This window comes from Dermochelys coriacea, chromosome 15 (genome assembly GCF_009764565.3).
Source record: "Dermochelys coriacea isolate rDerCor1 chromosome 15, rDerCor1.pri.v4, whole genome shotgun sequence".
Taxonomy (NCBI): domain Eukaryota; kingdom Metazoa; phylum Chordata; order Testudines; family Dermochelyidae; genus Dermochelys; species Dermochelys coriacea.
The window spans coordinates 22678957-22823135 of record NC_050082.1 but is presented as its reverse complement, the minus strand read 5'-3'; the positions used below and the strand labels follow the sequence as shown (position 1 = coordinate 22823135).

The following is a 144179-nucleotide window of genomic DNA, read 5'->3' as shown; positions in this document are numbered from 1 at the left end:
GAGTCCCTTGTCCTAGGTGCTTTACAAACTCATAGTCCCTGCCTTGAAGAGCTCACAACTAAACAAGTAAAATCCCACATGGAAAACAGAAGCACAGAGAGATTAAATGAGTTGACCAAGGTCACACAGCAGGTCAGTGTCAGAACAAGAATATAACCCAGCTCTTTCTGACTCCCAGTCTAGTTTCATTAGACCACACTGCCTTTCATGCAACACATGACACAGACCAAAAACCCGAGCACTAGGATAAGACCACCAAACTCATTTTTAATTCTGAGTTGAGAGAAAGCTGAACCTCCAAGTCCAGGGGGCAAAGTCTGTTGGATTAGGAGTCTAGTTTACACATGGGGGTTATGGACTGCCATTGAGGCCCTTCCTCTTCATATCCAGAGTCACACGAGTTAGATAAACTGGATTTATCCCCAAAACATATGATATATTGTTCCATTTGATCTATAGGTCTCATCAGCATCCTTAATCATTTCCTCATTTCATAACTGAATACAGGCCAGAAATATGATTAATTGGAGGATTTCAAATGTGTCAGCTTATCTGCCATTTGCTACGTTTGGCATACCAGGAACGAGAGCATAGAGTTTCCCATTTTTCCTTATCCTTCACTCATGTCAGAAATGCCAGCCTACTGAGATGTATCATCAGAGAGAAAATAACTGAAATGTCCCTGCTTGAATCAATCATCTCTCTGCTGACATGGCAAGGCAGCATAAAACCCCAAAGATGAAAAATTGCTCACGATACACTGGGGCAAGTTTACAACATCACAAAGAGAGTGGCCAAACCCTGAAGGCCTTACTCAGACCTAGCGTGCCTTGACTCCAATTGGAGCTTTGTCTGGCCTGGTTATACTCTAGGCCTTGCTCTGCTAGCACTCATCCATCTGAGTAAGTCCCTTAGGTATTTGCAGTACTAGCACAGGGCGAAATTCACCCTTGTGAAAGGATCTGCACACATCCCTCAACATAGGGCTTCACAGGGTGCATAGCCTGTGGGTGGGATTTTCAGAAGCGCTCAGTGCTGGCCTAACTGCTTCCTTTGACATGAGTGGGAAAACTCTCATTGACTTCAACAAAGGAGCAGAGCTGGGCCAAAGCTGAGCACTTCCGAAAACCCCACTACTGATGTGAGCTATTTGCAAAGGGGTGATGTTCACCCATTAACTTCCGTGGTGCAGGCTTATTATTCCTATTTGCCACAACCACAACCTACAGACCACAAGCAAGATCAGTGGCTCATTAGCTAGGGAGAGAGGAAGAGAGAATCCCTAACCCGAGGAGCTTCCTATCTAACTAGACAAAGGATGAGAGCAAAGGTACATCCCAATTTTACAAATGGGAGAATGAGGCATGGAGAAGTTAAGCGACTTGCTCAAGGTCAGACAGGGAGCCAGTAGCAGAGCTCCTGCATTCCAGTTCCCTATCTAGTGCCATAACACGATGATCTTTCCTCTCCAAGATCATTCTGAGGACAATAGAGCTGCTTATGAATAGAAATTGCACAATTGGGACCTTGTGGCCCATTACTTCTTCCATCCGAGTCAACAAGAGTTTGCAGCTGAATTCACTGAGGGGAGGCTCTAACCTTAAATAGAAGTCGTTCAGATGAAGGAGCAGGGGAGGGAAAAATATTCAAGCAAAAAAGGTTGTATGTTTATAACCAATTCATGTCTTGTTAGCGCCTGTTTCTCCACCCCCACTACCCCAATTTTTATTATAAAATTAGCTAAGTAAATTTGATAAATAACCAGATTCTAAAATTGTGATGCCTAGTTTAAAGAAAGCTGCTTTCAATCATTTTCAGAGATCTTACAAATTCAATGTTTTCTTGCTAACTACAGCAACCGAGTTTTATGAGGCTGCAGGGCACAAAGCTAGGTTAATACAAAAGATAAAAGCCTAAATAAAAAGTTCTATGATAACTTTTCTGTCAAATGTGACAAATAAAGACACCTGATGGTGAGAAATAGTATCGAGGGCTTTTGTGGGACTAAAAAAAGCTGATACCAGTTTGCGATGGCTGCATTGGTGCCAAAGAGGTGGAAAGACACAAAAACAAAGCTACACTACCACACTATATATACTGACTCAACATACAGAATAACTGCAAACAATACTAAATGTCTTGCTGATTATTACATATCAAACAATAGGCCTTTCAAGCAAGTTTACACAGGTTTATGCAGTCACGCAATAGACTGATAGAAAAAAGTTATTGTTTGTATTGCTGTAGTGCCTAGGTAACAGATCAGGACTCCATTGTGCTAGGCGCTGTACAAACACAGAACAAAAATGCATGTGATGAAGTGAGCTGTAGCTCACGAAAGCTTATGCTCTAATAAATTTGTTAGTCTCTAAGGTGCCACAAGTACTCCTTTTCTTTTTGCGAATACAGACTAACACGGCTGCTACTCTGAAACAGAACAAAAAGACAGTCCCTGCCCCAAAGAGCTGGGAAAATAATTGATTTTTCAATATGCTGGCAATTCCAGAAAAAAAAGAAAAAATCTGTTTTGGGTTGAACAAAATGTTTCATTTTGATCATTTTAAAATCTTTTATGTTTTAAAATGAAATGAAAGGAAATTATGAAATGAAAAGTCCTAAAATCAGAATGTTTTGTTTCAAAATATCAAATCAAAACATTTTGACATTCAGGGCTTTAAAAAATTTTTTTTGTTCCCCGCATCAACAGAAACAATTAGGCAAAATAGACAAATTTATAAACTCTTCTCCTGTCACCGAATCTGCATAGAATCATAGAATCATAGAATATCAGGGTTGGAAGGGACCCCAGAAGGTCATCTAGTCCAACCCCCTGCTCAAAGCAGGACCAAGTCCCAGTTAAATCATCCTAGCCAGGGCTTTGTCAAGCCTGACCTTAAAAACCTCTAAGGAAGGAGATTCTACCACCTCCCTAGGTAACGCATTCCAGTGTTTCACCACCCTCTTAGTGAAAAAGTTTTTCCTAATATCCAATCTAAACCTCCCCCATTGCAACTTGAGACCATTACTCCTCGTTCTGTCATCTGCTACCATTGAGAACAGTCTAGAGCCATCCTCTTTGAAACCCCCTTTCAGGTAGTTGAAAGCAGCTATCAAATCCCCCCTCATTCTTCTCTTCTGCAGACTAAACAATCCCAGCTCCCTCAGCCTCTCCTCATAAGTCATGTGCTCTAGACCCCTAATCATTTTTGTTGCCCTTCGCTGTACTCTTTCCAATTTATCCACATCCTTCTTGTAGTGTGGGGCCCAAAACTGGACACAGTACTCCAGATGAGGCCTCACCAGTGTCGAATAGAGGGGAACGATCACGTCCCTCGATCTGCTCGCTATGCCCCTACTTATACATCCCAAAATGCCATTGGCCTTCTTGGCAACAAGGGCACACTGCTGACTCATATCCAGCTTCTCGTCCACTGTCACCCCTAGGTCCTTTTCCGCAGAACTGCTGCCGAGCCATTCGGTCCCTAGTCTGTAGCGGTGCATTGGATTCTTCCATCCTAAGTGCAGGACCCTGCACTTATCCTTATTGAACCTCATTAGATTTCTTTTGGTCCAATCTTCCAATTTGTCTAGGTCCTTCTGTATCCTATCCCTCCCCTCCAGCATATCTACCACTCCTCCCAGTTTACATGTTAACAGTTAGCATGTTTTACTGAAAACTCTTTCCCGTGAACAATGTCAACCAGCTCTACTTACAAGCTAAGTACAGGGTGGGTTTTGCCCAGAAAATAAGTTAACTTGAGAGTTAGTGCTGACCCAGACCTCCAAACAATCTGCAAGGTCCGCTCTTTAGGTAGTGCAGCATAGGTCAGATTGTCCACTGCTTTTGTTGTTTGGTCTTCTGTACAAATTTGAACTAGGTACATAAAAACACTTTTTGGTAAATGTGTTTTTGCATCTTCATACTTATTCAATCAGAAGAGGGAGTTTAATTGACTCTTTCACTGGATTTTTAACCAATATACACCATAAGTAGACACTCAACAGATTAAATGATTTGTTAGAGAAGGTTGAGCCCTCCCCATCCCAAAAGCTGAGAATCTCACTGAAACCTTTATTTTTCTCTCTTTCACTGTTTCTATTTTCGGCAGCAGAACAATGCTGTACAGCAAACAAGGCCCAGGAGACAGAGAGAGAGAGATGCATGCCTAGAAACTGGCAATCAGTTTAAGTACTGGTTCTCTGCACATTCAGCTGAAAATCCAAGCTGGAAGACTGTGCAAACTCATTCAATAGATTCTGATTTTATAATTAGGGAGGAAAGGTCAAACACCCCACTGTATTAGAGTCTTCTTAGCATAGGGTCATCACTCTTGCAAGCCTAACAGGTGGGATTGTCCTATTAACTTCCTTTTTTTAACTCTGCTTCTACTTTTCTGACTTGGAAGTGGTTAACTTGCAAAGTTATTCTGAGATGCTTATCACACCTGTCAATAAATGGTGTGAAGCATTTCACAGCTGCAGAGAAACTGGCAAAGTTAGTCATTTTGCCGTCTTTATGTTACCAGGGAGAACACTTTCGCTTTTCATCTCTGGAAGTTTTTCCAAACTTTCCCAATAAGCAAAAACACTTCTCTGTCACTTAAAAACACTGAGACCCAGTCAAGTAGCAGCTTTGAACACAGGACTTCTATTCTAACCACTGCATGAAGAGTGACAGCAGGAGTGAATCCACATGGAGTTGCAGATTGAAAATGACATTCATTCAACGTGGGATCAGCAATTAAATGTGGACAGACCAGAACACTAACTCTTTGTCCGAGAACCTGAACTTTTATTGAGACTCAAGAGAGTTTTGGCTGTTCAGTTCTGAAGCACAACTCAGTGTCTTCCAGAAGCAAGCCTGCCCTACAACTTCTCAGTAGGGCATTCCATTTAGCTGGGTGACATTTTCCATGCAAAATCTTTTTTTTTTTGGTGAAAAAACGTAGATTTGGATCAACCAAAACAATTGGTAACTTCAGGCCAATTTTGGAGTACTGTTTTAGTGGAAGAAAGAATGGAAGTGTCAACACTGTTCATTTTGGCATTTCTGAAACTAAACATTTGGAAAGATGTTTCATTTTCAATATTTTTTGACATTTTCATTCACCAACATTTTCAAACACGTTTTTGGTTTGAATTGACCCCAAATGATTTTTTTCCCCCAGACCTGCACCTGAGCGGGATATTTGATTATTCACACAGTCCTAGCTCCAGTGCTTCTGCTTCTGAATGCAACCAGAGAGTACAAAAGAGTGGGAAGATTGGGAGTCTGTTCATCTCTGTTATTTGAACCAGTTCATCCATCCCTATACAAAACTGCCCAAAAGGAATCATGGTTTAAGGGTAAAACTTACCCCCTGTGCAGAGGGCCACTACAAGGCTCAAACACCACTTAAGTCCTCAAAATAGGATTTAATTGGGATTTGCGCTATGTATAGACCTGGCCCTGGTCCTCAGCACACGCTCACAGGTTAAAATGTACTCCTAAGGCTTTAAACAAACCAATAATTATAATGTAATACAGAGACCCTTTGTCATTTTGTTTACCCAGGTGCAGTAACCATTTTTAATGAGGTCTTGATTTTTATCAATCAACATATATAGAGCCATAAATTTACACAACACTGCAAAAACAAGATTACTATGCATCTGGGATGAGGAAAGATTTTAAATCCTAAGCTTACATAAGACGATCCGGATCAGAACTCAGGCTCCCAGTTCTTTGCTATATCACAAAGCCACCTTGCAATGGAGCATTGACTACTCATCTAAAACAGCTCAACTTTGCCTTACACAATTCAAACAGGAAGCAACAACTAGCATTTCAGAGACCATGCAGTATTTCCATAGGGTGGTGTCTGTATTGGACAATCTTATGGAGAGCCTTAGTACTATCCTGGAGAAGGTCTCAGTAGTAGCACTGACTTTAATCTCAGCCAAATCATCCCTCATTTACCTGCTGGAGAAAACATGTGGCCAGAGAACCAGGAAGTGACTGATGATGTTGTTTCTGCGGTGCGTTTATCAGACAACAGAAGAGCATCTCTTGCATAAAGCACATTAAGGAATCAAAGCACTGCATCCTCCCTCTATTCTCAGATCATTGATTAAAAGACGCTGTGCATCCTTTTCTGTCATGGGATAAGGCTGACCTCGAACACTAAAGGAAAAAAATCACCCGCTATATGTCAGAGATGATTAATGAGAAAGAAAAAAGGGCTTCTTCCAAACAGCATTAGTGATCAGGTAGGGGAAAAGTGCAAGAAGAAAACTGAAACACATCAGTGCACAAGTCAGGAGAGCGCACAGCGGTTCCAGTACCACTGAAGCTTCCTGCTTCGCTTTTTAATTTCATCTGTACCACATTCATCTCCGCCATCACAAGAGTTCCTCAGAGGCTCTCTTCCAGGATGCTGTCTGAGGAGTATGGCAGAATAGGCTACAGGGCAAGGAAAACCCACCATTTTGCATCTCAAAGTGCAAACAGAAAGTTATCTAATGAAAACAGGTGCAGTTCTGCACTTCCAGCATGAGGAAGCATGGCCAGAAATGTGAATGCCAGGTATAGACTATAGCACTGCTGTGCTACTGGCTGCCGTCAGGCCTTTGATCCACAGACAATCACAGACCTTGTTAAAGCAGCTGGGCCAAACACTCTTTCAGGCTCAGAGGAGCATTCAAGCCCCTTTATGTAGCAAACAAAGCTGCAGACAATGCTGGCACATGGCAGGCCAGCGCTAACCCGGGTAGTTTAACAGGGGTTTACCAGGCTATAAATACAGGGGCTAGGGTACCAGCTGCTGGCTGTATATGTTGGAGGCAGAGCACATCTGGAGGAGGAGTTGTGAGTATGATCCTGAGAGGAAGCAAAGGAACAGAGCTTCTAGAACACAGAACTTGCTGGAGTGGCAGTCTGGGGGGTTTTGAGCATGAAAACTGCTTGTTCTTGGTTTCCACTGTGTTTGGGAATACAGGACTTTGTGAACATTTTTTGTAAATAAACAAGATTCTATGGAGAAGATTTCTGGCGAGTTTCCCTGATTTCTTATCCTCTCATGGAAACAACCTTCAAGGCCCTGAATTTTGGCAGTCACTCTGGCCAAAGGGGCAAGAGTATACTGGTAATTTCATTCTGAGTGGGTTCTGAGTTGCACTGACTGAACATTTTGATCATCTATTGAAGCCAAGAAAATGACTTCCATGAAAGTAGACCAAAACAGAGTCTGAACAATGGGCAATGAATTCCAATTCGGGTACAAAGAACAACTTGGGGAAGTAATTAGGTGACCAGGACGATATAGTAGAAATAAAAAGAATCTGAACAAACATCTACAACCTCAGCCAGGCTTTCAGTATTTTGAATTTGATTGTATGCATTTAGTCATGATGTGTGACAAGATTAAGCATGGCCACTTTACTTGGAAAACCTCTTCCAACATGTGTTAACTACTTATGCTTAACAATCTGTTCCACCTTCTACTTAGTTGTGACTCTGAGTACTTTCCCCAGACCTGAAGAAGAGCTTTGTATATGCTTTAAAGCTTGTCTCTTTCACCAACAGAAGTTGGTCCGATAAAAGATATTACCTCACCCAGCTTGCCTCTCTAATATCCTGGGACCAACGTGGCTCCAACAACATTGCAAACAAAGCTTAAGTATCAACATTAGGTTTGTGTGATCTTAAGAGACTTGCTCCCCTATCAGCTGTTTCTTTTACATAGTACTGCTGCTTGCCTTTAGCTTCCTTTATTTAATCTTGCCTGAGACAGTAATTTTCTGTGGGTCATATTCTCCTGTGCCTAGCACAATTAAAATAAGAGCTTATGAGAAAACCTGCCTTCATAACGCTATGGACCAACCAAAGTTTCACAGGAGGTAGTTGTCATGCTAATTTATAACTGGAGATGGACCAAGGAAGCGGAGTTTAGATTTGGATTAGATTTGGGCTAGAATTCCACTTTGGGGTTTGAGGATGAATCCAGGTTAGATTTGGGTTTGGATTCTACAGCAGAACTCCCATGGGTGCAACTCACAGTAGAGGGAGCCATTCATGACTGGCAGGATCCATTATCTCACTCTGACTATCATAAAGGACTAACTCTAGAAAAGAAAACACCACAAGAATCAGCAGATGTTTAAATCACATTTTTGAGGCCAACATTGGTCTCCTGGTGTCATTTTACATTCTGCATCTATTGACCTTCATCTCCCCTTCCTCACAACTGCACAGCACACATTAGAAGATTATATTTCTTTGACTTTGCTGATTTGGGCGCACATTACACTACCACAGACTTTCAGACAAGCTTCTAGACTTTCACCTCCAGATTGCAATATGAAATCCCATAATTTTCACAAACATTTGTGGGCTTGGTTTTGGTCAAAATCATCACACTCACTCCCTTTGATGCATGATTTCTTCACAAAAGCCAGGCGCTAACCAGAAAAATACTAACTGTGATTCCTGCATAGCAGCAAGTGGACTCCTACCAAGTGTTCCACTACCCTGTCTCCAGTGGTCAAAATTGCATGACTTTTTTTAAAAAACACTTCCATTGAAGACAATGGTGATACCTTTAGATGACGCAGGGTTATGGAATTTTTCCGGTCAATGGCATAAAGTACATTTGGACCTTAGGAAAAACTTCCTGTCAGGGTGGTGAAGAAATTTCCTAGGGAGGTTGTGGAATCGCCATCATTGGAGATTTTTAAGAACCTAGGTTAGAAAAACATCTGTCAGAGAGGGTCTAGACCAGGGGGTTCTTAAACTTCATTGCACTGCGACCCCCCTTCTAACAATAAAGTTACTACATGACCCCTTGGGGGGATGGGTGTCAGAGCCCAAGCCCCTCCACCCTGGGTGGAGGGAGAGGGGGCTGCAGCCTGAACCCTACTGCCCCCAGTGAGGGTGGACCTTGGGCTTCAACTTTAACCCTGGGTCCCAGCAAGTCTAATGCTGGCCTGGGTGACCTCATTAAAATGGGGTCCCAATCCATAGTTTCAGAACCGTTGCTCTAGATAATACTTAGCCCTGCTGTGAGTGCAGGGGTCTGAACTAGAAGACCTCTCAAGGTCCCTTCCAGTCCTACGATTCTACAAATAACAAATCTTCCCTCAGCTTGAAACTTACCTTCTTTCTCAGTGTTACCTGGAGATGTTGACATTTGCTGTAAATAGCAGCTGTTGAAAGAGCCAATAGCACTGGTAATAAGAGAACTGAAACTAATATCTTTTGGCTGAATTAAGAAACATGAATTCTCCCGGCAGCTCTCTGAGCTGCTGACAGCCATTAGACTTATTCCTCCAGGCATTGTTTCTGCCAGTGTGTATTTTTTTTTATCCTTTTTTTCTTATTGCCAGGCGCTTTTCAAGCTATGCCATGCAACGGAGAGCAGTAAATTGAAATTAACATTATCTAAACCTGCAATTAAGGGGGAATTAATTTTTCTTCATTGAAAATTAAAGGGAAAGAAAGCCCACACCCCGGCACTTCACAAAGAAAATGCATTGTCACATTTTTAAGTCAAAGTTAATTATGAATTATGGATCATTTTCAAGAAAGCAATACAAAAGAACCCACTGGGCCTGGATCCAAAGATTAAATGAATTTATGATAAAGTTGATATTGACCCATTATTTATAAAGTCAGTTAAATTCATCTTAGGCGGGGGCTGCTAGTGAAAAATGATTTATTATACAAAGTAATATAAAATGTAATGAAATAGATAGTCTCTTTTTGAAATAAATTTACCAGAGCTAATGGATAACAATAAGTCTATTTCAACATGAAATACCACTTTAGGTCCTAACTAAATGTGGGGGTTGCTAATGCATTTGAGCTCTTGTGTTGAAAAGTTTTGTCACGAGAATAGATGGAGATACTGATTTTATTTTTGGCCTTCAAATTAACTGCAGTTATGATATTGCAGCATTTGTCGTTCCCCTCTCCCTTCCCCCGCCCCACAAACAAATACAGACTATTTTCTAATTTAGATGCTGTGGATTCAACCACTGCAAGCTGTGCAAGTGTTTCTCTGGAGCAAATATAACTTGGAGCTGTGCGAGTCAGGAGACCAAACAAGGTTATTTGGGGTCACACACACCCCCACACTCAATTTCAGACTATCTTACATCCTGTTTGACATGAAAATAAAGCTAGGCAACAAGCGAATGAAAAATATCACCATGTTACATGGTTAGAGAGCCACAGAATTGACTGACAGGTGTCTCTTTCTCTCTGTTCAAAGCTTGAACTGTTTTATTTATGTGTTAGGGCGGGGGTGGGGGTAAAGAGGAAGAGTCAGCCCCTCCCCAATCCAACCCACCCATGGATTGCCTGAATACCACAGAAAAACCAGAAAAGCTGGCAGAATGGGCTTGATCCTGTTCCAATTGAAGTCAATGGCAAAACTCCCTACTACTGCCAGGGCCGGATTCACTTTTTGTGGGCCCGGCGCCAAGTATATTTGTGGGCCCCCCAGGAATGATTGTAAAAGGGGCCAGGGGAAAAAGCACAGTGGGGCGGGAGTTAGGGTCGGTCCCTGGAGCAAGGGAGGGGCCAGGGATAAACTGCAAGCGATGCAGGGCTGGGGAGGGGTAAACAGGATCCCCTACCCCCGGCCCTTGCCCACATAGAGCAGGTACCTACTTGGTTCTAGCCCATTCTCTTCCTCTCTCTCTGCACTGAGCTGCCCCTCCTCCCGCGGTGGCAGGACAGATTCTCCTCCAGCCCCCATGGGTGGGTGTTGGGAGTGGGAGGAGTGGAGGCTACTGCGGTTACTCCGATAACCGGACTTTTAGTTTCCACTCAGCATTGCTAACCGGACACTCAGGTCCCGTTTTCTACTGGAGTTTCCAGTCTAAAACTGGCAAAGGGTCCTGTGGCACCTTATAGAGGAACAGACTATATTGGAGCATAAGCTTCCGTGGGTGAATACCTGGCAACAGGGCTGCCAGAAAGGACTGGGGGGGGGGGGGTAGGAGCAAGCAATCATTTTTAAGCTGGGGGGGAGGGGGGATGTAAGTGGAGGGTGGGCTAGGGAGTGGAGAGTAGCTAGTGGGCAGGGCCATGTCTGTTCTGCCCAGGTAGGTTGGAGACTGGGGAGATCAGCTGACACAGTATCCCCAGCCCAGGTGACGTGACTGCCAGGGGTGGATTTAGAGTTAGTGGGGCCCCCTGGCCCTATGCTCAGCTTTATTTTTGGGGCCCCCTTGGGGACCCCGCCAAGAAAAAGAACATTCTCTCTTATCTCCCCCGGCCCCCGTTTTTCATTCTTTTTTTCTTCATCCTCCTCCTATAAGTAATAGGAAATAAATGAAAATAAAGTGAGGTACCTTGATTTTTCTTGTAGTCTCACTTATTTTTCCACAGACCACTTGAAAATTGCGGAAGGTCTCGACGGACCACTTAGCGACCTTTCCCAATATTGTAAAAAAACTTTGGGGTGCGGGGTCTGGCCAGGAGCTAGGGTGCGGGAGGGGGCTCAGGGCTGCGGCAGGAGGTTGGGGTGTGGAGTGCTTACTGGGGCAGCTCCTGTTTGGTGCGAGGGGTGCAGGTGGGAATGGGGTAGGCAGTGCAGGAGCTCCCGTTTAGTGCTCAGGGTGGGGGTGGGGATGGGGGGGTGCAGAAGTCAGGGCATGAGGTGTGGGGGGGACTGGGTACGTGTGGGGGATGCAGGAGTCGGGGCTGGGGGAGTGTGAAGGGGATGCAGGGGTCAGGGCTGGGGGCATATGAGGGGGGTGCAGGGGTCATGGTGGGCAGAGGGCTGGGGTGCAGGAGTCAGGCAGGGGGCTAGGGGTGTGTGAGGGGGTGCAGGGGTCAGGGCAGGGGGCTGGGAAGGTGTGAGGGGGGTGCAGGGGTCAGGGCTGGGGCTATATGAGGAGGGTGCAGGGGACAGGGTGGGCAGAGGGCTGGGGGTACAGGAGTCGGGCAGGTGTGTGTGAGGGGGTGCAGGGGTCAGGGCAGGGGGCTGGAGGGGGTAGCCCCGATTCCATCCCCTTCCCAAAGGTCCCACCCCCGCCTCTTCTCCTCCTACTCCTCCCCGGAGCAGCGAGCGTGCTGAGGCTCTGCTCTTCCCCCTCTCTCCTGCCGGCAAACAGCTGATCAGCGGCAGGGAGAGGGGGAGGGGAGGGAACGTAGCACCCTCCAGGGAAGAGGCAGGGGAGGAGCTTGGCTGCTGGCAGAGCCTGCCCTGCTGCAGCAGGAGCTCCAGGAGCCGGCAGCATCAAGCTTCTGCCCCCACAGGGGACAGGTGGAGAACAGCAGGCCGGGCCGGGGCCCCTTTGGACTGTGGGCCCGGCGCCATGGTAAATGCGCAACTGACTACTGCAGAGTTATCAGGCTCTTAAGATTTTGGTCAGGCGCTATTACTGAAGTGTCTCTCACTGCCATTAAGTAGGGGCGCAATCCACACTGTAGGCAATTAACCCTGCCCACCTTTGTGGTTGGGTCTGACCTAGGACTTCTTTGCACTGGCACAGTGCTTTTCACTGGGGACTCCCACACATTCACCAAGCCTCACCGCCCCACCTGTGTGAGGTTAGGAAGTATTATGCCCCATTTTACAGATGGATAAACTAAGTTACAGGGCGATTATGGGCCAGATGTAACTCTCCACATGTTGTGTAATACCTTACTCTGTCAGGGGTCTCAGGGAAATCAGTAGGACTGTCTGTGGGGCAGGGTACCACCCAGTATGTGTAAGGGTGGCAGGATCTACTGCTGTGTGTTTTGTTCAAGGGAATATAGCGATTTAGTAGCAGTGCCTGGAGGAGAACAGAGTATCCTAGGCCCCAAGACAGCAAGACATTTCATCACATGCTGATATTTAAACATGTGAGCCCACACAGTGGGCCCCCTTTACAAAGCTCTGTAAGTGTCATGGGGCCTTAAAATAGCTGCAGGTTACATTTATTCCAGATTTAAGGCCCCTTTACATTGCTAGCGTGTCAGACCTTAGTGTCAGTCAGAATCAAACCCCAATGGTGTTTTGAGCATGTGCTTTGCTCGATCAGGGCTCTATGAATCTGCGCTCTAACCACTAGACAGACATCACTTCTTGCAATCACTCTCCAGAGTGTACGTCCTTACCCGGAGCAGCCTGCTCCTAGATGCAGGGACAAGCCATCACTTCTCACAACATTAATTCTATTGTAATGACTGCTGTAAAGACATCATTTGAATTGTAATGTTTTGTCAGTTTTACTTTTTCTCCATTTTAATTTCCAGAATAATCCATTCTCTTATCTCACTTTTACTTTTTAGCCACTGAACATTTCTAAGCTTTAGTATTTGTGCATAATGCAAAAAATCTCATTGCCACAGGAAAAGCCGTTTCTCTCTATTCTTTTTTTAATTTATTCATAATTAAAACTCCCGTGTTAGTGACAGTTTTCAAATCTGACATGACATTTTTATAATCTAGTTAATATCGCAAAAGGCTTCACTGCACTGCAGTCTGGGAAATATGCAAAATAAGATGACAAGAAGAAACATTGCCTCAGTAGTGTTTAATCATAAAGTTATGACTGAAGAATGATTGTTTTTATTATAGGAAAACTACATAACAGGGTTTGTTTTTGCCAAAAGCGAGTGATAGCTCAATACATTTTGCTCTATAAGAATTCTCTCATCATCACAGCTTCTCTGTGCAGACAGGAAAATATGGTAATATTCACTAACATTGCAAACATACATAGGTCTCAATCCAAAATCCATAGTGAAGCCTATAGAAAGATTCCAAAGTCCATTGATGTCAATGGGCTTGGGATGAAGCCCTATATGACTATATTCCTGCTCTCCTACTTTCCGTATATCACTTGTCATTTTGTATTATAAACTCAGAGGCACAGAGCATGTCTTCAGATATGTCTGCACAACATTCAGTAGACTGTAAACTCAATCCTGGTTGGCGCCCCTAAGTGCTAGTGTAATATAGATATTATAGCAAATGTATGTTTACATGAACTACATATTTTATTATTGTATCTATACAATTATTCCAGAATTCTTAGGTAAGTCCCCAGTCTGATTACAGATAGGCTGGGTGGTGAGTGACACAATGGGTGAAGGAACTCTCCTTCAGAAGCTGTGAAGCCCCTCCGTGGAAGCAATACATGCTTCCTATTTGCCTCCTGCCACAGGTGGAGGGATTAAGGATCTATGCAGTGGTGGGTCCCCTGACTGCCCTTGTCAGAACCTTATGTGACTGCAAAGGCAGGGGGCAAGATTTCCCCAGGTGCATGATGTCGCTCTCCTATCATATACCCAACACCATATACAAGAAAAAACAACCCAACTCAATGCATTCAGCCAGCAAATTGGACTGAAAATCAACCGTAATAAGACAGATATCATGACCTTTAATATTACCTCACCATCACCAGTATGGCTAGAGGATTATGTTCTCACCAATGTAGAAACATTTACATACTTGGGCAGCACCATCAGTCAGGATGGTGGAACAAGCCAAGACATACAGAACAAAATCAATAAAGCCAGGAACAGCATCAGGAACTTAAAAACAGCCTAGAAATCATCAAAATACAACACCAAAACCAAACTCAAGATTTATCAGAGCTGTGAACTTTCAACACTACTTTATAGTGCAGAATGCTGGGGAATGAGAAAGTAGGACATGTCCAAACTATCTTCATTCCATACAACCTGCCTCAGAAAAATCCTCCATATTTTTTGGCCCAGAACAATCTCAAACCAAGATCTATTGACACAGTGCAGCCAAGAGGATCTGAGCACCATCATTGCCAGGAGGCCTTGGAGATGGATTGGCCATGTGCTTTGAATGGAAACTGATTCCATCACCAGAGTAGCAATAAGATGGACACCTGAAGGCAAGTGAAAATGAGGCCACCCGAAAACAACATAGGGAAGAGCTGTGGAAGCCAAATTGAAAACCCTGGGGCACAACTGGGGAACCATTGAAAGACTTGCCAGAAACAGACAGGAGTGTAGGAGCTTCGTCACTGCCCTAAATGCCAGAGGCGTAATAGGAACAAGATGATGATGAAATTCTCAGTCCCTCTAGAGGTCAGCCTGAGTTTGTGATAAAACTGTAGGAGTGCTCCATCAAGGGGAGATGAGAGAGATAAGGAGGCAAGGCAAGCCCTTCGGGAACTGCCTGGGAATTTAGGGTTAGCTCTTGAGGGATCCAATGGAGGGACATGCCCCAGCAACATGGCTCCAGAGGCTCGCCGCTTGCCACCTCTTAGTCAAGAGCTGTTTAACCAACAGCATTAGCTAATTTGGGGGATATTCATGGGATTGGTGAGGGGCAATGTAAATATGGCATTCAGCTGCATTCAGACTACTTCCTCCCCTCCTGGAGTCCCATCCCTATCCACATAGGGGACCCCATCGAGCCAGGGGAAGAGTAGGGAATGCCACAGACATGGCACTCTCCCCTCTTCTGCACCTCCCCAAACTCTGTTCCAACATGTTTTGTCACGTCCATCAGGAGAGGGCAGGAAGGACAATTTGCCTCTGACTTCATCTGGGTGGCAGCATATGCAGGCATATTATGGTCTCCATTCTGTACATCCCTGACTTCAATGGGAAAATTACTGGGCAAAGACCAAACATAGCCCTACAAATCTACACAACAACTTTTTGGAAGGAGGATGTCTGACTGAGTCACATGGGTCAGCTGCAGCCACGAGCTGGACAGAAGCTCTCTCTAGAAATGAAAATAAATAGCGAAATGAGTGTGGAAGCTTTGAAGTGTGCATAGAGCCTGACTTCCATAGCCAAATTATTTATCCTGCATTTACTTTTCTGGTCATCGTCTGAAGCAGTGACACTGGACTTGTAAGATCTTTGGGGCCAGATAGCATTTTTGGGGAAGTTGTGGGGGAAGGGGGAGAGAAGGAGTGAGAGTGTGTATACTCAGGCGCAGTGCCTTGTGTGCTGATTCCCAATTGGGTCCTTTAGATGCTATTGCAATAATAAAATAAATAAGTAAACAATGCGTATTAACGGCAAAACAATTTAGCATGTATATTACACCATTTCTGCTTACAGAATAAGGTTGCATTCATGGTACTGTCATTTAGACACAGCCCTTAATTGCACAGTCTGAAACCTATATATATTCAGTTTTAACACAGTTTTCAAATAGTTAAAGACAGAGCCTCATTTACGTACAAGGATAATTTTCTTATATAACACACATATGCCTCTGGTATAATTTATGAAAGTTGCTTAGCTGATATTTACAGCTGCTACAATGCATGCAAGATTCAGCTTCAAATAATTCACAATAGTGTCCCTAAAATGTAACCTAATACTGCCAGCATGAGTCAGCTTTAAACAAATAACACAAGGGTGTCATAATCTTTACTTAGTACAACCTAGTGCTGATCTTCAAACGTCAGATGTTTAGGCATAACTGTCTGCATTTCATTAGCAACAGAAGCTTGACTAGAAAGTAAGTGAGTTTGTGTGTCTTAAACATGTTTTTCCCCTCTAAATTTCCCCCAACTCCTCACTATGGAAATCATATGACCAGTTGTCAAGGTCCTACACACTTAAAGGTGCAGGAAGAATAAGGAGACACCAAAATGTTAGTAAAATAAATACTGGTAACTTTCTTTCTGCTGGCAAACACCATCAAATGTAAAAGTAAAATAAGTTTTGGGTTAATTCTATGATAAAATCCAGTGGAAGAATTTAAGACCCGAGAGTCAATAATTGCATCATTCTCTTATATTTGTCCCTCCTTTTCAGAGTGGGCCATCAGCTTTCTTGTTTATTTCCTGCATCCTTCTTCCATATCTCAATTTCCATATATTAGTGGTATTACAGTAATGCCTACAGACCTCAAACAAGGTCCATTGTGCTGGGAACCGTACATGTTCCCTGACATCATAAGCACATATTCTAAATAGTAACCAAGACAGGCAAAGGATGGGAGTGGAGAAAAGAAGCACAGATAGACAAAGTGATTTGGCTAAGGTCATATAGCCGGGCAGTGGAAGAGCCGGGACTAGAACCCAAGTCTCTTAAGTCCCAGTGTTCTATCCACTAGACCATCCTGTCACCAGAAGCATGCCCACTGGGTGACTGGTGACAAGCAGAAACAGAGGATATCCAAATGTGGTTATAAAGGGGACAGCTGGCACAATAAGCCTTCTGCCCTTCTATAAGGACAGGCATGATGGGGAAGCGTTAGTCAGAGCTTACCTTTGTAAGCAGCATTATGTTTGGAGGTGGAGAGAAGAGGGAGAAAAAAGAGGATATTCTCTGTCACATTACACCAGAGGTGCAAGTAGGGCGGTATGGTCCGGTACACCGCACCACTAAGATATTTATAGCCGGTACGCTGAACCGGAAAGACACAGGAGGAGCAGAACGTGGGGCTGCCAGGCAGGCCCATGCCAGAAGCTCCTGAGGCGCGGTTGTACCACCTCCAGCCCTTCCACGCAGCTGGGTCTAGCATCTCCTGTCTGGGGGCTGTACAGCAGCCCCACCGGCGGATAGGGCTGGGGCTGCCCGGTGGCCCTACATTCTGTTCCTTTCACCTCTGTGGTTCCCGGGAGAGCCCTGACCAGCAGGGCGCTCTCGGGAACCTCAACAGTGAAAGGAGCAGAACTTGCAGCTCCTCCTATGCAGCTGTACTGCCCCCAGCCCCTCCACACAGCTGCATGCCTGCGTCTCCTGTCTGGGGTCTGTACAGCAGCCCTGCTGGAGGACAGGGCTGGGCTCACCACAACGATTCGAGAGAGCCCTGCAATTCAGAGTCTCTAGCGCAGTGGGAGAAGGACAGAGCCCCTCCAGGTAACGTGGAATGGATCATGGGGAAGGGAGAGGGAGAGAGCGGGGTCCCAGGCTGGAGGTGGTCATGTGAGGAGTCATGTGGCGGGTCATGTGGGAAGGTCACATTGCCCCCCCCATTAGCTGGTGCAGCGTACCAGTAAGAAATGAATTCTACTTGCACCACTGCATTATACCTCCACAAAAGCTATGGATTTGGGAAAGCAGATTAAGGAGTCTGGTCAACATTCTTCATTTTAAAAAAATTAAAAATTTCTCAGTGGGAAACAGAAATAACCTTGGTTTTCAGAGACTGAAAAGTCCCCCCCCCCCGCCCTGCCAGTTTCATCATTCCCTTTCTCCATTTTTTTTTAATGTTTTGCAGCTGGAAACGGTGGGGGAAAATAGGAGCAGGAGGAAAAGGGAGAATGAATTTCTTTAGTTTTTAAATTTTTAGATAAAAAATGTTGAATAATAAAATGAATTTTCTGTTAACATTCCACAAAAACAATTGCCATTTTCCAAACAGCTCCCATATCAATATAAGAGAAGGCACTCGAACACTGAATTGTTCTGGCATAACACTTTTCAATTGGACAACATCCAGGAAGTCAGTAAGTGAAGACACTGAAGGAGGAGAGATTATAGCAATGCAGCATGCGCTTCAGAACTCAGCGTCAGATGATTTTACAGAACAAAACCAGCCTGCGGAGCTGGGAGCTACAACCATGGTTGATGCCACTCATTCTCTCCCTCATGATTTTTCTTTCTCCGTGCTCCGATATTACACCTAACACTCAGATATGTGCTGCACAGTCTTAGAGCCTTACATTTCCATCTGCCTTTAACATGGATTTCCTGCCCTGCAGGCTGAATTTTGAAAAGACAATCCCTTTTTTCAGGCTAAAAAGCTCCAGGATTTTATACAGGTGCTCAGTTAGAGACAACCAATTATTCTCTCCACCAGCATCTATCAGCATAGCAGTTACCTTCTAATGATCTGCCTGCCTTCTTTCCGAATGGCTCACTTTCCTTTACTCACCTGGAACTTGGTTGCTGCTGCAAACAAGTTTCATTAACGTATCTCCCCATTTATTTTTATTTTTCTCCATTCCACCATGCAGCATTCCTACATGCCACAGGGCTGCCACAGCATGCTGTCATTGACATCTCAACCAACATGTGAGATTCTCCCCTGGGGCCGCATTCACTGTTCTGTCCTGTACATGCAATTCCGAACCCAAAGCCCAAGCAGTGGACAGACATCCTGCCTCATTATAGACTTCCCCCCTCCCCCTTTCCTATTTCAAGCTGAAAGACAAAACCAGTCAAATCAGCAGCACCTACGCTGCCAACGCAGTAACAAAACAAACAAGCTGCTAAATTTTGGTCAGGGAAAAGGAAATTTCCCGTTATATTCAGAGCAAGAACACTCCACGCTCATTTGCCCAAAGCGCGTCAGAGCAAACTTCAAAGGCATCAAAGCCCATGCACCCAAGTCAGGAAAACAAAGATGCTGCCAACTGAACAAAAAAGAAGGGGAACCGTGAAGACTTTGCTGCCTTATTGCAGGTTTCATCTTTCTGCCGGTGATGGGCAATGGACTCAGATGCCGGCATATGCTTTGCTAGTTGCAAAAAAGATAGCGTTGTTTCCAACAGGACTGGACCACCTCCAAGCAATAACATGGGGCCTGATGGGTGGAGAAGAGGGGCTGATGGAGCAAGGAGAGAGGCAGCTGTATTATTGCATGCTCCTTCCCTCCAGGAGGCTTCAGAACTCCTCTGTACAGCCCAACAGGGCATCCGCATTCTGCAGCCTGGGAAGGGATTTACTTAGAACCACATCATGCTTCCCCTCAAAGCCTTCGGATTGGAGGTAGCAGGGCAGGCACAGAGCGAGAAGCAATGGCTGCACAGCTGGGGGGTGGGGGGTGGGGTGGAAGGGAGCTGAGGAGTAGCATGAGAGTGCCAGGAGCCATAGGCATGGAACCCGGTCTCCTCCTGGAACAGGGTCTGCAGCCCCATACATGGTCCCCCTGGAATCCTGCCACCCCCACCCATCTCACACAGCTATGATATTTTTGGCCAATGGAGCATCACTTGCCACTTATGGTCAAATCCTGCCTCCAAGTAGGTTCCCACTGTAATCAATATTGTATCCAGTATAGCCAGAATCTCTCTTTTCAGCTCCAGTCCTTGTCAGGATTCTGTTATATAGCCTTTCATGGTGCTGGCAGTGAAGGTTGATGAGTCAACATTTGCTCCAGATCTTGGCAGAATGGAAGGATAATCACTTGAAGCTGGGCTACAGCAACAAACCCAGCCCCTGCTTTTGAGGTAACTGGCAGATTGGCTTATCTGTTACCCTTCAGATCCTATGCCATTACACAGGGGCTTTACCTAAGTACTTAGAGTGAGGAACTGATTCCCCTCTTAAAGATAGCGATGAGAATCAGGAATAACTCCACTCAAGTCAATGGAGTCATAACTGGTAGGAGCATGGATTCATCCCATTCTCTCTCTCCATGTTTTTCTTTTTCTCCCCTTATTATTATTACTAGCTATTTGTGTTACATAAGAGCCTGAAGGACTCAACAGACATCAGGGCCCCGTTGTGTTAGTTGCTGCACAGACACATATTAATACAACCACACACAGATTACACTCTAATCAAAAGAGTGGGGAAGGGAAGAGGTGAAGTGACTTGCCTAAGATCATACAGCAGGTTAATGGTAAAGGCAAGAATACAACCAAAACACCCAGATCAATGCCCTGTTCACTGGACCACCCTGCATCTCCGTTTCAGTGTCTCTTTCTATAAGGAAGAAACAATTCTTCAGGGCAAGTAAGTCCTGCCTAACCTTGGGCATCATTAAACCAGCAAAAACTCCAGATTAATGTTTGGGCAGTTAGGAGACTGAACATCTGAATCTTTTCTGCATGGTCAAATTTTAGAGCACAAACAAGGCTCTGCCATCTCTACCTGCCTTGGGCTGCCTAAGCTGGTAAACACAGCTGCCACCTTCCCAGGTTGTGACATTATTTCCTTCTGGACATCCCTATTGGATTGCATGATACTGCCAAGTTCTGTGAATTGATTCACCTCTTGTATTCCTTTGGCCTGCTGATGTAAGGCTTGGGTTGGGAGGTGCCAGGATTCTCATTAGATTTGTTTTTTTCATAACTCATTACCCACATCTTTTTTGCAGCGCTGAACAGTCATTCAGTCTTTGCTTGCCTACTGGTTAAGATGTCATTTAGAAGACTTATGTCAACAGCAAAATCTAATGTTATTGAGCCACTTGATGCCTGCATTGCATCCACCTACTCTTCCTCCTAATAAAGTCAATAACAATGCCAACCCAGAGAGGTCAGAAAATGCATCCTTGTTTGACACCACTGTCTCTGTTGAACAATGTTCTCAAGTCTGTACTTAAACTGTGCAAGCCGCAGTTTGAAAATGATGATGATGAAGATGTTTGTTGGCATACCATAACACTTCAAGATTGCCAGAGTGAGTTACGATGAAGGCCGTCAAATGCTTTCTTGAAATCCATGAAGTTTATAGTAAATGGCTTTTAACATTTGATACTCTCTTTGATGATTATTCTTAGGGTCAAAATCTGGTTGACACGGGAACTTCTGGATCAGAATTCAGCCTGCCCTTCCCTTAGCTTTGCCTCAATCACTTCCTTTATTCTACTTAAGGTGATACTGCAGAAGACTTTGCCTCTCACTGAAAGCAGCATAACTCCTTGCCAGCTATTACAGTCGCTCAAGTCACCTTTCTTTGGTACAGTGACTGAGCAGACAATTTACAAAAAGAAAAAAGAGAGTGTCCTAAGATACATGGAAAGAACGTGCAACTGACACATGTTTATTGTAAAAAGAAAAGGAGTACTTGTGGCACCTTAGAGACTAATAAATTTATTAGAGCATAAGCTTTCGTGAGCTACAGCTCACTTCCGAAAGCTTATGCTCTAATAAATTTGTTAGTCTCTAAGGTGCCACAAGTACTCCTTTTCTTTTTGCGAATACAGACTAACACGGCTGCTACTCTGAAACATGTTTATTGTAAGTTATGTGAAATAGGTGTGTCATGTCACTCGGTTCAAGTGTACAAAAATGTCCCTAATAAAGACAAAAAAGCTGAAAAGAGGGGAAAGGGTAGAGTTTTCAAACAAGAATAAACTTTCATTTGTGTGTGAAAAAAATTAGCATTGAAGTAATACATTATTAGCTAAACCAGGTGTCTAGAGTGAACAAATTCTGATGTCAGTGACTCTGGTGTAAACAGAAATCACTGGAGTCACTCCTGATGTACACTGGTGTAAATGAACTCAGAATCCAGCTCTGCTTCACTAGGCAACTGAACCACAGTGGTGCCTGGATTTTTGTTTTTACAAATATTCCCAGTTCTCTGCCTTCTCAATTCAGCTTCATCGGTATTGTTAAGATGTCCCCAGCATGTACATAAAGTACCACCAATTTCATACTCTGACTATGGCATGTAAAGCAACTTGGTGTTCCAGAAGATACTCTAGTACAGGGGTTCTCAAACTGGAGGTCAGGGGGGCAAGCTGTCAGCCTCCACCCCAAATCCCGCTTTGCTCCAGCATTTATAATGGTGTTAAATATACAAAAAAGTGTTTTTTAATTTATAAGGGGGGGTCGCACTCAGAGTCATGCTATGTGAAAGGGGTCACCAGTACAAAAATTTGAGAACCACTGCTCTAGTATATAAACTGTACAGGTTAAATAGGGACAGAATTCTAAGCAGTACCTAGTGGAGTAGAATTTTTTGTTTCTTTGTCAGCTGGGAACTGTTGAATTGGGTTGACCATTGATTTTCACTGTGATAAAACATACCTGCATGGACACACTCTTAAACAAACGGGCACACATGTCAATTACTGCGTGAATCTGCAATGATGTGAGTGAACAAGAATGCCTAGTCTCCAGTCCCCTCAGCAAATGCTCTGCCAGCTAAGCAACTCTATTAGCTCCAGCCCATACAGTGCTTTCAGAATTGATCATGTACAAATGCTGAAGATTTCAGGAGCTCTGATAATGAGGATATCAGATATGGAGTCTTGACAATCTGGTGCATCGTGATCTTCAAGGAATAACTTATACACATATCAAGAAACATGAGTGAGGCCCTGTCTCACATACCAGCTAATCTTACACCTTTGCCAATAGGAACCGTGTGGTTTTTAAAATGGTTTTCATATTTGCAATCAAGTGAGCGGTCATCCCAGCAAGCTAATGTTACAGTTTGTACAATGGCCTTAATAGATTTCAAATGTTTTTTATCTCACTGCTTTGCTCAGCCAATCTGGAATTATATCCCTTCTTCTCAATGCTATGTGAAAATTTTGGATTCAAGCATATCCCACCATCATTAGCAGAAATTGTATTACAGCAGTCCGTTTGATATCAAATTGTTCTCTGTTTGTCCATGCTACATTAAGCCTCATGATAATTGCCCTTATGCTTAAGATACACCTTTTTATACTACTTAAAACGCTCGGCTTGGGGAGATGATATTTGAAAGAGGGTGAAGTGGAATAAGCTGCAAAGTACATTATTATTGCATATGGAATGGCTTAGGTAAGTAATTTGCATGTTGCTTTAAATCAAGACATGGTATAAATCAAAGATGACTCCTCATGCTGTGGCAACAAAGTTATCCTAATATAAATCCTGATGTCTGGGGGGTGGGAGAGATTACCACCCATCCTGTTCTATTTTTATCTTGTATTTAATTTTGATGTCCTTGCCTTGTAAAAAAGAAAGTGACTTTTCAGCCAAATGGAATTTCTGATGGAATGTAATGGATTGTATCAACGTTAATCAATCTAGCCACTATCTTCTCCCCCCAAAAAAATAAAAGGTTAGTTGGGCAAGTGCTATCATTTCAGCTGTCTGAGTCATTACATGTTCATCTTTAGGGAGCTGAGCGTGTATGCACTGTCTGGACTCAAATGACGGTGTAATGGTTGATTGCTTCCAGTCCCTTAGGTAGGTTGGTGTTCTGCTGAAGATATTAGTGGCTAAGTAATTGGGAAACTATCTTGCGCAGAAATTGTTAACCTAACACTTAGCAGGATTAGTGGAATAATTAGTCATATACACATGAGATAAATGGCTGGTTTATAGGAAAGATTCTTTTCCCCCCAGTGTAGGGTGAGGAGATAATTGAGCACCAAGCTTGCTATGATTTAACCACTGATAAGATAGTTTTTATTATTTTGAGTGATGCTCACCAGAATGCTCATAGCTGAAAGGCAAGTGAATGCAATGGGGGATTCCCACTGAATTACAGAGTTACTCTGGAAAATGTATTCTACCAACATTTATGGGAGAAGGAATATTATCTTTGAAAGTGGCTTACCAGCCATTAACTGAAAGATGGTTGGGAATTAAAACTAAGGGATTATATTATGGATTATATTTGTGGGGAGCACATTGGATATGCACCTCCTTATGGGGTACCACTCAGATGCCATTACATCAGATTGGCGACTTTTTGGAAACACCAGAAAGAATGGACTAAAACAACAACAAAGCTCTCTCAGGCAGGTAGCAAGAAAAATGTTTCAACAATTTCATTCTCAGATACCAGTACTGATAGTGTTAATTTTCGAAATATATATAAATATGGCCTTAAACTGATGATAAAGAGGTAACTTTATGCCTGATTACAATGTATGCTCTTAGCTAAGTAGCTCTGTGGGATGAAGGAAGAAGATAAAACAGACATTCAAAGCAGTTCTAGTTTGCATCAAGTTCTGAAACCAAAAGATCCATTCAGTCTAACTAAGTTTTGTTAGTCTTTATGAACTCCTTAGACCCTTGTAAATCTATTCTTTCCAAGAAACAGGCAAGAGCTTGGTGTCATAAAAAATTCAGCCATCAAAACATATGTGGGCCAATGTTCAAACTGAGTAAAATGAATAATCCAACACGTAAAGAGAAAAATAAATCTATAGGCTCATCAACGTCTGTTTCCATTCTTGTGTTTCTATTATTGGCATTATTCTCCATCTGATTGTTACAAATGTTCAAACATTTTCTTCTAGTATTTCTGTACACAGGACATTATGCCTTATGAAAATATTTTGTTAAGGTCAGTAATTTGCTTCATGTCCTTTTTTTTTCATGCCAAGTCCTCCATAATCTCTGTTTTCTTTGCTGTGGTCCCCCTGACTAGAGTTAGACACCTGTGACCAGATTTTCAGAAGTTCTCAGCCCCCTCACCATTGGAACCAGCTTTCCCTCAAAGAACTCAGCTTGTATTCAGGCACCAGAACACATGGCCAGGTTTCTCAGGAGACCTCAGCATTTTTGGATTTATTTAAGATTTAAAAAACAACACACATAAAAGCTCTGAGCTCCCAGCAGCACAAATATTAATATACAAGTGAATTAACTCAACCAGCAGTAGTAAAGGATCAAATTGAAAAATAATTTACCTCAACCAACCAATAAGAACAGAAAAGCTCTAGAAGGTTTTTACCCCAATCCTGTCCAGAAAAGGCTCTTCCATCCAAATGTACCCAGAAGGTTGGGTGCTGATCTCTTTAGAGCCAAATCCTCAGCCCCCCCCAAGACACAAGAGCAGACATAAAGCTGTCTTAAAAAGGGTAGCTGAGGATTTATCTCAGGGATGAATTTGGCATAATTATTCTGTTCTGGATTAGCACTAAATATTTGGCTTTAGCATTCTTAACCTATTGTGTTCCTAAATCAACACCTCTACAGTGAATGAAGAAGTCCCACCAGGTTTCTGATCCTACACCATGGATTTTAAAAGTGGCATCTACACAAGTACTTGGCTTTGACTCAGGCAAATGAACCACATTTCAGCCGGTGAATTAACATCCCTCCCACAATGCAAGTGAGGAAAAGCAAGTAAAAGCATAATGGTGGGTGTGAAGTTGTTTGTAAAAAAATAGGGTTCAGATAACAGTAAACTATTGTCTGAATTCTAGAGAGGGGTACATACTGGGGTGGTGGAGTGACCCTGGAAACTTGTGGATGAAAAGATTTCCAAAGAATTTTTGGAAGTAACCTCAAGGACCGGGGCTTAAATCCTAAGACCCAAGAACATGACATGTGTCCCATTTCCTAGAATGCACTTAGTAGCTCCTAACGAAGGTGGCTTAAAGGCATGAAGACACAACCATGGTCATCCTAAGAAAGGATTCCTACAAATGGCATGGGAACCAGCAGTAATGGGAGCCTGCACAAGTGATGACCACGTGATATGGTCTGAATTAATAAAGAACTTGAAGAGTGTGGGTGTGTGTACGTGAGAAAGAGATGCCTCTTTCCAGTGACTGGCCCACTGAAAGTATAGGGAACTCATTACCATAAGACATCACAGGAGATTTTTTTTTAGCTCAGCGGTAGGGCCCTTTGTTTGAGGTGCTGAGTGGACAAAGTCCTCGTCTGGATTTCCTGTGCGTGTAACGTCTCTCATTGTGGATGCCCTTCGCAGGACCTGGATATGCTGCACAGTATCACCATAACATCTGTCACAAGCACAATCTTTCAAGCCTTACTCTGGCAAAGCTCCCATAGTCTTTAATGCACATTTTGGCTGAGTGGGGACTGACGGATTGGGCTCATTAAAAGAGAAAATATTTTGGAGGCCTCAGTCCTCCTTAACTGCAATAAACAATATTAGCAAAAGGAAGAAAAAAGGAAAAAAAATTTAAAAAAACAACCACTCTTTTCAACCTTGATGCTCTGGGAGGAAAAAAAGGGGACTCGCAGCTAATGTTACATTAAACACTTTACGTAATCTACTCTCTGCCTCAAAGGAGCTCTATTTTAAGATTTTTAAACTTCGTTCAGCAATTTTCAGGATAAAGAATTTTGATTGTAATGATGGCTCAGAGTCTATTGGAGGAAAGTGACACAAGACGTGCCTACAAAGCCGTCCCTTTCTTCCATGTCCACAGATTCCTCTGAGGTATGGCGCTCCAAAAAACTGAAAGTTAAAGCAACGAATAAGCCTGTTAATTTCAGATGTGGCTCCAAAAGGATTTAAAACAAATATCAAAGGTCAACATTTAAGAGTAAAATTCAACACATTTTATACACCAGCAATTATTTTTTAAAAGAATTATCAGTAGTGAACTGGGAAAAGCTCCAGTCATAACAACAAGCTTAAAATTTAATTTTATATAAATTGCAGCCACCTGCTTACTCAGTTTCCAAAAGAAAGCCTTTTGTGGGCTATAAAATCAATTTCTTTAGCTAACAAAACCTCTGGGAGCTTTGGTTAGTTTTCTAAGACAGCCAGTCATTTGCCTCAAACTGTATGCATTATTAGAAGATTACTAAGCACTTACCTAACTAACTAACCATTAGCTCTCCCAATACAACCGGATACGTACATTAGAAGTGACAATACACATAAAAGATTTGAAGAGATAGGGAATCCCACTGCAGTAATGAAATATCGATTGGTAAAGTAGAGTACTGGATGAAGGTGCTATTGGCTGTGCAGCACGAACCTGAAATGCCATCCGAGGAGTTGTTGCTACATGCAGCATTGCACACAGACCTTTGCTGGTTTTAAATGCTTCCACTAGGTGGAGTTTTTTGTTTGTTAGAACAGTGGCAAATGCCCGTTTTAATGTGGGAAGGAGGAAGAGGAAGGTAAAGGAGTATAAAAACAGACTTATGGCCCCAGTTCAGGAAAACACTTAAGTACATATGTAACACACACACACCCCCCCCGGATGCTCTGAAGAGGCGATGCTTCATCCGCAAGCACTGAGTCTGTGTGTTATAAAATCAAACTTATTAAAAGCCGGGGAAAGAGAACCCAACGTTAATTTGGGAAAACACCACAATTCAAAAGCAAAACATCCACCCCACAGTGCATTGTCCTTTGCCTCAGTGTCTCACCTTGTGTTGTGAAAGTCCAATAAATGAATGTCACTTAACACACCACTCCCCTTTCCCTCCACTCATGGGTGCCAGTCCTTGGTTAGCAAAGATCCAGAAGTTCAGAGGTGCGTTCACAGGGGTACGATGTCACATTCTGAGGTTCCTCCACTTAATTCAGCCGTCAGTGATTTCAGCTTGTAGTGGGCAGCCTTTCTGCCCGTCGAGTTTCTATGTTGTTTTGCACTGCAACACTGTCCACGTATAAGGTCTAAGGCTCAGCCCCTAGCTCTGCTCAGCAGTGATGTCAGCTCCACGAGTCACCAGCTGGAAACAAGGAGTCTCAATTGAGAGTCTAATCAGCTCTGTCTGTAAATGCTGGCAAGAGACAGGTCAAATGGTGCTAGAACTCTTTTGGGCGAATTCATACAGCCAGGTAGAAATACCTGTCCCCACCCACTCTCAGCTTCACTGGGCTCTGGTTCCCTAGTTAGCAAGTGAGGTTCAATTTAGGGTGACCTCCCTCAATCAGGATGTACTAAGCAAAGTTCTGCTGCCCTTTACTCGTACAATAAAGGATAACATTTCATTACCCCTGCATTCAAATACCAGAATGATTTGTAACCCCAAACCAGCCAAAGTTGGTAATTTTGGCAAAGCTACTCCATCTGCTGCACACCAAGGCAAACTAGGGGTGTCTACTCAAACACTGTCTGCTCCTGATGTCTTTTCCTCTAGCTCATCACTAGAGGTCAGGAGAGAGCTCACTCAGGCCTGCTTACGTATGCTTAAAGTGCTTTGCTGATGAGGAATGCTTTCCTGAACTGAGACCTAAATTCCCCAAATACAACAACAAAAGGTTCGTTTTGCAACTCTTACGTTGCCCAAAGTTGAAGACGAAGGGCTGTATCCTACAAATTCACATCAGCTGTCTCATGTGAGTAAGATTACTTTCAGGTATGAGTGTATGCAATCTGGGGGCCAACACTAGACTATCTGCTTCTTAAAGTTGCTGGGCCGAAGTCATCCCAGGTGTAACGCCAAAGGTGTGGAGGGAAAATAAAAATTAAGACGGCACGTTTGAAGTGTGACACTATCTAGAAAGGAACACTTGAATCTGAATATATTTAGGAATCCAGGGGGAATGGGCTGCCACTGACAAGTTTAAGCATCTTCCTTTCATTGCTCATCTTAATTCACTATGAAGGGGGAAAACACGATTGTATTCATGGGCTACTGTTACTTTGTGTCAATTGATATTCACTGTGGTTGCAGCTCATAACTCCGATTGCTTCACAATTCACATTCTTTATTCCTGAAGTGTACTAAACAGATGAATCGTTGCCAAGAGCTTTTGCAATTTAAAACATGTTTGTGGCAGAAATGCCAGAATGAATGCGGACTGTTATTTCCCTTTGAGCCCTAATGGGTGTCATCTGTATCGGAGCAGCTAAAAAAACAGATAAAGGAAAAAATAGACAGACATTCTTCTATATTTATATTTGCTCCACTACAGTATTTTTCCTGTAAATACTAAATATATGTATGACTGTATAAACCTATTTAAAACATCAGGAAACTGGCTGTAGTTTCCACAGACAAGGCCCGGATGCACAAAAATCTTTATACCCATTTGCTGCTTGGTGGCTTCTACAAAGGAGCAGTTGGTTTCAGTCCAGCCCTGAACAGACAAGCATTCTATCATAAAAACCATGGCCCCAATTCACATGCTTGTTGGTAACATCAGCAGAGGAGCCGAGATCTCAGAAGTCATGAAAACCAAGCTATCTTCTTTCATCCTTAGAGGTGGCATCTTGAGGTCAGCTGTGGAGGCCCAGTAGCATGGGGAAGCGTATACTGCTGCTGCATGGGATTAGAGGAGGACTTCAGCCACTGGATGTGCCACGTTAGAATTTCTCATGAGTCCTACTGTGGAGTCACTTCCCATGCAGATCTCCAGTTCAAGTCAGTGGGAGTTGATCCTGAAGCTTAGTCCCATCTATATTAGTGGTCAAACTGAATGTAGGAACAGCTGATATTACTTGCGATGTCACTTGCTACATGTCTTTTGACTTTCATGATCATAAAGAATATGTCACTTTCAAGTCATACATACAATACATAGCTATTCCGTCAAAACTGTTATTTATTTGGGGGTCAGCAGAGAGATGGAATTTTACATTTGAGAAAATATTTTTTCGAGCAAGAAACTGAGCACCAGACTCTTCATACTTGTGATTAATCCCCAACACCCTATTGAAATTCAGGTGATCTAAGAAATATTGCTATGGGCTTTTGGCAAGAATAAAACTATTGATTTTGCTGTTGTGCAGAAAATATAAACATAACACTGGCTTAACTCAAAGTATTTTTCCCCCTTTGTTTCAGAAAACTCTGGGGGTTTTCCCACTACCTGTCATTAAGGCAGAATTTCAAAGTAATGTGAAATTGGCTGGCATATGATCAATTAAAACTGATCTATAGATTTTTTTTAAAGAGTCTTTCAACAGGTTCTTGAAAATGTAATTTATAATTTACTGTAACATTTTAATACTTTAAACTGACCTCTAAAATTAAATAGCCATTGCCTAAAACAACTATAATAAAGAGCAGAAAAAAGTGGTAGAATTAAATATACCAGACTCTACAACATGGATCACCAGCGAATGGCAGGAGTGATTGTACCTAAAGTCCAAATCCTACAATTTGTCATGCCCAGGCAGAGCCCCAGTGAAGTAAATATGACCCTGCCCGTACCAAATGAATTGCACCGTCAGGACCTAAATGCTGGTTTTGAGGAAAAATAAAGGACTACAATTTTTACCAAAATGTCATTTGATTTTTCAACCAGTTCTCGCCCTAATGGTGATAAGGCATGGAGTTCTCTTAGCTCTCACTGAAACAGCTAGCACTTTGTAGGACAAGGCCGTAAACTCAATACAATCCCCTCTAGCTTGGATATTTACATTCCACTCCAGCGGAGCTCACATCTGAGGCTCATTCCACATCTTTAGATTATTTTTCAAAGCAAAAAATCACAAATTATTAGTAATGCTATGCAAATTGCTACCAAATCAATGCAGCAGAATGAAGAAGGAATCTTAAAGGAGCATGCATGTCTCTCCATTCTAGCTGGGATTTAGCAGAAGAATCAGTGCCAAATAATGAATAGCCTGTTATTTCTCTGTGATCTAACATGAAAAATGAAATGTTTACTTTTTCAATTACCATTGCTGAGAAGGTAAGAGACCAGAAGAAAAAATGCCTAGCATCAGTCCAGATTTATAGGAGCCAAAGCAGTACTACTGTATATGAAAGAACAGCATACATATACACATTTGCATTGCCACAGCAATTAGGAGCTCCTCAGACATAGACAAGGACAGTATTCTGCTAGGTGTTATACAAAGACAGAACAAAGAAATGATCTCTGCCTCAAACAGCTTACCATCTAAGGGAATACAAGGAACAGTGAGACAGCAGGGATCAGCTTGCTAAGCAGTGGCCTTAGCACACTAATGATCTCGCCATTGTCAAGTGGTTTTTATGAATCTCAGCAAAGAACTGCTTTAAAGAAGGTGCTGAAAGATAACAACATTGCTTTATGGGGGAGCTGAACCCAAGAATGAGGGGCAGCATGGGAGAAAGCACACAAGTGCTTGTTTGAAAATGTAACAAGTGGGCAATGGAAGCTGGCAACACTGGTTGGAGGCAGGAGCTGGCATCACAGAGATGATAGGTAGGTAGGGTAAGAGTAGGTCAGGAAGGGCCTTGAAGAGGAAGATGAGCAGCTTACGTTTGATGCAATAGAGGCAGCAAAGGGATAACTTGATCAAAGAGGGGTAACTTGATTAAAGCAACTAGTAAGGCAGATGAACTTTGCAGCGATATATTGAATTGATACGAGCAGGGCAAGATTGCATTGGTCAAGGCCAGAGAAAAGGATGTTGCAGGAATTGAGGTAAGACGATCTGAGCCTGGGTGAGAGCATTAGCTGTCTGGACACAGAGGAAAGGCTGTATCCTAGAGATGTTATACAGAAAGAATCTGCAAGATTTAGACAAAGGCTAGATGTGAGGAGCTGACACCTTTATTTTTCCATCTCAAGCAACATTTCAAACTATATATTTTAAAGGATGCAGGCTTAAATTTTCAAAAGTGGGTGGTGATTTTGGGTGTCTCAGGTTTGGTCTGTTCAACTAGACATGCCTTAAAGGGGCCTGATTTTCAGAACGTGACAAGTCATTTGACCTCTGAAAATCTGACCTCTTAACAGTGCTTAAAGTTGGGCACTGAAAATCACCAGTCGCTTTTGAAAGCGTTGGCCAAAACCTCATTTAATTACAATCTATTAATGTTACGCACCCAGAGGGAAGAGAGCAGACAGACTAAGAATTGCACTAGCTGCTGTCCCACTGTTAAAAATATATGGCCAAATTCTGACTAGAACAGCAGTTGCAGTTGCTAAACCCATCTCTGAATTTGGTCCATATTATTTGGTATAAGCATCTTAGAAATTGTTAAGTGTATACAAACACCCTCCCCCCTACACACAGTGGAGGAAATTCAAAGGAACACTGGAAACCCAGAACATCCAGCTCTAAAGGCGTGAGCCTCTATCACTGGGGATAAAGGAGTAACTCCACTCACTGTCAGCTATAGTAGAATCTTCTCTTTTTATTCAGACCAAACAACAGAGAGGGAAAATCCTTCTCTGTTGGGAGACATGCCTTTGGTCAGGGACAGAATGTGAATGCACTGAGAGAGGACTTTGACAAAGCAAGCTAAAAGCATGGGACCATGTGCAGCAATGCCATTTACACATACCCAGGCAACCATACACAAACCATTGAGTTTGACCCCAGAGGTGGCTGCATTGCAATGGTGTGAAGTGGTGTATTTGTTTATTTTACACACACACACCGCTCCCCCTTATCTAGCTCAATGATGTAGTTTAGGCTTAGTTAGCTAGTACTGGAAAGTGCTCAAGAACTTTGGATTGAAGGCACTATACAAGAACATATTATTACTTCTTAATTCATATTGTCTTTGAATTATAGCACGCATGCTGCATCGGAATAAAGAGTGCAGTGAGACTTTAGCAATGCCAACAGCATGAGTTAAAAAAAGAACGAGAGCTTTATTATGAATTCTTTTGCTCTTTTTAAGTGTGTCTCACAACCTTGACTTTACCTCAGCTCACAGGGTCCAATTCTGAGCTCATGGATGCCATTTTAAAACTCCATGGAATTACAGCAGTGTAAAACCAGTCTAAGTCTCAGAGCCCTTGTTTTGTACATAGAGCAAAGCCGTGTCAACTCTTGCTGACTAACAGCAGTCATATTCTTTCAAGGTTGGCGCCTCCTAAAAAGTTAACTATGAAAATATGACAAATGACCATCATGCCCCAGAGAATTTCAGTTACCACCACTTCAGCAAAGGAGGTGCCTCTTTGTATAGCAAGACAACAATATTTAGTATTAAGCGTGGGGGAACAATCATATTCTGAGTTCATGTTTTCCTATTTATAGATTTATATGGACAAAAAGTTTAAACCTACATCCTGCATCACTTAATGGCACAACAATGAAGACACAAGACAGAGGACCCCCCTAGAAAACCTTCCCATTGAGAGAGAGAGAGAGAAGTATAAACCACTATTAGGAGTCCCAATTGTCACGGCAGATACTTACCACTTTAAAAAAAAAAAAAGATACTTCTCTTCCACCCCAGTTTTTATGAGACGAAAGGTTAACTCTGGCCGTCTCAAAAGAGAAACAACTGCAGGATAAAAATAACATGATCTTAATGCAGATTGGTGATTTAAGTTTACCCTTATTTTCACAAGTGAAAATGATTAATGGAGTACAAGCACAAAAGGCATGAGTGAATTTTAACAGACTATACAGTGTGTTGAAAGGTATGATTTGTGATAGGTATTTTCTCTCTGTCTCCTTCCCATCTACACATCATAGTATGCACATGGACTACAAAATGAGCCAAAGTTCTAGCTTTAAAACAAAAAAACAAACCAACAAAAACTATGATACTCCTGCAGAAGCCTGTCTGTGTGTGCTTCTCATCCTCTTTGCCCTGGTCTACACTAGGAGTTGAGGTCAAATTTAGCAGTGTTAAATTGATTTAACCCTGCATCCGTCCACGAAATGAAGCCCTTTTTTTCGACTTAAAGGACTCTTAAAATCGATTTCCTTACTCCACCCCCAACAAGGGGATTAGCGCTGAAATTGGTTTTGCTGGGTCGATTTTGGGGTACTGTGGACGCAATTAGACGTATTGGCCTCCAGGAGCTATCCCAGAGTGCTCCATTGTGACCACTCTGGACAGCACTCTCAATTCAGATGCACTGACCAGGTAGACAGGAAAAGGCCTGCAAACTTTTGAACTTCAATTTCCTGTTTGGCCAGCGTGGCAAGCTGCAGGTGACCATGCAGAGCTCATCAGCAAAGGTGACCATGATGGAGTCCCAGAATCGCAAAAGAGCTCCAGCATGGACCGAACGGGAGGTATGGGATCTGATCGCTGTATGGGGAGAGGAATCCGTGCTATCAGAACTACGTTCCAGTTTTCGAAATGCCAAAACATTTGTCAAAATCTCCCAGGGAATGAAGGACAGAGGCCATAATAGGGACCCGAAGCAGTGCCGCATGAAACTGAAGGAGCTGAGGCAAGCCTACCAGAAAACCAGAGAGGCGAACGGCCGCTCCAGGTCAGAGCTCCAAACATGCTGCTTCTATGATGAGCTGCATGCCATTTTAGGGGGTTCAGCCACCACTACCCCAGCCATGTTGTTTGACTCCTTCAATGGAGATGGAGATGGAGGCAACATGGAAGCAGGTTTTGGGGATGAGGAAGACTATGATGATGAGGTTGTAGATAGCTCACAGCAAACAAGCGGAGAAACCGGTTTTCCCGACAGTCAGGAACTGTTTCTCACCCTGGACCTGGAGCCAGTACCCCCCGAACCCACCCAAGACTGCCTCTCGGACCCGCCAGGTGAAGAAGGGACCTCTGGTGAGTGTACCTTTTAAAATACAATACAAGGTTTAAAAGCCAGCATGTTTCATGATTAATTTGCCCTGGCATTAGTGACTCTCCTTGATATACTCCCAAAGCCTTTGAAAAAGGTTTCTGGGAAGGGCAGCCTTATTCCGTCCACCATGGTAGGACACTTTACCACTCCAGGCCAGTAACACATACTCGGAAATCATTGTAGAACAAAGCATTGCAGTGTATGTTTGCTGGCATTCAAACAACATCCGCTCTTTATCTCTCTGTGTTATCCTCAGGAGAGTGATATCATTCATGGTCACCTGGTTGAAATAGGGTGCTTTTCTTAAGGGGACATTCAGAGGTGCCCGTTCCTGCTGGGCTGTTTGCCTATGGCTGAACAGAAATGTTCCTCGCTGTTAGCCACGCGATGGGGGGAGGCAAAATGCGACCTTGTAATGAAAGCACATGTGCTATGTATGTAAAGTTAACAGCAAGGTTTACCATGAAAGAGTGTACCCATTGTTCTATAAAATGTGTCTTTTTAAATACCACTGTCCCTTTTTTTCTCTCCACCAGCTGCATGTGTTTCAAGGATCACAGGATCTTCTCCTTCCCAGAGGCTAGCGTAGATTAGAAGGCAAAAAAAATGCACTCGCGATAAAATGTTCTCTGAGCTCATGCTGTCCTCACACACTGACAGAGTACAGACGAATGCGTAAAGGCAGACAATGTCAGAGTGCAGGAAAGCACGAAATGACCGAGAGGAGAGGTGGCGGGCTGAAGAGAGTAAATGGCGGGCTGAAGAAAGGGCTGAAGCTGAAAGGTGGCAGCAGCGTGATGAGAGGAGGTAGGATTCAATGCTGAGGCTACTAGAGGATCAAACTAATATGCTCCAGTGTATGGCTGAGCTGCAGGAAAGGCAGCAGGAGCACAGACCGCTGCTACAGCCCTGTGTAATCAACCACCCTCCTCCCCAAGTTCCATAGCTTCCTCACCCAGATGCCCAAGAACGCGGTGGGGGGGGGCCCTCCGGCCACCCAGCCACTCCATCCCAGAGGATTGCCCAAGTAACAGAATGCTGGCATTCAATAAGTTTTAAAGTTTTAAACTTTTCAAGTGCTGTCTGGCTTTGTCCTTCCCTCCTCCACCACCCCTCCTGGGCTACCTTGGTAATTATCCCCCTATTTGTGTGATGAATTAATAAAGAATGCATGAATGTGAAGCAACAATGACTTTATTGCCTCTGCAAGCGGTGATCGAAGGGAGGTGGGGAGGGTGGTTAGCTTACAGGGAAGTAGAGTGAACCAAGGGACGGGGGGTTTCATCATGGAGAAACAAACAGAACTTTCACACCGTAGCCTGGCCAGTCATGAAACTGGTTTTCAAAGCTTCTCTGATGCACACCGCTCCCTCCTGTGCTCTTCTAACTGCCCTGGTGTCTGGCTGGGTGTAACCAGCAGCCAAGCAATTTGCCTCAACCTCCCACCCCACCATAAATGTCTCCCCCTTACTCTCACAGATATTGTGGAGTGCACAGCAAGCAGTAATAACAGTGGGAATATTGGTTTTGCTGAGGTCTAACTGAGTCAGTAAACTGCGCCAGTGCGCTTTTAAACGTCCAAATGCACATTCTACCACCATTCTGCACTTGCTCAGCCTGTAGTTGAACAGCTCCTGACTACTCTCCAGGCTGCCTATGTATGAGCCATGGCATTAAGGGGTAGGCTGGGTCCCCAAGGATAACTATAGGCATTTCAACATCCCCAATGGTTATTTTCTGGTCTGGGAATATAGTCCCTTCCTGCAGCTTTTGAAACAGACCAGAGTTCCTGAAGATGCGAACGTCATGTACCTTTCCTGGCCATCCCACGTTGATGTTGGTGAAAGTTCCCTTGTGATCCACCAGTGCTTGCAGCACTATTGAAAAGTACCCCTTGCGGTTTATGTACTCGCCGGCTTTGTGCTCCGGTGCCAAGATAGGGATATGGGTTCCGTCTATGGCCCCACCACAGTTAGGGAATCCCATTGCAGCAAAGCCATCCACTATGACTTGCACATTTCCCAGAGTCACTACCCTTGATATCAGCAGATCTTTGATTGTGTTGGCTACTTGCATCACAGCAGCCCCCACAATAGATTTGCCCACTCCAAATTGATTCCCGACTGACCAGTAGCTGTCTGGCATAGCAAGCTTCCACAGGGCTATTGCCACTCGCTTCTCAACTGTGAGGGCTGCTCTCATCTTGGTATTCTTGCGACTCAGGGCAGGGGAAAGCAAGTCACAAAGTTCCATGAAAGTGCCCTTACGCATGCGAAAGTTTCACAGCCACTGGGAATCGTCCCAGACCTGCAACACTATGCGGTCCCACCAGTCTGTGCTTGTTTCCCGGGCCCAGAATTGGCGTTCCACCGCATGAGCCTGCCCCATTAGCACTATGATGCCCACATTGCCAGGGCACGTGCTTTGAGAGAAGTCTGTGTCCATGTCCTCATCACTCTCGTAACCGCGCTGACGTCACCTACTCACCCGGTTTCACTTTGCCAGGTTCTGGTGCTGCATATACTGCTGGGTAATGCGTGTGGTGTTTAATGTGCTCCTAATCGCCAAAGTGATCTGAGCGGGCTCCATGCTTGCCATGGTATGGCGTCTGGACAGAAAAAAGGCATGGAACGATTGTCTGCTGTTGCTCTGACAGAGGGAGGAGCGACTGATGACATGGCTTACAGGGAATTAAAATCAACAAAGAGGGTGGCTTTGCGAGAAACTGAATGGCTGCCTCAAGGATAGAACTCAAAACCTCAAGGATAGAACTCAAAACTGGGTTTAGCAGGCCGTTAATTTCACAGAGGGAGGGAGGGAGGAGAAAATGAATACAAAACAAATCTGGTCTATTTCTTGTTTTGAGCCACTTCATCTATCTTTATACATCTTGCTGGCAGCAGACTGTGCAGTACGACTGCTAGCCATCGTCACCTCCTGGGTGCTCGGCAGAAGATGGTGCAGTATGACTGCTGGCCATCCTCTTCTGCTGGCTGCAGAGTAAAAGACAGTGCACTGCCGGTAGGACTCAATCGCCATGAGATGAAACAAAGGAAATGACCTGGCTGAGTCACTCCCATGTTTGCCCAGGAGCCCTGTTAAAAGAGCACCCAGGACTACGTCGATGACAGCTACCAGTCATACTGCACTGTCTGCTGCCAAAAGGCAATAAACTGCTGCTGTGTAGCAATGCAGTACCGCGTCTGCCAGCACCCAGGAGACATAGCTGAGCGGGCTCCATGCTTGCCGTGGTATGGCGTCTGCACAGGTAACTCAAGAAAAAAGGCGCAAAATGATTGTCTGCCCTTGCTTTTACGGAGGGAGGGAGGGAACAGGGGCCTGACGATATGTACCCAGAATCACCCACAACAATGTTTTAACCCCATCAGGCACTGGGATTTCTACCCAGAATTCAAATGGGCGGTGGAGACTGCGGGAACTGTGGGATAGCTACCCACAGTGCAAAGCTCCGGAAGTCGACGGTTGCCTTGGTACTGTGGACACACTCCGCCGACTACATGCACGTAGAGCATTTGTGTGGGGACACACACACTCGACTGTATAAAAACGCTTTCTACAAAACCGACTTCTATAAATTCGACCTAATTTCGTAGTGTAGACATATGCTTAATTAGACAATGTCTTGGGATCTCTAATGGTGATTAGCTGCAGCTTTCAGCACCAGTTTAAATGCTCACTCATTCTTTCTATATGTGATCCATGTTCACACAAGGTTAGCAGACTGTCCATCCAGCCCAGTATCCTGTCTACTGACAGTGGCCAATACCAGGTGTCCCAGAGGGAGTGAACCTAACAGGAAATGATCTAGTGATCTCTTTCCTGTCATCCATCTCCACCCTCTGACAAACAGAGGCTAGGGACACCATTCCTTACCCATCCTGGATAATAGCCATTAATGGACTTAACCTCCATGAATTTATCCAGTTCTCTTTTAAACCCTATTATAATCCTAGCCTTCACAACCTCCTCAGGCAAGGAGTTCCACAGGTTGACTGTGTGCTGAGTGAAAAAGAACTTCCTTTTATTTGTTTTAAACCTGCTGCCCATTAATTTCATTTAATGGCCCCTAGTTCTTATATTATGGGAACAAGTAAATAACTTTTCCTTATTCACTTTCTCCACACCATTCATGATTTTATATACCTCTATCATATCCCCCCTTAGTCTCCTCTTTTCCAAGCTGAAAAGTCCTAGCCTCTTTAATCTCTCCTCATATGGGACCCATTCCAAACCCCTAATCATTTTAGTTGCCCTTTTCTGAACCTTTTCTGATGCCAGTATATCTTTTTTGAGATGAGGGGACCACATCTGTATGCAGTATTCAAGATGTGGGCATACCATGGATTTATACAAGGGCAATGAGATATTCTCCATATTATGCTCTATCCCTTTTTTAATGATTCCTAACATTCCGTTTGTTCTTTTTTCTTTTTTTTTTTGACTGTCGCTGCACCCTGCGTGGACGTCTTCAGAGAACTACCCACGATGACGCCACAATCTTTCTCCTGTCTTATAATTAGATTGTAAACTCTTAAGGGCAGGGACTTTTTTGTGGGGTGTTTGTACAGCCCCTAGCATAATGGGGTTCTGGTCCACGAGTGGGCTCATAGGCACGACTGCAACACAAATAAATAATACAATAGCCACACTGTCCCCGGAGCAGATCAGAGAATGAACAGGTGCTCGGTCACAATTTCTCCCTTGCGCTCTCCTTACTTTTCTGTGGAGCAGTTTACTTCCCCCACTTGCCCAGTCAGCTAATCGGGTTGGTCAATGAGTGGGAGGCATGGACCCAGGGCTCCTTCCACTCCACACTCCTCTGTGACCCCTCCTTGCCCTCAGCTGGGGATGCGAATGAGTAGTCCCTGCTCTCCACGCCATATCTCGAGCCATAATCTGAACCTTACTTCCCTGCATGGCTGAATAAAGAGCTCCACAGTGTTTCTGCGTATAACAGAAAGCTGGGGCATCTCTCTGCTAGCCATTTCTACAGAGCTCTTATTGCCTCTTCTGGACAGTGGCAGGAGTATGTGCATTGCCCTGGTTGTATCCCCACACCCCTATTAGTGTATACATGTGACATGGCTGTAGGTGATGGATATCTATGGATGCTTAGCCTCTGGTTACTATAGCATTTTCCATCCAAAGTCCATTTCCCGCAGAACAGCAACCTGACACAACTACCAGACTTTGCTGCAAAGTTTGCATTTGGATCCCAACATTCCAGGGTGTGAAGATCCAGGTGTTTGGTTAGGCTCCATTTCCACAGAAAACTAATTGTGCTATTGAATAAATCAAAGTTGTCTGACAGCCTGTCCCTTCCTCCCCTTAGCAAACTCAAGGAACGTTACCGTCAAACTGACAAGGATTAAAGAGCTTGTAGTGTGGGTTAGCAACAGCTGTGCTGGTGGCAGCGTAGTACCTGCTGTGAAGATCCCCCAACATCTCGCAAAACCCAAATCAGGCCAGGAGAGACCACTTTCCAAATAAGTGGCTTGATTAATGGTTTATGAAAGGTGGAGAGTGACTGGAATTACTTCAGTGATGCTTAGTATTATTTATTTAAGATAAATTGCTAGGAAACTAGGATACCTACTTTGAAGAGATTTTGGTCCTGATTCAGCATTCAGATCCATAGATGCACAAAGTCCCATTGATGTTCAACTGCAGGATTCGGGCCAATAATTATAAGAAAATACACACCTGCATATTTATGCTTCTCTGTTTTGACTTAAAGGCAAAAGAACAACTCTTTTAAAAAACTGCCTTTTAATAGGATGGGGCTCTTAATGCATCAAGTGGAAACAGAAATTCCATTGCGACCCCTTTTTTTTCCCAGAAAGAGTTGGGACAAGCAGTATCCTCTCATGTAAATATAATTATCATGTTTAATCCAGTGAAGAGTGGCTGTAGGATTGGCCTTTTCATCAGCAGATTGCAAACCGATGAAAAATGAACCTTTTGATTTTAAATTGCAGATAAAAGTCAAACATACAAAGCATTTGAGAAGATGCAAAACAACCAATCATCCCCCATGCTTCCAAATCTGGCTAATTGCTTTGAGCCCCATTTTACCATTATGGAACAAGTCAGAACTCAAATAATATCCAATGGCAGTATATCTAAACTACAGCAATGGACTGCAGAATCCCTTAGCATACTGAGTTTTACTTAATCATATGCTGGGACTCAGTAATTCCCAGCATTACCTAAGGAAGATGACACAACAGCTCAAGAGTAATCAGCAGTTTTGGTCCCAGCAAGAATATTTTTCTCCTTCCGATGACCATGGATCCAGAGATTGCCATCTTGTCTTCTTCCTAAAAGATTAGATGTAGATCCATAAGCAATTTACCTAGGTAAAAGTAAAATTTTATTTCAATCGCTCTTGCTTTCCCTTTATCAGTATTTTTTATATATTTGTATTACCATAGTGTCTAGGAGCTCAAGTCATAGACTAAGATCTTATTGTGATCACGACTTTAAAATCTCATGTGTCCCAGTAACAGCATTTCAGTATCTCAACTACTTGAATACTCACTGTATTTGTTTTACTCCGTTTCCCCCCTCTCTCCAAAGAGACCTCATAAAACCGTTGTTACTTAGGACTCTATGTGGCAGACCAGTGCCAAATGGAACTCCATGGCTGAGTGAGAATAAAATCCACAGCCTCCTCCAAAATCACAGTATCCTGTCACATAAGCAAACACTAAATCCCTATTCGTTGTTAGCAGTATAGGGCCCTGCCACACACCTGGGTAATTCTGATTCCATTCATAGAGGGACTAATACACATGCACCCTACCGAGTTCAAGACAACATTTTTGTAGCCAGTTGTAACTTTTGGCATAGAGAGGCACATGGTTTACAAGGAAACAGAGAGAGACAAGGGTGTTTAGCCAGAGTTTTTATTGTACATAGAAGCTTGATGGCCATTCTATTTCTACATGTGCCTGATTGCTACAACTAAGTGTTTATCTTTCAGGAGTGCTGATTGTTCAGGTGGCTGCAGCTGTGTTTAAAGTAGTTTCATTTCAAACAAGAACAGTTTGTTCTCACTTTATTTTTTTTAATGTAAAAGTGTGATCTCTGCTGAAAATGTACCAAAAGATGCAACAGCTGTAAGATAACTGTTATTACATGCCGCTAACGTCTCTTCTAAACTAGCAGTTATTTTAATGCCATATCTTATCATAGAATCATAGAATACCAGGGTTGGAAGGGATCTCAGGAGGTCATCTAGTCCAACCCCCTGCTCAAAGCAGGACCAATCCCCAACTAAATCATCCCAGCCAGGGCTTTGTCAAACCTGACCTTAAAAACCTCTAAGGAGGTAGATTCCACCATCTCCCGAGGTAACCCATTCCAGTGCTTCACCACCCTCCTAGTGAAAAAGTTTTTTCCTAATATCCAGCCTAAACCTCCCCCACTGCAACTTGAGACCATTACTCCTTGTTCTGTTATGACTCTGGAAGTAGCAGACTCTGCATCGGTGGCCTTTTAAATAGAAAATGACTGAATTATTCGAACTCATAGGTTCAATTCCTGGCCAATGCAATACTTAGTGTCCACATGTCAGATGTTAGTCACGTCTCTTGATATACAACTGGAAGGCAATAAGACACTACAGTGATCGGGACTGTATAAACCCTATAATAAAACAGCACAAGTCCTGTGTGTGTTCAGTTGTACTGGAAGCTCAGTGCATTATCAAGTGCTGTTCTTCACCTGTTTGTAACACACACACACACAGAGTCAAGGGGACGCTGAAATTAAGTGAAATTAAATTTACTCTTCAAAACACTCTCCCAAGGCTTTTGATTAAAATCAAAATTTAATTGAAATCCATGGAATTAAATACATGGACCCTTTTTGAATTTTTTTTAAAAATGCCAAAACAGTGAACTTGGGGGTTTTCAAGTTTTGGCGTTATTGACAAAGAACAAGTGTGGGCTTTTGCAGAACAGCACCTTAAAAAGGTGCACATAAAACCATCACACTGATAGGAGTCAGGTATGAGCTTGGTGGAATGAGCCATTTAATCTCTCTTTCCAGTAGCTGCTTAAATCTAACCTATTATACAGTCCCACTTCTCCATCCCCACACTCTCCATCCCGTGAACTGAGGTCTTGTGTCTTGTCTAGTGTTAAGTCTATCCTGCAATGCAACCTACACAGATGCACTGCTGCATCAGCGCATAACCCCATTAAGTTCAAAGGGAATCCAGGTGGGCATGGCCGGGTATAGTGTGGATCACAATGTATGAGCGGGGCTTTTCAGATTACAAGCACTTTATCATAGGGAACATGCTACACTCCATGTGTTTGTAAAACCCAGTATAAATTTAAGGCACTCTATAAATGCCTTATATTAAAATGAAAGAATTAGCAGTGCAGAAGCAGAATGTCCATTATTATTTTACCAAGAAACAGCAAAACTGCTATAGCCAAATTGTCCAGTAGCTAGACAGATTGTCAGGACTCATTGGAGCTATTCCTATGCCAATAACTCAATGAATGACCCTGGGCAAGTCACTTGAGTCCAACTTCTTTTTAAACCAGTATTTAGGTTTTACTACACTCAACTCTATGAACTGGCCTTATCCCTGCAATTCTGCCTCATTTAGTGAGGGGACAGCAGGATTTTGCCCCGATAAAAAAAATCCTAATGCAAGGTGACTTAAAAAGCAAAGACTTCTACTTTTGCCTAAAATATCTTAAAAGATCCCAGTGCTACTAAGAAGTTAGTGGAATGAAATCTGGAAGGAACCGTGAAAGGTTCAGTTCATTTCCTAATAAAAATTCCCTCTGAGGGATGGGAAATATTCATTTTAATTCCATCTCTACACTAACATGCTTAAAGCAGACACGTACTAATTAGAGATTCTTTTCCCTTAGCTTTGCTGTATAGTTTTTCAGTATTAATGGACTGAGAAGCCAGTAGAACCATTCATCATCAGTCCTCCTGATAAATATTTAAATCGAATATTCAGAGGGTTCAATAGCTCCTCTACTCTAAATACAAGGATCATTCAAATGCTGAAACTGGTGGTATAATTGGGTCCTCCAGCCTGCTGGACAGTATTTCAGCTGAGCATGAAGTAACAGAAAACCTCACTTAATAAATAGCATAAAAGCTCTTGTGAGAAGCTGTGAAAGTTTTATACAACTCTTATTGGCAGGCTTGCTGCGGTAGGTAATAATAATACTTTGCATTTAAAGTGCTTTACAGACATCATTTAACTTGGCGATACCTTGTGAGCTAGTTAAGTATTATTGTACCCATTTAAAAGATGATAGCTCAGATGCACACAGAGCTTGAGTCAAATTTTCAAAGTGCCGGAGTGATTAGGCTTCTAAGTCCCATTTTCAAAAGTGACAGGCTCCTAAGTGACTTACAGTAACATTTTCAGAAGTGACCAAGGCCCAGATTTGAAAAGGTATTTAGGCATTGCTGCATTCCTCTTTGTGTTTTCACTTTGTCTCTCTCTCTCTGCATTTGAGATGCTCAGTGACACTCTTTGTTGCAGGCACATCATTCCACTTAACTGAGCTCCTCATTAATTCACTGATAGGGGTTAAGCCAGGTATCTGTGACTATATTTCTGTCCCCCGCACCTGCTATCCTCTTATTTATTAGTTGGTTCCCATAACATTCAGCAGAAGTGTTATCACTCAGTTGTCCTTATCATGTGGAAAATGAAAAGTGCATCTGAGATGAAACAAACATCTTCAAGTCATTTAGAATTTGAGAAATATTTATGTTGGAGGAGGAGATCACATGCATTTGTTTCCAATGATGAGCTAATCGGAGGGAAGGCCAAATATTTCAGGCTTAACATGAAGTGCCGATTATTTTATGCTTCCATTCTACTAGTGTGAAAAATAATTGACTGGGGCCCTAGATCCATAAAACAACAACAAGCATTTATGATGCAGAAAACAAGATTATATAGTGTGACAAAGCTCTGTCCTTGCCTCTGTGGGTCCCGCGTTTCCTGGCAGATTTCGCTAGCCTCAGAGGCTCACTGTGATCCTCCACGTAACCCTTCTTTCTCTAGAAACAAGGGTCACAGTCTTCTGAGCCATTTTCATCATAAGCCAGCAAGGGAGGTGAGGAGAAGTTATCCTTCCTTGCACAGTCTCTGTTGTCTCCCAGTCTCAGTGATTAAACAGGGGGCAAAGGTGCGGGGGGGGGGGAGCCCGGGCCCACCCTCTACTCCGGGCTCCAGCCCAGGGACCCTAATAGTATCAGCTATGGTAGCTGACCTTTTAGAAACATGACATGTACAATTCCCTGGGTTACTTCCCCCACAGCAGCCCTAACTTCCTCAAGCTCCACTTCACCCTTACCTCAGGGTCTCCTTCCTTGTGCCTGATATGGTGTGTACTACTCAGCCTCTCCAACAGCGCGACTTCTTCCCACAGCTCCTGACATGCACACCCACCTGACTAACTGGGAGGCTTTTAACTAGTTTCAGCGAGCCCCTGATTGGCTTCAGGTGTCCCAATCAACCTAGCATTCTCCCTGCCTTCTGGAAAGTTCTTAATTGGCCCCAGGTGTCTTAATTGACCTGGAGCAGCTTCCATTTCACTTAACCTGGTACCAGGGATTTGTTTAGTCTGGAGCTAATATATCTATCTCCCACTACTTTTCTATAGCCATCTGGCCTTGCCCCGTCACAATAGGTAGAATTAAGATGGGTTTTAGCTTCATTTCCTTGGTGAGTTTCCGAGGAGTTTTGGATCCATGAACTTTCTTAACACCCGCCAGTGTGTTGAGGAGCTTGAAGAGTTTAAATGATCCCAAATTGATGGACATGAGATGTTCACGGAATAAAATAATGTATCTGTTTTATGACATTGTGGGGTGCAATCCAGACCAATGAGGGGCTGTGTCACCCTTGCTCTGCAATCTTGGGTGCCTCACAATGCTTTGCTGCTGTAGCTGCCAAACTGGGCTCCTCACAAGCAGCCAAACAGCATGCAGGTCACACCCTGAGTGTCTGTGCATAGCCACAGCCCTGGTCCGCAACTCTGACCCAGCAACTTGTCACCAACACACCAGCCACACACTGGCTTCCAGCAGCCTTGGTATCTACTTGCAGTGTAACCCCCAACACACACTTAGTTCCGATTCCTCCCCCATCCAGTTCACAACACTGGATAGATTTTGATTAAAGAATCAAACACCTTTATTTAGCTACAAAGAGATAGATTTTAAGTGACTACAAGTAGAAGGCATTAAAGTCAGAAATGGTCACAAGAAAAATAAAGATAAAATGCTTCCTAAGACTGCTAAAGTAACCAAGCCTAGTTTAAGGTGATAACTGGGTCCCAATAACACTGCCAGCTAACTCTCAGACCAGGATCTGCTCCCAAAGTACAACAGTTGTTTCATTTGTTTTCTTAGGTGAAAGAGAGAGAGATAGGGAGTGATAACTTGGGCTGTTTTGCCTCTCATTTTTATAGTTTAGTCACCCTTGAAATGCATTTTCCTGAGGGTTACCCCCAGATAGGGGTGAGCGCAAAGGGGGCGGGGGGAAGCAGCAGCATGGCCCCCCAATCAGTGTGGGCACAGAACTTCTCCTTGGCCAGGGCTGGAAGAGCGAGCTCTTCCAGCCCCAGGCTGGGGTGGAGATGACAGCTCCTCTGGCCCTGGGGCTGAAGCTGAAGGGGGAGATCCAGCTTCTCCGGCTGCCAAGGGAGACTGAGTTCCACTGGCCCTAGGGGTGGCGTGGGGGGATATGGAAGAACCAGAGCCACGGAGGGGAGAGCCAGCTCCTCTGGCCGTGGGGGGCACCAAAAGTGCCCCTTCAAAAATGGCCACATTTTTATTCCTGTGTATACCTCTTCCCCCAGATAAAATTCATTCCCACTGTGAGGACAGAGACAAGGAGTCTGGTGGTGGTAGAAGTCCCATGCTGTTGGCTGCTTAGAGGCAGATCTGTTTATTCTTGTCCCCTTCCTTGCCAAAGAATGACAAAGAATTGAAAAAAGAAAAGGAGTACTTGTGGCACCTTAGAGACTAACAAATTTATTAGAGCATAAGCTTTCGTGAGCTACAGCTCACTTCATCAGCTCACGAAAGCTTATGCTCTAATAAATTTGTTAGTCTCTAAGGTGCCACAAGTACTCCTTTTCTTTTTGCGAATACAGACTAACACGGCTGCTACTCTGAAAAGAATTGAAAGGATAGCTTTGATGACACCTGGCTAGAGGTACCAGCTTGTCCTTAGTTTTTGAGAAACCGTGTTACCCACTTCCCAGTCTTGTCTGGAAAACATAACTCAGTCATGATTTCAGTTTATGTTCATAGCTTTACATATAATGTTGCTACATATATTTCACCAGGATATTATTGACCACCAAGTTATTAGATTTCAAGTGATACTTCACCAGGCGTATTTTGTAGAAAGATTATTACAATGGTGTGTAGAGGGTGTGAATAAAGAGGTGTATTTGGTCACATGTAGACTACAACCTTTTGGGGGGCAGAGACCATCTTTTTGTTCAGTTTGTACAGAGCCTACCACAATGAGGTCTGTGACTGGGGCTCCGAGGTGCTACCACAATACAAATAACTCACATTAACACATCAATAATCACACACATGCTCCAGCTAATTTCAGGTCTGATCCAAAGTCTACTAAGTCAATGGGAAAACTCCCACCTATTTCAGTGGGTTTGGAATCAGGCCCCTAATGGATTAGTTTTCCCCCCAAAGGAATCTTACAGAGCTTGGTGCCTAAATCCTACTGAAATTCCTTTTACCACTTTTGAAAATCCCAGCATATGTGTGCCCTCCAGTTCAACTTCACTTCAATGAGTGCTTCACTGTATTTCCACATTATTTCCCTCCTCCATCAGATCTCTGGACATTTTTGAATGTTTTTTTTTACTGTAACGAATTAGATTTCTTTTATTTCCCTATACTCTTACTGGCTCTAGATGGGGCTGAATTGGAAAGAAAAAAAATTATAGTACATTAAAAGAAGAATGGGAAGTATTCTAATGATTACTTCTCTGTCCACGGTTTTACTGGCCCTTAATGGGCCATTTTATCATGAAATGTAAGGAACTCATATTAAATTGTTGACCTAATTTTTGATACTTTGCTACAAAAGCTCCCTGCCCCTTAAGATAACAAGCTGTCTGCTGACATGGGTTGGAAGAATAATATGCTGAACATCAGCCAGCCTAAGCTCTTTGTCTGGCTGACAGACTATCAGCTATAGGGGAGACTGAGTGTTCCAGCACAAATAGAGTGAAGGCAAGCATAGTTAAATCTGTAGCACCTATTTTTGAACACATTGAAAAAAGGAGACAATTGAGGGGAAAAGCTGAGCGAGAAAGAGTCAGTTATATGAGAGACAGGCCAGTGAAGCGTAAAGTTTGGATCTGGATCTGGCTGAATCCTCAGAGGTCAGGGCGTTCCAGTCCAGGGTTTTGGTTGACTCATTATTGAGACAGGAGCTAAGAGCAAAATCTGAATCATGCCGAAGTGGCCCAGGGTTCAGAGAACTGGGGGAGGGGGCAGCATGACCCTACTGGTGGGCATCAGCTGGTGAGAAAATAAAAAACGGGGAGAACAGAGAAAAAGTAAAGAATAGGAACCACCTCCTTCTAGCCACTTTAAAACATGTTTATTATTGAAAAAATGATTCACTTCCTCTCCAACAGGAAGTGCAGGATTTGGCCGTCTTGTCTAAGGATTTTAGGGGTTGTTTGTTAATTTGCTACAACGATATTGCTTTGCTAATACTTATTCCAGTGCTAAGTGGCCATGGTTCAGAATCATTTCCAACAGCTTGAGAGTTAAGTGACAGAGCATGGTTTCAGAGTAGCAGCCGTGTTAGTCTGTATCTGCAATAAGAAAAGGAGGACTTGTGGCACCTTAGAGACTAACAAATTTATTTGAGCATAAGCTTTCAAGAGCTACAGATCACTTCATCGGATGCAAAGCTTATGCTCAAATAAATTTATTAGTCTCTAAGGTGCCACAAGTACTTTTGTTCTTTTTGCGTGATAGAGCATGTTGTTGCACTGGCCTTTAACTTCTACAGACATATCTCAGGCTTAAATGTGTAATAAGTTTGTTGGACTCAGAACCAGGCTCCATTCCAGTGAACACCTTCAAAACGACAATAGTCCTTACCACAGCTGTCAGGTTTTGTTTTGTGTTCTTTGCAGGTCAGAGAGATAAAGTGTGCTGGCAAAGAGGTGTATTGAAGCTTACATTATTCCTTGTTTCAGAGTAGCAGCCGTGTTAGTCTGTATTCGCAAAAAGAAAAGGAGTACTTGTGGCACCTTAGAGACTAACAAATTTTTTAGAGCATAAGCTTTCGTGAGCTACAGCTCACTTCATCGGATGCATTTGGTGGAAAAAACAGAGGAGAGATTTATATACACACACACAGAGAACATGAAACAATGGGTTTATCATACACACTGTAAGGAGAAAGAAAAGGAGTACTTGTGGCACCTTAGAGACTAACAAATTTATTAGAGCATAAGCTTTCGTGAGCTACAGCTCACTTCATCGGATGCATTTGTAAGGAGAGTGATCACTTAAGATAAGCCATCACCCACAGCAGGGGGGGGAAAGGAGGAAAACCTTCCATGGTGACAAGCAAGGTAGGCTAATTTCAGCAGTTAACAAGAATATCAGAGGAACAGTGGGGGGTGGGGTGGGGGGGAGAAATACCATGGGGAAATAGTTTTACTTTGTGTAATGACTCATCCATTCCCAGTCTCTATTCAAGCCTAAGTTAATTGTATCCAGTTTGCAAATTAATTCCAATTCAGCAGTCTCTCGTTGGAGTCTGTTTTTGAAGCTTTTTTGTTGAAGTATAGCCACTCTTAGGTCTGTGATCGAGTGACCAGAGAGATTGAAGTGTTCATCCATTGTTTCATGTTCTCTGTGTGTGTGTATATAAATCTCTCCTCTGTTTTTTCCACCAAATGCATCCGATGAAGTGAGCTGTAGCTCACGAAAGCTTATGCTCTAATAAATTTGTTAGTCTCTAAGGTGCCACAAGTACTCCTTTTCATTATTCCTTGTTTCAGAGTAGCAGCCGTGTTAGTCTGTTTTCGCAAAAAGAAAAGCAGTACTTGTGGCACCTTAGAGACTAACAAATTTATTAGAGCATAAGCTTTTGTGAGCTTGCTTTACCATGGGCTAGCTTTCCTTCATTTTCAAAGCACTACAATGCAACACATTTAACCAGAACCCCAAACTATGTATTTGAAGCCATTCTGGGAACTCTGCAGAATGCATCCATGATTCCTTATAAACCAGTCACTTAAGGCCAAATTTTCAAGTGCTCATTTATAGGCATACTGTCCCAGGGGATCAGAGAGTGATACAGAGCCCAAACAACAGAGTGTCCCTGGGATCCGCCAGGAGACACATTGGACTCTGTATTCCAGGGGCCAATGAGCAAGCAACAGGCTGCTCAGCATCCACAGTTAACACTGGATTTCCTGGGGGGAAAAAAGCTCAGATCCCATTTTATCACCTAAATAAGGAGGAGATGGCCAAAAGAACTCAGTACTCAACATGCTGAGCTTCTGGGAAGTTTGGTCACATAGGCCCTGATTCTAAATAACCTTGGCATGTGCTTAACTTCACGGACTGGGTGTAGTGCCACTGCATGCAACGGGCACAGCTAAGTATGTGCACGTGTACCTTTCTGGTATCAGGGCCTTATTTTGGTGCCTAAATGAGCTCTTGAAAATCCGGCCCCCATGTATTCTAACTGAACCACTGATTTCCTAGAATTAATTATTTGATTAATTCTTGGTAGGCTGTAAGTGCCCCTTGAAGACTTGCAAGAAGTAAACAAACACTGAATAATAGATTATTTGAATTACGTTTCATAGTGTTTTCAATTTGGAATCTTTTAAGCCAAAGTGCTAAATGTAAACAAGCTGCTGAACAAGAAATTGCTGAGGCAATGTATCTGTTAAGCCTCTCACAGGCATTCTGATCAACTATGGAGAGGCTTTCGAGTTCAGTCTATCTCGCAGGAAAGCAGGAAAGCAGGAAAAGGAAAAGGAAAAGGAAAAGGAGAGAGCATAGTCATTCTTACTGGGCAGAGTAAGCAAAAACGGGAAGCACTTACATTCAGGGTTTTTTATACATTATTTAGCTGTATTTATTTAATGATTGCCCAATTCAGTGACTGTAACATTCTTTAATAACTTATGCTGCATATTTTATGCCAGCCAGGAGGTTCAGTGTCTTCAGAGGGGGAGGAAAATGTGTCTTGACATGTGGCCTTTGAGAGCAATGGGGAAAAAAGGGGAAAGCAGAGGATCCTGGGGGAGAAGAAACATGTAACCAAATATATTAGTGATTTATCATGATGATAAATACTTTATACCTGCTTTTACATCTGTGTACTATAGCTCACTAGCTACCATATATGACCTTCCACTAAAGAGATGCTACAACACATTACATCTGGTCAATAAGTTGTGAATAAGCTAGACAAATTTATTCTGTATTAATTATCTGTATTAGGTTAGTGTCTACAGACTCTAACTGAGATTGGGACCCCACTGTGCTCGGCACCATATAACACATGGCAAGAGACAACAAACCTGTCCAAATAAGAACTGCACTAAATAGACAAGACAGAAGAAGGGTGAAAGATTGGCGGGGAACCGTGAAGTGATTTGTCAAATTTAACAGCACTTGAGTGGCAGAGTCAGGAATGGCACGCAGGTCTCCTGAGTCCCAGCCCAGTGCTCTAGCCAATGGATCATCCTGCCTCTCCTTACAAAGGCTGTGTGTTTTCCTAATAATAAAAGCCATTGGTTCCTCTGGAGCTTTGCTTTCCATTCTGATCTTATTAAGCAAATAGCAGTGAGTTCATAAGCTTTTCCAAGGCAGCCCATGGGGACTTGTGTGCCGGAGTTTAGAATCTTGGGTAAACAGCTCTCTGCAGCTCTGACCTGAACTTAACTCATTAACTCCAATGCCTCGTGTAGCTGGGCTTAACACAAAGCCTCCAACAGCCCTAACAACTCAGTAGATTACCCACATCTACTTGGAATGATCACTGAACTTCGCAGTGATGTGGTGGGAAGCTTTGTTCCCTATCCAGAGGGGGAGAAGGGAAGAATCTCTAGTGCTTTACTGATTATAGTCATATACTATTTTATTTAATAGCTAAATATTTTTACAGCATGATTTAATACCAGGAGACAAGAAACATGTATATATTTAGAAAAGAGATTAGTAGCTGACAAGCTCCATCATATCATGGCTTAATTTCTGTAACTGCGATGCTGTTCCCATTTTAATGTCCCGAAAGGTGATTATTGCACACTGACAGATGACGGACAGGGTTCCCAAGTTAAAGCACTTCGAACGTCTGTCATCCCGCAGCAGTTCAAAGCTTTTATCCAGCCTACAATGTAAGAATGTTAAAAATGACCCCCCCCCCCCCGTCATAGCCTAATTCTCCACCGCTGCGGCATTCAAAAGTCTGTCATGTTGGAGGGGGTTTGTTTTGAAGCTTATACAATGGCTGAAGGAAGGCAAATAGCTCTGAACTCCCTCAGCTTCCTCTGAATTCCTTCCACTTCAAGAGTGAATTGAATCCCTTTTCTTTCCTCTGCCCTCTCCCATTGTGGTTTATGCTATGTGACTAGCCATGGCTTGATGGGACCATGCTATGAGTGTACAGATTTACGAGGTGGGGGGGGTTTGACAAGCCCCAAAATGCAAACATCCAACTATAATCAATGTGTCACATGGTTCAAGTTCATCACTGTAATAAAAGAGAGGGAAGCAGTGTGGACTAATGGACAGTGAACTGGACTGGGACTCAGGAGACCTGGGTTTATTCCTGGCTCTGTCACTGGCTGCTGGGTGATCTGGGGCAAGCCGTAGCCGCTTCTCGTGCCTTAGTTTCCCTGTCTGTAAAATGGGGATAATGGTACTGCTCTCCTTTGTAAGGCACCTGGAGATTTCCTGAAATCTCAAATATAATATCTTTTCTGCTATTACACCTCACTATAATTAGTGCTACTTGCCTGAGAGAGTAGGAAACGTGGGTTCTGAAGCTACCTAGTGTTCTCATTGTCTGCTCGAGGAGAGAGACTCAATGTGCCACATTCAACAGCAATACAGTGGTTTAAGCTGCATGTAGGGTGCACATTACACTTTTAAGTTAAAACCATATAACTTTTGGTCATTCAGTTCCTAGAGAGGACCAGGACGTGTTGTATGGGAGACAACATAAGAGACCTTTGCAATGGGAAGTTAGAGAGGTCATTCTCTCCTTTTTATAGTCACAGTGCTTGTCCCTCAGTGATCTCTGCACCCACAACATTCCTGGTTTATTAGCAGAGCTAGCACCTATTTGGCAGCTAGTTGCAACAGAACTGAGTGAGATTTCCATAGTCAAGGACGACCCATCACTCTCACAGATCTTGGGAGACAGGCCAGTCCTTGCTTACAGACAGCCCCCCAATCTGAAGCAAATACTCACCAGCAACCACACACTACACAACAGAACCACTAACTCAGGAACCTATCCTTGCAACAAAGCCCGTTGCCAACTCTGTCCACATATCTATTCGGGGACACCATCATAGGCCCTAATCACATCAGCCACACTATCAGAGGCTCGTTCACCTGCACATCTACCAATCTGATATATGCCATCATGTGCCAGCAATGCCCCTCCGCCATGTCAAACTGGACAGTCTCTATGTGAAAGAATAAATGGACACAAATCAGATGTCAAGAATTATAACATTCAAAAACCAGTCAGAGAACACTTCAAACTCTCTGGTCACTCGATTACAGACCTGAAGAGTGGCTATTCTTCAACAAAAAAACTTCAAAAACAGACTCCAAGGAGAGACTGCTGAATTGGAATTAATTTGCAAACTGGATACAATTAACTTAGGCTTGAATAGAAACTGGGAGTGGATGGGTCATTACACAAAGTAAAACTATTTCCCCATGTTATCTCCCCCCCCCCACTGTTCCTCAGACGCTCTTGTCAACTGTTGGAAATGGCCCACCTTGATTATCACCACAAAAGGTTTTCTTCCTCCCCCCCCGACCTTCCTGCTGGTAATAGCTCATCTTAAGTGATCAGTCTCCTTACAGTGTGTATGATAAAATCCATTGTTTCATGTTCTCTGTGTGTGTATATAAATCTCCCCACTGTATTTTCCACTGAATGCATCCAATGAAGTGAGCTGTAGCTCACTAAAGCTTATGCTCAAGTAAATTTGTTAGTCTCTAAGGTGCCACAAGTACTCCTTTTCTTTTTATAGTGAACAATATTACCAACCCCAAACAGTCAGAACCCCAAAAATCATATCAGGTAAAAAAAAATCTAGAGAGACAAAGAAAATTGCTGGGTTATTTTTATTTTCTTGCTTGGTTTCTGAGCCTTTCGGCTATACTCTGTTCACACTGTCAGGCTTTTCCCCACAGGCAGAAAGACTACAAACTTTTTTTTTTTCAATGAAAGCTGAGATTCCTAGCTCCAGGTGCTGCAGCTTAAAAAAGCAGTAAATATTGCAAGAGTTGACAACGCTGCTGAGGGAACTGACAGAGGGGGAAGCAAAAAAAGCCACTCACAGGAAGTTATAAGAGAAGACAGAACACCCTTAATTCAGTTTATGTGCACTATACCCCAACGCTCCCATAGATGAATTCTTCATTGCCATGAGTGGTGGTAGTCCCACGTAGTCAATACAAGTTCCTTTCACTTATAAAATGGGGCTGAATTTAGTCCCAAGAGAAAATCACAGTGATGCAAGTTGCAGAGAACCACAGCTTTCAGCCGCTCAAGCTATGTAATTCAGAGGCAACTGGAACTGAGAGCCTAAATGAAGCAGATCTTTGTCAAACAGCTTGTTGGAGGGAGTAAGGAACACCACACAAGGTACGTCAGCTTGTCCCTTGCACCCTCTCACGGCACATCTGTTTTCTGAACAATTTGTACCTGATGTATCATTTTCACCACTCCCACCCTCTTGACAATGAATGGATGGGTTGATCCCTCCAAATGATGAGTCCGTTACTACGGGCAATTTCATATTTACTTTGATTACATTTTCTGTCCACATGTCCTATACATCTTCTGTTCAAAAGCAAGAGCTAAGTCTAAAGCCAGAGGCCCTGCATTAACAACAGATTTTGTATCAGTTTCAGTTCCCCTTTCCTAGGAATGGGCCAGAAGGAGAAGACTGAGGAGCCTAGTTGCTCCTGAAGGACAACTTCCCGGCTGAGAATTGGAGGAGTGGAGCTGTACTGTGCTGTGCTCTGCCACTCCCCCTCCTCAGTCCTTTCCACCTTTGATATACCCCTTCCCATCTGCAGTGAGAACTGAGGCAGGAGCTACCTCTGCTAGCTATATACCAGCTGAGACCTTCCCCTGCCTGAGGAATTCTCAGCTAGCCACCTATGGCCAGATTCCAGATCCTCTGGCCACTCGCATGATGTACTGTAGGAAAGCCAATTTAAAGAGGAGAATCTGGCTCTCAGGCTGCAATGAAGCTGTGTGACAGTTTTGAACAAACTTCTTTTCTGTGTGCTCTTGGGGAGCCCAGGAGCTTTCCGGTTTTATGATGAAGCCATGTGAACTTTGCATTATCTGCATTCTGCTTGAGTTTAGCTTGGAGTTCTGGCTTGACTCAAATGGCAGCATTTCACACAGCTGTAAATACTGTTAAATACCAAAACTGATATATTTGTTAATATTTACACATTGCATGCAGAGACACACATAGAGACCAATAAGTGAGCTGTAGCTCACAAAAGCTTATGCTCAAATAAATTTGTTAGTCTCTAAGGTGCCACAAGTACTCCTTTTCTTTTTGCAAATACAGACTAACACGGCTGCTACTCTGAAACAGAGACCAATGAGACACACACAGAGACCAATCCCACTGCATTGCCAATTCCATACAGGAAAAACAGCTTTTCACAATGAAATGACGCTAATCCACCCTCCCGGCCAAATCCTGAATTCTCAGTTTGTGAAACTGTCATTTCACGCACCAAAGCCATAGGCCATGTTCAGGGTTGGGGTGTCAAACCCAACCCCTACAGCCTGGAACCAAATCAAGTGTTTGCAGGAAACCCACTGAAGCAAACTCCTGAGGGCTGACATAGCTCCAGGTTTGAGCAGGGAGCCAGCGGAAAGTGAGTTATACGAGCTAAGTGCTTCCTGCAAATGACACCTTTGAATCTTCCCTCTCTAAGGTACTTGTACAGCCCCAATTACCATGGTATCCAACCACCACATAATCTTCAGTGTATTTATCCTCACAATACTCCTGTGAGGTTCTATTATCCCCACTGAGGCACAGAGACACTAAGCAGCTTGCCCAATGTCACACAGGAAGTCCATGGCAGAAGGAAGACTTGAGGGTCAAGTCCCTAAAATCCTAAACTAGGGTACTACTCCACTGGCCCAGCCTTCCTCTCCGAAGCAGTGGATCTCATATAGCAGTCTGTGGATCACTGGTGCTGAACAAAGTGAGTGGGCCAGGAACTATTGCTCCATCACAAGCTGCTGAGTCCTCCCCTTCTCCCACTAACTGGCATTACAAGACAGTTAATTAACTAAACATTTTTGTGATATCAGATTTCCAAGTATCAGTATTAAAATCTGAATCACAGTATGCAATTTTTTTTTTTTAAAATCTGAAGCTCACCACATAAAGCCTCTCCTCTAGTCTGAGGAATCTGTGACGTGGTGAAAGGAAAGGTAAACCAGAGTACCCACCAAAACAAAAGACAACATATCATTCCTCCATTTGGAGTGACTCCTGACCCTTTGTATTTCTTTGCAGCTGATTAATATTTATGCCAACTGCCACTTCAATTAAAAACCTAGTGGAATTAATTGGATGAGAAAACAACTGCAACGCGGCAGATAGCAAATGAAAATCAAACGTGCTTTGTCTTTTTTTGTCTAAGTGTTTTTTGTCACAGGCATAATTAAGGCAGCTACAGATTTAGTGCAGGGATGTACCCCCTAAAGTGATTCCAAACTAATAACCCTTTGAAAAGGTAGCAGAACTACACAAGGGAATCAGATTTGATTTAAGATGATTTAAGATGATTGCTGGCTCATGCACTCATTAAGACAGCCTGCTCTACAACAAAAAGCCACAGTGTCTCCATCCCATCTGTGTTCACAGAATTACCTCTGGTTTGATTATTCTACCCCCAAGTCGAAGGGCTGCATAAGTGGACCTGGTGCCTTGACCTTGAAATATTAGATCTTTAGGAGAATGGGGGCAGAAAGCTACTCTAATCACACTGCCAGCTATCCTGCAGTCACACAGCTATGTGGAAGGGTATCGGATGCAGGCATGCATCAAAGGATTTAAAATTCAGTTTTATTTTTTTGCCATCCGTCTTTTTGAAGATCCTGCTCAGATTTCAGTTAACAATTTATTCTCCATATTGCACAGGCTGATTCATGTGTGTGTGAGAGGAAAAGAAAACCAAGTGTCATCAGAATGGAGGGAGAATTAAAGCCCTTGCTACTTGAATTCATATTATGTAGATCTTGGCTAGACTTCAGTGGGTTCTTGCATGAGTTTTCCTTCAGATGACATATTACACACAAGTCTCACCTAGAGCTGGGAAAACAACATTAAAGTAAGTCAAGAGACTTGAACCTTCACTCTTCTTTAAACGCAACTTGAACAGGAGTAGGAGTTCAGGAAACATGCCCTGCACTTTGCCCCCCTGAGAAATCCTGGCCCCATTCAAGTCTATGGGAGATTTGCCATTGACTTAGCTCAGGACAGGATTTCACTTGTGGAGTCTTGCACAATTAGAAGACAGAGATAGTCCTAGTACAACTGATGCAATAGTACCACCCCTACCCACTGCTATTGTTGTAATCCAATAGGTTCCAATAGACCAGTCCCTACTGACCTTCAGTACATCTACCAGCTCCCCTCCTCGCAATCAGAGCAACGCAAAAAGATTAGCAGCTAAACCCAAATACAGTCATCTCATCAGGTTTCATATTTTGGTATGACCTTGAAGCTCAGATCAGGTTCATCCAAAAAGTTCCCAAACCTGGGCCCAGTCTTGAGTGAACCGGAAATCATTTAGAGAGCTGAGCCAAGTTCACACAAACCTGGTGGTCTTGTCTAGATTTGGGTGTGAGCCAGAACTCCTAATTGGCTCAAACTGGGACCAGGAATTTGAACAGTCCTGAACTTTGTTCACCCAATGCACTGGGTCTGAAACAGTCATTAGCTGGGCATTTCGGCCAGTGGATTCACATAGTGTGTTTACCCATTTGCCTGACCTCCCATCTTTCCCCTGCCCCACTCTAACATCCTCCATGGTAAGAACAGCTGCAGAACATGGGGCTCACTAGGGGGTGCAAAGAGCACCTGGAAAAGCCTCCAAGATCTGTCCTCCTGCAGGCAGTTCTATTGCTTTTGAGCCTTGTGCACCCACGCAAGATGTTGGGAGGTTGGATTTGCCTCAGTCATTCTCCTTTGCTTTGCTTTAGTGTAATGGATGCAGAAGAATTGCACTAACTGTTAAGTGTATAGAGCCTCATTTTTTCAAATACAAGTTAAATATAAAGACAGAAATTGCTTGTTGTGGATCTTAATGTCACCACTATATTTAGACAATGGCTTATCAAAGATATTTTATTTGAAAGAGAGTCTTGAGAATTTTCTCCCGCAGTGAACCAACCCGCTTGCACAGGGGACTATGTAGAAATAAACAAACATCAGTGTGTTCAAACACATGAAAATAAAGATGCAATTAAAACTTTGCAGTTAAAGAGAACTGCCAGCACATTTCATTTCTTTGCAATTTTTCATTTACATCCCCATCAATGCATTGCTTGATTAAACCGAATTTAGGCTATAAAACATAATAGTATGTCTTCCACCCTGGGCATACACTGCTGTGATCTATACCCAACAGGCCTTGGGTTTTCAGCTAAGGGCCCTGATTCAGCACTGAGATCCACTAGTGCAGACAGCTAAGGCCCAGCTACATAGAGTTACACTGAAATCAATTTAAATATATCCACGGGGCAGCTAGAATTTAAAGAATAAAGAGAGCCAGCATCTTCCTTCATAGAATTCATAAAAAATGCATCCGATGAAGTGAGCTGTAGCTCACGAAAGCTTATGCTCAAATAAATTTGTTAGTCTCTAAGGTGCCACAAGTACTCCTTTTCTTTTTTCATAGAATTTAGTGTGTGTTAAATAATTATTATTCTTATGCCATTAACAGCCAGAGTCCCCAGGCAGAATCAGGGGCCGATTGTGGTAGGTACTGTAGCACACACACAGTAACAGAGATGGTCCCAGCACTAGAGAACTTACACTATAATGGAATATTTCCAAATAAATGAGGACAGGGAAGCATGAAGCCCCAGGATAAAACCCTAACCACTAGTTCATCCTTCCACTCTCATGTTACTATAGATTCAAATTCTTATATTCCAAGACCAGAAGGTACCATTGTGACCATATAGTCTAACCTTCTGTGTTACACAGACCATAGAACTTCTCCAAAATAATTCCTAGAGCATAGATTTTAGGGGGAAAAAAACCCTAATCTTGATTTTAAAATGGTCGGTGATGGAGAATCCACCAGGGCCCTTAATGAATTGTTTCAACGATTAATTACTCTCATCATTGAAAATTTACCTCTTATTTCCAGGCTGAATTTGTTTAGCTTCAACATCCAGCCATTGGATCGTGTTATACCTTTCCTCGCAAGATTTGTTCCCTATCCAGATACTTATAGACTGTAATCAAGTCACCCCTCCACCTTTTCTTTGTTAAGCTAAATATAGTGACAGATTCAAGGAGCTCAATCTAAGGCATGTTTTCTAATCCTTTAATCATTCTCGTGGATCTTCTCTGAACCCTCTCCAATTTATCAACATCCTTCTTGCGTTGTGGACACCACAACTGGAAACAATATTCCAGCAGCGGTCACATCAGTGCTAAATACAAAGGTCAAGTAACCTCTACTCCTACTCCAGATTCCCCTGTTTATGCATCCCAGAATCGTATTAGTTCTTTTGGCCTCATCATCATATTGGAAGCTTATGTTCAGCTGATCATCTATCACAACCTACAAATTTATTTTCAGAGCTACAGCTTCCCAGGATAGAGTCCCCCATCTTGTAAGTATGGCCTACATTCTTTGTTCCTAGATGTACCTGATTACAATATATATTGTTTGTTTGTGCCCAGTTTATCAAGCAATTCAGATCTCTCTGAATTAGTGACCTGTTTCCTTCATTATTTACCACTCCTCCAATTTGTGTGATCTGCAAATTTTATTAGGGATGACTTGATGTTTTCTTCCAGATCATTGACAAAAATATTAAAGAATCAAGAACCAATTCCTACTGGAAATACACCACCCGCTTGCTGACAATTCCCTGTGTACAATGACATTTTGAGACCTATCAGCTAGCCACTTTTTAATCTGTTTAACGTGGGCCACGTTAATTTTATACTGTTCTAGGTTTTGTGTGTGTGTTTTTTTTTTAATCAAAATGTAATGTGGAAACCTGATTCTTGCTCACTTGCACTAATCTTCCCACAGGTGTAACTCCATGGATTTCAGAGCAGTTATTCATAACCTGCATTGGTGTGAGAAGAGACCCTAGCCCTCTAAAACTGTTGTTTGCATCCCAAATCAAATTCACAGAATGAGAATGTTATTAAAAAGCCAAGTAACAAAAAGGCTTTTCTCTCTCTCTCTCTTAATTCTTAACTGTTACAGTGTGGAGGCCAAGTGTTAGAGAAGGAAAAAAATAAATGCCAATCCTTTCTACCCTCATCAGTTTGTCATATTTCCCATCAAAACTAGCCCCTAAATCCCATGCAAAAATATTGCACCTTGTATGAATAAATCAGGTTATACGATGCAAAATAGAAAGTTTACAGATGTTCTATGGAAAAGCCAGCCTCATGCTGCTGTCCTTTTAAAATGGCTATGGTGCAGTTGGTCAGAATAAGTATTTATCAAATGGAAAAAAATATTTTTATGAGGCAAAATGTTTCAGGCTAAATTATTTAGTGAAGGGTTATTACGTCTACCGAATGACATAAAGGGACATGCAATACTGCTAAGGTTGAAGCAATTTTGCTGAGGTACCTATAGCAGCAGTGTTAAATGTCTCATTACAATCTACATACCACACAGACTATGCTGACAGCTTGTGCCACACACTCTCAAAGAAACTGCGGAACCACCTGATCAACATCCTCTACAGCAAACAGGGAAAGATTAAGAATGAGCTCTCAAAACTGGATAATCTCATAAAAAAACAACCTTCCACACAAACTTCCTCGTGGCTGGACTTTACAAAAACTAGACAAGCCATTTACAACACACACTTTGCTTCTCTACAAAAGAAAAAGGACACTAAACTATCTAAACTACTACATGCCACAAGGGGCCACAACAGTGGTTCCCTTAACCCACCCAGCAATATTGTTAATCTATGCAACTATACTCTTAGCCCAGCAAAAGAATCTGTCCTATCTTGGGGCCTCTCCTTCTGTCCCTCCTCCCCCATGAACATGATACTGTTCTGTGGTGACCTAGAATCCTATTTACGATGCCTCTGACTCAAGGAATATTTCCAACACACCTCTGAACAACATATTAACCCACAGAGAGCTTCCTACCAATACTACAAAAAGAAGGATTCTGGATGGACTCCTCCTGACGGTTGAAACAACAGACTGGACCTCTATATAGAGTGCTTCCGCCCATGTGCATGGGCTGAAATTGTAGAAAAGCAGCATCACTTGCCCCATAACCTCAGCCATACAGAACACAATGCCATCCACAGCCTCAGAAACAACTCTGACATCATAATCAAAAAGGTTGACAAAGGAGGTGCTGTCGTCATCATGAATAGGTCAGAATATGAACAAGAGACTGCTAGGCAGCTCTCCAGCACCACTTTCTTCAAGCCATTACCCTCTGATCCCACTGAGGGTTACAAAAGAAACTACACCATTTGCTCAAGAAACTCTCTGAAAAAGCAAAAGAACAAATCTGCACAGACACAACCCGTGGAGCCCCGACCTGGGGTATTCTATCCGCTACCCAATATCCATAAACCTGGAAATCCTGGACGCCCCATCAACTCAGGCATTGGCACCCTGACAGCAGGATTGTCTGGCTATGTAGACTCCCTCCTCAGGCCCTATGCTACCAGCACTCCCAGCTACCTTTGAGACACCACTGACTTCCTGAGGAAACTACAATCCATCAGTGATCTTCCTGAAAACACAATCCTGGCCACTATGGATGTAGAAGCCCTCTACACCAACATTCAACACAAAGATAGGCTACAAGCCATCAGGAACAGTATCCCCGATAATGTCACGGCAAACCTGGTGGCTGAACTTTGTGACTTTGTCCTCACCCATAACTATTTCACATTTGGGGACAATGTATACCTTCAAATCAGCGGCACTGCCATGGGTACCCGCATGGCCCCACAGTATGCCAACATTTTTATGGCTGACTTAGAATAACACTTCCTCAGCTCTCGTCCCCTAATGTCCCTACTCTACTTGCGCTACATTGATGACATCTTCATCATCTGGACCCATGGAAAAGAAGCCCTTGAGGAATTCCACCATGATTTCAACAATTTCCATCCCACTGTCAACCTCAGCCTGGACCAGTCCACACAAGAGATCCACTTCCTGGACACTATGGTGCTAATAAGCGATGGTCACATAAACACCACCTATACCGGAAACCTACTGACCGCTATTCCTACCTACATGCCTCCAGCTTTCATCCAGACCACACCACACGATCCATTGTCTACTGCCAAGCTCTATGATACAACCGCATTTGCTCCAACCCCTCAGACCTACAAGATCTCTATCAATCATTCTTACAACTACAATACCCACCTGCTGAAGTGAAGAAACAGATTGACAGAGCCAGAAGAGTACCCAGAAGTCACCTACTACAGGACAGGCCCAACAAAGAAAATAACAGAATGCCACTAGCCATCATCTTCAGCCCCCAACTAAAACCTCTCCAACGCATCATCAAGGATCTACAACCTATCCTGAAGGATGACCCATCACTCTCACAGATCTTGGGAGACAGGCCAGTCCTTGCTTACAGACAGCCCCCCCATCCTGAAGCAAATATTCACCAGCAACCACAGACCACACAACAGAACCACTAACCCAGGAACCTATCCTTGCAACAAAGCCCGTTGCCAACTCTGTCCACATATCTATTCAGGGAACACCATCATAGGGCCTAATCACATCAGCCACACTATCAGAGGCTCGTTCACCTGCGCATCTACCAATGTGATATATGCCATCATGTGCCAGCAATGCCCCTCTGCCATGTCAAACTGGACAGTCTCTATGTAAAAGAATAAATTGACACAAATCAGATGTCAAGAATTATAACATTCAAAAATCAGTCAGAGAACGCTTCAATCTCTCTGGTCACTCGATTACAGACCTGGAGAGTGGCTATTCTTCAACAAAAAAAACTTCAAAAACAGACTCCAAGGAGAGACTGCTGAATTGGAGTTAATTTGCAAACTGGATACAATTAACCTAGGCTTGAATAGAGACTAGGATTGTATGGGTCATTACACAAAGTAAAACTATTTCCCCATGTTTATCCCCCCTCCTCCCCGTCACTGTTCCTCAGACATTCTTGTCAACTGCTGGAAATGGCCCACCTTGATTATCTCTACAAAAGGTTTTCACCCCTCCTCCCCCGCTCTCCTGCTGGTAATAACTCACCTTAAGTGATCACTCTGGTTACAGTGTATATGGTAACACCCATTGTTTCATGTTCTCTATGTACATAAATCTCCGCACTGTATTTTCCACTGAATGCAACCGATGAAGTGAGTTGTAGCTCATGAAAGCTTATATTCTAATAAATTTTTTGTCAGACTAACAATACAGACTACAATACAGAATACAGACTAACACGGCTGCTACTCTAAATCCCTCTAGACAGCACTTAGAACGCCAGGCTTCTCTAAAAAGTAACGGGCCACGGCGTAGGTGCTAGCTTTGTACATTTCAAGAGCTTGATGCATGTGAAATCATTATTACTTCTACGCCATTAGCGGCCAGAGTCCCCAGTCAGAATCAGGCTTTCCACATTTGGAAGGGACTTCTCTACATTGATAGATACACCTTTGGAAAGCCCTGCTTATAAATCACTGCACTTCCCTTTAGTTCAAATACTGCCAAGCATGTCTTTGGTACTTTTCACCACTGTAGCTTTGGGGGGAGGGGAGGTATTTTACAGCTCTGGTGGACAAGGAGGATCTGCTGGGAACGTGTTTCTTTCTAGCAGCTTAGTATACAAATTCCCTTACATTCCTGGCATCTATAGAGGGAAATTGCTCATCATGCAATGTGTGTGGGCTTTGGCTACCTCTCCATGTAACACAAGGAATGTAGGATGCTTTCGGCTATGTTTGTTAAAAAATATATTAAGATGCCTTTTTAGTGGTAGGCAGCACCATCTGAATGGGTAGCTTGCCTTCAACACCTGCCTCTCTTGTGAAGAGCACCTTTGGATTGGAGTGGGTGAGACTGCCAAGATTGTGCCACTCACTGAGGGGTTCTGTACTTAAACACAGCCCTGATATAAATTGGTGCAACTCCACTGGTGTCAATGGAAATCATGCTTCAAGCAGGACTTCAGCGGAATTGCACCTCGTGGCACATGGCCTGGCTCTTTGCCTCCCATCTCCCACTCCTAGCCATCTCACTTCCTGTTGCTCCTTTACAGCACAAAACTTTGCTGCATGATGCACAGATGTTCCTTTATTGCATGATGCACAGATGTTCCTCTCATGTCATCGCATGTGTTTTTCCCAACTGCCTCGCAAGAACACCTTTTCTTATGTGTATCACTTCCTCCTCCACCAGCACTGTTACTTTCTGCTTAAACAGCAGATGGAATTGCTACCATTGGGGTTTGACATAGTTTAAAATCCCACACAAAATCATGCCATTTTTCTCTTCAGGCTGTTTGGCAACTGGGCACACCTCGGGTTGAGCTCTTCCAGCACTACTTTTTCTTGGTCAGTCCCTCTCCTTTCTCCTTGTTCACATCTCTGTGGGAATGCATGAACTTTACTTTCCTCTGATCCTCTGAATCCTCTAATCAATTCTACCTCATTGCAGTTGCCAGCAGACTTGCTTCATAACACCTTTCCAGCACAGCCCACATAGAACTGAGACATCTGGCAATTTGTCCTGTCTCTCTCCTGACTAATATTATGCTCAAAGGAGGAAAACCTACTCATAAAAATGACAGCCTGAGAAGCCCCCACATCTGCATGTTACAATTCATTGTTACTCCCCCCACCCCATGAATTCTCACACTCATGAAGTTAGTGTCATCTTTCATGACACTCCTCATGCAATGCTTTTGTGCTAATAACCTCACCCTCCTTCGCTAAACTCCTATCACCAAATAGGCCTCACTGCTTTAAAAAGATAAGTGTAATTTTTTACCTCAGAGTAACTAAGGTACATGAGCTACTCTGAGGTAAAAACACAGTGAAGAAAGATATTTTGGTTTTATTACGTGGTAAACTAGGCAAGATTAATCCTATGTGGAGATATAGCGCTGACTTCAGCAAGATTACCTCATGGTAAAACTAAAGTTCGCCATCTTTCCTGTGTCTAGATGAAGAACTAGAATATATATTATAAGGACCAAGTCATAATTGGAAGAAGAATGGGCTATATTTCATCATTTGTATGATTTTATAATTCAAATACATAATGAACCCAGTATAAATTGTCATACTTTAATACATTTCTAAATACTATATAGAGAGTTAATGATTAATAGATGTTATAAACATGTTACAGACATGAGAAGCACATGTTCTACATGGTTATAAGCATGTCAGCAGGTCCTGTTGCAACCTTTTGACCTGTTTCAGAGTAGCAGCCGTGTTAGTCTGTATTCGCAAAGAGAAAAGGAGTACTTGTGGCACCTTAGAGACTAACAAATTTATTAGAGCATAAGCTTTCGTGAGCTACAGCTCACTTCATCGGATGCATTTGGTGGAAAAAACAGAGGGGAGATTTATATACACACACAGAGAACATGAAACAATGGGTTTATGTGAGCTGTAGCTCACGAAAGCTTATGCTCTAATAAATTTGTTAGTCTCTAAGGTGCCACAAGTACTGCTTTTCTTTTTGCGAATACAGACTAACACGGCTGCTACTCTGAAATCTTAAGTGATCACTCTCCTTACAGTTTTCAGAGTAGCAGCCGTGTTAGTCTGTATTCGCAAAAAGAAAAGCAGTACTTGTGGCACCTTAGAGACTAACAAATTTATTAGAGCATAAGCTTTCGTGAGCTACAGCTCACTTCATCGGATGCACGGCTGCTACTCTGAAACCAGCAGTTAACAAGAATATCTGAGGAACAGTGGGGGGTTGGGTGGGGGGGAGAAATAACATGGGGAAATAGTTTTACTTTGTGTAATGACTCATCCATTCCCAGTCTCTATTCAAGCCTAAGTTAATTGTATCCAGTTTGCAAATTAATTCCAATTCAGCAGTCTCTCCTTGGAGTCTGTTTTTGAAGCTTTTTTGTTGAAGGATAGCCACTCTTAGGTCTGTAATCGAGTGACCAGAGAGATTGAAGTGTTCTCCAACTGGTTTTTGAAAGTTATCATTCTTGACGTCTGATTTGTGTCCATTCACTCTTTTACGTAGAGACTGTCCAGTTTGGCCAATGTACATGGCAGAGGGGCATTGCTGGCACATGATGGCATATATCACATTGGTAGATGCGCAGGTGAATGAGCCTCTGATAGTGTGGCTGATGTGATTAGGCCCTATGATGGTATTCCCTGAATAGATATGTGGACAGAGTTGGCAACGGGCTTTGTTGCAAGGATAGGTTCCTGGGTTAGTGGTTCTGTTGTGTGGTGTGTGGTTGCTGGTGAGTATTTGCTTCAGATTGGGGGGCTGTCTGTAAGCAAGGACTGGCCTGTCTCCCAAGATCTGTGAGAGTGATGGGTCGTCCTTCAGGATAGGTTGTAGATCCTTGATGATGCGTTGGAGAGGTTTTAGTTGGGGGCTGAAGGTGATGGCTAGTGGCGTTCTGTTATTTTCTTTGTTGGGCCTGTCCTGTAGTAGGTGACTTCTGGGTACTCTTCTGGCTCTGTCAATCTGTTTCTTCACTTCAGCAGGTGGGTATTGTAGTTGTAGGACTGCATGATAGAGATCTTGTAGGTGTTTGTCTCTGTCTGAGGGGTTGGAGCAAATGCGGTTATATCGTAGAGCTTGTCTGTAGACAATGGATCGAGTGGTATGATCTGGATGAAAGCTAGAGGCATGTAGGTAGGAATAGCGGTCAGTAGGTTTCCGATATAGGGTGGTGTTTATGTGACCATCGCTTATTAGCACCGTAGTGTCCAGGAAGTGGATCTCTTGTGTGGACTGGTCCAGGCTGAGGTTTATGGTGGGATGGAAATTGTTGAAATCATGGTGGAATTCCTCAAGGGCTTCTTTTCCATGGGTCCAGATGATGAAGATGTCATCAATGTAGCGCAAGTAGAGTAGGGACATTAGGGGACGAGAGCTGAGGAAGCGTTGTTCTAAGTCAGCCATAAAAATGTTGGCATACTGTGGGGCCATGCGGGTACCCATGGCAGTGCTGCTGATTTGAAGGTATACATTGTCCCCAAATGTGAAATAGTTATGGGTGAGGACAAAGTCACAAAGTTCAGCCACCAGGTTAGCTGTGACAGTATCGGGGATACTGTTCCTGATGGCTTGTAGTCCATCTTTGTGTGGAATGTTGGTGTAGAGGGCTTCTACATCCATAGTGGCTAGGATGATGTTCTTAGGAAGATCACCAATGGACTGTAGTTTCCTCAGGAAGTCAGTGGTGTCTCGAAGATAGCTGGGAGTACTGGTAACGAAGGGCCTGAGGAGGGAGTCTACATAGCCAGACAATCCTGCTGTCAGGGTGCCAATGCCTGAGATGATGGGGCGTCCAGGATTTCCAAGTTTATGGATCTTGGGTAGCAGATAGAATACCCCAGGTCGGGGTTCTAGGGGTGAGTCTGTGCGGATTTGTTCTTGTGCTTTTTCAGGAAGTTTCTTGAGCAAATGCTGTAGTTTCTTTTGGTAACTCTCAGTGGGATCAGAGGGTAATGGCTTGTAGAAAGTGGTGTAACCTTTTGACCTGTAAGTCTCTAACAACTAATTGACTAACATCTGTTATTTATTAGCCCTCTAAAACTATTTAACAATATACCCATAATATAAAATGTGGAAATTTCTTTAATTTGTTGTTTTTTTAAAGAAATTGCCAGCAACTAAGGAAGTCAGTAGTAAGTTTTGTCAGGCTTTACTTGTTCCAATGTGTCATGACACCCTATTACATAGGAGAATGCTGCAAAACCAAGGCACAATCAGATGAAGCAATAATTGTAGAGTGAAAAAAATCTTGGGTGAAATCCTGGTTCCACTGAAGTCAGTGGGAGTTTTGCCATTTACTTCAATGGAGCCAGGATTTTCTACCCCCTTAACTTCTGAACTATCCCATGCTAAGCTAGTTGGTTTCATCATAGGTAGAGATAGGTGTCAGGCAAAATATTCATTACCTGAACGACTTGAAATGTGAGCATGTTTTCACTTCATTGTAAATTGAATATCTGTCCTATTTTCAAGAGATTTTACAATTTTTTTGCACTATAATTAGGGCATTTTAGAATGAATTGTTTCAATTTGGAAGCTGAGATTCTGCATCTCTTCATTGCAAAGACTACTATTTTTGCCAAATTTTCACAGGATTCCCCAATATTTGGAAGAGTTGGTACAGGCATACATATTGGCAAAATGAAATTTTAGAACCATAAGATCCCTCTAAGGCCACCTTATTCATAACTGGCCTCTCATCTGGAGTACCTCCATTGCTGGGTGTGCACCTGAAGGCACTGAAACATGGAGACATTCAAATTGAGAAGCCACATCCGGAACTATGGCTGTTGATGCTAACTTTTATTTGTTACCTTAAGTCTATTCTAAAGATGCAGCTATTCAAGAGTCATGGGCTTGTCATCTTGAATTTTAGTGAACAAAGCCTAGGAAACAAATTATTCATTAAAGTGGTGCTGCATACGTGAAAATGGGCTGCATGAGTATATCAGAGGAATCAGCTTCTTTTGATTTACAGTGTTAATGGACTAAACTTGTCCCTATCAAAGACCTTCTATTTAGTTTACAAGATTTGGTTTCCATCACAGTACTGAAAGACATCAATAACAAAATAACATCCTTAAAAAAAAATAGAAAATTGAAGTCTAATGTTAATGACTGGAAAATATTGTTTCTCCAGCGTTTGTTTTTTTTTTGCCATCCCTTGCTTTTGGATTTGCATAGAATTATGCAACAAGACATGACAAGAGAGCAGTAATGGGCCATTAGCCACATGAGAAGTGCATTAACGGGTCATTAATGCATGTCCTGCAATATCCTATTGTTAGGATTTGATAGATCATTCTATATTTAAAGAGGTGGAAAATTATAAATGGAAGTTTAACTCCAGTTTTTCTACTCTTCCACTGAAAAGATCTTTATTCTTTGGACAAAATAAACCACAGGAAAAATGTAAGGACGAGGCAGGGAAGAGTAATAAGAACAGATTTCTATTGTTCTCAACATTCAGCCATGGGTCTAGTTCTCCCAGATGACACAGACACACACCACTAGCAAGAGAAATGGGTCAATTAAGTCATCATCTCAGTTATCAGAGACTCAGAGAATAAAATATCAGAGCCTCCGTGGCATTGTTTTGAGACACACAACCGAATGGCCTACCATCTTGATTAAGCAGGCTGCCCAGATCTCGTGAAGTGCTGAGCATTTTCAACTCCCATTGACACACTGGGAGTTAAGGATGCTGAGCGTCTCATGTGACTGGGCATCAGTGGAAGGAGAAAAACAACCTGAAGCGTCTTCACATGAAATAAGATACATTGCACTGATGAAACTTGCAAGCAGACACAGGGGGCGGGGACGTGGAGGAAGAAAACAGTCCTAATGCCTCTGGAGTGCTGTATGCCACTGAGGGCGCACAGAGAGGGCTCTTCATATGTCACCCCAAATGCAGGAACTGGCTGTGCCGTGTGGAAGAGCAGACGCACTGCTAGCATGCTCTGTCATGGGTGGGTGCAGTGTAGTAATGGCTAGATGGGGAACCCAGGGCCTCCCACTACACTGGGATCTAGTCTGAGGTCGGCACCACCAAGTTGCGTGACGGACACTTGACAAAATTACCGTATTTAGTGACGGACATCGGGGGGGAGGGAGGTTACGTCATTCCGTCATTCAGTTGTTGTTGTTTGTTTTTAATTACCATGGACCTCAATATTTTTACCTTGGACACTTGTGTTCATGTAAGGGCACATTGCTGACCCCTGGTTCTAGTCCAGGGACCCTAGGGCAGGCAGTCAAGGTTCACTCTGCCAGACTCCCTGCTGCTGCCTCCCTGGTCTTCTTCCTACTAAACCTGTCAATAGGCCTTTCCCATAGCCTCTCTAAGTTCACCCTTCTTTCAGGGCCAGGACGCACAGGGCTGCCCCCTGGAGGCCACCTCAACAAAATCCCAAACTAAAACTACAAATCCACTTCTGCTCCTCTCGGGTTTGGCCTGGCATCCCTCTTTCTTCTTCACTCGACCACATCCTCCCAGGAAGTCCAGATCCTGCCCTATTGTCAGGGTTCATGACCAGTGCTTGCTCCACCCTGGGGGCTGCTCTCCAGCTCTCCACTGTCTAGTCCCACAGAGCAACCCACAGAAATGTAGTTTGCTAGCATGTGGAACCAGTGCTTAACAAAGGCAAATGTCCACACAAGGAACGCAGTTATTTTATAATATAAAATAGTTGAAAATAAAAAGATACTCTTATTCTGCCTTACTTATCGGAAATCCTTGGAATAAAACCAAATTTTATTCAGGAAAAATAAAGTCTCCTGATTGACAAAATCATAGCCCCAAGAACTTCAGTCTCTGAATTTGAGGGATGGGATCAACAACTAGTTCTCTAACTACAAAATGAGTCCAGTGGGGGTGTGGACTAAGATTCCTGGAAAAGGGGATTTCCCGTAGGCTGCCTGTGAGATTTCTGTGCTGGCATTGGGATGTGTATATGTAAATAAAGCGAATTATACTTAGAATAGACTGTAGATCCCTGATTTTCCTGCCACCACGAACAAGGACACCATTTCAGATTTTGGTGTGGGGGGGAGCAACTTCTGGCAGGTGAGGAGAAAATGGGGGTGGGGGTCGCTTCCAGCCACAGGTACAAAACTTGGGGGGAAGGGAGGTGTCCCCATCCCTAAATGTCACCCCTGACCAGGAAGCAAATCTGCAAGGCCCTGGATACCTGCCACCATTGATGCAGGAGGAAGAGGCAATGATATTATATTTGGCTCTTTCTCTGCAGCCATTTGGAACTTCAGTTCTTACTAAGTAAGAGTAAATAACTTTGGAAGTCATGGGCAAAACTCCTTTGAAAGCCAGAATTGTATTGGTGGCAGAAAAATCCAGGTTTTTACCCCCAACATATGCATATAATTGATAGGAATTAGAGATTAAGACCACCACCTTGATCATCAAATCTGTCTGTTAAGGGGAGATATGATCCACGAAGAGAAGGCTCTGATATTAATTAACACCACATTTGACCTGGGTCAAAAAGGCCCTGAAGAAGGTTACAGTTATAGGGGCCAATCTTGCTCCCATTGAAGTCAACGGCAGAGTGCCTAGCCCTGCATTTTTAAACATGTATGCTTTTATCTATGTATAAGAGGCCCAATGTGCTCACACACGGCCTATGAATGTGCAAGTCTTACAATTGCGTGCACACAGCCTCGGCGCATGCAACAGTGCTCAGGCATTTCTACTTGTGCACTTAGTTCACTGACGCCTGCATTTTTGAGTGGGAGCCTCGGTGGAGGCCCTTCTTTTCCGATGCTCTTTATTAGCTATGGCTTGGAGAAACTCAGTGTTTAAGTGAAGTCAGAAGGAAGAAAATGACATGCTTGCTCATTCCTTGAGCATTAGCACATGTGCTGCTCACAGACACGCAGTGGGTCAGACTCACTAAATGCTCGCAGGGGCCCTTCTTGAATAGGAATCTTGCTTGGGAGCGACAGCTGACAGTTATATTGTGAAGGCGCCACTCCTACTGACCAACACATGATTGGAGGGTACTCAGTACTTTACAGGATCAGGCCCTAAAGCCCTGATCCCCAACACCCACTGAAGATTTTGGATCAGGCCCTAGCTCCCCTCCTCCACCCCCGCCCCCTGATTCAGGAAAGCACTTAAGTACATGCTTAAGTCCTACCAACATCAGCAGAAATTAAGTTCATGCCTAAGTGCTTTCTTGACATGGGATGCCTTCCTCCTGTATGACTGCATTTGACAGAGGCAGCCAGATTCCAATGCAAGTTCAACTAAGGTCTTATAAACCTCTGTTCTGAATGCCCATATTAAATTTAATAGACCAAAATGAAATATGTCACCCTACTCCACTCCAGCTGGAAGGCACCATTATTGAGGCTGTGCCAAACAACTGTTTGTGATTTTCTTAATTATCAGTCACAGCACAATATATTTTAATATTCTAACTCTCCCATCAGTCTCGGTGCGAGGATCTGTTATTAGCTTTTTAAAAAGAGAGCACTGAGAATGTAAGAGGAGGGGCAGGTCAGTTATGCAGCTTCCAGATTTTTAATAGAGAGTGGTGATTGAATTAATCACCCTGGGGATTTCTCTTTGTGTGAACTGAAGGAAACAGGTATGGGAATAATTCCACACCACTAATAGAATGTTAATTTCAGAGAAACTCCTCTGCCGAGTGTTTTGAAAGGACAAAATTTTAATTCCAATGTCCAGAGGTGCCAGATATGCTTACACCAATTGTCTTTTGTAGAGTTGCTACAGTACACACTCTGCAATGGCAGACGACAACATGTATGACAAGGAATCCAAGATAAATAACAAACAATCCAAGATCTGCAGCTCTAATTACACGCAACTCTTTTCTCTGAAGGGGTTATTTTGCTACAGTGGCTTTTAAAACTATAAAGCAACTTTTTTTTTAATATACCTTCATTAAAATAATGGAGCATTTGTGTGTGTGCACATGCATCTACCAAAACCTTGTTATTTATTTAGTTACATTTTGTAATTTTATTTTGTCTGTGCCTCTAATTAAGTGTACCTGGAAATGGAAGTAATTTGTTTATATTAACTGCATTCTGACCAGTGAATTAAAAATCAATTATAGCTGTTTAAAAGCCATGTTTAATTTTGATTTAAATGATGAAAGTGGTTGTAAAAGAAAAGAAGAATTAAATATTAAAAAGATGAATTAGGGGGTAAGCATAAAACAATGAGCAAAGATCAAAGTCGGTTACAAATTTATTCCCTTTCCACCAAATGCATCCGATGAAGTGAGCTGTAGCTCACGAAAGCTTATGCTCAAATAAATTTGTTAGTCTCTAAGGTGCCACAAGTACTCCTTTTCTTATTCCCTTTCTGGTTACTCAAAATAGCAACAGAACAAATCTTACCTAAGCTCTCTCACCAGGCTTGGCTGTTTGTACTTTCTCCTGCAGGATGTTTTCTGACCCAGGCCCTAGTTCCCACTGTCTCAGGAGGGACTCCAGTTCTTCTATCCTGGTTACAGTGGATAAGATCCACTGCCCCCCAAGAACAGGCATAGTTACCCTGCCTAGAGATGCAGGTTTTTATCATCATTATTACAACAGCACCCAGAGTCCCAAGTAGGATCATTGCGTTGGGTGCTGTATAGGCATGTAGGAAGATCTGGACACTTGTCCAAAGTTCTAGCATCTCAGGGTGGCTCAAAGGAGTCCTAAACTGCCACAGAGACTCAATGCACTTCTAGGCACCCATTTGTGGCCGGGCATGGCATAACAGCTCTGTCACTGGGCTAGCACCCCCTGCTAACCAGTGCTGGGGCTCAATAGTCTGAGCCCCCAGATCTCATCAGAGTGCTGTTTCTGAATTAATGTTGATGCAAAGAATTCCTGTGGACAACCCACCCCGGCTCCTGCTCGAGCAGCCAACGGCAGCATGACTCCTGAAGAAGTGATGCTGCCAAGGACCAGCAAAGTTGTATGAGTATCCAGCTATCTCCTAGTTTAAGAAACCAAACCTCCTGCCTCTTCCAGAAAGGAAGGGGAAGCCACACCCACTTGTAGGATTTGCTGCCTTCTGTGAATTTTTCTCACAGGGAAAAACATGACTCTAAATTTTCAGATTAAGAACTTTTCTTTCTTTTTTTTTTTTTTTTAAACTTAAGTTTCCTTTGTGGATTGGTCCCCTGAAAATTGTTTCCTAGGCATTCTAAGAGATATGATCTTGTCTGCCTTGCTCATTCAGCAAAGTCCTTCTGCACATACTTAAACTTTAAATGTGTGCTTAAAAGCTTTGCTGAATTGAGGTCTAAAGCTCCCTCCAACTCTTCATTCCTTCCAAATCCAACAATCCCATTGAAATGACTGGAAAGGTTTGGCTGTATTTAGAGCTCAACAATAGTAAATCATGAGGAAATGTAGCATACAACGGTGAGAAAATCCCTAATCCAGGGATCACAAACCCGAGGATGTAAAGGACATGGGATAAAACCTAGAGTGCTAGCCCCCAGCTGTATATGGTGCTCAGCACTCCCTCAGCACCCCCAACATCTGTTGAATTCAGAGAGAGTTGAGGGAGTTCAGTACCTCACAGAATCTGCCTTCAAGGCAACAAGCCCTGCTGCTTTTCCATAGCTTCCCATGTCAATTTGAGAATGGCAAAGCCTGCTCACTTGGCATGGGTGTATCTGATTGCACACTGATCTGCATGTACTGTGACTGACAGTGATTACCAGTGACATTAAACTTAGAAAAGTGAAGAGCAGCACTGAGTATGCATAATATCAGTTGTAAATGAACATAGGTAGTGGTATGATTTTTGCTTTTGGATATGGTTGAGCAGTAGAATGTGCAATATGTTTTCATTGTTTGGGGACGGGGGGAAAACGGGTATATGGGAATTTTCTCTCTCTCCGTGAGATGGATGAGGAGAAGGTTTTTCTATACGAGGCCTAAAAATATCAATGGTTAGCTTGTGTGAATAAAGAATTAAGAACTGAGTAAGAATGTCAGGATTTGATTCTTTGGAAATAATCGGCTAGTCTGTGCCAATTCTTTGGAAACAGGGGGCTGGATTCACCTATACAGACCAATTGGCCAGTTAGGCCATGTTTATAGCTGCTTTGCGTCATTGGAATAGTCCAAAGCAACCAGAGCATACCAGCAAACTCCTCTGTTTACCACTGCAACTATTCAGGTACTGGGATAGTCAGGATTGGGCTTGCCCAAAACTACAGGCCACAATTGAGTTTGGAGGGACCAAAAAAAAAAGAAAGAAAACAGGGATGGAAGTGAAGGCCATAGGGCCAAAACAAGGGATCCGCAGGGGAATACTGAGCAGACCCCAGCTGCTCCTCAATGGAGTTCAAGGAGCCAGTGGACCGCACCCAGAAGAACTCTACCCAGAGATGTGAAGCAACAAGGGACCCAAACAAAGCCCCACTATTTATCACTATGGGGGGCAGTACATGAAGAGGAGCTTTGCTCAAGGACCTTTTCTCAGATGCCTTTAGCAAGAAGAACAACAGTGTCTTCATGATAATATGATTATATTTTGGCTTGATGGAACATTAACCAATGCCTTAAGTTAGGTTGGTTAATTAGTAGATACAAAAGAAATGCATCGGATTTCAAAAATAGTTTAAAGACAATTATATTATAAAATAAGCAAGGGGAGACCATCGGCAATTATTTGTTTTTCAGCATTTTAAGTGTATGAAGAGTCTTCTCTTCTTATGTTATTGCTGCTTCATAGAGTATGTCTATACTGCGGAAAAAAATGCAGGTTAGATAATATGGGTTAGAACAGCAGCGAAGACATGGTTCATCTGCTTTTAACTCAAGTTAGCAGCTAGAGGTAAAGCCATATGGGATCCTGAGGTTGAATGAGCTTCTAATCCAGATTAAAAGACAAGTACCCGTGTCTTCATTGTTATTTGAACCTGGGATAGATAAAATTAGTTAAGAACATCTTTTGCAGTGCAGATATTCCCATAGGCTTTGAAAGTAGCAAGGGACAAGCTGCAGTGAAGCAAGTCTTAACTGGACTGTCTTCTGACATTAAGATTAGTATCGTCATTTTTAGGCTGAAAGGCCTGCCCACGTTTGAGGAAATGCTGGAGAAATTGGATTTCTTCTACCTGACCAGTGGACAGCAATTCATCATCATGCTATGATGTTGGGTTCTTCATGATTGGGCAGCACCAAGAAATTCTTCGAGGTAGGCCTTGTCGACTACAGTATAGAATGACTTGGTTACCTCAACCTCATGCCTTCCACCCATACAGATAAAGTCACAAAGGCCCTGGTCCCAAACCAGTAAAATCATTGGGTGCTTTGCAAAGGACTTCAACAGATGCAGGCAAAAGCTCCCCCAACTATCCACTGTAGAACAACAGGTAGCCACTGGAATTCATTAGAAGCTTGTTCTTATCAAAAGTATTTGAAAGAAAAAATGCATATTCCCTGCCACAGCCCGCCAATTTTGATTTTATAATCAGTCTTGTCTTATTGGTCCTACAGAATCTGATTGTGCCTATCAAGTGTTCTCTATGGGCTACACGTCACAGCCCTTATTAAACCCTATAAGGGAGTAAGGAAACCACTGCCCCTGATCCCCCCTGTGCAGATTGTGACCTCAGCCTTTGGGGAAATTGCTCACCCAATACTCCCTTCCCTGCAAGTGAATGAGCAGAGAGTGTTGGGGAGTGGGAAGAGCCCTTCTTCCCACAATCAGCAGCTAGAGTATCCACCACTCCCTCCTGAGAAGGAAGCGGGAGCATGGGAGTCACAATTTTGTCTTTGATCTGCTCCTAGGGCTGGCATGTAACTTCCAAATTTGCCCTGAGAAGGGGGCAATGAATGGCCGCATGGCACTCACATTTTCATCTAGACAGAATTTTATAATCCCATGCACGTTTCATTTACGGTAAACTACCTCTCTTGTTTTCTTGATTAAAATGAATTCAGCTATTATGTAATAAAAATGGATGTATGCTTGATACATACAGCAGCTGTTCAAAGAGGAGCAAAGGTGAAAAAAGTGAAGCACTTTCATTGCATTAGTAATGCGCCATCAGCTTTATTTTTACTTTTATTAAAGTAACTGACAGTCAATTGGGGCACATATATACACTGTCTGCAAAATTATGTAGCCATAATAAGCAGGTGTATCTATCATAACAAAGAATATACCAAGTATAGGGGGAAGGGGCTAATAGATTAGAAAAGAGTAAGTTAGTCAGCTGTCTTGTAATGGTAGGAAATAACTAGAGCTGAATGAATAAATGGATCTCTCAGTTTGGGGACCTAACCAAAAATATCTGGAGAGGGGAAGAAAAAAAAAAGACCTTGATTCAGGTCAAATCAAAAACAGAACTTGGTTCTTCTGAATGTATCTCTTCCCCCCGCCCAGTTTCTAGTCAAGTGAAACATTTTATTCTACCCAAAATGATTTTGGGGTGGGGGGGCACCCTGTTATCTTTTGGGAATTAGCTATTTTTTAAAAAGATATAAAAGTTTTAAAATGAAATACTGTTGTGTTTCAAAATGTCAAAATGTTTCATGTGGAAGTTATCAGAACAAAATCTTTTGACATTTCTAGCACAAAAACAAAAAAAACCTGGACTTTTTCAGCCAAACCTATTTGCCAAATTTGACCCAAGTGTTGGTGCCCCCCAAAAATGCATTTTTAGTGTATTTACTATTCTAAAAAAAATTTCACCCAGCACTAGAAATAACCACTCTGTATTAAGATCAGCTTGACCATAACAAGTTATTGTAAGTCTTTATGAAAACCAATACAATTTTATGGAAAAAGAGCCAAAGTGACCATATTTTCAAAATAAAAAAATTGGGATTCTTTCACAGTGACTTTTCAGGGTTGGCAAATAAAAGATGGAGGTGACCTTTATTTAACTCATGTGTGCTGGTGTCATCACTGCCTACAAATAGTTACACAAACACTTTTACTGGGAAAAATCTTCCAGTCATTCAGTGTTCTGAATAAAAGAAAAGGAGTACTTGTGGCACCTTAGAGACTAACAAATTTCTGAATGTATTATGAAATGCTGAACAAGCTATTTACATCCACTTTGTAGACACTCTCTAAGGCCTGGTCTACACTGGGGGGGGGGGAATCGATCTAAGATACGCAACTTCAGCTACGAGAATAGCGTACCTGAAATCGACGTATCACTTACTTCACGACCTCGTGGTGCGGGATCGACGGCCGCTGCTCCCGCATCGACTCCGCTTCTGCCTCTCGCCCTGATGGAGTCCCAGAGTCGACAGCAGAGCGATCAGGGATCGATTTATCGCATCTACACTAGACGTGATAAATCAATCCCTGATAGATCGATCAGCAGGTAGTGTAAACGTGGCCTAAGGTGCTCTCTTTCATAGTTATTCAACTTCTCTTCACTCCGGTCACTGATCATCCCTCTGAACACTTGTTCCACTGGACTGTGTAAGCAAATTCTATTTTGCAGTGTTAACAAGGAACATGAAAAAAACATTTTTTTTTTTGGTAGTCATAAAGAACCCACAAGAATGAAATCCTGGTCCCAAATGTTGATTCAGGACACCTGATATGTCCAATTCTTGATTTCATGAGAGAAGTTCTGAGGACCCCTTGTGAAAAAACCAGGTCTGTCTCAGCAAAATCAGGACATAAGGAAACTTTATTACTAACAATTGTAGAAATGGAGCCTCGGGCATTTCAGCCTGTGGAAAATTAGGCCATGTCTATATGTACACTGGTGCAGCGCATCCAGTGAAGATGCTGTATGCCAATGGGATAGAGCTGTCTGCTGGCATAATAAAACCACCTCCACAAGCTGAAGAATCTATGTCAGCAGGACTCTCCCTCCAACATAGCACTGTGTACACAAGCACTTATGTTGGTGTACCTTATGTTGCTTGGAGAGTGGTTTTTTCACACCTCTGAGCGACATAAGTTATGCCAACATAGGCAGTAGTGTAGACAGTAGTGTAGCCTTAGAGGTGACTCTGATATGAAATGCAAGGAAGAGGCAGAAGATGTTTACCTATTTGTCCTATTAAGTACCTGCTAAGAGTTTAAGTGTTCCATATGCTTTAAATAGGGCAGGATTAAGGCAATCCGAGGCCCTAGGCACATCCTAAATAATAGCCTCCCTAGGCCAATGCTCCTGCATCGTGGCCAACCCCCAGGCTGTGGCCATGGGCATCCACATGGTGACCCTTCCTCTCCTTGGGTAACTTGGCAGTGGCAGGATTCATTCATGCAGGGAACCATTTCCTGTGAGATCTGTCACTGCTGGGGCTGGCTCTCAGGAAGCATTCAGCATCTTACAGTATCAAGCCCCAATTACTACAGCTGGTTGGGAAATTTTTGGCAAAATGTTTTTCAATTAAAAAAATATGCTGATTTGTCCAAACCAAAACTTTTAATGGGAAAGGGTCGGATTCAAATTTATCAACTTGAAGAGGTTTTTTTAAAAAAGAGTGTCCGAATTGTCAACATAGGACTTTCTGACACATTTGAGTGAAAAAATTCAATTTTCTGGACTGAAGCTACTTTTTGTTTCAAAGTTTAAACTAAAAAAAAAATTGTCAAAATCAAAATGAAACATTTTGAAGCCAAGATGTTTTGACGGACCTGAACTGAAGGGTTTTGTTTAGTAAGAAAAGACCTAACAAGCCAACAACTGAAGTTAGTTTCACCAATCTCTTTCTCAAAGGCTAAGCCTGCAAATAACAAGCATGTTAAGGCCTTGTCTACACTACAAGAGAAATTTGATCAAAGCTACCCAATTTGAGTTACGTGAATAACTCAAATGAATACTTACTGCGGGGTCCACACTACACAATGTCGATGGGAGATGCTCTCCCATCTATACCCCATACTCTTCTCCATCTGGTGGAGTACAGGAGTCGATGAGAGAATGATCGGCAGTCGATTTAGCGGGTCTTCACTAGACCTGCTAAAATTACCTGCCGATGTGTCGATTGCTGCTCATCGATCCCCCAGTAAGTGTAGACAAGCCCTCAGTTACCTACAAACTGGGGAATTTGAGGGTAATTTTATTTAAGGGTTACCACCAGCTACCATTTGTGCTTGAAGATTTTAAGAACACAATCCTGGCATGTATTGTAATGAAAAAGGAGAGACACATAGACTAGAGAGACAAGAAAAACAAGAACCATTCTAACAAGTTTCAGTCTATTAGATTTCATTATAATGGAGATTCAGTGTAATAAGGCAGGTCATAAACATGGCTATGTGATTTGACTATTAGGAGAGGAAAGGCACAAACTGCACTAGACATCAATTGCATATAGTACAGCATTTACCAACGAATCCAGAGTCTCAGACTAGCTGTATGTAACCCAGTAGATCCTGAAATGGGCTGTAAGCATCAAGGCTGCAAAGAGTTATTGGAAAATTACAACCAACATAGACACTTTGTTTTCTTAATCCTGATATTCCAACTTTGTGTTCTCCAAGTCACTTGGCCCTTCAAAGCAGAAGAGGTAATTGAATTTCAATCATGTCATGGCCTGATTCAAAATAACCCATAATGACACTCATTTCAATATTGCAGTGTGCTGATTTTTATTCTTGGCATAGTGTCTGTTCCTTGCAGTAGCAATTTCCATATGCTCCTTGCCCTGAATTTCAAAGAATAAGTTTTATCTAATGGAGTTGAATACTGAGATTTCCCCCCCTCCCATGACTTGTGGGTACAATTTGAGATAAAGTAGCATGCAAAACCAAGCACATATTATACTACGCAATGATAAACAGGACTTGCAATTTACTTAATTATAACATTTTCTCTATCCTCAGAGACACCCCATGTCTTTTGTTATAATATGAAGGCTCAGTTTTATTCCAAAGCTTGTGCATTTTTATTAGCGATAAGTCAAAATTTTTAGCTAAAACTCCTCTCCCCAGTCCGCCATCAAAAATTGCAGAAATTCAGCAACACTGAAATGTTTCATAAATTCACAAAAGTTTTGAATTGTTAGTGTCAAAAAAATAAAGAATTTTTTAAAAAAAAGTCAAACATTTTGATTTGACATTTGCTGAAACAAAGTGTTCTGGTTCAAGATGACTTTGCTTTGAAACTTCCTTCAATTTTATTTAAAAAATTAAAGTTAACCCCCACCCCTCAAAATCTAAACTAATTATTTTATTTTGGGTCAAACCAAATGTTTGGTACAACCCCAAAACAATTTTTTTTTGTATTTTCTGGAATTGCCAGCAAACTGAAAAAAAAAAAGTTAATGACTCAGCTCTAACGTTTATCACCAGATTAGCTCAAGATTGTTCAAATTCTGCAAATAGAGTTTGGCCAACATAATGTACATTAATTGGGAGACTTGGTACAGAAGTTGCCTATAGTTTTCCTTCCTCTAAACTCTGTCAACATGTCTGTCCTTGCATTATGAGCACGCCAGAGCAGAGACCATTCTCCCAGTGTGTTTGGAAAGTGCTTAGCACATAGTGGATGTTACTGTAAATACAAAACACCTTGCTAGATTTACAGCACATATGCATCTGTGGGATTAGTGCTTGACCCATAGAGTTTAGTGGCTAAGGAACTTGACTAGGACAGGAGACATCAGTTCAATTCCTTTCCCTGCAATTGGCCTCCTGGGTGTCGTTGGGCAAGTCACTTCATCTCTCAATGACTCAGTTTCTCCATCCATGAAGTGGGGATAATATTGCCCTTTGTGAAGTCCTTTGAGCTCTAAAAATGAAGAGCACTATATAAAAATGAGATATTATTATGTATAAAGGCTTTCATGTATCAAAGATGAATCTGAGACATTTTAAGCATATGTATGAATAGGTGGCAGTGAGACAGTTCAGGATGTTGTCAATAGAACCTTCTATTTGTAAATCCCCGGTTCAAAACCAAACCAGATCAATAGTACCTAAACCTTGTCAATAGCTAGCAGTTCAGTGGACTGTGGAGAAAGAGCTGGAGTAGAATGAGCAGAGCTATACAAGATTGAAATGACAAGGAGATTGAACCTAAAGCTTGCATTGACACTGCCAGGCTCTACCTGTTCTGTGGACAGAGGACTTCACGCTCCAGGGATGTCAAGCCAGCATTTTTCATCAGCACTAAATTTTATTTAAATGTATTATTTACATATTTTACACATACATGGACAGGGCACTGGACTGAGAATCCAGCTAACTTGGATTCTGTTTCTGGCTCTGACAATGACCTGCTGTGTGACCTCAGGCAAGTTAATTCCCCTCTGTGCTTCAGTTTCCCCATCTGTAAAATGAGAGCAATGATACTCTTCTTGTTTGAGTACTTTGAGACATCCTGATAAAAAATTCTATACAAGACAAATGTCATCTTCTGTAGGTAGATATCCTAGACATACTTGTACAACCACACAACCCCGCACACCCTATTTCAACTGTGGATCAATATTCAAATAATTGGGATGTTTTACATTGTATGTCAACGCTGCAGCATCTGGGATTATAAGTGCAACTTCTAACATACAATAAGAAATTCCTGCTTTAACACATTACACAGTATTGGTCTTAATAGAGAGGAAAGGCACTGTATAGCTGGCCCAATGCAGAAATACTTTAAGAATACACTCCACAACATTACTTTGGACAACACTATTAAAGAGGCTGTATATGGCCTGATCTTAGGGGGGAGAGAGATGAGATCTATGACGCACCTTTGGATGTACCCAACATGAACCATTAACTCACTGTGACCCTAAAGATGTTCCTTGCCTTCCCTTTGTCTCAGTCAAGCCAGGTGGAATATGTAGTAAGAAGCAAGACTTCGCTGTAAAGGCAGTATTCTTGGAAGTTAACCCACTGGGGGTGTATCTTTATTTTCTTATAAGAGGTAAGATGACCCTCATGTAATTCACTAGTGCAATGGATAACTTAACCAGTAAAAATAGGGGTGTGGGTACTTTCCAGGACCAGAATGGGGCAAAGCAGCCAAAGGGCATGCATGAATCTACCCCAAAATTTCTATTTTGCTGGTAAAAAATTCTGCAGAGTGATTACCTGTACTGTACATATTGGCATTACTGGAACACAGTATTACTGCCATATAGGCATTAATCTGGGTGCCTCTGAAAATCCTCCCCTGCATCCAGTAACGTATATTATTTCAGGCCATGGAATAACATAATTCACCCTACTCTTCTCCAAGTTCCTCTTCCACTGGCAATTCTTTTAAGGTTGGAAATCCTTGTCCCCATGGTATACTCAGGATCTGGTTTATGGGCAGCACAAGAAAGGCTAAAGCCTTCTGAAAAGATCATTCAGTCATCAGTTAGACCAAGATGAAAACAACATACATGTTAATCAGTTCCATAAGGTGCTTAAATCTTAGGGTCTCTGATTGTGAAGAAGAAATGCAAGATACAAATTGGTACTGGGCATCTTTTGAGATACATGTGCCAAAGCCGATTCTTATGCTTGTTTATATTTTTGAAAGCCTTATGCCTATCTTATTAAACATGGAGGTTGATTATAATATTCTTTTTTGTTCGTTCATTTAAAGGCAAGTGTTTAAAGTTCTTTAGATAACTGGTGATGACTAGTGAATTACCAGTCCCCTTACTTCCCTTTTACATATTGATTTCTGAAAACAAAACAAAACCTGCTTTCTTTAACCAGTTTAAAATTTGTTGGCCCAGGAGCTGCATTAGCCTCATCCCTAGAGGCAGCTGCTCACCCAACTCTTCTGACTGGAGGAGAGCAGGAAATACCGAGGCACATCACAATCTTTCATCTTTGCAACGCACTTGCCTACTTAATCGAAATCTGTGTGCCGCTGCCAACCATCAGCAGACTTGTGGGTGGCTTGTGAATGGTACAGCGTAAACTGTTGTTGAACAGCAAATCATGGGGCAATTAGAAAAGCTTTGGTCTGGAGTGTGAATTGGGCTTTGGGGAAAGAGAAAATACAGAAGTTACTCCCCCCGTATTTTGTTTAGCTTCATTTTCTTTTTCTAACGTTTCAGAGGCATGCAATGTTGGTTGGACATCAACTGCAGCATGAGGTTACTTGTTCTGTTATTACCAAGGACAGCAGTACGGTCTGGCACAGTGGTTTTCAACCTTTTTTTCATTTGTGGACCCTGAAATTTTTTTGAATGGAGGTGTGGACCCCTTTGGAATTCTTAGGCAGACCGTAGGCTGAAAACCACGGGTCTAGCAAAGAAGGCACTGGCCTGAGAATCAAGATCCTGGGGCTCTATTCCCAGGGTTGCCACCACTGAGCTGCTATATGACCTTGGAAAAATCATTTTACAGCTCTGACACTCTGCTTCCCTTCCCACCCTTAGTCTGTTCCATTTAAAATGTAACCACGTTTATCTTCAGCACTGAGCACAATGGGGACAGTATTAGACATATTATTAAACAATGGAAAAATCTAGGGACTAGAGCTTGTCAGGAAAAATTCTCCTTGCAAAAAAGTCTTACAAGACATATTGCAATTTATTTTATATTTGTAAAAAAACCCAAAAACAAACAACCCCCCCCACAAACAACCACACCCACCCCCAGCCCTCATTCCCCCCTAAAGTCTTAATTTGTCAACTGATATTTTAGGTAAACATTCCCATTTTGTTGAAAAACCATTTTCCACCATTAAAATTTTTTTCCACCCCTCCTCCCAAAAAAGTTAATTGGCTCTTCTAGGAGCTAAACGCCTCTCTTCAGTATCACTGAGTTCCAAACCTGACTCTAAGATCTAGGTTGATGCTTCTGTGACTGCATTCAAATGGGCAGACCCCTGCACTTGCTTGGAGCCCCACTGATTTCCCCAGGCCTTTGCAGAAATGTACAGATCCATCTGGGTAGGTGCACTTCCAGGATGAAGACCTTAAATGCCTTTCCAACCAACCTAACCTGCTGCAGCTGATAGATGCATTGGGTATGTCTACACTATAATTAAACATTTATAGCTGGCCCATGTCAGCTGACTCAGGCGTGTGGCGCTCGGGCCTGCTGAATTGCAGTGTAGACGTACCCATTTGGTACACTCTGTAGCTCAACTTCTTCTGCAGAAGTCACCCTGCCTGGAGTAAATTTCTCTCTGATATGATAGCCTTTTGTTGTTTGCCTTCCATCAGTGATTGCTTAAATCCACAGAATGCCAGACCTCTTAACAGCACAGACATTTCATTTGCATAAGTTATGTCATTCATCCTACAGCTATAAGTGTCGTTCAACATGAAGTGGAAACATACAGCAAAGTATGATCCTCACTTGGCTTTGCCTAAGGCAACACAGATGTCAAAAAGAGAGTACAGGTGAGTTGGTGTAACAACCTTTAACATGGCCAAGTGATATGGGTTGAAGATATTGTTCAAGTGGTCATGTACCTTCAGCAAAAAGATGACCATAGGTATAGATTCCAGAACACTTCCTTTGCTACTTTGTGCCAGTTTCATCAAGTAACAGCACTGAGTAAAGAGCAGACACACACCTAGGTGAGGCCTTGATAGCTAGTGAGGAGTATCAGGGCTTGTCTACATTACCACTGGATTGATGGGCAGCAAGTGATCCAGCAGGGGTTGATTTATCACATATAGACTAGATGCAATAAATCGACCACCGAGCGCTCTCTTATCAACTCCAGTACTCCACCAGGGCGAGAGAAGTAGGCAGACTCGACGGGAGAGCATCAGCCGTCGACTTACTGCAGTGAAGACACCGTGGTGAGTAGCTCTAAGTACGTCGACTTCAGCTAAATTATTCACGTAGCTGAAGTTGCATAACTTTGATCCCCCTAGTGTAGACCAGGCCTCAGTTGTGGTGGTTCTGTTAACATCCCAGCTGATCCCATATAACTGTTCAATTGTTTGTGGGACAGCCCCGTCCTCTGGGGCTAGGTACAGTGACTGCTCAAACCAAAGAACGTCAGTGACAATCTTCATCAGGAAAACAGAAGCCAGCCCCTCAAAACTATTAAGACGAGTTTGACTGTGGAAGGAAGGGAGTAGAAATCTGGAAATCTAGGATCATTTTATTCTGGTCATAAAAAGTCACACTGAGGTTTAAAGGCAGCTGAAATCTGGCCTTTTTCTTCCAGGCTGCCAAGGGAACTGGTGTTGTAGAGATGGCCAAAGTTATGAAGGTCAAAAATGGAGCAGAAGCCAATCCCAGCATTGGGTTCCATTTCAGCTTTCTGAAAGGCCCAAACCAGAAAAAGGTTGGATTTATTGCTGAACTCCTCCAAAATTGAGCAGAGGGGTTAGGCGATCTAGGGTTCCATGTTGAGAATTCTCTAATTTTGTTGAGAAAAAAAAAAGTATAATCCTAGCCTCAGATTTAAATGAGATAAAGAAAGGCCATGTTAAAGACCACATGTACAGTTAATAAAGGGGGACTGGATATGAAATAAGGCAGGCTAGGAATTCCTGGCCACCAAGCAGAAACAATGGACAGTTGGAAGCGGGGCACATTTCAGATAGGGATATGAGTTAGTGAAGGGCTATTATTCTACTGGGAGAAAATAATGAAAGCATTTCAGGCAGAAAAAAAGAGATATGAATATCATAGAATCATAGAATATCAGGGTTGGAAGGGACCCCAGAAGGTCATCTAGTCCAACCCCCTGCTCAAAGCAGGACCAAGTCCCAGTTAAATCATCCCAGCTAGGGCTTTGTCAAGCCTGACCTTAAAAACCTCTAAGGAAGGAGATTCTACCACCTCCCTAGGTAACGCATTCCAGTGTTTCACCACCCTCTTAGTGAAAAAGTTTTTCCTAATATCCAATCTAAACCTCCCCCATTGCAACTTGAGACCATTACTCCTCGTTCTGTCATCTGCTACCATTGAGAACAGTCTAGAGCCATCCTCTTTGAAACCCCCTTTCAGGTAGTTGAAAGCAGCTATCAAATCCCCCCTCATTCTTCTCTTCTGCAGACTAAACAATCCCAGCTCCCTCAGCCTCTCCTCATAAGTCAAATATGCACGGACTGAAGCCTTGCAAGTCTAACCCTTTGGAGGAATGATCCATCTGCTTCGTGGAGAAACAGACACCAAAGGAATGAGAGTGCTTTGCAATGAAGTTGGTACTCAGGAGTATTTGAGAGCAAGGACTGGGGAAATATGAGCACACAAGTAGGAACACATGGTTCTGTTCCGAAGGAGAAAGAGTGAGGTTTTTTCCTGAGCTAGTGTGATGGCAATTCAAATGCCTCTTGCAATTATCAGTAGAGTACCAACATGGCAAGAAGTCAAGGGAAAAGCTGTTGCAGACTGGAACATCTGGTCTTCATTATTCTGTCAGATTTGGACAGCTTTAGAAGTGGCAGGAATTTTAAATCCATAGCTGTGCTGGTGACTGAGTCATCAGCTGTCAGACAGCTGGGGCCCAGAAAGTCTGAAGGCCTCGATTAAGGCAATCTGGGGCCATAGGCACAGCAGGACGTAGTCACGACTCCTTTCCCCCTTCAGCCCCACCCACCAGCTGGAATGGTGGCAGGTGGGAAGCTCTCTCCTCCCTCTTAGAGAAGCCAAAAGCAGCACTAGGGCCACACTTCCCTGGAGAGTGGAACACATGCCATTCTTTCTCCCCATTCTCCTTCCAGGAGGCAGCAGGTGGTAACAGCAACGGGGGTGTTTCTGTTTTGGGAAGGGCTGCTGTACTCTCCTCCTGCCACGCACATAAACCTCAGCTGAGGTGGTTGGAGGAAATGGACTGTCAAGATGCATAAGGCAGTTCACCCCTCTCGGCGCTAGCATTTCAGGCTCTCTACAGACTCAGGCAGCTCTCCACATCAATTACATTCTGGTCATATTTTCAAGCTTTTCTTTGCAATGCCAAGGATGAGAAACCCATCTTAAAAAAAATAGCCAAGATCCAGCCCTGATCAGATTTTCTACTGCCTCACTCCTTGTGAGGTCCTACATATCTATACAAGGCAGCTGATAGTTAGGCTCAGAGTCCTTACATTACAGCTCCAATGCAAGACACCTCTATGCAGTGAGAACAATAGCTCTAGGAGCCATAAAGATACTGAAATCATGTTTTCCTCTGCAGAGGATTACCCTGTATCACGGCTCCTCGCAGCATTGTATCATCCACTAATTTCTTTTATGTCTTTATAATATAGAGCAGTACTCTCCTTAATGATTCCAAAATAAAGAGTGGTTTGTTTTTTAAAAGGAATTTGGGAGTCACACCACCATTATTCCTTTATTTTACTATGTACCAGAGCTTTTATGTTAACAGTTTTATCCTCATTATCCATAGTTTAGGCTTGGCAATGTAACAATAAAGATTTTCTGATGCCTACTCAGAAAAAGCAGGTTGCACCACGGTAATAATTTGAAGAGGGTAGAAGAATAGCACCTAAAGGATTACAAAATTAAGCCCAATTAATAATTTGTAGTCCTATTTAAAAAAAAAAGATGATTCACGTTATTGCCTCGCTAGTCAAAGAGCTCTTTGAAATGGACAGGAGACAAGGGGCTTGTTGCTGTGCCTGCTTGTTCAAAATTTGAGGGGAAACAACACTCTTTGAATGAGCTACAGGCTCTATCTTGTGAGGGCGGATCATGGTTAGGATGCAGAATGGCATTTTCAGCTCAGGTAGTTAAGCCCTTTAAGCTAGCTAGCAGTGAAGAAATGGCAGCACAGACCCCGGTGCAGGCTAGCAATACAACTACGTACCCAGCTTGTACAGCTCCCATCGAAACCTGCGCTTCAGCCATTTTTAGCTTCAGTCTAGCTAGCATCGCTAACACAGGTATGCCTACCTACACTGCAGTCACACATCTGATTGCAGTGTAGACAGACCCTCAGCTGCCCCCTGCACCCCAGAGGGAAGCAACATCTTTTAGAGAGGTCAGAGTGGAACTGTCCTTTCTCAGTCCAAGAGGAGACAGATGCTGGGGGTGGAGCACTGTCCTGCTCTTCCAGGTTTGGGGAAGGAGTAGCCCACATGAGCTAGGCTGGGCTCTGGCCCTGCCTTCTGTGTGGAAGGGGCTCCCCTGAGAGGTAGGGTTGCCAATTTTGGTTGGACGTATTCCTGGAGATTTAATCACATGACAATCTTTAATTAAAGATTAATCTTTAATTCCTGGACACTCCAGGCCAATCCTGGGCAAGTTCTCTTACTGGGAGTTTAGGGAGTCCAGAGTTTTGCAGAAGCAGACCCGATCAGTCTAGGTGATCCTGAATAGTTTAGTACGATCCAAACACTTCTAGGGTCAATAGCACTAGAAAGTAAGACTTAGAAAGTGAAGCGTCCTATTCAATTAAGATGCAACAGGAATTTTGCAGGACCCAGGTTTACATTCAAGTTAATAGGCAATACTCTATATGGAACTATTCTAATGATTTACAATAAATGCAGAATAAATTTTGTAATCTGGAGCACATGCAGTAACTGTCCTTCTACACAATGTCTGTGCAGCACTTAGCACCATGGGGCTCTGACCTGACTGAGGCTTCTGGGGTATGTCTACACTGTGCATTAAGCCCAGGCTCTGACTCAGGTTTGAGCCCAAGCTCCCCTTCTGTCTACACACAGATCAGTCTGACGTGGGTCAGCAAGTACTCAGAACCCAGCTCCTAGGATCCTGCTAGTGGGGTGGATCAGAGCCCAAGTCCTGCTGTGACTTGGGTCCGAACCGTATCATTTTGCAGTGTGGACACAGATGAAGCTGCAGACTGGAGTCATACGATCTACACAGGGCAGTATGGATGTGTTAGCATGGTTGTGAGACCTGCATCCAACTACTGTAATACTAGCTTTACACTGCAGTGTGGATGCTCAAGCACAGACTTGGAGAAAGTCCACAAGCCCAGGTCCCACAGATCCAGGTTTACAACCCAATCACCTTGGTGTCCTGTAATACAAGTAGCTGCTGTACCATGACTGTAAGCCCAGTGACTTGATACTGAATCTTTCTGTTTGATTCCACACCTTCCAAGGTTATGTTGTTTAGGTGTTAATGCAGTAGGAGTACTTCTCTGAATAAACTGTGGCCTAGTCTGGGTTTAAATGCAATATGAAAAGGAGAAAGATTAGCTCACAACCAGAGAGAATGAATTGGGTCATTGGCAGTGATTGAGACAGGAGGAGTAAGCACTGCTTACTCAAGCTAGGGAGAGAAGGGACAATATCCCTTCCGTTTTAGGAAGCATGGTCTTGTTCCTAAAATGTGGCAGTGTGACTCTGGAGGTCTGGGTTTGATTTCCAAGTGATACAGGCTACTCTGAGACTTCCTCTGCAACACTGAGCTAATCTCTATAGCTCTGTTCCCCACCTGGAAAATGGGAATAGGAATCCTGCTTTGTTTTGTCTAGTTACATTATAAACCCTCGCCTTGCACCATGAGACCCAATCTCAGTTAAGGCGAGAAGGTGCTACCATAATATGAATTGTAAGATCTACGCAACCCCTTCTCTTAACTCCCGGTTGTGGATAGTATGCAGATCTATTCTCCTGGATAGTGTAATGTCTATTTGGTTCCTAGACATACTGTACATTAGATACTGCCTCCAAACAGAGGGACTTGTGCAAGATGTAGCAAACAGAAACTCACTGACTGGGAGTGTGGAGATATTTAGGAGGACAGATACAATCTGCAAACAACTGGAACAGGAGCAAGGGCATTGCCTCTCTTTCTCACACACATACAGCAGGAATTAAGGATGCACCAGTCAGGAAGTATTCTAAGTGGGACCGGGTCAGTTTGGTAAATTTACCCAGACCAATACATGGAGAAATGATCTGTGCACAACTTTGACAGAGATGCCAATCTTTTACAGAAATTAGCTTTGGGCTTGTATTTCGAACCATTTCTGCAGCCCACTTCACTTCTCAGCATGCTTTACTCATCCCACCTCTCTACTGGGAGGGAGTCAGGGGTTGCTGCAATCCCAGCTGAGATATAGAAAATGTAAATTGCACACAAACAGATGCAGATGGAATTGAGTAGTAAAATAAGAATCAGGGTGAGGGAGGGTCAGTTTTGCAGCATCTTGCGCTTTTGAAATGTTCACAAGAAACTTTCTCCCTGACTCTACTTCTGGAAAAGGCAATCAGGAGAAACGGTCCAGCAATCACAAAAAAAGGCATTAAACCCACAACAAGCTATCCACTACAGCGTTTGGTTAAGTTTGGGATTTAAAAAAAACCCTAAAAGACACAATTCTGAGAGTACCCATGAATAAGGATTAGCGCTGCAAACACAAACAAAACCTAAGAAAGAGATAAGGGACTTCCCAAAGGGTCAGTAGCAGAGAACCCATCTGTGCCTTAGCCTTTGCTCTAACCACTAGATAATATTACCTCCAGGAGAAGAGAAACTCAAGGTCAGCTGTAAAATTCACCCGTTAACAGTGAGCTTGTACACATATTTTGCAAGTGTTCCTTCTCATTTTCCGTGAGATCCACCACAAAATCTGAAACAGAAGATCTGCCCATTCATTGGGGATAGAATGGCAATATAAGTGAAGTGATCACCCATAGCTTAGGAAGATTTATGTTTCCTATACTTAGTGCTTGTAGATTTTCCTTCCTCTTTTCACTTCTTCATTGATTGTGACTAGCTTCTCTCAGCTTAGAAAATTTTTCTTCATTATAAATAGATCTGGATTTTAGTTTTCTGGCCAGGCCTAAGCCTCCCAAAAGCTCAAGGATGGTTGGACTCTAGATACTGACTTAGTTCATCCTCGGCTACACAAGTTCTAACTTGAGCTCCAAGAGTTCTCTCAACATTTGAAGGTGCTCAAACCTAAGGGGAAGGAGGGTGCGCTTGGTTTTGTCCAGCTCTACTTATTAGCTAACTTGGCAAGCAGCTTTTACTAAGTTAGTAGGTTACTTATGCAGGGCCTGATCCAATACCTTCAAATGACAGTAGAGGGTGCAGAGTTGAGCCCAAAACATCCTGAGAAAGCTAGTAAGAATAATATTGATGTGCAGGGCCACAAATGGAAGGCCTTTGAGAAAGGTAAGAAAGTGCTGTTACAGAGGGATACTTTGGCTGAAGAGATAAGGAGCTCTCCTAATCAACAGTGGAATACAGATTCAAGCCAAGTGGAGAGGGGGAGTCTCAGTTCACGTAACTAGCCACTTCCATTTCTCCTTGTGTATACTTACCAACATAACTTCCTCTCCTCTCCCCACAAACAGTCTCTCTCTGAATTTGACTTTGAGTCTGAGAATAGAGAAGTCTTTGTTGGTACCTCCTGTGCTGAGAAGCCAGAAGAGATGTAGGTGAAGAAAAGCAGCTAACAGGAATAGGAGCTAACTGTACTTGCACTCCTGCTCTTTCCTCAATGCATAAGCAGCACTAACGCCGTTACCCTAGAGGTGTGAGGGCTGAGGGGGTTGCACGCACTGGTGTTTCTAAACCACTGTGGATATACTGCTAATGTAAAATAGGGTAGCTTCTCAGGATACATTGCATTTGTGTAAGCCTCACGTGGGGGCAGCACATCTACATGACTGGATTGTACTAGTGTAGCTTCTTTACCCCATCGCAACTTGCCCTAGTCTAGACAAGTCCTATTTCCTTACAGTTCATTGACTGGGTCTAAGGAAGTCTAATTTAAACACGTCACCTCTGAATTTGGTTTGCAGTCTTTCTGATTTTATTTATATCAGCTCCATTGCTGCCATGGCAACATGGTAGTTACTCGTTTGCAATACTGAGCCAACCAAAATTGTGCCTGAATTGGGAGCCATGTCTTAGAGCATTATGACAACTTGAGCAGGTAGTATCTTGGCAATTCAGCACTTAAACCATGTGCATATTTTACTCACACATACAAACTCAGAAGTGTGTGTAATTACACACATGCATATACAGAAACATTCTTGTATTTAGAAAAAGAGAGTGGAAAAAAAATCCCCTTCAACTCGGATGACAAATTCAGCCACTTATGTAAACCTATGGCAAAATTCAAGAAGTATAGGATTTCTAAGTGTGAAACAATGTGAAATAACAGCTGGAAAGAACCACAGAGCAGCTGTTAATATAAATAATTTACCATTAATTGTTTCCATGGACACTCCTGAAACTGTTATGCAAGAAATGTTGTAACAGAGTGACAATGGAAAAGGGAGTGAATGGTAAAAGGATGCATTTATGCACTATGTTCCCAGTGCTTTCTGAAGTATTTGCTTATTACCAGCTTTCTGGAACTGTTCCTTAAAATGGTACTTTGTCACAAAAAGAAACAAAAAAGTCAGGAATTTTATTTCAGCCACAAATGTGGGAGAGGATAGAAATTGTAAGTGAATTGTAAAAGCAGGGATACTGAAGCCTGCCTCAAACTAGATAGTTAGGAATCCATTTTATGACTGCAAAATGCAGGATCAAGTTTAGGGAGACCTTGGCTCTGATTCTGCTCCCATTTATACTGGTATAAATCAAGTGTATATTCAATAAAGTTACTCCTGATTAGAGGTGAATGAAATTTAGAACCTCCACACCACACCCCACATTGGGATGAAAAATTGAAGTTTAAATAATTTCCATTATGGAGAAAAAATTGAGAGTTTTGCACAGAAAGTTTTGACGTTTGTTGGTTTGTTGAACTGGCCCAAATGTTTTGTTTTTGAGTCAGTTCAACACTGAAACTGCATTGTCCCATGGTGGCACATTGCCTTATGGAGTTGTAGTTCCACAGCCTGATTCCATATTTTCCTCTTCTAAGGCCAGGCTCCCTGGCTGGACTATATCTTCCATGATGCACCACATAAAACTTGGGCTGGGGAAAAATCTATATTGCATTATGGGAGATGTAGTCCTGCAGGGAGCTGAGTCTACAGGAGAGAATGGGGGTATGAATTACAACTCTGAAAAGGCAAAGTGGTGATAGGGAAATGCAGTTTAGTGTTTTATTGAAATGATTCAAAACAAAATGAAATATTCCAATTCGGGTTGAACTGACCTGAAAACAACATTCCATTTAGATCTTCCCGACAAAAAAAAAATCTTTTTTTTTTGGCAAAATAGAGATTTTCCTGAGGAAGATTTCAATTTTGTGGCAGATACTCTTCTCATCCCCCCCCCCCCCCATTGGAAAAATCACTCCAACAGAAAATTCCCAAACAGCTCTACTCATGGTTAACACCAGCAGAAACGAGCATGGAAACGGACCACCTATGCATGGTCTTTTAAGCCCAGAGTCAGTAGTCCCATCCTTATTCAGCAAAACACTTGTGTATGTTCTTAATTTCAACCAGATGTTTAAGTGCTTCATTGCATGAGGACCTTAAATGAACCAGGGAGAATTATGAAGTCTATCTGGCCCTATAAGCCTCAATAAAAATTCCTTTTATATGTTACAACAAAGCCCTGTTTCTTGTCTTCTGCAAGGACAATACTGTAATAAAAATGAATTTGCTCTTGGTCCTTCAATGAGGGAGTAGAAACAACAGCCCCTGATACCTCAAATAATGAAGAGATCATGAACAATCCATAAACTGAAATTGAATTGCACAAACTATTGCTTCCAAAATGATGAAACCATTTTAGTCTAAACAATTCATGGACCGAGAGGGATAAGCCTACAATGAAGAGTTTGACTAGCTCTAGCCATAAGGGAAAAACAAAAGCTGTATGAAGTGTAGAACACTCTTGTGGATTGAGTTCAAAGTCAGTCAAGGTTTGAGTTCAGTCTGTATTCTTAATCCTGACATGGATCATTAGAACCATATATGCCTATCTTTTTTTGGTCTGCTAAAGCTTCTGCAATGGTTTCGTGGTATCTGGATATCCTCAATCCTCTGGAGCTCCTGATTGTAGTATATGGAGATCTGAGCCACGTTCATAGGGGGCAAACTGCAAAGATTCAAGGTATCAAGGCCAAATCCTGAAAACCAAACCTATTTTTAAAAAGTTAACTATTCAGGCACAACAAATACCACCACCTCATTGCAGCGGCTGCATATCTTTTCTTCACCTGAACCTGCCTCCTTTCTGGAGCTCATCTTGGAGAGAATTTCCATTCTGCCCTGCTTTTACAGGGATGGTTCTCTATCCCACCTCCCAGATGACAGGACTCCAGTCACAGACTAAACTCAAAGTTTTAGTCAAAGCATCCAACAATCCATTTTTTTTTAAATTCCAACCAGACCTAGTCATTATCAACCTGGATTGTAAAGTGCAAAATAAGTAAACCAAATGCAAAAGTCTCCATATCCCATCCTCGGAAGCTTCCTATCTCCTTTGAAGACAGTTATAAAAATGAATTATTGATTCAGCTGTATAACTATTAAAAACAAACAAGCCAACACCAGCATTTAAGTCCATTATTTGCCCAGACCACCACAAATCATCTGCCATCCTTCTTGTTTTTTTAAAAAAGATTTTTTTTGGAGGTGACCTGCATTGCTATTCTGTTAATAAAAATGCTTCATGTGTAGCGAGTTACTTTATCTCTAACTATAGCTGGTTTTTCAAAGGTATAAATGATCTCAAGGGAAACATCATGACTGTGACAGAAAACTCCTTAGAAGCGAAGAGGCCAAACTTCCCCCAAAGTACTAATAAGCTCTCTGAGACACTGGTCATTTTAAACTGTGCGTAATATTTTGTTCTTGGATTAATGCAATGCAGCATGTAGGATTTTACTGTGTATGTTGTCCATGTTTAACACAGTAAAATTGCATTATATCCACTTCATGCTTTCACATTTGTATCTAATTTCCTTATCAGCATAAGTTTAGATGTATTAGGAGATTTCACTGGCCAGAGTTCAGAGGAAAATCTTATTCGAGGAGCATTAGTTGAGAATGTACTCCAAAATAATTTTGTTTGCAAGGGAACTTGCCCAGCCACCTATAATCTTTGCCTTTCCATTAGACGCTCATTATACAGTCAATCTCAATAGGTCAATCTCAAAAGGTTTTTTTGTTTTTTGTTTTAAACTTAATACTGACACATGCACACACCCCTCATTTTTATACATACCTCTAGAATTACAGGGTCTCAAAAAATCAGGCTGAAGTACTGAGAGAAAGCTGTTCTCTCCCTTTGCTTCCCATGATAGTGTCATTTGGTTTCCTGTGCACTTCACCCTTTATATTCCCCACAACTCCTCAGACACTATTTTGTTTTCATGAGACTTTGTGACCTACCTTGGAAAGACACTCACTGTACTGCCCTGGAAACTTTACTCTTTGATAAAGGAGATCAACCAGAACAAGAGTAATTGTAGACATGTTTTCATCTTTGTGTCTAGAAGCGCAAAAACCTAAGCTGGGTTGACAATACAGAGAAAATACAAAATATGGGAACAGCCTGACAGAGCTGTGGCTCACACTACCTTTTCTCCATCTTTAGTTGGCATGGTGGCTGCTTCTCTTCAGTACGAGCCTGGACACGTTGACACATGGTTCTGTAAATTGCTTCCATATACTTCATTTGACAGGGGGATTCCTGAGAAGGCACCCAGAGACTTCAGCCAGTGCAGTGCAACCTCATCTCTTTTAATGGCTTGAATAGAGACTGGGAGTAGCTGGGTCATTACACATATTGAATCTATTTCCCCATGTTAAGTATCCTTACACCTTCTTGTCAACTGTCTAAATGGGCCATCTTGATTATCACTACAGAAGTTTTTTTCTCCTGATGATAATAGCTCATCTTAATTAATTAGCCTCTTACAGTTTGTATGGCAACTTCCACCTTCTTATGTATATATATCTTCTTATTATATGTTCCATTCTATGTATCCGATGAAGTGGGCTGTAGCCCACGAAAGCTTATACTCTAATAAATTTGTTAGTCTCTAAGGTGCCACAAGTACTCCTGTTCTTTTTAGTGATTTAGGAGTTACTATGTCTATCACTCAAGGATTTCCCTATCCTGGAGGAAACATATGACCAGATCGGCTGAATTGAGGGTGGGTTTGCACTGCTGGAGTTCACCAGATATTCACATTGTTAAGGCTCCTAAAGGGACTGAAGTTGACAGATTTATCCCACAGTGGTCTACTGGGAATTAAGCTAAACAATCATGATTGTTTACACAGCATCCAGGTACTGATAGCACTTTACAAGAATATGACAGACAGATCTTGCCCTGAATATACAATGATAAAATCCAAAGTTCTGGACGAATCTTCCTTGGGTATAAGAGTAAGACGTAACAGGCTTAATTCTCAGTTTATATGAACTGACCTCCTTTGAGCCATGCCAATTTACACCAGCAGACGACTTGCCCCATATTTTTAAAACCTATTTTGTTTCTTTGCCTGGGCTAAGGAAAATTAATGTGTACCTTTTATCCCCCAGGAGATGCACTGAATTGCAATGCATCACTTTTGGTTTCACCAGTCAAATTTTCATTAGCTGCAACCGAACAAAAGATATGCATCAGCTAGGACATTTGAGAACAACCTGCTTTCTCATAAATAAGGCTTTTAAAAAAAAACTTTTCAAACAGTTCTTGCTCAAGGTATGTCTGCCCTCAACACACGGAAGAGGGGCTGCTGTAGCGCTTTAGGGTAGACACTCACTACAGCGACAGGAAGGGTTCTCCCATTACTGTAGTTAATCCACCTCCCCGAGAGGTCAGGTAGAGAGGTGGTAGGCTGTCTACACTGAGGGTTAGGTTGATATAGCTACCTCTCTCAGGAGTGTGAATTTTTTCATACCCCTGAGAGCTGAAGCTATGCCTAAGTAAGTTTTCAGTGTAGACCAGCCCTAAGAGTTAAAGGGCCGGATGCTCAGGTCCCAGAGATCAATAGAGTAACTCACATGAGAAAATTCCACTCTCAAAACATGAGTCAGGATTACACAATTGGGGCTTTAAATATTTGTGCATGGAAAAAGAGCAAACCCTTTATACACCCAGATCCTACAAATACTTGGGCCAGATTCTCAGCTGATATAAAGTGGGATAATTTCATTGCTTCAGTGCACATATGGCAATTACACCAGCCCAGGATCTGGCTGCTCTTACTGATCAAAGGACTTCCAACGATTTGAATTCAATACGTGTGGCGGATAGAGCAGTGGACTGGGACCCAGGGAACATATGTTCCATTCCCAGTTCTGCCACTTCACCCTCTGCCTCACTTTCCCCATCTGTAAAAGTGGGGATAATTATATTGAACTCCTCTGTAAAGTGATTTGAGATCTACTGATGAAGAGAGTGTTCTATACAAGACTGATTTACACCTTGAAAAAATGCTAGCATCAATAAGTATTTGCAGGACCAGGCCTATAGTTATAACTATTCCTTTGGTTTCAGAGTAGCAGCCATGTTAATCTGTATCCGCAAAAAGAAAAGGAGGACTTGTGGCACCTTAGAGACTAACAAATGTATTTGAGAATAAGCTTTCGTGAGCTACAGCTCACTTCATCTGATGCATGTAGAGAGAAAAGGAATGGGATTAGGACAAAGGGAGAGTTTGTTAGTTAAAAACAAACATCATCTTGAACACCAAGTTTAATTTTGTAACATGTTGGGAACCTCTGGAATGAAAGGTGCTAATGTAAGATATCACAGTTTCCAACCTAATAGTCTTCCAGAAAAGTAAACAGATTGAAAACTGTCATAAATGCTCTCTTCCTGTCCCCAGTGCTCCATAAGATTTGAGTGGGAAAGCAAGAGAACTAAAGTAAATTACATTTGTTTTTGTATAGGTTATGCTGAGCCCATTAAACCAAGTACTCATGAGTCAGAAGTTAAGTACTTGTTTCCAATGCAAAGCTAATGGGAAAATAGGCAGTGTGCATTCAGAACTTCACAGGCAAAGTAATTTGATTAAAATACCGTATGAACATTGATCTAGAAGGTAATCAACATCAGAAAGCCAGCAGTTTCATTTTGTTTTGAAATCTTAGCATAGAGCCCGCAAGATTCCCAGTACTTCTGGGGCTTAACAAGGTCAGGAATAGTCTGACAATAGCTTTATAACATATCCAGCAAAACCAAGCAAGTGTTGAGGTCACAGAGAATTTTAAGTAAGCTTTTTGGAATATAGGGCTTCTTGTGTTTTAAATGTTGGGTTGCTTCTTAATATATCCTTAATTCAGCAACCTGTAGTCAACACATTTCACCTCTTTCTGTGGACCCAGACCAGATAGCCATTTATAGATCAAGAGCAGCTTCTTGAACTGCATCCAAATGTTCTTCCAGTCGTGTCCAGGTCATTCCAAGAGGTCAGTCACTGCAAATAATGATCCTGATGTGGCTGGAGTCATGGGAAGAGAGAGAGCACGGGCCCACATTGATCTTCCTCTAATGGCTCCAATCTACAGAGCCTTAATAAGATGGAGGTTTAAAATTCATAGCAGCAGCAGCTGACCAAAAGCCACCATCAGGATTTTAAACAGGACATCAGTTAAGAATCAGAGCTGAAATCTCTACCAGAGGGTTGACAATTCTCAGGCTGTTTTTGCAGGTTTGGAGAAAGTTTAGAGAATATAGATTGGGTCCCAGCATCAAAGTGCCAATTCTGTAACACAGTATCTCTATATGACAGGTTTCAGAGTAGCAGCCGTGTTAGTCTGTATTCGCAAAAAGAAAAGGAGTACTTGTGGCACCTTAGAGACTAACAAATTTATTTGAGCATAAGCTTTCATGAGCTACAGCCACCAAATGCATCCGATGAAGTGAGCTGTAGCTCACGAAAGCTTATGCTCAAATAAATTTGTTAGTCTCTAAGGTGCCACAAGTACTCCTTTTCTATATGACAGAAGTCTAGTGCACCAGTGCAGTTTGTTACACTATCCCTTGCAGTTCTCAAAATTTTTTTTTAAATTGCTATTTGCAAAACTCATATTTTAGGGGCATGTCTACACGGCCCCACCGTTCGGATTCTGGAGGCGTGAAGCAGCGTGTACTAAAGTGCTGTGCTGTGACTCCCCGATGTGGATGCTACGGGGGGTGAACTAAAAGGTTCCTATTACACATATATATAATCCTCTTCAAATAGGATTACATTAATGCGATCGAGGGTTCCTTTTAGTTCACTCCCGCTGTGTTCACATGGAGGTGTTAGAGCCCAGCATTGTTGTGCATGCTCCGATTCACACCCCCTAATCTGAACTGCAAGGCAGTATAAACAAGCCTTGAGGTATAGGTTTAGGTCTTACGCCTTTAATGGGACTCAGGCAAGTCCTTGTTGTTGTGCCAAATTAGGGTCAGGTTTTAAATGCTGTGCTGCCTGACTAGTTTGTCGTCTAAGGCTACGTATACACTACAGCTTAAGTCGGTATAAAAGTTATGTCTCTCAGGGGAGTGAATAAGCGATGTAAGTTACACCGACCTAAGTGCCGGTGCGGACAGCACCACATTGGTGGGAGAACTTCCCCTGCCAGCATAGCTACTGCCACTCACGGGGGCTGGAGTAATTAAGTCAACAGGAGAGCTTTCTCCCATTGGCTTTGAGCATCTGCATCTGCACTTGCAGCATTGATGCAGCTGCGCCGCTGTAAGCTCTGTTGTGTAGCCATAGCGTTAGGGAGAGCAGGTGTGGGAGTTAATACCTTTTATTGGGCCAACTTCTGTAGGTGAAAGAGACAAGCTTTTGAGCTTACACAGAGCTCTCTTCAGGCCTGTGTAAGCTCGAAAGCTTGTCTCCTTCACCAACAAAAGTTGGTCCAATAAAAGGTATTATCCCATCCACCCTGTCTCACAGATGTCCTGGGACCAACACGGCCACAATAAACACTACACACAACAATGGAAGATTTCATAGTTTGTCTCAACATCTGTGTATGATTTCCTTTCATGCCACATATTATACATTGGACAATCATCATCGTTTGTAGGAATCTCAAGACCTATATCACGTACTGTCAAGAAGACACAAGATTAGGGAACAATTTATTTTAGCGTAGAATAAAAGTCACTCAATATAGAGAATGGATAGCCAGAGAACTCTGATGGGTGGAGTTACCAGGAATTTGAGTCCTGCTTACACATGCCAGGAAAACACCTAGGCTTAGAGTCCCCTATGCTCCTTGCATCATGGTTTCTAAGTATAATACACTTTTCTAGGACACTTATATGCGGCAGTAAATGGTGTGGGGGAGGGAAGCTGGAGGTGCAGTCCTGCCTGGCTTGTCTAAATCCAAACTGTCATTGGACTGAAATGTTTAGAGGAGCTTCATAAAGTGTTCAAATCCACTATATTTAAATGGAATTTGGGCACTTATCTCCCTTATATTCTTTGCAGAATCCCAGCACAGGTATTTAAGGAGAGAAGTGTAGTTATGTTTTCATGCTATTTTTATTATGGTAATACCTGGAGGTGCCAACCTCCAGTGCTGCCCTGCCCAATCCTCATTGTGCTAGGAGACGTATACACACTTTGTAAGAGACCCTCTGCCCTGAAGAGCTTACAAGCAAACCAGATAAACAAAAGAGGAAGTGTAGTTATCCCCATTTTACAGGGAAGTGATGCCCAGAGAGAGTATATTGTTTGCCAAAGGTCACATATCAACTGCATGGCAGAACTGTTGATTATTAGAGCATTTACAGCACTGCTATAACCTCTTTACAGCCTGTGGTAGCACACATTTCCAGGAGGGTTAATACATCTCTGATGAAGGAATGCAAGATGCAAGAAGTGTTTGTGCCCTCATGGGCTGCGTTCATAAACACAGCCTGCAAGTACACAGTGTTTAGGCATGTAATACGGGAGCATTGGTGATGAATGTGAGTGGACATGAAATAGACTGCACTAAAACAGAACAACCTTGGGGTTGTGAAGTCAGCGTTGTCCAATTAAGAACTGGCTTAAGCTTGAGCCATTTAGTTCCACTGACAGGTATCCCAGAAGATCAAGATGAACAAATATTGTGCCATTTCCAAACACTGAGCAGTTTTTGTAGAAGTTCCAGCTGTATTGTTGGTTATGACCAGAACCACTTTGTGGCCAGTAAGCTTTCAGTCTCCACAATGGAAGAGAATACTGGAATTTTCTAATAGCCCCATGCTATAGCCTTGAATAAAGGATACCAGCTAGAGTCACTGTGTGAACATTTGGTGGGAGTCTATCATCAGAATTTAAATTACCATCTGTTACATGGTAAGAGCCGGGCATTACTGTTTCAGAAGGTGACCTAGAGAGACAAGCTGAGTGCTTAGAAGTCATTCAGTAGCTGCAATGCTATCTGGGATGATGCCATAGACCTAGTAGGTATTTGGAGCATACTGAATTTTATCCTCTTTCCTCCCACCGATAGGCTTGCCTACCACGTAAGCTGCCCAGAGCAATAAGATTCTAGAGAAATAAGTTTCTAGCATTACTTCCAGAAGTAGTCACAAAAAAGCAGTGCTTTGGGGAGCTGTGACAGATATGGCAATTTTCTTCAATATCCTTGAAAGATCTTCTTGTATTAAGTTTGTGTATTATTGTGGGCCAGGACATAACCTCTCTCTGGAGGGGCAGGGGGCAAGATGTGATGTGAGGTCTGAGAGTGCAAAAGACTATATTGAGAGTGTGCCAGACAAGAATGGACTTTGGGGACAATAAATGTAAAGTGAATTTCCTGGGGAATAGAGAGGGAGAGATTAAAGCATGTTCCCTGCCGCCAGTTATGCAAATACCCAGTCTTTTGAAGCTACACCCTACGGAAAGGGTCAATGTCTGCCGATTATCTGTTTCCAGAGATCAAAGACTCAAGCTCTATACAGAACCGCCTGCTCTGTTGAGCCTGGGTTTGGGTTCCGAGACCATTATGAACTTGTAAGCACAGGGAAAACCCAGTTGAGGGTTTTGAAGGACTAACACCTACCAGTGGTTGAGGTTGGAGTTGGAGGTGACCTCTAGGAAGCTTTTTAGCCCGTGTGTAGGTTCATTTATGGCTTGTAACATGTTTTCTCTGTAATGCTTTCACCTTAATAAACATGTTTGCTTAGAAACAGTGTTGTGGTAACTTAATGACTGGCAATAACACTGTTCACAGCTTCCAGGGAAGGCCAGTCTACACTTGAAATGCTGCTGCAACTGCACCACTGTAGCATTTCAAGCATAGACACTACTTACCCTGACGGGAGAGGTTCTCCCATTGGCTTAGGTAATCCACCTCTGAGGCATGGCACCTAGTCTGACAGAAGTGGTCTTCCGTTAACCTAGTGCTGTCTATATTGGGGATTAGGTCAATTTAACTATGTCACACGCCTGAGCAATGTAGCTACGTCGACCAACTTTTTACTGTAAGCTAGGCCAGATAAAGCAGATCACAGTTGTTGGCCTATTAAGGCAGTCTGATTTGCTGGGAATATCACAGTGTAAGGCAGGCAACTGTACCCCAGTCAGGAGGGAGAGAGAGAGACCTGTCTACACCCAAGAGAGGAGACAGCTGGGGGCTGGAAACCCTTAAGTGAATGCCCTTGTTGGACCACAGATGGGGAACACAGGTGTAGCTGAAACTGTGACATAAGTGACCTACATTTTGGCAATTGTTTAACTTGATGCCACATAATGTACCAATTCAAAATACAGTGTGGCTCCACACATACACCATCCACTATTTGTTTAGAAGCACCTGCAATTTGGATTTTCATTTTAGCATAGGTCTAGTGTTTATCCACAGACGTGATGGGTAACTGAATTCTTCTGTTGAGCTCATTAGATTGGGCCAGATACAACTATTCTGTTTTATCACATTTTAACGTTAATTGAGAAAAACGAAGTCAGAGCACAGGAAGCACTGAATAATTGAAGGTGGTTTCCTTAGTTGGTGGGGGGGAGGGACGGGAAGAAGGGGGATATTAGATGGCACCACTAATGAGAGGCTCACAGGTTCTGCAAGGCATTCCACATTAGGCCAAAATGATGTTCACTGATTCCAAGGGATGTGCAGCTGCTACCACTAGTTTACTTTGAAAACAAATCCAAATTATGCATCCCATCACTGGACTTGCATTCCCAGAAGCAGCTTAGCGAACAAGTTCTCTCCCTCCCCCTCTCCCCATATACATACGGTTTTCATCACTGGATAGGAATTCAGTGTAGTTTCAGATTTTTTTTTTAAATAGTACTCCTTTAAATTATGCCATTTCGATAGTTCTGATGGTCTATGTCCCACCCGAGGTCTCAGTTTATATTTACTGCTGTAAATGATGGGCTATTTAGAACAGACCTACAATCCCATGTAAGCCTCTAAAAATGCTTGTTTCATTCTTTTGAGCTTTTTAATTGAGAACCGCTTAAATTAGTGATCACTGCAAACAACTGTAGTGATGCTTTATGATGTAGGGACACTGGGAAATATTTTCAAATAGATGAAGATACTTATGAACCTAATAACAAAAAGGCATATTTTTGAAGCGAGAGATGTCAGAGGACATTCAATGACCATAATGAAATAGCAGTAGAAATCAAAAAGTTTGAATGGAAGCAACTTTATTAACAAGTAAAATATCCCCCAGAGCACTCTTCCTAACTTGAGCCTGAAAATCAGGTTTTAGCTTGCTGCTGTTAATAGGAAAACTGTGTGTACATTATTTCAGTTAAAAAGCATTTTAGCATGTGTGTGTAGATTCTTAATATGTATAATATATTTCTAAGTGCTAGTGTAGCAGGGTGCTCACCCCACTCCTGCCCTGAAGGCGTTAAAAGCAGCCCTGGAGAGGGCTGTGGCTGGGAAAAGCTGAGGGAGTAGCTGACCACAGGTGTGGCCAGCTCAATCAGAGCCCAGCTGACCCTTATAAGAGGGCTGGGGGGCAGGAGCTGGAGGAGTCTCACTCTAGCCCTGGAATAGGAAGGACTAGTTGCCTGGGAGCAAGGTACCTGAGGTGGAGCAATGCTAGGGAAGGGCCTGCGGAGCTCCAGCCTGGTAAACCCCCAGGCTGCAGATCTTGGTAAAGGCCCAGAAAGGTACTGGGGCTGTCAAGATACAGCCTGGGAATAGGCAGAGGTCCTAACCCCTTGCCAATGATGAGTGGCCATTACACTGCAGTCTGCCCCAGTGAGTGGGGGCTAGCTAATGACTGGCAGTAACCACTGAGGCAAGGTGGGTTTAGAGAGCTGGGGGTTCCCCTGGGAGAGGGAACCCAGAGTAAGAGGGGGTACTGCTAGGGCAAAACCCTGAGGAAAAGGGCACTGGGGTCTGGGAGGGACACTGATGCCAGCGGCAGGCAAGACAGTGGCCTGCAGAGGGCCCTCCAGAGAACTAATTCCCTGGACAACCAGTAGGAGGCACTGCACTGGTGAGTCTTGTTGCTTTGCTACACAGTTAGTTACTTGCACTCCCAGGTGTGGTTGGTTTTTTTTTTTTTTTTTAAAGTATTTTCTAGCTTAAACTAAGATTTATGGCCTCTATTCTGGAAAATACATATGATGATTAACTTTAAGCACACACTTAAGCGCTTGCATGAACAAAGATATTTTCCTCAACTGGTGCCTGGACTCCTAACAGAGTAGCAGGTGATTGTTAAAGTTAATAGTTCTGATTTCCCTTGCATCATTATAAATCAGGAATAACTGGTCAAACTGATTTAACTGTAATCAGAATCAGGCACTTCTCACTAGGCTGAGTGAGTTCATCGGAGAGAACTTAATCCACTCTTCTTCCTCTTTGTTTCAAGATGCTATGTTAAGACCGAGAGGTGACGCATGGAGGGGACACACAGGGTTTGCCAGCTGGGCCCCATCCTGTATGGAAGTTCCTAGATCTACAAGTTGCAGCCATGAGGAGAGGCAACAGCAAACATCTGGGAGCTGCAGGAAGTGACTGCTGCGGGTAAGGGGGAACATGACTGAAGCTATTTGGGGGCAAACCTTTAAATCCCCCTTCTGCCCCTCCCATCAGCAGGTACCAGTGATCTCTGTTAAGACCGCTAAAACGACACTGAATCCTGTCCTAATACCTGCCCTTTGGAAATGATTGGTGATTTTGGTAGCTCAATCTGAGGCACCTTAAAGGGGACTGATCATTAGAGAGCAAGCACTCAGCACTTTCTGAAAACTCAGCCACCTTTAAGGTTTCTAGGTGGGCAGCCAAGAAATAGGGCACTCAGTGTCAGCCACTTGAAAATTTAGGCTAAAACTTTTGCTAAAGGAGCCATGGCTGTAGTTGCTGCAGGCATATTATGCAAACATGACCAGGAAGGGAGGTGGTTTACACATTCATAGATGGAAGGGAGCTGTCCGTGAGAATGTCTAAGCAGAGGTCCACACTACAAAACTTTGAGACCCCAAATTCCTGCTGGTCTCTAGAGCAGAGAAAGTCAGTCAGATAGCACTGCTAAAACTAGCAAGCCTAGCTTCAGCATTTCAAAGCTTTAGGTTTGCTGTTTGTGTCAGATTCCAGGCACATTTAATTAAATAACAAAAAAGATCCTGATGACAGACACTTATACTGAAATGTATTAATGGACCCTTTTAAATAGATCCACCATCCTTCTCTATTTTAAATAGGAAGCTGCTGCAATGTGCTTTCATTATGCAGTCATTTGGGGAGGATGACCATAAGATCACTGGATACATACCTTTGTTTTCTGACAACTGCCAGAGTAGGTGGAGGACAGAATTTCTTCTTTTCATTAGAAGGGAAAAGAACTGGGCTGAAAAGGTCATCTGCTCATTAAATGCTATCCTTTAAATCTGGCAATGATTGGATGCTCACATACACCTCTTAACTGAAAGGAGTTGTATCCACTTCTCTGGTAAACATACAGCTAAGAATCTTTGTTCAACTGGTTGGAGAATTTTCATCAATTTTCTCTTCCAGATACATCATGCCATTTAAAAAAAAAAAGCATATGACAAGTACTGGAGCAAAAGCCCCTGCTATCCCTTTCTCTATAGGAAGAGCACTTTCTGTTTAAAAAAATGTTAAATTACATGAGCTCCTATTTTTAAGAGTATATTAAATCTTGTAACGTCAGCCACTACCAAAGTTCTGCAGAGTGCTTGGAATAGCTATTCTGGTCAGAAGGATACATTTTAAAATTTGATGGTGCTGTAAGAGACAATTTAAACAGAGTTGGGTGAACTGGGTCAAGTCAAACAAGGAGCAATAGATCCCTTTAATTTATAACTCAAGTGAACCTTGGTTTGGATTTCTCTAGCTTATCTTCCATTTTTGATTGCCTGACAAGGGGAGTAGGCCACCAGCAACCCAAAGAAACATCCCACAGGAGAGAGGCCTGGGAGGAAAAGCTCAGGAAGTTCTCCTCAGTCCTCAAAGTTATTCAGTGAGGGGTGGGGTGATCATTTCCCTGCAGAACAGGCTGCAGTTTTACCATACATAAGCATGAACCCAAGAAAATCTGAAGGAGTCTTTTACTCTGACTGAATTCCTCATTTGAGTTCTAGCCCAGTGCCTCCATTGAAGTCTCTAGCTGAAAGCTTCCTAGCTACCTAAAACATAGCTGAAACTGTTAAGTACAACTTTCAACCTGTCGTCTTTGTAGTTTGCCTATAAACAAACTTTGACCATTACGATTTTCCTTCAAACTTTTCACTACTCTCTTGACTTCAATCCAACAGCTATTTTGCTTCAGCACTTCAAAGAATCTTCCCCTGCATTGACCTCCTTGCTTATGACCAGTTCCCACTTCTTCTGTCACTGACAACTATTCAATTGATGTAGTTTACACCTGCTAGCGTCTTATAGTCAATCATTAAGATCACTCAAGCTTTAGTGTGGGGAAAGAATAAAGTGCTTTGCTATGTCAGTTAATTCTCTGTAAAGTTTGATATCTATTCCCAGCATTCTTTTACCTCTGTTTCCATAATCAACTGTCACTTTGAGGTCTCTTGAGTTGGGTGCAATTTTGCTTCCTTAGCTGAGCACATAGTAAGTGGCTTTATTGTCTTTCCAGCTCTTTATTTTCTCTCCATCTCCAAATAAAGCAAACATTCCTTTGGCAATTCATTTAGTGTATTAGACACATTCTAAACCATATAAAAACAGTCAATTCCCTCTCCCAATAGACTTGAGTGCACTAAAACAATTGAACACATAATAAGCATTTGCTTTTACCTAAACACATTTTTAAAAGCTAGTTTTCACTTAGCTCAGATTTAATACTAAAGATTTTACATATTCCTTAACAAATCCGAATGTGGTCCAGCATAGGTATGCTGATGGAAAACCCAGAATAGTGTTATCAACTTCAAAAGAGGTTATTCGACATTTACACAGTCACATCTGAGATCATATCAGAGGCTGTAACCAAGATCAGAACTCCAATGTGCTGGGCACTGTACATATATTCCAAGAATCCCTTCCCTAAAGAACGTCTATTCTGATTGTAAGACAGAAGGGTTGGGTGGTAAAAGCCAAAAGGTGACAGTAATTATAGTCAAGAAATGTTAGATGCCTGTGAGTGCTTTGTAAATCCTAGTAAGCATCTTTAGCTGCATAAACACCATGGTCGAGTATGGCCCACTGATTAATTGTTTATAAATAAAATTAGGGGGAAACTAAGTCATGTAATTCAGTACTTTGACCCCTAAACGCTCTCAGTCAAAGACACAAGGCCTGGAATTCATGGATTGACATACTAACTTTTTTCATTATATTAAAAATTACATTAGTCTCTGGCCCCAAGCAATGAGATTCTGATCACAGTACTTGGAGCTGTCTGACCACCAGGAAAAAGCAATTCATGCAGCAACACATATGAACTTCAGGATCTGCTGAGAAGGAAGGGGGGGGGAAAAAGCCAGTTTTGATTCTTTCCCTATGCAATTCAAAGTATATGGTCAGAATTTCCTTGTGTGACTTATTTTACCGATCTCCCTTCTATGGTGTTTTTTTTTATTAACCTATAGACAGCATTTGAATAATTGCCTTTCCCCTGTATTTAGAAAGGACTTGGCCCATTTAAGTGTGTCACAGGATACTCCTGCAGCTACCCAGAAACAGGCATGGCAGTACAGTGTACCATCACCTCACGGCCTGAGCATGTTTGACTTTCTCCTTTCCTTTTGTTTGCAATCAGGAGAAGACACACGTATGTTGCAGCAGGAACTTTCCACACTGTTGCTCACCCCCTAAACCTTCCACTCTATTCCCTGTTCCTCCCAATTGCTGCCAATTGTACCAATAGCCTAGTAACTACCACCCAGGGGTTCATATCCACTCAACAGAAAGTGGTTAACTTATTCCAGCTGAGCCTGCAGACTGCTCCAAGCTGCAGCTACCTCAGGGATGAGGGTGCTACAACTAGCCCTCTGTCAGGGTGCTACCATAACATAAATATAAAATACTGGAGGACCAGCAGTTGCATCTAAGAATGCCTAGTCAGCCACTTATACTCAAGTCAATCTGTCATTTCTGCTACCAAAGTAAACAGAAAAGTGAAAGCAGTCATAGAATGGCTAGGTAGGTTGTGTGTGTTTGGTGTGTGTGGTTGTTTTTTTTTTTTTTTTTTTTTTTTGCCAGATCGGAGATCATTTGTCAGCAATCTCTTAGCCAGAAAGCTCCAGGCCTTGGTCTGTGTGTTACTGTGAAATGTGTTCACACAGAACTCCTTTAGATTTTTAGTTTCTCTCCTTGATGTGACATCACTCATGCTATTAGCATCGATAACAGAATTTTCAAGTTGCTATTGACCATCTGTCTTTGCTTTTCAAAATGCTTGTCTTCCTACACTTTCCCAACTGACCAGCTGCACTGGAAGGCAGCGAGGAAGGCTGGATTTAGCAGAAATGAGGGGTAGGGCAAATTCAGCACCATCCTCTGCACCCAGTTGTGGCTCCTTTGAAGTGGAAGTGGGATGGTTCTGCTATAGGTGAAGAGGAATTGGATGAGGGTGGGCTGTGCATCTCCTCCCATTCCCCTTCATAAGAGTCTCATGCAGGCAAATTCCCCTTCCTGCAAATGTCCAGACTGATCACTTGGGCTAGGCCTTGGCTGACCCCGATAGTATTGCTTGTATGAGTAAGTTTTTGCAGGATTCTTTCGTTAAGGCTTATCCATGGTATGTATAAACACATGCTTAACTGAATCAGGGACTTAATATAAACCATAATGGCTGCTTTGAAGCCCGTGGGCTAAGTCTCCCCTGAACTGCCAATTTTACACCAGCGTGACTTCACTGACCTCAGTGATGGTGAAACAGGAATAAAAAAAGACTGATGTAGGTGGAGAAATAGACCCTTTGTATTCTAGTCTAAATACTACTCTTTGTCACGCTAAACACAGAGCAGAGAGAAATAGCTTCTGTCATGGAACTATGTACATAGGGACTTACTTAGGTAGGCCTACCCTGCCATCAGTGGTGTGACTGAAGCATGTGTGAACATAGAATCGTAGACTTTATGGTCAGAAGGGACCATTATGATAGTCTAGTCTGACCTCCTGCACAACGCAGGCCATGGAATCTCACCCACCGACTCCTGTAACAAACCCCCTAACTTACATCAGAGCTATTGAAGTCCTCCAATCGTGGTTTAAAGACTTCAAGGTGCAGAGAATCCTGATCGAAGTAGTTTGAACAACAAGATCAATGAAGATGCAGCAGCAGAGGTTAGCCATTCAGGTACATATTCTGGATCCAGGGTGGGCTGGATGTGGCTTCACAGCTATTATTACTGGAAATAGCTAGATCAAAGCTAGCTTGATATGTCCACACATGCTGCAGTCGCACCTCTGACTGCAGGGTAGACCTACCCTATATTTGAGTTTGTACTTTCCCCATTGGCTGTATCTATTTAATGTGAAGTCTGCCCAGATGCTTCAAGGCAAACTTTGGAGTACTACCTATTTTGCTAACACCCCCATGATCCTCTTGTACAAAGCCTTTAAAATGGGGAAATAGTTTTTTCACATTCTGTGATTAATCACTCCCTGCTGACACCTTTCTTGCCCACTTTCAACAAGCAGCACATCATTACAGCCAAGATTTAGAGACCAGAAAATAGATTATAATGGGAAACCTGACAGATGCTGCTGAGGAGTTAATGGAATAAGCTCTAGTACAAGGGAAGGTACATGTTCCTTTTTTAATAAGAGTTGAAATTGTCTTGTATGGGCCTATGAGGTAACTGACCCATTGTAGCATGATTTAGATGTATTCCTAATTACTTACTGTTCACCTCAACCATGCTTCTTAAGCCTTGTCTACATGCAGAAGTTGAGTGGCATAGCACAAAGCTGTAATTATTCCAAAATAAATGCTTATTCCAGAATAGTGTGTGTCCATAGGGGGAATCTATTCCAGAAAAGCTAAAAATCTAACCAGCATTGCTGTGCTGGTCCATTTCCCCATGTAGACAAGACCCAAGTAACAAAGTTACCCAGACATTCCAGTTAGTGAAGTGTCAGTGAACGAAATAGAGGATTTTCAAAGTGGAAGGGTACTAGGATACTTAACTGTTCCTTGTGCCTTTGACAGTCAGTCATTCTCTACACAGAAATGTAGATTCTTATTTATGTCCAGGACACTATTTTCCCCTCACCTTCCATTTAACACCTTTCAGCATCTTCATAGCCTCAAGATCTGAAACTTTCTTGGGAGTAAAATGCAAACACTTCTATACTTCAAACATGCGCCATGCTTTATTAGTACAGCATTCCCCCAATATCACCTAGTCAGTCTCTACATGATACAGCCAGTTGCCATAGAATTATTATTGAAATCACAGATTGTGCCCCAGAAAGTGCCATTGGGGTGTTGCATATTTTATAGAATTCTAAATTCCTTAGACATTTATTGCAGTGCAAAGAGACTAGGGGAAAACAATGCATAGTGGTTTGTTTCCTCCATCCTTTACCACTGTTTCCTTCAACAAGAGCTAAATGAGGACCCCCTACCTTTGTTTGTTTTCTTGGGAGCACAAAGCGGCTGGCAACTGGGGTAGTTTTCTTGATACCCTTAAAGCAGTATTGTGGATGTATTGACAGGAAGATTATACTTGACAGATTCCTATGAGTAGCAAGGGATAGTTCTGATTAGTGACTCATTTTAAAAGATGGGCATAACCCTGGGATTTATGACAGGTATCTGGTATGTTGTGTGGCCATTTTCTTGGCCAGGTATTAAAGACAATCTGAACTTTGGTTTAATGCTCATTCTCTGTCAAACTATTCTATGAAACAATGTCTTATTCCCTGCAAAGAGGCCAAAAGCTATTTCTAACCTTCCATCAACCACTTGCTCCATTACTGAAGCATAATTACATTACAATACCTTGGTCCAGAGCCTCAGTTGGTGTTAGACAATGCAGCTATTTGCTACAGTAGAGCTATGCTGGTTTTTTTTTTTAAACCAGCCGACAAGCTGCCCCCTTGAATATAAGGAATAGCAAACAATACAATTTGAACTCATCTTCAATAATAAAAGCCTTACTGCATATGCACAAAAATAACCTAGGGGGGAGCAGGCAGTTAATATTTACTTATTAAGACCTGAACTGAAAGACAAGCACTATGGTGGGTTGGTGACATTAGAACAGGACGTTTACATCCAGACAGCTGCACTGAAGCGGAAACATTGCCGATGTTAAACTCCTTGACCTCACCAGCTGAATGCCAGACTTATACTCTCAACAGCCCTGCACCATGCATCTGATGAAGTGGGTTTTAGCCTACGAAAACTTATGCTCAAATAAATTTGTTAGTCTCTAAGGTGCCACAAGTCCTCCTCGTTCTTTTAACTTTAAGATGAAGACCTGACACGTTATAAAACTTACCAGTTGATATAATCACTGAAGACCAACCCACTCATTTTGGCAGAATGCAATTTATCATCTATCATGAAGCTGGAGGCATTTGTTCCTCACCAGCATCTCTTGATGCCTGTTCAGGCTGGAATTGAAGTTTTGGGAGAAGAGGAGTAAAAACACAAAACAAAGAATCCCCATAGTTCAAGAACATTCTAAACTTTTGAAAATTCAGCCAGCTTTATAGCCTGTTAAACAACAAGAACGTTGGGGGGGGGGGGGGGAACCTGAAAATTTCAAAATATGGAAATTTTTAAACTTGTAGACAAGGTGACCAGCTCTGGTTACTGTACATCTTGTCATCAGCTCTCCATCAGAGCTTTTTTACCCTGAATGGAGCTTTATTCCATTAGTTTTTCATATTTACTTGATGCCCAGCTGAGAGCAATAAAACTGCAACCCATGAAGATTCCACATTTGCTGCTCAGATTAGCAATTGTATTTCTTCCAAAATTTAGTAGCAAGCCGTTTACTGAATTCCACTATATTGCTAAAAACTCAGTTGTTTAAAACATTCCATTTAAGAAGCCATCTTAAGTGTTTTCACATCTTTTGTTAGATACTGGTGTAAATACAGATTGTGAGGTTTCAATAAAGTGTTCTTTGCTATTTTATAAACAATCATAACAGAAATATGCTGTAATGAATTGTCACTAAATCAAACTGTGAAATATATTCCTGTTGTACATTTTAACCAGCCAACAAACTCCAGGCAAAAACTCATTACCCTACTGATTGCTTTAATGTCCTTGTCTGGTAGAGAGACTGACTCCTCATTTAAAAAGGAGGACATTTGAATGGTATATTTCAGCATTCAAATAACGCAATTGGTATAATGCAATATCAAAATGTTTTAAAAGACTCTGCAAGACAGAATATATAGAATACATTATTAAATGCCATAGGAAAACAAGGGAACCATTGCAAATTAGGCTTACTAGACTCAGGGAAGCCTCACCGCTGAAGTGATATATAGGAACATTAGGGCTAGCCAGAGACCATATGGTCCACTAAAGCAATGTCTTTATAAATCTTGGCACGTAATGTCAATCAGTGAGGAAAAAATACAAACAGCTTCATTGAGTAACTAGACAATTTGAGCCAAATCCAGTCCTCCTTACTTACGCAAGTAGCGTCATTGACTTCAAATACATTAAGTCCCGCTAAAGTCAACAGGACTATTCATGAGTAAGGCAAGCAGGATTTGGCCTCTATAGGATATGCTTCATAGTTTAAAGAGCCTGTATTACACAACACACGTTATCCTCAAATGTTTGTCATGCCACAGTATAGGGGCTACAGTTCTATCTAATGTTGACACAGACAAATCAAGGTGAGCAGGGGGAAGGAGGCTCCTTATTCCCCACACTGTGCAGTATGCAATGGAAAGATATGGGAATAATCTTTTTTTCTAAACAAGTTGCATGGGGAGGTCATCTTCAGCTCACACAACAAGTGTGTTAACATAGTAAAAGAACTGTTGTCTCCATTAGAGAGATGTTGGGGAAAAATGGAGGCACAGACACTGGAAAGTATCGGTAATAGAACTGGTATTGGAACGCAAATTTTTCTGGATTCTGGTGCTGTGCCCCAAACCTCTCCCCTCTACAGTTGATTATTGCATTTGTACCGCACCTAGCACAATGAGGTCCTGATCCATGGCTGAAGATCCTAGGCACTACCACAATACAAATAATTATTACAGTATCACTTGAGGGCCATGTTATTGGTTTGCCTCCATCCCACTACACACTGTACACACACATTCTAAGAGTGTTCCTTCCCTGAAGATCTTCCAATCCAAATGGACAGGGGAATGTCATATTCTGGCCACTTGATAAACTGGGAATTGAGGTGCAGAGAAATTATGTGGCTTGCCTAAGGTAACATAGGTAGCACCTGTAGCAAAGGTGGGATCAGAACTCGGATCTCAGAGTACTACTTCCACCACAAGGCTGTTCTTCCTGAGAACAAAAACTGATCGCTCTTGACTATTCAAAGATCAAGTACCAATAAATGCTGATATATTTTAGGTCAGACTCCCGTACTGTGCTTCTTGAATTTCATTGTAACTCAGTATCTGAGGACTCAAATATTTTCATACACAAGAGGTCTGAATAGGCTATGGATTTATGTTTTTTGTTGCTGTGGTGATTTGTATTGTCACAGTTTTAATAACCTCATCAAAAGCAGGCATTCAAGAGCAATGTGGCACCTCTACATAATTTAACACCAAGCCATTCATAGCTTGTGGTACCATTTGAAACACTGCAAAAGGAAATTAAAAACAAATAGAAATAAATCACCACAATACTGAAAGTAATAAATATTTGAGCTGGGGAGGTGAACAGTGAGTGGAAAGAAAAGTTATTTCTAATAAAATGGTGAAAACCAAAGGCATGATCATGCTCCTATTGAAATCACAGCAGAATTCCCACGATCGGCTGCAGATTACTCAGAGCCAATGGTTATTGCAAAGAACAAGCTTACCCATTTGTCTAATTTATTAGGCCCCTAAAAGATAGTGTACACATTACAGCAAGTAATTAGTGTCAGCTAAAATTACACTACATTAAAAAAAGTGCATGTGACAAATTCCTCATGGGTGTAACTCCACTATTGCCAGTGGAGGGTAGAAGTCTAGCCCAACACACTACCAAATGACTGTTCATTTTTTAGGTGAGGGAATATCTTTTATTAGACTAACTCCAGATGGTGGAAGGGGCAAACTTTTGAGCTCCACAGAGCTCTTCATCAGATCTGGGCACATTTGCATGCTTGAGCATCATTTATAGGATGAAATTATGTTTCTAGTTTATTTGTTCCTGTTTTAACTGTGTTTTAATAAATTTTGCTGCATGTCCCTGGGTACCTTGGAAAGGAAGGCTTTAACAAGAGCCAAGGAAAATATAATTGTTCATGGTAGACCAAGTTACAGTCTCAGATACAACTCACTAGAATCAGAGTTGTAAATGGGTATGTGTTGATGGAGATAGCAAGAGATCTTTGCCCTGTAGGGCTAGATCAGAGGTGGGCAAACTCCTGCCCGCAGGACCGTCCTGCCTGGCTCTTGATCTCCCGGCCTGGGAGGCTAGCCCCCAGCCCCTCCCCCGCTCTGGCCCACCTCCCAGGCTTACTAATAAGCCTGTCCTGCCACTCTGAGTGGCATGGTAAGGGAGCGGGGGGGGGGGGGAATTGGACAAGGTGGGGCCCCAAGGGGCGGTCAGGTGATGAGGAACAGGGGGTTTGGATAGGCATGGGGGGCCTGTCAGGGGACAAGGAGCAGGGTGAGTTGGATGGGTGAGGGCCAGGCTGTTTGGGAAGGCACAGCCCTCCCTACCCAGCCCTCCCTACCGTTTTGTAACCCCAATGTGGCCCTTGGGCCAAAAAGTTTGCCCATTCCTGGGCTAGATCCTCAGCTGGGGTAGACAGGCATTACTCCATTGACTTCCGTTGAGCAACACCAATTCATACATGTGAAGGATCCAGCCCCGTGTTTAATTTATGGAGGCCATGTGTAACTTGAATTCATTTCAAGCTGGGACAGATGCCACCCATTCTCCATCACGCTGATAGGGCTTGAGCCAAAGCCCATTCGAATCATCAGTTATCTTTTCCACGGTCTTCACTATGTTTTGGAAGAGGCCCCAGGTCTTTCTCAACTGCACATTAGAAAAACAGAACACTTCTACATGTATTGTAATGCTGCCTTCAGGTCAATTGTAGAAGAGACTACAATAAGCCTTGTGAGGCTGAGTACCCAAAATCCCACTGGGGTCAATGGAGTAAAGAAGGTACTCAACAACTTTCAGAGTTTGACCTACTATATATAACATTGTGAGATTGTCATAAGTAACCCTGAGCATCTTTTCCTACTAAAAACCCACCAATGACAGCTCTCTGGTAATTACAGCAAGATACATCAAATTGTAAAAATCTGGAACAAGTTCAATTAAAAAAAATCTGCAGCAAGGACTCCATTAAAACAGCATTAGTAGTCTGAAAGGCACACAAAAGCAAAAAATTCAGTTAAGGATTAAGCCAATAACAAAACATGATTGGAGGTCACATTAGCTTTTACTTTGGTGCTTGCTATTGTGTATTGAAGATTTAATCCTGAATTTACTTGCCTGCAGTCAAGTCAGATTCTTTTTATTTTAATAAGGTTGCTTTAGTTATGCAAGTATTATGGGTCCAACTCAGACCTCTTGCCAGTGAAATTCAGGGTGAATCTACATTAAGCTGGGAGGTATGATTCCCAGCTTGCCTAGATGTTCCTGTGTTAGCTCAACCAATATAGTCTGGGCAGTGGCTCAGGCTAGCTGTGCAAATATGTACCCACATGGACCCTGTTACATACTTGGATGGCTAGCCCAAGCCACCACCTGTGTTACCCCAGCAACACTCCTATTTAAGCATGATAGCTCGAACAGAGCTAGCGTGGGTACCTCTTTGCATGCTAGGAATCACAAACACACACACACCCCGCTCAAATATAGGTGTACTTTCAATAGTATTCTGGATTTACACTGAAGTAAAGAGATGAGGTGTCAATACATGCCATCCATTGGCACTGCTATAACACTAGTTGCAAATGCAGATTAAGGGTTCAATCCTGCTGCAGTTGAAGTCAATTGCAAGACTCATGACCTTCCAAGTGAGCAGGATCAGAACCATAATTAGACAGCACTCCGTTCTGGGTTTGCCACAAGCCCTCAGCACAGGGCAGTGCACAGCCACCCCTCTCTCTTTGTAACTACTAAATTTACCTCCTGCTCAGCTATCTGATGCATCTCTTGCAGTGTCTCTGCTGCTCCTCTCAGTCTGTGTCCCAGTAGTGTCCTGTCTGGCCTTCCCAAATGACAGCGGCAGCCATTTTACCTATGGCAAGGCTTCAGTTTCACTGCAAACAATAGAGATGACAGACATCTTTACTAGGGGAAGCCTCACTTCCACATGCAGTTAGACTTAAGGGAAATGGCAGCCATCTTGCTGGCTTTAGCCCCATTGACAGTAATTGGAGATAAAAATCATTTTGAAGAAGCAAGAGTGTGTGAGTGGGCAGGCTCTTGTGTTTTCATGAGACAGGTTGGGGGGAAAAACACCAAACAAACAACCAGTCCTAAAGTAACTAGACTCCCAGCATAAGATTGGAAGTGTTGGAATCCCTGGGCCCAAGCAGAAAAACTGATAAAGTCCACTCTTGACATGACCCTGCAGTTTGTTTCCTGGTGGGTTAGCATAGCTAGACTGAGTGCCCAGAATAGAGATGCAGGTGAGAGCACAGTAAGCAACAGACCTACATCTACCCCTAGCAGAGGGTACAGACGCAGCTCAGCTACCGCTGCAGGTGTCTGTACAAAACAGACTTGCTTTCTCTCTGGGCAGGAAGCAGACCTCATCCCACCATGCTGAAATCTCTCTTTGAGTTACTTGCTGAAATGGGGCCCTTGTCCACCACCAGAGAGGAATCCCACACTTTTGAATGGAATATAGGAATTAAAGGTGTTAACAGCCTAATCACTGTCCAACATTAACTAGTTGGAAACAAGGTCTGGTGTTTGGTACACAGAGACCTCGGCCTAGTTAGTACCATGGCAAACATTGTTAAACATCTATGAAGGATAAAGAAAAGGAGGGAAAAAACAATACCTTACATTTCAAATGTTTTGTAAGTAAGAATCTCACTTTAACAACACCCCTTGCTCCTCTCCCTTTAGCTGGAAAGAGCTTTTAGAAAGAAAACCCACTTGTCTGATAGTCTTAGATGGTAATAACTGTCCTTTTGGATAAAAAGAAGTTAACTGAGATGGGCTGTAGCTGTTCCAGTCAATCCCATTTCATCCCAGGTCACCGCCTCTATTGGCTCCGGAGGAGTCCCAATGCCAACTGGGTCCCTTTCTTGGCCCATTCTGGTCAGGACATCTATCAGGATTAGGATGATGAAGGCCCCGTGTCCCAGGAGATGGTGAGGGAGGAGGCCCCCCATGATGGTGAAGCTTGGTTCAGTAGGCTCTGTCTAGTCTTATTCTCACACACACAAACACACACACTTTCATTAAGGACCCGAAAAGGAGTGATGGGTGGAATAGCCCATCATAATTTAGTCCATGAATTAGGCCTAATATAGACACACCAATTTTGGTTCCTTAATTTCTAGACCCATATTTTCCTGCTTACCAAGCAGGATCTCACACTCCTTCAGTTTATCAGTAGGCTTTTGTTTGGACTAATTCAGTTTTTCTTCTGGTTTTCTTGCACTGATTCATAACATTCATTTACTGAAAACAACTTGACCTACTTTTCCATGGTTAATTCTCATCCAACCATCACAGTGGCTCCCTTACAGCCCGATCAGTCTAAAGATTCATTAAGCCCAAGAATTTAGGAACAGGCCCATCCATTGCAAATACTTATCTAGGCCTTGATTTCTTCAGACTGCCCTCAAAAGTGCGTCAAAGCCTGAGCGAGCAGGCTCCTCAAATACTTGTCTGGAGAGGAGATGGCAGCTCAGTGAAAGCTGTTTGTGGACTCAGATGGCAGTCTACTTAAGTAGAAAACTGGGGACCAAGTTCTGGCTGCCCCAATTCAGCAAGGTATGTAGGCAGGGGAGTATAGGGCGGGTAAAAAAATTCTCATCAACATAATTTGACAGAAAATGGATTTTAAACAAAATTAAAAAAAGTTTAAGCTTTGTAAAAACATCCACACACACACACCCCCCCGCCGCCCACTCTCACACCCTGAACATCTGTTCTGGAAATACCACCACAATGCCTCATGCCTGTATTTTCTTCTCTGGACCACATCTCCCTTGATGCACCAGAGTCAGACACTCCATGATGTACCTCAGTGGCTCAACAAGAGGAGAAACTACAGTGCATCTTGGAATTCAGCCCAGAGAGAAGGGGATATAAGACACTTGAACTACAACTCCCATGAGGCACCATGGCAGGATTTCCAAATCCAAGTTTTTAATCACTTAGTGGAGAGAGTTTGATTTCACTGAAAATTTGAAGTTTTTCCAGCCAACTCTAGTGAGTGGTTCCGTTGGACTTTGTTTGTGTTTAGGCTTAGTCATATGCTTGCTAAAATTGGGGGCATAACTGCCTTCACTGGTATTTTGGTCAGGCCTAGAAGCACACACCAGAAAACAAGAAAGCAGATGGAGTCTCCGGCAGAAGTTTTCTGCTCAGATTCTGGCTATGCTAACGGAGGGGTCACCACATGAAAGTACACCTGACAGCCACCATGTACATTGAGGATTACATGGCATACACTTCCTGACTAGGGCGGAACAAGAATTTGACATTGATGAAGTCTTTGGCTAAGATTTCAAGATCTGGCCGAGAGACAGTCTGTGAACCCTAGCGACAGCAATAATCTGCACTCAGACCTGCGCAGCAGGAACTACTGACTGTCAGAATCTAGGTGCATAATACTGCTTTAAAAACCATTTGAGCAAGTGACAATGATATTTGCCACACCCCGAGATCCATTCAATGCTTGGAATAAAAGCCTTCTTGTCTCTTTCCATGCCTGGACTCTGCTATAATAAAGGACATCTCCAGTAATAATAATAAAAAAGGGGATGTAGACATGCTTGGTTTTGTGGCCAGCCTATGCTCTCGATTTCTTGCAAGGAAGTCGCAACAGCCTTCAAGCTCACTTAATCCTTATCCTTTCTCATGGCCTAATTTCTCAGTATTGCTGAGCACCCCAATTTTGCTGCTTTCATTTGGGGCTGTAAGCACTCAGCATTGCTGGAAGTCAGGCCATGAATTTCAACTACCCTTAAATTGTGATTTCATCAGCTTCTTTGGCTTCCTGCAGTATTTTAAATATTTTCAGTTCCTTGTTTCTGATATGTAACTAATTTATAAAGAGCATGTCTTGCCATTACCATGCTTTTTAGAGAGTTTGCCCTTTGGTTCCTGCATTTCCCACTCCATCCTGCTCAGTTCTGAGGGCGGGGGGGAAGGGAGTATGGCAAAATGCCTGGCAGATTACGGATCAAACCAGTTTGATTTTAAAAATAATTTGTATTATATTATCGCCCTTTTTCTTTTGGGCCATATGATTCTGCTCCAATCCATCTCACTTTCTGCTTCAAGTGATGAGCTTACAATACATGAGAGAGACACCGCTTTGCCTGGCAGAGCATGTGTGAATCCGACACCAAAGATGTGTCATGACTTATGAGGAGAGGCTGAGGGAACTGGGATTGTTTAGTCTGCAGAAGACTAAATGAAGAATGAGGGGGGATTAGATAGCTTGCTTTCAACTACCCGAAAGGGGGTTCCAAAGAGGATGGATCTAGAATCTTCTCAGTGGTAGCAGATGATAGAACAAGGAGTAATGGTCTCAAGTTGCAGTGGAGGAGGTTTAGGTTGGATATTTGGAAAAACTTTTTCCACTAGGAGGGTGGTGAAGCACTGGAATGCGTTACCTAGGTAGGTGGTGGAATCTTTTTCCTTTGAGGTTTTTAAGGTCAGGTTTGACAAAGCCCTGGCTGGGATGATTTAGTGGGGGATTGGTCCTGCTTTGAGCAGGGGGTTGGACTAGATGACCTCCTGAGGTCCCTTCCAACCCTGATATTCTATGATGTGGAAGCGTCCTGGTATGCAAAAGCAAAATAGACACTGTTTCATTAGCTCCACCACACTGATCTGTGCCAAAGCGAGCTTTATTTTCTTTTTAAAGCCAAAACATTTGAGACTTTTAGATCAGTTTATAATAGTAATCCAAAGGCAGTAACAGCTTCTCATGTCAGCGACTTATTACAGTAGATTTGATAACAGCAAATATCTACTAAAACAAAAATAAATCTCTCATGAAATGAATACAACTGAAATTATTTCCTTTTATCATCTGACATCTAATAATTAGTAGCAAAAAGTTTGCCATGGATAATAAGTTAGGTCCCATGACCTGCTTAAAATTAAAAAGGAATAAAAAGAATGCAAGCAGGAGTGCTGATTTTGTCTGTGGCCCCTTGGGAATGCATCACTACCACTACCACTATCCACTATAACAACTGAAGTGTTTTCTCTAGAGCTGGTTGAAAATTCTGCTGAAGTTGTTTTGACAGAGAACTGATACGTCGCTGAAACAAATCAAAAAGGGAAAATTTCAATTACAGAAATCTTGAAACATTCTGTTTTGACATTTTTGATCAAAACTAAATGTTTTGATGTTTCCTAATCAAAGAATTTTGTTTTGGCTTGGCTTAACATTAACTTCAGATCCACTGCACTGCCTTGGGCCCCCATTCTTTTCTATGGGGTCCTTCTCACATCACAGTGGGAGAGCAAGAGGGGAGACCCTGATGTCCATGGGCGATATAATCTGACCAGGGCTCTGTTTGTTCAGAGTGCTCTGAACAGTTACAGAGCATACAGGGAAGGAGGAGGCAGGAAGAACCAATAGAGATAACGCTGTAGAGCAGTGGTGCAGATAGGGCGGTGATCGGTAATGCTATTTGCAAGGAAAGTCTCTTCTGATGCCACAGGATCACGTACATTTAGAGCTGCATTCGTGAGACATTTGTTACAGCAAACACCAGGAGAACTGAAGTGTGCTTGCTTTGTGCTGGGACATCCAGCCCAGGAGAAATAATCAGAAGTTTTTTGTTTGCTTTACACAGACTTTGTAGAAGGAGGTAGGGAGAGTCAAATTATCCAAACTATGAGCTACAGGGCCAAGTGACAGATAGGACAGAGTGATACTTGGTGCTGAAAGGTACAACTTATAACTACGATTTCCTTTAAATGATTAAATTAAGGGTAATTGTTGCAGTTGGGGCTATTTTCTGAAGTGCAGCAACTTTGCTTACCTGTGAAAGTTGGCAGAGTTCAAAATAGAAATAAGATGCAATTTTCTACCAGTAACTAGCCATTGGAATAGATTACCAAGGGATGCGGTAAATCATCACTTGGAGTATTTAAAAATCAAGACCAAGTGCCTTTCTAAAAGACATGCTCTGATTCAACCACCAATAGTTGGGCTAGATGCAGGAATCACTGGCTGAGTTCTAAGGCCTGTGTAACACAGGTGATAAGAACTGCTCCTTCTGGGCAAATCTATGAAATCCTTCAATGCTCTGGATTGTAGAAAAATGCATTTTGCAATCTTCTCCCCCCCACCTCCCCGAAACCTACCATATTCACATAGAAATAAGTTATTGTGGCACATTGCTGGCACTACTATGATGGGTCCCACACTTTCTCTTCTTGTGTGTGTGTGTGGGGGGGGGGGTTCAGGGCACTGTTTCTTGCCCCTGATCTGGGGTATCAACTGTCCTACTAGTATCCCAGAGAAGGGGAGTAGACAGCGAGGGACCCAGGCCCGCCCTCTACTCTGGGTCCCAGCCCAGGGGCCCTAGGGATAGTAGCAAACCACTTGAACTAGCGATGCCTTCCCCGGGCTATTTCCCTCTCCAGCCCTTCAGCTTGTGGGGCTTCCTGCCCTCTCTCTCCACAAGCCAAGTTTCCCTTTACTTAGGGTCTTGGTCTTCTAGCCTGCCACAGCACTTCTCCAAACTCTCCTCTGCTTCCTTCCAAACTGCTCTCTGCTTCAACTCCTTCCCCATGTCTGACTGAAGCAGGGTTTTTGGGTTTTTTTTTGGATCAGGTGACTGGCTTCAGGTGCTCTATCTATAGCAACCTCTCTTCCCTCTACAGGAAATAAGACTCATCATCCTGGGGCTTGTATCATGTTATCAAGGAAACCACTGCAAAAGTAACTCTGGCCCAAAGTAAGTCAGTCTTGTTAAAAAAAAAAAATTATGTAGGCGTTGTAATTAGGCCACTGAAGTGGTTTCATACCAACGTGAGCTAAAATATGTACTGTGTTGCAGTAAAGTTAATCTTTGCACTGACACCTGACTTGCTGGAATGTCTGTAGTACAAAAATTTAAAAAGATGGAATGCTATAATGCAATCCTAATTGTTGGGATAAGCCTTAATACAAGAAGGGGTCAGGGAGGCATGGTGCTTAATTGATTTTTCTTGCAGAAAATAAAGGCAGCATGCAAAGAATGAAGTACTATGATATCAGTGGGAACAGTCATTAAAAGCTTATTAGTGGGATAGGTCCAGGCAGTAAGACATAAAAACAGAACATTAAAGGAAATAAAAAGTTTGCCAGCCTGAGTACAGTCTGTTTTTATTTTCCTCACTAAAGTTTCTTCTGCACTTTAATATGATTAGGATAATTACCATACTGTAAGGGGGAAACTTAAGAGCCTATTCAACAGGCAAAGATAAGAGTCTAATGACAGCAATGAAGAGCAACATCTCAAAACTTATATAGCCCAGGAGCCCAAATGAACTCTAGAGAAGTTCAGATCTGGAGCTGAACTTGGCAGCCCAGGCCCATCTGTACGGAGAATGATGACTTGGATTTTCAAAGTTGCTCAAACAATTGATGCCTAATTACTCATTTAATTGGAGCTGGAGTTAGGCATCCAAATCCCCTAGGCTTTGAAATCAAACAAACAAAAACATTAATGGGCAATATTGCGCCTTGTCCTGCATAAGCATGCAAGAGACGGGAGAGGGCACAAGGAGTCTTCCTCCTCCCTTGTGATTTGCTCCACCATAGGAGTGCAGTCTTAATCTTGGCCAATTGTATACCAGGGACATGTGAGGAAATAGGGGACTCTTGAGCTAGAAGCAGAAGAGTGATATGACTGGAGAGGTCCTTCCACACCAGCCAATGGGCACACTGCACCCTATTAAAAGTTTAATGGGGCCTGCTGCTGTACACTCCCCAGTGGTCCCAAAAGCAATTGTTTATACCGTCTTCTGCAGCTTTGGCTTTAGGCCAGTCTACTCAGAGATCAGGAAGACCTGGTAATCTCACAGATAATGCTGACTCCTGTGGAATTTTCACTTCTTTTTCTAGACCAAAGACGAGTCAGTAAGCATCAGTCACTGTAGATTCCTCTGAATCAGACCAAGTCTTATTCTTTAAGAAATTGGAGTGAAGCACAGGGCTGGTAGAAAGTGTTCTCTGATAGCCTTGGAAGCAGAGATCCTTCACTTATCCACAGAACAGGCTTGGCAGTAGCATTCTAACGCTTCCTACATTGCTCTTCCCATGGGCGGTGTGTGGACCACTGGCTCAGGGAGACTAGCCCTTCTGCCCGAAGCCTTGCCCCTTCAACCAAGGCCCTGCCGGACCCCAGAGCCCCCTCAAGGCAGCCATTGGCCCCCACTCCAGGCTAGGGCCCCCAGCGGCGGGAGGTGCGGTCCCATCCTCCCCAGCACTGGGAGGGAGGGCGGGTGGCGTGGGCTGGAGCCGCTTAAGAGGGAGCCATGTCACAGGGGAACTGGGAAGAGCCAGAGCGGGAACCAGGAGGGTGCCTGGGGGTGGAGCATGGGTGGAGTCACACCTGGCTGTTTGGGAAGGCACAGCCTTCCCCAGCCTATGATACCTGCCACCCATGGCTCTACCAATGTGTTTGACTTGCAGGAAAAACTTTAAACGAGAGATGGTAGGATGTCTCTGTGGCCCATTCAGTCTTTGGCCTCTGCCATTAAGAGACATGATGATTGCCTACTGGTCACTGTTATATTAGTAATAAAATGATGGGACATGCAGAGTTGTAGGAAAAGCCTTTACTGATCATGCACGGAGGCCAGTGTTTGCCCACCATAAGCCTGGCCACCAGTTGCATTCCCGAAATCTAGGTATCACACCCAGTTAGGTCCGTATTGAAACATGACCCTCTTTCTTCATTCCCACTCACACTGCAGTCATTTTTTTACTTTATTGCTGTGCCCACAGGAAAGCGAGCTCCCATGATTAGTTTAGTTAGCGTGTACAGCACTGAAGATGGATAGCACTTCGTATTATTAGTCATGGAAACTGTTTGCTTTCACTGATCAAGAGGGAGGAGAGTGGAGGGGAAACCAATATTTTATTAGTACAACAGGGCAATCAAAACCTGATTTAGCAAATATTACCAGGATGGTTATAATAGACTGAAACAGTGATGCAACTAGCCATAGCTTCATCAGTAGCAGGCCTTGTCTGTGCCCAGAAGATACACTGATAGCTGTCCAAAGAGCAGAGAATATCAGTGAGAAAGCTGCTGCCCAGCCCCTCTATATCTAATGGTACACCTACACTGCAAACAGCAAAAATCCCTTGGCAGTGGGGTTTTGAAGCCTGGATCAACCAACTCAGGCTCACAATAGTGGGCTAAAAATAGCAGTATAGATATTCCCATTTGGGCTGGAGTCTGGGTTCCAAGACCCTCCCCGCACTCTAGGTTTCAGAGCCCAAGCTTCAGCCCACAGAACCCAAGCTCCAGCCCAAGTGGAAGTATCTACATTGCTACTTAACCCCATAGTGCAAGCCCCATGAGTCAAGACAGTTGGCCCAGGCTCAGGGTTGTGTGTTTTTTAAGTGTAGACATACCCGAATACTTAGGGATTGTCTACTTGAGAAAGTTGCACTAGTGTACCTAAGGCTATGTTTATGCTATGAGCTACCATTAGCTCTCATCGAGCTAAGGAGAGAATAAATAGCATAGCTGTGGTAGCATATCTAACGAGTTCATAGCCGCCTGAAACCAGTGGGTACATAGGGTACGTACGCATACAACTAAGCTGCGTCTCCCTGCTGCTACCACAGCTACACTGTTATTTATACTCACAAGGGGAATCCCACCTCTAGCTTCTAGTGTAGGTACAGCCTAAAAAGTGTTTTAAACCAGTGCAACCACTTGTGTGGACACAACTTAAGGGCCAAAATTGGCACAAGAACAAATGGAGATAAACTGGCCATCAATAAGTTGAGGCTTGAAATTAGATGGAAGAGTGAAGTTCTGGACCAGTCTTCCAAGGGGAGTAGTGGGGGCAAAAAACATAACTTGTTTTAAGACCAAGTTTGATAAGTTGATGATATGATAAGACTGCCTACAGTGGCATATGGCCCAACCATGATGACTGTTAGCAAATGTCTTCAGCTGCTTAAGATGGAACAGTAGATGGAGGGAGCTCTGAGTTACTACAGAGAATTCTTTCCCGGGTGCCTGGTTTGTGGGTCTTGCCCACATCCTCAGGGTCAAACTGATCACCATATCTGGGGTTGGGAAGGAATTTCCCCCTGGTCAGACTGGCAGAGATTCTGCCAGCGGGGAGGGGAAATGTCAGGGGGGGGTCACCTTCCTCTATGCCACGGGCCATGGGACACTGGCTGGTTTGAAATAGAGTAAATAGTGGATTTGCTGTAACTTGAAGTCTTTAAGTCAAGATTTGAAGACTTCGTAACTCAGCCAGTTTTTGGGCCTACTACTGGAGTGGGTGGGGGAGGTTCTGTAGCCTGCAATGTGCAGAAGGTCAAGCTAGATGATCATGATGGTCCCTTCTAGTCTTGATGTCTAGGACACTTATTTTGGCTTAGCTTAATATAAAATAGGCTTGGTTTAAGACAAACTATCCAGAGTCACTAGTTTAACTAAATCAATTTTAAAATGGATTTGAGTTAAGCCAGTGTAGCTTAAGCAAGGCCTTAGTAAACACTCAGGAGTTAGTTTACTCCCAAGAGAGAATAGTGCTTGTATTAGCTACATGAACACCCAGCTGAGCCAAAGTCTGCTCAGACTCTTGAAAACCACTTCACACTGGTCATGGTGAGCAGCTTAACACGAGTCACGCACAAATCACCATTCCTTCAGCTCATTTGCCAAGTCCATGCAGTAAAGGTTAGGATTGTATGGCTGTCCAAAGGAGGCATTCTTAAATTGACTGTTAAGACTTGTGGCATAGTCAAGGTAATTGTAATTTGAAGCGTTTTATTCTGTTCTATTTTACTTTTAATAGTTGTTAGCATCCTCCCCATGACAGAGACCCTAGGATAAACCTGGAAGTTTTCTGGGTTGTTTTCTTTTCTTTTTTTTAATTTAAAAACCAGGTACATTTAGGGCCTTTCTTACTTGATTCCATCATAGTACCCTCTCCATGCCATGTTTTTTCCAGTCTGCTGAGAAAGAGAAACATTTCGATTCTACATCAGAGAGGGTTTTAAACTACCCTTGTAACAGACCTATGGGCCAGTGCCTTACCTCTTTCTGAATGGTGCAGTTGCTGCCTCAGTGTCTCTCCAGCAGATAGGATAGCTTGTCCCTCAAGTCAAAGCAGAAAACGTCCTCCCCTTCTGGGTTCTAAAAGAGTTCCACAAATGAGAAGTTTCTGCACCCCAATCCAGACAAAACAAAGGAATAAAAAGAAGATGGCTTGCTCCAGCCAGTCTCCCTCCAGAGAAGCAAAAACTAGGCCACTCCAGTAATCACATCCTACTTCTCCCTCTGCTACTTGCTCGATCCTACTGCTCAGTAGATTTGAATCCTTTCATGAGCCTTCTCCAAAGGCACTGCCTTCTTCCCTCCCTCAGCAAACACAGGCTGGTCACACACCAAGCCTCTTTGGGACATAATTGGCCCCAGCTGGTCTCCTTCCTACCTCATTCATGACCTGAATTAACCTCTTCCCTGCTCTCCAAGTGTATCAGGTTTCTGTGACCACCCACAAGACTTTAGGGAACAAAATGTGCAGCCCAATCTTGCCCCCATGGACTTCAGAAGGATCCAGCCCTTGTTGTAAAACTGAAAATGAATGCATCAAGGCTATTAAAGGTAGAACAAAAATATTTGGTGGGAGCAGAGTTTGGTCAATGCTAAGCTCTTTTGAAAATCCCATCCTAAATATCTGATCCAAATACAATTTCTCCCATTGAAAATGCCTCTCACCCACTCTTAGGCTGCCTTTGGACAATATAATTATGAATGAGATTCTTAAGCAAACAGAATTATTCTATGTATGCACTGCAGTTGTAGCCATTTCAATGTAATACTCAGCAGATAGTTTAAGACATAAGTAGTATTTCCAGATATTTAACATTAAAATGTAAATTTGTTTATCTACAAATGATGTAGATCTTAACATGTAACAATTTGAATAGTGTTTATTCTTTTCTCAATTGTTAGCTGTGGACTTTCATTGTAGGGATTATAATGGTTTTCTTTTGGCTTTAGCCCTATTTCTGTGCAGGATAATTGGGTTATTGTGATTTAAACAGACTTGGAGTTTATATATTTTAAAACAGCAAGGGAGGGAAGGAAAGTGACATTTCTGGAAGAGGCAGCAGTCATATGATAAGCAAGTGCAAGGAGAAGACAAGTGGTGTTTTAGTCAGATCGTTTGAAGTTAGTGCATAAAATTAATAATATATCAGCAGGTTCACTGCCTGTGGAGAGGTTACTAGAGGTCTTTGTTTTAAAAATCCTTGCTGCTTAATATATCCTTCAGGGTGAAGCAATGTGCCAGGAATTCATAAACCATATTGGCATTGCTCTCTCTTTTCAAGTGGTCTCTTTTCCAGACTGTCTGTGGCACCAGACGCAGAGAGGAGAGAATAATAGATTCTAGAATCCCTGTAGAATATGGGTTTCATAGAGAAAGCAGATTGATAAGGGGCTCGCGTACTCCCAGCTCAGGGAGGTCTGATACCAGGGGACTAGTTTTTGTTATTAAAAAAAAGAAGAAGAAAGAAAGACAAAGAGAACTATTAGGCTACCAGCATCCAGTGCAGTTATTGATGGGAAAGGGACTAGCGAGAAGGGTAAATGGATGGTTGGAACAAAAAGCTGATGGCACACAAAGCATTAAAGGCCATAACGTGAGGAAACTAAGGCAACATCTACACAGCACACCACTGGCGGTGCCGTGTAGTGCACATGTAGCGACGCACTGCAGGGAAAAGCAAGCTGCATCCACACTGTCACACGTAGCTACACATGCCAGGGAAAGGCTCTGGCAGGGAGGAGGCAGTGGGGAAAGGCTCTGACAGTGGGGAGACAAAAGGACACTGCTGCTAAAAATGGCAGTGCAGGCGGGGAGAGGCACTGCTTGGTCATGTAGAGAGGAGAGCCATATAGAGGACATGCTATAAGGTTCTGGCGTGTCTTTATTTGCCAAAATAGTGCCTACTCATCTTCACTGCTACTTATACCCGTGCTAGGGGGGCATGCAGCATATGTACTCTGACCACCACCAGAAGGAGAGTAGATATATGCTCATTGCAACGTGTTTAAGTTGCCTCTGTTCAGAGAGATCCCTACTTTTCATAGCCCTTTTCTGGATCTCTAAAGAGAGTGAAGTGATGGCACAGTAGCAGAGCGCGGTACATAGCATGAGGATTTTGTTCAAATGGCTGACATCAAGAGATTCTGAAAGTCAAGTATCTTTCAGTCCAAAGTGGGGAAAAAACCCACGGCAGCATCAGGAGGAAGGATGCTCTCATTAATACACTGGAGTCAGACTCAAGAAATGGGGGTTCAATTCTGAGTTCTGCTGCAGACTTTCTGTGTGCCATTGTCACTTGATTTCAATGGGAGTTAGGCACCTAAATACCTTTGAAAATCTGGCCTTAATCTCTCTCTGATGCAATTCCCTATCTGTAAAATGGGATTTTCCCCTGCCTCACGGGGTAGTGGGAGGATAAATAGATAAATGATTGGGAGGTGCTCAAATACTCCAGTAATAAAAACTGCATATGCACCAACTGTAGACAACTGGACGAAGGTCCAAAAAGAGCAATGAGCAGCACATTTTGTCAGACCCATTTTGCAAAGACACAAACTGAGCGATTCAAAGACTTGTCCATAGTTACACAGTAAGTCATTAACTGAACCAAAAATAGAAGCCAGATGCCCCTGTTCCACGCACCCTAACCTGATGTATTCTTTCAAATAATTCAGCAAATCCCCTTACAACGGTGTATATGGCTCTCCTCTCTACATGACCAAGCAGTGCCTCTCCCCGCCTGCACTGCCATTTTTAGCAGCAGTGTCCTTTTGTCTCCCCACTGTCAGAGCCTTTCCCCACTGCCTCCTCCCTGCCAGAGCCTTTCCCTGGCATGTGTAGCTACGTGCTACAGTGTGGATGCAGCTTGCTTTTCCCTGCAGTGCGTCGCTACATGTGCACTACACGGCACCGCCAAATCACCTTTTTCTAAGATGTCAGATGCAAATCACCACCACTGCAACTACTTTGAGAGCGGAGAGGCATACACTGTTGTTAGAAAAACCGCAGGACTTCTAGTATCCACGGTGGAAGAGGGAGCCCTGGAGAGAACAGGGAGAAATGATTTCCAGCTCCGTGGGACAGCCTAACATGCTCTGTAAAAATCATATGCCATCTTGCAACAGTCATGAAAATAAGGGCTGTTCCCTATGTACATGTCTTCCTTTGTGATGCTGTCTGGCATCCACCTCTAGATCAATGCACTCACAAGCCTTCTACTACCCACACGTTCCATCGGTAGGAAAACACCCTGGTTTTGGTCATTATCATTTTCTCCTCAGAAATATGCGTATGTGGAGAGAGAGAGAGAATGCATAATGCACTAGCCTAGTAATATTGTCAGCTACAGATACTGTAGCTGGGAGTTAGAATTTAAATGAACACAAAGACTAAACTGACAAGTAGAGACAACATTTCTCAGACATGCGCTAGTCTGTGAAATTTTTTGCATAAATTGGGAGATCTAGTGGAGCTCCACTGGCATAGAAATTGGTTTGAAAAAAAAACCCAATATTTGATTTTCATTTTATAGCACTGGAATGAAGGGAGGGGTTGGGCGGAGCTGGTTTGTTTGAGATCCAAGAGCAGGACTGTTTTATGTGTGTGATGTCACTCAGCGGGCGGGGGGCGGGGAGATGTAGCCAAAAGAGCATCAGCAGAGTAGCACCCAAAGCAACTATATGAAGAGCAGTGGTGAATGAGTGTGAAAAAGGCTCAGCGTGGAGGAACAACCTAATCTTTGAATCCCATTATCAATCATAGAATCATAGAATATCAGAGTTGGGAGGGACCTCAGGAGGTCATCTAGTCCAACCCCCTGCTCAAAGCAGGAGCAATCCCCAATACTGTATATCTGTCTACTTATGTGGCCTGCCCAGGATCAGCTCCAGCATTTTTGCCTCCCTAAGTGGCAAAAAAAACCCCAAACTTGCTGCCGAACTGGAAGGCGGAATCCTGCCTGCCGAACATGGAGGCAGAGGGAAGAAGAGCCGCGTCCCCGCCGCCGAATTGCTGCCGAGCGCGAAACACACCGTGATGGAGTGGCCGCCGAATTACCGCCGCCACCGCCCCAGAGCCCAAAGTCCTGCCAACCCTTTACATTTGCCACCCCAGGCACCTGCTTGGTTCGCTGGTGCCTGGAGCCGGCCCTGGGCCTGCCATCATTGTAGTATTTTACCACCTCACCCCCATTAATGTCTTTATCAGCACAACACACCATTATGATGTTCTCTATACAGATGGGGAACAGTGGCACAGAAAGACTACATGGAATGGAGAAAGGTCGCTCAAGGGGTCTGTAGTAAAACTGAATCTAGGTTTAAAATCCTGGCCCCATTGAAATCAAGGATAAAATGTCATGGACTTCAAGGGAACCAGGATTTCACCCTAGGTCTCTTGCATCCCAGTCTGATGCCTTAACCACAAGCCTATCTTTCTTCCCAGCATGAACTTTTTTGTTCTGCAAAATTGGTTTAGAAATCCTGCTAGAACAGCCTCTTGGCTAAGATTTCAGCTCTTCCAGGCCCAGCCAAAATCCAGAGGTGCAGACATGACCAAGAACAATACTGTTTTTGGTGTCCGGCTTGGGTCAGTTCTTGTTCAAGCCAAATTAATTTGGCCATTGCTAATTACAGCAGGCTAGATTAGAACACCTTCACTCCCATGAATGGCATTTTACTCCTAGAGTTGCTCCACTGATTTCATTGTGGATACTTGTTCAGGGCAACGGCAACAGTACTCTCTCTCTCTCTATGGTACAGCAGGGCTTCCAGCTTCCTGCTCCCCAGGCCATCACCTATCTTGACCTGCATCTTGCTCCCTTCTGATGGGGGGTATCTCCAGGCTGAACAGTTCCCTGCCTTCACTGTGTTATTCTCAGCAGAGACAGGATGCCTAAACAGGCCTGCTTGCTCTCTCTCCTCAGACACATTGCACAGCGTAATTGCCAACAGTTATAAGTTACCACACAGCACTTCCTAGGCAAGCCTGGATTTTCCTTCTAGTAAAAGCACTATGGAGAAAACACACTAAAAAAGAATATAAGACCCTATACATTTGCTAATATCACCCCCTGGACTCTGGCAGGAACAGTCCTTCTAAACCCCACCCAAGAGGTTTCAAGTTCATCACGGCTTCAGCTCAGAACGAGTCTGCTCATGACATGTTTAGTCCACCCTCTATAAAGTTCAGGGGTCTTTGAGATGGAGTTTCCAAGAGTATGTAATTAGCAGACAACTGTTTTTTCTACCCCAGGCATAGCTTCAAAAGTATGGATTTGAAGTGGAACATTTTCATTTCCCTCACCCTCATTCATTTTCTAGGAAATCCACTTCACATACATTGTCCCCAAAAAGTTATTTGAAGTTCCTTTTTATCTCTCAGAGATGGCATTAATCCTGCCAATAGAAAAGTTATGTACAATTCTACAATAACACATACACAATTGCATTTTTAACACACTAGACCGCAAAGGTATTGAACCTAATTCAATAAAGTTTAACTTATTTTAGTAAAATTTCTCTTAATTCCATAAGGTTTGACCAGGATGTGACATTCCCCAGGGTACAATCTGGACTGTTGAACAACTGTGTCCCCTCAGTTGTCCAACCTGGGGTGCCTCTTACACTGCTTGCTGTATGAACATCCACTCCTGTCCTGATCATACTGTGACAAAGCTCTATCTATCTCCCACTACTCTTCCATAGCCATCTGGCCTTGCCCCGTTGCAATACACAGCGTCTAGCATGTAAACTCACTCCTAGTTGCACAGTATTGAATGCTACTAGCCACTCACGAATTAAACTGCAGAGCAACACCCGCAAATTCTCTAGTTCCAGACTTTCCCCCAGAAATGTGTGTCCTGTACTGTCCAGCACAGTTCTGAACAATGTAAGCACGTAGAAAGTCTATCATTTCATCGAAGGAAAATTATATATGCACCAGCCCTGCTATCCCAAATGGAGTTTCCCACGCACTTTAATCCAAGCACATGGGTTAAGATAAAAAAATAAGATAAGTTTATTAACTACAAATAGATTTTAAGTGACTACAAGTATTGATGCATAAAAGTCAGAATTGGTTACAAAACAAAATAAAAGAGTAATATGTAAGCTAATACCTAATTTAACAAGCTATGTGGCCTTAAAAGCAAAGGTTTAGTCTCACCATATGCTGCTGTAAATTTCACAGGCTGGGTCTTGTTCCAGCCTGTGACCACTCCCCCTTAGTTCAGTTCTTTGATAGTTGTTGATATCATGAGTAGAGAGATGGGAGAAGTGAAGTGGAAGCCACTGTCTTTCATTTTATATCACCCACATCTTTAAGGATTACTCCCACTCAGATGCAGGCGACAGATCGTCTCTTGTGGGCATGAGGGTTGAACCATTTCTGTAATGAAATATAAATTTCTTATTTACACCTTCCCATTGCTGAAGAATAACTGCTTAAGCCAGTGATAGCTCTTTTAACACCTGTATGGAGTTCCAGTGTGCCTTTGACTCTGAAAAACTGGTTTGAGCCTGCCTTTCTAACTCATTACAGCAATATTATACAGTAGAAACTTATAACTTTACATACAACATTGATAGAAATATTTTAACAGGACAATAATGTCCAGCAGATTATGACATTTCAAATGATATCTCACAAGACATACTTTGTTCAAAATGTATCATAGTCTTGTAAAAGTGGTGACCATAATAATATAGACTGCCACACAGGAGATTGCAGGGTATTGTCGGTCTGTCACATAGGGTACTACTAAACGTAAATAAAGGTATCACAGCCTGGTACTCAGAATGTGAATAAAGACAGATAAAAATAACCCCATCCAAAGTGAAACTGATCAGTTTTTACCACTGGTAGTTCTACTTTGTGGTGTAAAGACTTCACACATTTGCTTTCATTCTGCAGTGGAAACAAGGTCTCTCCATTCTTGCATACCTCTGTACATTCACATACACACATCACTCTACAGATATATAGAAAGACTGACTGATATAGAAGACCAAGTTTTTCAGAGATGAAAGTCAAATAGAAGCTTCCAAAAATACCATATCAGAAAGAATAGAGAAGTAAAATTTTGTGAAAAGTGCTGCAGTAAAAAATGACAATGGTTTCTCCACTTTTGATGTTGCTGTCATGTCCTCAATGGAGTAAAACAGAATTTTTTTACTCTTTAAATAAAAGCCATTTTAATGTCTAATATGAAGAAACCTTAATGAAAGCTGTGTGAAATCTATGAGACCCAAATTGCCTGATAGTGATTTTTATCTCCAAAAATCCTGATATGTTCCTTCCACCATCATCACGATATACACTTGTGAAATATAGCCACCTTCAGGATACAATACAGCTGTAAGATCAGAAGTCTATAGTATGGGACTATGATTGAATACAAAATATGTTTCTTTTGAGAAATACCCCATCTAAGCATAATCCCCCTTTTCCAGAGAAACTACTGACAGGTTGGCAAAACACTTTCATTTGAAAAACCCAGGCTCTCTCTATAGAAAACTTCAAAATCTTATATAGTAAGAGAAGAGGCACAATCTAGTGGACTGAACATGAGAGTGGGAGCCATGAACTCCTGAGATCTAGGCCTCATTTGGAAATTGACTTTCTTTAAGCTGTAAGCAAGGATATGTTTAAATATGGGCATGTTTAGTCTTGAGAAAAGAAGACTGAGGCGTGACCTGGTAATAGTCTTCAAGTATGTGAAGGGCTCTTGTAAAGAGGTTGGGGATCAATTGTTTTCCATGTCCACTTAAGGTAAGATAAGAAATAGTCTGCTTAATCTGCACCAAGGGACACTTAGGTTAGATATTAGGAAAAAGTTTCTCACTATAAGGACAGTTAAGTACTGCACTAGATTACCAGGGAAGATTGTAGATCTCCCATCATTGTAGTTTTTCAGAACCAGTTAGAACCAGTCAAGGATAGTCTAGGTACACTTGGTCCTGCCTCAGTCAGAGGGGATGGACTAGATCATCTTGAGGTCCCTTCTAGCCTTATCATTTCTATGATAAGTCATTAGACCACATTTCCATCTATAAATTTGGGGTAGTAATACTACTTCAGGGGGTGTCATGAGTATTAATACTTTAGGCTACACTCTGATGCCCTTATTCAGGTTGAGTAGTATTACTCCACAAATTGTCTCATTGACTTTAATGGAGCTACTCATTGAGCAAGGTGCTACTCAGATGAGCATGGATATCAGAATTCGGCTCTAAGCCAATTTGATCCAAGACCACTGATGTCAGTGGAAAGACTCCTGTTGACTTCAGTGTGCTTTGGATCCGGCTTTAGCTGCTAAAGCACTTTGAAGATGTCAAAACCTATGTAAGTTCTAAGCAGTGTTAATATTTAGAGTGCGCCCGTTTTTTTTTTACTGCCAGAGAAACTTGGAGACATATAGCTGCAAATTGAAAACAAACTGATAACTGATGTGGAGCAGTACAACCTTTGCAATTATTAGTGAAATAAGAAAATACCCATGTCAAGTAAATAATCTACTGCACTTCCAGATAACTGGATGCACGATTTTTATGGGAAAGTTAACTGAATAGGAAAGCCTTCTTCAATTGAAAACTGATAAAGCAATAAAATCATGCCTGATTAATCTAAAGTTGTGCATTGAAACTTGCTTCTTCTCTCTTGTGTCTGCATTTCACTATCTGGGGCCATTAGGTTTTATTAAAACATGACAATGTTGTCGAGTAGGCTACTAACCAGCTCTTACCACAGAAAGAAATGGAGACAAAAGACCATAAATGTATCTTTCCGAATAAGATCTGACCATAAACATGATTAAAGGTTTTGGTGGCCTGATGTGGCTTTTATATACTACATAGATGGAGGAAACATTAAGAAACCCCATGCAAGTGTGCCGGTGAGAATTAGTGACAATTGTTTGGACAAAGAAAAAAGAAAATTAAAAACCAAGTAAAGAAATGCCACTTATCTATGGGGGAAACATTTTAACACCTCAGTGCTTTTTTTTTCCATAAGGACAGATTCAGTTTTAATTAGAAAAACTGATTCAGAAAAATGCTTATGCCATCAGCAAACGGTTCTTTCATTTTGCTGGTGCTCAGAACTTTAACAGGTGGTTAACTAACTCATTATTTCATGCAAGCTCTTTACCTACCTTTGTTTCTGAAGGCAGAAAAAATTCTTTATTGTTACATGTTTTTTGGTAATGCAGCAGCTGCTGTTTATGCTAATTCTTGCTTACTTGCAAATAGACCTATGTTTATTTTGTGCCACACCAGCTGTCAACAAAGACATTTGAAGAATAATTTCCATACTTAAAAGAAAGGCTATGCTCCCTCTTCCGATTGTGTGTCTCTTTCTTCTGCATTTCAGGCCCAACATATGTTCAATGGAGAAAATGTCTAATGACAAATTAAGAGATGGGCTGAACTTACAATGGCTGATGATCCTGTAGGTATCCACCAATTTTCCTACCTACCATGCGCTTGGCGCTCTGAACTCCCATGCCCCTCCCATCCTCTACCCTCATTCTAAGAAGTACATCCTCTAAAATGTGATAGTCCTAGGAAACACTGTTTGAGACCCCAACATATAGGGGCATTCATAGGTATACTTGGTCCTGCCTCAGCTCAGGGACATGGAATAGATGACCTGTCCAGATCTTTCCCAGTCCTACATTTCTATATGCAGTTCTCAGATGGAATTGGATGGTTGAAATGGCAGACTATCCAGGTGGATAGACTACCACCAGGTGGGTGCATAACTGGTTGGAAAATCGTTCCCAGAGAGTAGTTATCAGTGGTTCACAGTCATGCTGGAAAGGCATAATGAGTGGGGTCCCTCAGCAATCGGTTCTGGATCCGGTTCTGTTCAATATCTTCATCAGTGATTTAGATTATGGCATAGAGAGCATACTTATAAAGTTTGCGGACAATACCAAGCTGGGAGGGGTTGCCACTACTTTGGAGACTAGGATTAAAATTCAAAAATGATCTGGACATACTGGAGAAATGGTCTGAAGTAAATAGGATGAAATTCAATAAGGACAAATGCAAAGTATTCCAGTTAGAAAGAAACAATCAGTTGCACACATACAAAATAGGAAATGACTACCTAGGAAGGAGTACTGTGTAAAGGGATCTGGGGGTCACAGTGGATCACAAGCTAAATATGAGTCAACAGTGTAACGCTGTTGCAAAAAAAGCAAACATCATTCTGGGATGTATTAGCAGGAATATTCAGAGTAGCAGCCGTGTTAGTCTGTATTCGCAAAAAGAAAAGGAGTACCCGTGGCACCTTAGAGACTAACAAATTTATTAGAGCATAAGCTTTCGTGAGCTACAGCTCACTTCATCCGAAAGCTTATGCTCTAATAAATTTGTTAGTCTCTAAGGTGCCACGGGTACTCCTTTTCTTTTAGCAGGAGTATTGTAAGCAAGACACGAGAAGTAATTCTTCCGCTGTACTCCGTGCTGATTAGGCCTCAACTGGAGTAGTTTAGTCTGGAGAAGAGAACACTGAGAGGGGACGTGATAACAGTTTTCAAGTTCATAAAAGGTTGTTACAAGGGGGAGGGAGAAAAATTGTACTTCTTAACCTCTGAGGTTAGGAGAAGAAGCAATGGGCTTACATTTCAGCAAGGGTAATTTAGGTTGGACATTAGGAAAAACTTCCTGTCAGGGTGGTTAACCATTGGAATAAATTGCCTAGGGAGGTTATGGAATCTCCGTCATTGGGGATTTTTAAGCACAGGTTGGACAAACACTTGTCAGGGATGGTTTAGATCATACTTAGTCCTGCCTTGAGTGCAGGGGACTGGACTAGATGACCCCTCGAGGTCCCTTCCAGTTCTATGATTCTATGATCTGCACTGAAGACCAACTTCAGATGTGAGAGGTGTTGTCCAGAAGTGCTCTTTCTGAGTAGCCCCTGAGAGTTATGGGCATATAAGTAGTATGATATTACTGAGTTTCCCTTTAAGAGTGAGGCAAGTTTCTCATAATACTTTATACATATTGTGCAGAATATAGCCCTTTGTTTTTTCAAAGTGCTGTAAAATAGCAGAGGTAAAGTTTAAGTGATATACAGTCAGTCAGTGGCAGAGGCAGGATTAGATCTCAAAACTTCTTGGCTCACACCTCTGACCTGAGTCCACCAGATCATAGTGACATTTCCCAACACTCAAGGGAATTAATAGGCTTTTGCAGTGAGCATTATACGTGAGACACATCATGGCCAGGCGCAGCATAACGTTGCTCAAAGATTAGGGTTTGATTCACCACAGTTCATGTTGTCACATGTGATAGCATAGACAGATGTGCCCCAGGTAGAATTTCCCACTAGAGGCATACATAGGTGTTTTGTACCACCACTTTCCCCCAGATGGCATCTTTATGGAAGTAAATCCCAGAGACATGCACGGCCTACAGGGCTTTTTGCTGCACCTCCTCACTGGACAGAGCCATGCATGTCATTCTTAACCCCACATTCCAAAAAGAGACAATGGCAGCTGGAACTTCAGGTGGACTTTCTAACACTGTAAGGAGCCTGGTGGAAACATGGAAAGCTTCAAGTCGTGAGTGTGGCACCTTGCTGCATACGGCCCTTCTGCAAGAAATGAAACACTTCCATCCCTTCTGCACATAGGCCCCCTTTGCAGCGCTCAGAAACCAGGACTTTCCTGGTCACTGGAACTGTTCAACTGGGCTTTAAGAATCCCAGCTTCTCCGATGCCCTTTGGCTGGACTGCCTCATCCACTGTGTTTTTCAGGAAAGCACAAGTTCACCATCACAAAATGCAGCTTGAATTAAAGTGTCGCAGAGTGACCATCGTGAAGCTACAGAATGCATTCAATTGCACTTTCTGCTAAAAGCTGCTGCTACATAAACGTTTACCTGGGGTACTTTATACCAAGTGAAATGGACCATGATAAACTAGAAAGGATTCACCCATTATCCATCCAGCTATGGTATCAGAAAAAAAGGTGATCAAATGTGTTACAGAGAATGCCCTGCTCACCACCCCTGGACCCAAGCTGCTGGAAGCTCAAGTGTTTCAATAGTTTAAGGAGTAAGGAAGGAGTTATGAGAAAAGGAGAAGACCTCCCAGAGGGGCTAGCCTCCTTCTGCCCCTATAGCCCAGGTGGAAGTCCCCACTCACTAAAAGTTCACATGCAACCTCCCCATTGGCCTTCAGATAGTTAGCACTGTCTCAAAAATGAGCCATGCTTGCTGGGGAGGGGTGCTGCTGGCTTGGTACAAAGCAAGGGAAATTGGGGGTCAGAGTCAGGCTCTGGCTCTAGACAGAACATGGCTTCTCATCCCAGTGCTCCAGCATATATAATATAACTAGGCAGGAGACTTCGCTGATGGTGGCTGTTCAGTTCCTGCAATTAGGCAGCCATCCTATCAGTTTCCTGGCCTACAGCTGGCAAACCTTCTAAACCACCCAGAGTCTGTTCAGATTTACAAGCTGCTAGCACACACGTCTAGGTGTCAGCTCTGAGCTATATTTCCTGTGGAACTCTCAAGAATTTCCATGTGCAGTGAGACATAGGAAAAGGGAGCAGAGTGATTTTGTAAAATTGCCTCCCCCTGTTTCTGAGAGTGGCTGATACGTTGTCAAGAGGTAAACGGGAAAAACTGCTTTCAGTCAAAATGTCTTCAAGCCTTTTTCTTTAATAACTTGTCATCATTGGGTGAGAAGAAGTCCCGCAGCTACAATTTGTAGTGAAACTGTGAAAAACGTGTTGTTAGAATTATGAAAAATAAAACCCAGCCGTGTAACCATGGCAGTTCACAGGAAAAGCAAAAGGAGCAAAGTGAGACAGCAGTTTACAAATATATATATATATATATATATATATAAATATATATATACACACACACACACACACACACACACACACACACACACAAACTATTGAAGCTGAGTTCATTAACTAATAACCAGACTCTGAACCTAGATCTAATGAGCAATGGCTGCACTAAGCAAACAAAAAGTTTGGGTTTATTCATTTCCCTCTAGAAAACTATCCAGATGCACTTTTAGGCTCCTGCAAAGACTTATGCACATGCTTAACGTTACACACAGTGAGTAGTGCCATTGAATTTAAAGCATGCATGGGAGTTGGAAACTTAGCACTCAAATCTTAGCACTCAAACTTGCAGTCCTGAACCTTAGCACTCAAACCTGTAGTCCTGGTGCAGCCAAAGCTGCCACTGAAGTGTATGAGTTTTGTCTTTGTCAGGATTATAGAACCCAGCTCTTTTAAGGACAATAATTTCTAATTTGGTGTGGAAAACTATGAGTTAAATTCTGCTCTGACTGACACCAGTGAACTCAGGTGCAAAAACTGGGCAAATGGGCAAAATCCAAACACTTGATCTGGACACATAAGTTAGGTAAATGTTGCATGCATAGTTTTGCATGCCCAGTTGCATGTCTGATTGAAAATGACATGGAGTGTGTCTAGAGCTGGCTGAAAGGTTTTGAAATTTTCAAAATTTTGATGAGAAACATTAAATATTTTTCACAAAATGTTTCATGAAAAATGCTGCTGACCAGCTCTACTCTGAACACACTAATTCTGTGAGAATGAATGTCCTGGTTTAACAAATGGAAAGCTACAGACAGAGTGAGTTTGATCTAGCAGGCTTGTATCTATGTAAAAAGTTCCCAAGTGCTATTAGTTACACACCTAGTCTGTAAAAATAACCGTGAATAAATAATCACAAATACACATCCATAGTGAGACCTCTGTAATAAAATAATAATGAAACTACGATAAAATTGCATTTCCTAAGAGATTGTAAATACACCACTTTGTGGGCTGGAAAACGATGTATCAGCACAGAATTCAGACTTTCAGGTTAGGAATTCAGTAGCAAATATTCAAAAAATAACTAAACCCAAATTTTTAAGCCCAGGTCCTGAACTTGCCTGTGCAAATTTTGCATGACCACCAGTCTGCATGAATAAGCACTCGTATAGGACGGCTGGACAATTGTGTATCTATCCAATTAAATAAAGTCTTCTGAGATTAAACTTTGGGAGAGTTCAAGTATACTAGGCAAGAGTATTGGAAATGTAGACATTAGAGACTACAAATTCCTGGATTATATACGAGTGCTTTCATCAGTTACAATTACTGTACGCTCACTATGATGATATTCAAAGAAATATCAGGCTTCATGCTTCAAGGCAGAAGTTAATCACCATTCATGGTCAGGAAGAAATGTCCCTCTATGGCAGTGGTTCTCAATTTATTTATAATTGTGGTCTGCATATGCAGCTCTCTCTGTGTTATGTGGGTCGCATCCCCACAATATATATACTACCCCTATGGCCCTGAGGATGTCACATGGGCCACAGTTGTGTGCTGATTGGGCCAGAGGCGGCCCGTGGGCCACGGGTTGAGAAACACTGCCCTATGGTATAGTGTAGCCAAGTTAGATACAAATTATGGGAGTTTACTCCATTCCTTCTGAAGCATCCAGCTTTAGCCATTGCTGAAAGTAGGACACTGGGTTAGATTTGCTATTTCTCTGTTGCAGTATGGCAATTTCCAAGTCTTGTAAACCAAAAGAAAGATTATTTACAGATGTAGGGAGAGGAAATAAAAAAAAAAGAGAGAGAGGAAAGGAGAAGAAATAATGAATCCAAAAGATATTACCCTTGTATTAGACTGTCCCATATTTGTACATAGGTCTTGATTAATGACCTAGCCCTTCCTTCCAACACACAACCTACTTGTCATGTATCTTGATACAGCACATGTCTGTCCAAGAACACTAGCCAATCTTACAATATGCCAAGTGATGCATGCTCTGTATCTGATAGAAGGATCGAGTCCCAAGAATTAGGCTGTTGCTTCCAGTGGATCCACAATATAACAACAAAGAGAAAACATCTTGGAGAGACAAACTCCTTTTTGTGGTTGTTGTCTAGAAATTTAATCAGAAAAGGAGTTGCAGGCAGAACATCTGTAAAGCAGACAGACAGATGTTTGCAGTATGCAATTGTGTGCTTTACCTTTTTCAGAAATCCACATATTTACATAGCATTTCCTCCCAAAACCAGCTGATTCTCTTTTAAAGCAGTTTACTCTGTTGTTTCACTGTAAATGGGGTGGAAAGATTTATTTATTAATCATTGCCGTAAATCTTAAGTAGATCAGGGTTCTTTTGAGAAGAGGACACCTAAACAAATTCACATTGCTACTAGCTGGCTCTTTGGAGCTTTTCCAGATCTCTTTTTAGTCTTTTTGGGGATGCTAAATAAACATTTAAAATGAACTGCACAATTGGAACAAAAAAATCCATAAATAATTCAGAAGAAAATTAATGGCATTCAAGATACTCATTTCTGATTATCAACATGGCTGCCTTTTTGTTGTTGTTGTTGTTGTTTTTTACAGTAGCAAGCAGCTGGTACAGAACATAACGCTAATCAGTTAGTGTCTTTCACATTTTATTTTTTTTAAACTCCTTGGAAATGCATCCCCAGTTAACTGCTTTGAAGTTCAATTTTAATTTAGATGCAAACTACCCCAAAAGTACGGATAGTCTAAAAAGTGCCTCTGGCAGTCTATAATTACAATGCAAGAGTGCTGTCAGATTTGATTAGAATGTCATTTCACTCACTCATTCCACACAGCACAGTTTAGCTTCACATGATGATTTAAATATTCCTCCTCATCCTTCAGTTCCTAGGCCTGCTGATAGGGTATATAATGGATAGGACTTTATTTACTTGCTGGTTTTCAGTCCTTCAGGTCCTCTAGACCATATGAATGATAAAACAGTGCAAAAAAACCCCAACCCTAAAAATGTCTTGGTGCTGAAATATTTCAGTTGCAATGTTTCATCTGCAAAAGATTCACAGCATAGGCTTAAAACACTCTATCAGTACTAAGGTTTAATAAAATGGCAATATTGAGTTATAATGCACGGCTTTCGAGAGTATCAAATTAGCTAAAAAGATGCTTTTCTTTGTGTTACAAAATAAACAAAATAGTGTTTGAGTTCAATTCAATATTCTATATTTGGGAGTGCTTGTGAAGGGTACTAGACTGAAGTCCTCCATTTACCCACTGAACAAAGTATAACATGGTCAACAGCAATGTAATATCTTTCATGCTGTCTTGCCAACATATAGCAATCCTATTCTGATGGAACCACACCTGAAGATGAATAGGTAATTTTGGCTCCATATCCATTCAGTCATTGGCTTTGCTGCTTTGACTATAACATGGGTGCCAATTAATGTCAAAAGTGGAGGTGGCTTTGTAGCAAAGATACTTGAAATTTAACATGTGCCTGTCATATGATAACATTTCATCACTATGTCCTGGTATGGTTAGGAACTAGGGACCAAAAGGTGAAAGGCTCTGTATCAAATTGCTACTCTTCCTAGGTCATCCAGTCCCTCATGAATGAAATTTACTGCTGAAGTCAAAATTTTATTACCTAAAAATAGGTG

The 144179-nt window shown here is 42.6% G+C and overlaps 1 long non-coding RNA gene across 3 annotated transcripts; it reads right to left on the bottom strand.

Moving 5' to 3' along the window:
• Positions 1–40302: 40302 nt before the first annotated feature.
• On the bottom strand, positions 40303–128065 carry LOC119843838. 3 transcript variants are annotated; one of them, XR_006275874.1, is made up of 4 exons: positions 127681–128065; positions 117374–117507; positions 112575–112689; positions 40303–41070 (listed from the first exon to the last, which is right to left on the bottom strand). It is a non-coding gene; the product is annotated as an uncharacterized LOC119843838 (long non-coding RNA). The 3 variants fall into 3 exon arrangements; XR_006275873.1 differs by lacking the exon at positions 40303–41070 and adding an exon at positions 87555–88349; XR_005289057.2 differs by lacking the exon at positions 112575–112689.
• Between the last annotated feature and the right edge of the window lie 16114 nt (positions 128066–144179).